This window comes from Bos indicus, chromosome 7 (assembly GCF_029378745.1).
Source record: "Bos indicus isolate NIAB-ARS_2022 breed Sahiwal x Tharparkar chromosome 7, NIAB-ARS_B.indTharparkar_mat_pri_1.0, whole genome shotgun sequence".
In the NCBI taxonomy this organism is placed as follows: Eukaryota; Metazoa; Chordata; class Mammalia; order Artiodactyla; family Bovidae; genus Bos; species Bos indicus.
In genome coordinates this window covers 61,861,344-61,991,076 of record NC_091766.1, presented here as the reverse complement: position 1 = coordinate 61,991,076, position 129,733 = coordinate 61,861,344, and the positions used below count along the sequence as shown (strand labels likewise).

General features: G+C 40.2%; 1 protein-coding gene and 2 long non-coding RNA genes across 10 annotated transcripts; 2 read left to right on the top strand and 1 right to left on the bottom strand.

Annotated features, from left to right (window-relative positions):
* The first annotated feature begins 41,507 nt into the window (after window positions 1-41,507).
* ZNF300 (zinc finger protein 300) lies at window positions 41,508-52,525 on the top strand. Of its 2 annotated transcripts, none has more exons than XM_019965256.2 (6): window positions 41,508-41,740; window positions 42,480-42,606; window positions 43,274-43,317; window positions 47,464-47,590; window positions 47,834-47,956; window positions 49,089-52,525. In XM_019965256.2, exons 3-6 carry the CDS (start codon window positions 43,306-43,308, stop codon window positions 50,666-50,668), a joined length of 1,842 nt encoding a protein of 613 aa, XP_019820815.1. In that variant the 5' UTR covers window positions 41,508-41,740; window positions 42,480-42,606; window positions 43,274-43,305; the 3' UTR covers window positions 50,669-52,525. The 2 variants fall into 2 exon arrangements, with proteins under 2 accessions (XP_019820815.1, XP_019820816.1); XM_019965257.2 differs by having other exon boundaries at window positions 41,508-41,849.
* Window positions 52,526-66,421: 13,896 nt separating this feature from the next.
* Window positions 66,422-76,261, bottom strand: LOC139184203 (uncharacterized). The gene is made up of 3 exons (XR_011567762.1): window positions 75,882-76,261; window positions 74,870-74,925; window positions 66,422-69,054 (listed from the first exon to the last, which is right to left on the bottom strand). It is a non-coding gene; the product is annotated as an uncharacterized lncRNA (long non-coding RNA).
* Window positions 76,262-76,278: 17 nt separating this feature from the next.
* On the top strand, window positions 76,279-117,968 carry LOC139184202 (uncharacterized). 7 transcript variants are annotated; one of them, XR_011567757.1, is made up of 9 exons: window positions 76,279-76,447; window positions 77,527-77,593; window positions 82,281-82,408; window positions 83,678-83,954; window positions 84,612-84,847; window positions 89,282-89,520; window positions 90,816-90,903; window positions 99,002-99,267; window positions 107,220-112,871. It is a non-coding gene; the product is annotated as an uncharacterized lncRNA (long non-coding RNA). The 7 variants fall into 7 exon arrangements; XR_011567756.1 differs by lacking the exon at window positions 82,281-82,408; XR_011567759.1 differs by lacking the exons at window positions 77,527-77,593; window positions 82,281-82,408.
* Window positions 117,969-129,733: the final 11,765 nt, after the last annotated feature.

Here is a 129,733-nt window from a genome sequence, read left to right as displayed (position 1 = left end):
TCCCCTTTCAGAATCACTGCATTACAATCTCTAGGGGCAAAGGCTGAGATTCCACCTTCAGCCATGTTCCAGAGCTGACTCTGAGGCAGGTGATTCTGTGTCTTCTGATGGACAAGTGCCTTGAGATACCATGCCTTTATCATGATTTAAGATGGTATGATCCCCGTGGGAATTTGGAAGGGCTGTCTTGATCCCGCATTCTCTGTGAAGCCTTCCTTACCTCAAACCACAGCCTATTGAAGTGAAGGGAGTCTTGAAGGCCTTTAACTTTAAATGAGTTAAAGCACAAAAGCATTTGAACAGTGTCTGACACAGAGTATGTAGTCAACAAATATTATTTATTCAATTGTCTCATTTTGCTGAAGCCTAGAGATGGGGAACAATTCACCCACAGCAAATTGGTGGCGAAGAGGGGACCAGAATCCAAGCCTAGAGTACATTCTTGGGCCCTCTGGACTTTGTTCTGTTGTATCTTGAAGGTCATATTTACCCAAAGATACAAACATCTGTATACATAGTTTGTCAGAAATCCATTATTCATTTGCATCAGTAGGTATCTAGAATTCCTCATAATATGTGCCTAGCACCTTGTCAACACCATGAAAGAGGGGACTTTCCTGGTGGTCCAGTGGTTAAGACTTCACCTTCTAATGCAGAAGGCATGGGTTCGATCCCTGGTCAGGGAGCTAAGATCCCACATGCCTCACAGCCACAAACCAGAAGATAAACAACAGAAGCAGTACTGTAACAAGTTCAATAAAGTCTTTAAAAATGGTCCACATCAAAACAAAAAATGTTAAACAAACAAAAACCATGAAAGATGCCAGAGAGTTTTCTGGAAGTTACAATCCCTGCCTTCAAAGTGAGTCCAACAGAGCCAGGACTAGGGTGAGGCGAGTGCAGAGATGGCACCCGTGAGTGAGTGCCTGCTTATATGGTGCACCCAGAGTGCCTGAATTGCCTTACCCTAATCCTAGCCCTCGTGTTCAATTTCTTTGGGGAAAACAAGGAGTCAGAATCTTAGGCTTGCAGTAGGGCCACAGACAAATGACTTTCCTTCTCTGGCCCATCTGTTAAACAAGGGTCCTTGACAGTCTCTCCATGGTGGGCTCTGCAGCTCCAAGGGTCTAAGGAAAACCTGGGCTGAACCAGACTTAGAAGTACTGATCTCATGAACAGTGGGTGGGAGGTTAGGGAGCATAGCCTGCCAGTGGACTGGGCCTTCCTGTTGTATACTACTTTCAAAGACAGTTCGAGCCTCAGTACAAAGACCTTGAAGACAAGAATGAATATCATACTTGCTAGCTTTTTCACCATCAGCCTTTTTAGCACATTTGGTTGATTTGTTCCCTGGAATTCTGTTTTGAAAGATGTTATTCTGCACCAGGCTGTTTCCCCTGGCCTTCAGGTTAAAGTCCAAATTCCTTAGCCCTTAGGACAATATCCTCCAAATCTGGCTGCTTCCTTGTTTCTGCCACTCTCCTCTTGCTCTCACTACCCAGCTGTACTGGGCTGTTCTCCAGTTGTTCCAACAGGCCATTCTCTCTTACCTCCAGCTATGTTGTTGCCTCTACCTGGAACTCTCTGTGCTCTCTTTCACTGGTTCTCTCCTACCAATTTCAGGTCTCAGTGCAGATGTCATTTCTTAAGGAAAGAGTTTTGTTCAGGTCCCCTTGATTTATTATAACTCCTAGAGCATTTTACATTTTATACATTAACCTTTTGTTTACCACTTACTTTACCATTATTTCTTATTTGTCACCTTTTCACACTAAATCATAAGGTCCACGAAGGTCTCATTCTCACCACTTTGCAGAGGGCTTAATACACAGTAGATGCTCAGTAAACATTAAATAAATGAATGCCAAATAACACTATTTGGCAAATTGAATAAGTAGAATTTTAGTCTAGCTCTGAGCCCACAAAACTGGTCTGATTCTAGCTGCTGGGAAGATTTGAGATACGTGAGTTATGCTGAGTGAAGTTGTCAGAGGAGAGTAGATGATTTGCATTTGGGTTTCAGGAAAGGAAGGGTGGAGACAGATGTTGCAGAGGAATCATAAGCCAGTTTTGTTTCCAGCCTGAGGAGCTGCTCTACTGCATCTCAGATAAGTGAGCACCAAGTCCCTCTTCACTTTCTCTTTTTTAGGCACATTCACTACTGACCTGCTTGGTGGGTGAAGAGGGACTGTAGATGATTAAAAAGAGGTTTTTAAAAAGTGCTGATGCTCTGTGTCTTAGAAGGAGATAGAACATGAGTTAATAAACAAGAAGGGCAGTGAAAAGTGAAAACAATGGAAGCCAACCCTATCAGTGCTGAGCAATAGCTGGAGTCAGTGATGAGGTCAGCCAGCCCAACCCAGATCGGGGCGGGTAGCAGAAGAGAGGCCCAGGCCCCACCACTTTGTGCCAACTCCAATGGTGGCCCTTTTTTATAATCAAGAAGGGATGGCAGAATCCAGGTAGGGCCCCAAAGCTGTTGGATTCCTAAATATTGGCAGATGCAATCTTTAGAGCTAGCCAGGGGACAGGAAAAGAGGTGGCTGGAGCCTCTGCTTTTGAAATCAGTGCCTTCCAAACTCTGGGCCTCAGTTTATCTGTGGAATGAGGAGTTGAACAAATTAACCTCAAAGGCCAACCTTTTGGATGATAAGAGTAACAGTCAGCATTCACCCAACATCCTATACATACTAGGCACTCAGTTAAGTTCAGTTCAGTCGCTCAGTCGTGTCCAGCTCTTTGCGATCCCATACTTTTGGAATTCCTATAACTTCATGAGGTAGCTAACATTATCCCCATTTTAGAGAAGAAGAAACTAATATATTAATTAAATGGCTTTGCTTAAGGCCATCCAGTTGGTAGGTGGCAAAACTAAGATTCTGACAAGATCTTGATCTCTGGAGTCCTTGTCATTAATCTCTAACTCTGTGCTATTCCACTTGTCAGCCATTAGCTGAGTGTGACTAGTGAGCACTTGGAATGTGGCTAGTCCAAACGGAGATGTGCTGTGAGTATAAAGTACACACTGGTTTTTGAAGACTTAATAAGAAAAAAAAAGAATTAAAATTTCTCAATAAATTTTTATATCATTACAAGGTAACATTTAATATTTTTATATTTGGGTTAAAGAAATTATATTGAAATTAATTTCACTTGTTTCTTTTTACTTTGTAAAATGTGACTGATAGAAAAATTTGAATTACACATGCAACTGAGACTATATTTCTGTTGGATAGTGCTAGTTTTAAGCTGTATATTCCTAAAAGATTGCTAGGATTATGGTTGTTTCTGTGAGATCTAGGCTTATCCCCTGTCTGAGGTTCCCAAGACCACCTACCAGTTCAATGATTTGCTATCAGGACTCACAGAACTCAGCATATAATCATACTCACACTCTGATTTATTACAGCAAAAGGTTACAGAATAAATCAGCAAAAGGAAAAGGTGCATGGGAAAAAGACTGAGGGAAACCAGGCACAAACTTCCGAGAGGCCTCTCCCAGTTGAATCACACAGGATGCACTTAATTCTCTAGCAGCAGACTATGGCAATACCTGTAAAGTGTCTTCTGAGGAACCCCATTAGACTCAGTGATCGGTTTTATTTATTTTTGGTGGCGCTGGGTCTTGGTTGCTGTGCACAGGCTTTCTCTAGTTGCGGTGAGCAGGGGCCACTCTCAAGTTGCGGTGCGTGGGCTTCTCACTGTGGTGGCTTTCTTGTTGCAGAGCATGCGCTCTAGGTGCTGAGCATCAATAGCTGCAGCTCGTGGGCTCTAGAGTGCTGGCTCAATAGTTGGGGCGTGTGGGCTCAATTGCCCCTCATCGTGGGCAGTCCTCCTAGACTACGGCTTGAACACATGTTCTCTGCATTAGCAGGCAGATACCCAACCACTGGACTACCAGGGAAGTCCAGGGCTCAGTTTTTATTGGGGGCTGGCCTTGTAGGCATCCTCCGCCTAGCATGTACCAAAATGCCAGACTCCCAGAAGAAAAACAGGTGTTCAGCAGGAGCCACATTGTTTATCCAAATAGTCTAGGCTTAAGTGAGCCACCGTTATCAGTTCTGGGAATTGTGGAAATCCTTTGACATCAAAGTTCCGGAATGCCAACCCAGGGCCAATTGTGCAAACATCTTTCTAAGGATAGCAGTCTCAGGCCTGCTGTGTTAACTCTATTCCTCAGATCTCCCAATTAAACTTCAACAGGACCTGGCCTGACAAATACTAGGTTTATTGAGTTTATCTGAAATGGAGTTACTGACTCTCACTTCCTTTAAAACTCACTTCATTTGTGGGGAGAGTTATGGAAAAGAGTCCCTAAAAACCATCTCATTCAACCCTCTCATTTGAGAGGCTGAGGTTCTGAAAGGCCGAATGATTTGTCCAGGATCCCATAGTAAATAAAGAGTCACACCTGGGCTGGATACAGTCTGAAACTTTCAAAATGTCGTTTCCCTTCTCTGGGAAGTTCTTATATGTTGGTGGAACCTAATACATATAGCCTTTTCCCTGATTCTTAGTAGCAGGGAGCCCTACCTATGCTATCCGCTGGCCTCATTCCTCCTGCCCTCCATCCTCTCTGTTATTGTTTGTCTGGGAGACTATTTCCTGGAGGAATAATGATCTTCATAAACAGCCACTAAACAGTGGACAACCCATATTCTACTTCCTCTGGTTAACTGACAATGCATAAAACCAATGAGGACTACTGGGGAATGAATAAACTCTAGAGTGGGACAACTGGATGGGGTGAGTAGCCCATCACCCCTCCTGCCTCTCTTTCCCCACCATGACCACAGCTAACAAATGGCTAGGTCAGGTCCACAGCACCGTCACCCCTTTCCCAACACAGAGGGTCATGTCAAGGGGATACTTGAGAAAGTTTTGGACCAATAATCTGGACTCCTGATCCTACATTTATCCATGCCAGAGACTAATCACATCTCTCTGAACCCTGACTCTCCCAACTCTGAAATGAGGAAGTTAGAATTTTGACTAGAATTTCCATCCTAGTCAGTCGATGAGTGTACAGTGTCTCATGAACTGACCCCAGGGAGGAGTCCCTAAGAACAAATGGAATGGTGGCCTGGAGAACCTGCCTAGTTGGAGTTGCGTTACAGAATGAGGGTAGACTGTGGGTCAATCTCATTGTCTCCTCCTTGTGGCAACCGTCATTGCCACCCTGAAGCAGTTATTTTGAGTTTTAGATGAGCCAGGATACTTAGTTTGGAGTCTGTCTATGAGCACCTCCATCCATATTCCCTCCATGATGCAGAGATCGGGTATGATGTCTCTGGGGCCCCGACCTTATCCAGATATACTCTACCACCACCTGGCTGGAAGTGCATTCACCCTTCTTGGACATGACCTTCCCTGGCTGTTAAGTAGGGTCAATAATTTCTGTCCTCCTGCTTGGTCAGCCTTTTAGGAGGCTCTAGTAAAGTATTTGAGCTGAAAGAGGCTGGAATATGAACTCAAGAAAGGACTGAGGAATTGTTATATTTTTTCCCCAATTAATTCTTTGTCTCCAAAGCCACACTTCATCGATGCCTTTTCATCATATTGCTGAGCTTTTAAACATTCTAAGGGTTTCCCTGGTGGCTCAGCGGTAAAGAATCCTGCTGCCAATACAGAAGGTCTGGGTTCAATCTCTGGGTCAGAAAGATCCCCTGGCAAAGGAAATGGCAATCCACTCTAGTATTCTTGCCTGGGAAATCCCATGGACAGAGGAGCCTGTTAGCTATAGTCCATGGGGTCGCAAAAGAGTCAGACACGACTTAGCAACTAAACAACAATAACAAAATGTACTAAACAAAGTGTTGATTAATTCAACAGATGTTTCTTAAGCATCTGCTATGTACTGTGCACTGTGCCAACTGTTGAGGCTTCTATGATTCAGGGAGAGTAAAATATGATTCCTGCCCTCTAGGAGCTCACAGTCTGGTGTGGAGAAAGCAGCAAACTGGCTGCAGAGGACGATGGATGCTCTTGAAGGAGAGAGTGCAGCACAGAGAGAGGCACTGCACCTGGATTCGTGGGAGTAGGACCAGCTTCCAGCTGGAAGTAGCTTATAAGCCAAGAAGGAGCAGGAGTTAGCTGGGTGAGAGACATGAGAGAGGCAGTGAAAAGAGACAGTGTTTGAAGCTAAAAGAACTACCAGATCAAGGGGCTACTTTGCCCCTTCCAACTTTGATATGCTGGTTCCTCATGGCTGAAACAGAGAGCTCAAGATGAAAACAGACAAGAGGTAAAAGGCTAGAGAGGTAAACAGGGGCAGATGGAGATGGGCTTTCCAGCCTTGGACTTTATTTTGAGGACAGTAGACAGAAGAAAGCTCCCTGCTGCATCATGTTTTGCTATTCTTTTATTCCTTTTCACAATTTTAAATGCTCTCACTGGTTTATTTGTCTACCTACTTATGGTCTATCCCATTCTTCTTCCACCTAGCATGTAAACAGCATGATATCAGAGACTATGTCTTATTCTCTACGATAACTTCAGCCCTAGAAAAGTACCAGGCACACACAGAGGGTATTTAATTAATAATTGTTTAAGAGTGAATGAACAAATGAGTGAATGAATGAACTAATGAGAAAAAGGAAAGGGGAGACATAGATTTGGGAGTGTCCTTTGTACTTTGCCTTTATTTAGGGGAAAGCTTCCCCTCCCCACCCTCCACAGGAGAGAGGTGCAGCTCAACAAGTTTTGTCTTTTCAGGAAGTGAAGTGCAGGTGAGCGTGAGAAAAGGGCTAGGGAGAAGGATCAGGGTGAGTTGACCCAGAAACTGAAAGCCTAACTGAGGTCTGGACACCAAGTTCCTTTTCCTTAAGGCTCTGTGATCCATGGGAAATAACCTGGCCTTCACATTGAACTCCAAAAGATTTTAGGGCATCTGGGTCAGAATCAGGTCTTGTCCTACTTCCCAGGCTTTGATCTCTCAACCTCATGAGACTATCAGCCCAGAAGGATCCTTGGGGATCACCTAGTTCCTTGGACTCCAAGTGTCTTAGGTCCTTAGACTCTACTAACAGACATTCCCACTGCCACCTACCCTGCTCTTGTGCTTCTTAATGTTAAATTGACAAATTCATGTCAGCTACTGTATAGACTTTATGTTTTTGAGAGGTAGAAGTTCTTTTTCAGGCTACCCACTGCCTGCTTCTCCTCCCACTTTCCATCTGTTTGTAATCCTGCCCTGGATGAAGCCTGGGTGAGTCAGGTCCTGATGCTTCACTCCACGTTCTAAGCCCTATTTTCTCACCTCTTCCAAAACCAGCTACTGCTTCTCCCCATCATGTTCAAGGATGTCAAGCCTGGCATGCAGCAGAAACTTCCTGGAGAAGAGCTCTTTCTCCCCCAAATGTCCAAGAAATGTGGGAGACTCGTGGTTGAGTTTGAAGTGATCTGCCCTCAAAATTCTCCAGGTATCAGGAACTTTAATTGAGCAGGGTTTTCCTCTATCTACCTGTGTTCCCTCAGGACCAACCAGGGACCTTTCCAGAGGTCTAGAATTTCTGAATCATTCAACCAGTGATGGACCTCTGACAGGGTAGGAGGGCTTAGGGAGGGCTTTTGTACTGCTGAATGTTTTCCAGAGAATATATTATAATCTTTCAAAGTTGTAAAAAAAAAATTAGTGGGAACAGACAGCATCAAGGCAGGGCCCCTGAAAGAAAGGATCCACCTCTCTCACACAGGGTTTGGGCTCTCTTGTGGCTTGTGGATCAGGGGCTGAAAAGATGGCTGGTAGTTCAGGCTCATCCACTTCTGTTATTTGCTTGGCCAGCTCTGTCAGACAAATCAAAGATCCTTGTCTTTGGGAGCTGTGGGTTCAAGCTCCCAATTAGGCACTGGGAAGCATAGAAGAATCTTGCTGATTTGGGCATCAGAGAAATGCATATTCAAACCCCAGATCTGCCCTTTTCTAACTATTTGAGAAAGACATCTTTCCTCATTTGTAAAATGGAGATTTTATGTGGATGAGAGAATACATGAGAAAACATTTGGTGCAGGGTGTGGGATCCATTCCCATGGTTATCATCATTATTAAAGATGCCAGTGATGACCCCAAGTATCCCAGCCATGCAGTGCATGCCTGAACCAAGCATCCTTGAGGGCATGGAGGCTGGGGTTCTGACCCTCAGCATCCGACCACCCCATTGCCCCCTCAAATCACCATCCACAATTCTACAACTCAGCACGGCTCTGTGATCTCAGACCAGTCCCTGTAGTCTCCCTGGTCCTCCCTACCTGTTCAGAACCATTAGAAGCTGGACCACATGATCTCTAAGGGCTCCATCTGGCTTTGAAATTCTTTGTCCAGTTTCCTAGGGTCTCTCTGGGACAGTTAAGTACTTTGTGTACAAGCTCCTGAAATGTTCTTATTCAGAGGTCAACACAGAGGCGGACTGTGGGGTTTCAGGACTTTGGAATACCCTGAGAGGGTGTCCTGCTCTTCCCACACGCACACAGCCCTGTTTTACTTCCCCATTTACACAGAATCGCTGAGCTAAGATTAACTGAGTGCCTTCTATGGGCTAGGCTCTGTTCTAAGTGTTTTAAACAGACTAACTTATTTAATCCTCATAACAACCCTATACAACACATATAATATAAATTCCATTTTAAAATCGAGGAAAGTGAGGGATAGAGAGGTTAGTAACCCAAGCCAGTAAGTGATGGAGATGAGGGTCCAGCTCAGACAATCTGGCTTCAGGGCCTGATACTCTCCTCTTTTATCCCAACACTGCACTGACTCCAGAGAGTGAATGGGAACTTCAAAGTCACACAGCAGCTTACTCAATGATCTCTGACCATTAAGCCACTGGAAGAGTCTACCAAGGGCAATAAATAATAAACTGAAGAGGAAAATATCTTGGCCTCTCCTTTTCTACATCCTCCTTCCACCCCCAAATCCTGTGGGCTATTTACTAAAAGTAGAGAAGCTAGGGTGTGGCCTTGTGGTAAGTGCCAAGGCTGGCCTGGCCAGACTGGCCCCACAGTGGTCAGCCCTCCTCAGGGCTAAGCTTGGCTGCCTCTCCCATCCACCCAGAAGCACAGTCAGAGGGGGTGGAAGTGCCTGGGGTGGAGGTGAGGGCAGGACCGAATCAGGAAAATATATTAGAAAGGGAAAAGGGCAGGGGCCAGAATTAGGGGAAAGGATGGGGTGCAGGGGGAAAAATACCCACTGTGTGTGCCAGACACAGGGCTGGGGACCTTCCCGTACCTCTTACATGGAAGGCCCTGTCATTACCCTCATATTACATGGGAGGAAATTGGGACTCAGAGGGATGGATTACCTGCCCCAAGTTATGGGGTGTGTTGTCTCTATTACAGAAGACAGGAAAGAGGAAGAGAGGGAGGATAAAGGAGGAGGGAGTGAGGTGTGGGGACCTTGGTACTCTACAAGGGCAATGAGCTCAGAGCTGTTCTTGCATCTCAGAAGGCTCACTGGGAGAATGTTTATCAGAATCCTCCACGTTGACCCGGAGCATGACCTTCCAGCCTGTCTGTGCCTGCCCCGTGACTGCCTCTAGATATAAACAGCCTATTTATTAACCCCAGGAAACTGGCTCTTCTGCCACTTAGCCTTATCTCCTGGGATGGGCGGGCTTGGAGAGCAGAGGATGCCTGGCCAAATGTTTCCAGACTAGGAGGAGCAGCTGCTAGAAACCTGATGATCAGTGAAGAGCTGTACCAAAAGAAGCCACGGAGAACCCCCATTCGGTCTGCATCCACCCCCTTGCAGACTCACTCAAGGCAGCATGATGGGTTAATAAGCCCCCAAAGGCTTCGACCCAATGATTGCCACTTTGAGGGAATTAAAGCTTGACTCATTATTTCCCCTAATGATCCCCATCATTAGATCACTGTGATGACACCAAATGAAATCATGGCTATAAAGGCACTTGGTAAATTGAACTCCCTCCAACTGAACTCCAACTCCCACTCTAGCACCTAAGAAGGTATCCTCTCATCCAGTCCCTTCCACTCCAGCCCCCCAAACTCTATGCCCCCCATTCAACTAGTTTGTCTTAACACTCACCCACCACATGCTTACCACCACACACTAAGGAGTTAGGGTTGTAATCATATATACCTATTAGATTGTTGGAGGAATTAAGTTTAGCACCTCTATATGTTCAGCTTCATCTATCACCAGGTGACTCTTAGTTCCATAAAAGGCCTCCCACAGTGTTCGTATAAGTAACCAGGAGTGGGAATATTTTGAATGGGAGACCAGAGATGAGGCAAGAATTGGCCAGGATCAGAAGGGGAGGAAGTGGATTTTACGGGCAGCTTGGAGGACTGGAATGACAACACCAAGAATGCTGGAATTTCTGGGAAAGGGAGGGCATGTGCAAACACAAGAATTGGATGAAAAGTCATAGGATATTTACAACTCCGGAAAGAACAGAACAAACACCATCTCATTCCAAGGCTAGTGGTGGGACATGGTGACCTTTCAGGGACACAGGAACTTGTGGTTATAATTGCGAGGTGTTGAAAACTCTCTGAGCTCACAGGTCTCATCCTGCCGGTTGCCTCTGCAGAGTCAGTGAGAATCGTGATCCCCTCTCCACTTTGCACTTTCAGAAACTTCTCCTGGTGTTTCCAATAATATTGCTTTATCCAGAGCCTTGGACTATGTCCCTGTTTCTTCCATTCTCTCTTATTCCCATTGAATCTATATATATTTTGTTTTCCTAGTTTGGGTATTTTTATTCATGTAATTATAATTGCATTCTTCTTGTAAAATTAAAACTTGGCAACTAAGGCTGAAAATCCCATTTCACTCCTTTTGCTTTTCATTTTTATCATGACTCTTCCCCTACAGCTTAATTAACAGTATGTTTATCCTTCCAGAATTTTCTCTGTGTGCACACACACCCCCACACACCTTTTAAAATATATGTGGCAACATTTTTTGGTTTGGCTTCTTTTCTTCTTTTTTTCATAAGTAGAATTGCACATTATTATTGTGCTACAACTTGCTTTTCTCACCCACTGTATGTTCTAGAGATCTGTCCATGTTAGCATTTTTTATCTACTTAATTTTTAACCACTGCACAATGTGGCTGTTTTATGGCTTATTTACTCATTCCTCCCCTCATTCCACATTTCACTGCTACAAGCAATGATGCTGTGAACATCCTTCATACACTTTCTTGTGCACATGTGATTTTATTTCTCTATGGCAGAAATCTGACAGTAGAAATGCAGGTTATCAGGGTATGAACATCCCCTGCTGAATCTTAAGTATGGATTTTCCCTGGCCACTCCCAGTCATTTCTTTTGGTCCACGGGTACCACATTTAAATCACCAGCTTCCTGCTCCTAACTCCCCTCTATCCAGAGGTCCCTCAGGTTCCTCAAACCTATACAGGAAGGGACCTTCCCTCCCCACAGCAGCCCCTGCTGGTGTACATGCTACATTCTCCCGGTTGTCCAAGGGTGGAAACTGTGTTCATGGTTCTCTCTTTCCTCCCCAGTGTCTAATAAGAGGTCAGATCTTGTGGAGTTAATCTCAGTAATGTCTTCTGGTTCTCATTTCTCCTCTGGTTACCTTTGGCCATGATTATTTAAAAATCCCCTAATAGTCTCCTTGTTCCCTTATGCAATACACCATATGTATCTTAATAAAGCACAGTTGATGTCATTCTCTTTTGGTTAGTTCCCCCCAGTATAAAACACAGTAGGATCTCCTTGGACTACTGAAGAAGTCTTCATGGACTTCTCCAACCTGGCTGTTTTCTCCCTCTAATTTTTATCTCTTCAGATCCCTCCTCTTTCACACTCTAGGCACACCGATCCTTTTGCATTCCCAAATGTGCTTGTATTTCTTGCCTCCAAGACTTGGTTTCTCTGTTTCCTCTCCTAGAAGTCTCTTTCCTAGCTCTGGCTATTAAGGGTCTATCAATCCTTCTAGGTCCTGCCAAATAAATATTAAGGATTTGGGTTGCAGGGGTCTGACACAAGTAGCCAATTTCTTAACCTCTCTAATCATCCATTTTCTTCCCTATAAAAAGAACATTAATGCTGTCCAGGTCCGTGGGGAACTTTTAGTTAGGTGATACATATGAAGCTCTAAGCACAGTGCGTTCTACCGAGTAAATACTAAATAAACCTTAGCTCTTACTGGCATCACACTTCTTTTACAAAGCTGTAATTGGTCTCACCGTCAAATGGACTTTCCCACCTTCCAGGGCTCTCCCTATTCGAGTGGACATTTAGCCATTCCATTTCTAAGTCTGTCTTCACACTTGATAATGACCTCCTGAGGGTCAGGGATCCTCTAATTTATTTCTGCATGCCTCAGAGTGTCCCCAGCACAGTGCCTAGAACTGAACTGAATGTAAGGAGAATAACACACTGTTCTCCATTTGGAGGTGCTGAGAAGGAAAGAGAGCCACTTATATGGAATTAGAAGACAGCTTTGGATTCTACCTTGGCACTCACTGGTTGGTGAGAATCCATACACATCCCCCAGTTTCCTTATGGATAAAATGAGGAAAATACTACTACCAGCCTCACAAGGTTGGGGTGAGCTTCTGTGTACCACATAACCACAGATCCCCCAACCCATCCCAAAAGCAAAATAGTAAGAACTTTCTAGTTGTTTTTTGAATCTTAGTTTGCCTTCTCAGAGTAGCTGGCCTCCCCCTTGTGGAAAAAATTCAGATTGCATTCTATGAGTCTGTAAAGAATCTGGGAGCCAGAGTTTATCTCAGCAATGTTTATATCGTTGAAAACCTGAAAACCAACCAGGCCTTCCAATAGGAGGTGGCCCTAGTGGTAAAGAACCCACCTCCCAATGCAGGAGATGTAAGAGACCCAAGTTTGACCCCTGGGTTGGGAAGATCCCATGGAGAAGGACATGGCAACCCACTCCAGTATTCTTGCCTGGAGAATCCCATAGACAGAAGAGCCTGGAAGGCTACAGTCCATAGGACTGCACAGAGTTGGACACGACTAAAGCAACTTAGCACGCATGCACACCATACAAAGGGAAATAATCTAGCCATTTGAATATAATGAAATAGATGTCTAGGGGACACTTCCAAGTAAAACTCCAATTATTAACATATAAACATTGTACAATTTTGTGTCTACACACATACATTAAATGTTAATAGTGCTTATGTTGGATAGTGAAATTCAGTTGTTTTTCACTTGGGGTTCACCTGGAGTTAACCCCAAGTATGTGAATCCCATTGAGAGGCAGTGAAAGTCCAAATCCTGCGACCCCATGGACTATACAGTCCATGGAATTCTCCTGGCCAGAATACTGGAGTGAGTAGCCAAACCCTTCTCCAGGGGATCTTCTCAACCAAGGGATCAAACTAAGTCTCCCACATTGCAGGCAGACTCTTTACCAGCTGAGCTACCAGAGAATCCCATTGATAAGGGGATCCCAAGATAAATGAAAACAGATCAATATGTGCTCCCTGGGCCTGCTGCGTGCAGACAGCCCAGACAGGAAAGGGTGGAATGGAAATCCAAGGGGAATAAAGGATCTTAGGCTGGAGTTCTGGGAGCCTCTCAGAAGTGGGCCGATGGGGGCTGTGTATCCACTGTTCTTGGCCAGGCTGATCTGAAGTCCTGAAACTGACCCTTTGTTCCCAGCACCAGCCAGACATACAGCCAAAGACAAAATGCCAAAACCATCCAGGCCTTGCTGGAGACACTGACTGGTGAGTAAGTGTATCCTCTGAGGCTCTAGTCTAGACTGGGGGAGCACCAGAGCGTGAAAGGGGACCAATGTGGTAAGTGTTGGAGACCAGGAGCACTTTTGGAGCTCCGGGGACAGAAAGAGCCTCCCAGGGGTTCAGGGGCGGGGAAGGTTCCTGGAAGAGGTTGCAAATAAGTTGCATACACATTTGTTCAGCATTTTACCCAGGAATTTTCAATGATTTAGCACCCAAGGACCACCTAATGGATAGCCAGAACATACGAAGACTGTACTTTTTAAGTTTTTTGTTAGTTAGTACTTAAAATTTAAACGATATAAGAAGTAATACTCTTATATCAGTGAAAGGGACAAAACTACTTTTAGTCTTCAACCAAAGTGTATATATCTGGCTCCATGGGGGAAGGTCAATTTTACTTCTGGTTGTTCTCTTTTCTTTTTCCTTCTGCTATATTAGAAAAATATGAACTTAAAACTGTAGGTCATCAGTTACTGTGGAAAACGGTATGGTGGTTCCTCAAAAAATGAAACGCAGAATTACCACATGATCCAACAATTCCACTGTTACACATATACCTGAAAAAATCTGAAGCAAGGACCAAACTTGTGCTCTTAACCGTTGAGCCATACTACCTTCGCGGCTGTCCAAAGACAGAAACTTTTAAACTTGAATGATAAAAGCTGATTCTAATAGTACCAGAGGGTAAGTGAATGTCAAAACTGACAGTTACATTCAGTGACTTGGAGGAGAACAGCCATTTAGGGAGCCATGAAAATACGAGGCAAGCTGAAGTGTAGGTGCTTGGTGTCTTCATTGCAAACAGAACCTCATTCCCCATTAAACAGGAAGTGTGATCTCAGAGTTCTAAGTCACAGACGTGTACAAGCAGCAGAATTAGGCTACTCTCCAGAGTTTATGACACAGTGTCCTCCTGCCTTTTGCTTATGTCCAAAACACTGAGAAACCAAAATAATATCTGCAAGCCTGGGAAATCTTGTACAGCTCATTCCCAGAATGCAAGGGTGGTCCAACATTCATGAATCAATGTAATTCATCCTATTAACAGACTAAATCAGAAAAACTATGAGATCAAGATATGAGGCAAAAAATGTATTCAACAAAATTCAACACCAATATATGATAAATAAACTAAGAACTGAAGAGAAATGGCACATCCAGATGATGGAATATTATTCAGCTCTAAAAAGAAATGACCTGTCAAGTCTTGAAAAGACATGGAAGGAACTTCAGTGTATATTGCTTAGTGAAAGAAGCCAATCTGAAAAGGCTATACTGTATGCTGCTAAGTCACTTCAGTTGTGTCCGACTTGTGCGACCCCACCAGGCTCCTCTGTCCATGGGATTTTCCAGGCAAGAACACTGGAGTGGGTTGCCATTGCCTTCTCCCATATACTGTATGATTCCAACTATATAACATTCTGGAAAAGGTGAAACTATGGAAGCAGTAATAAAGATCAGTGGTTGCAAGGGGTTAGGGGGAGGGAGAGAAGCAATGGCAGAGAATAAACAATTTTATAGGTGGGTAAATATATTCTGTATGATGTCATAATGGTAGATACATGTCATTATACATTTGTAGAAACCTGTAGAATATACAGCAGCAAGAGTCAACCATTATAGAAACTATGGACTTTTGAGTGATTATAATGTGCTCATGTAGCTTTATCAATTGTAATAAATGTACCACTCTGGTAGGATGTTAATACTATTGGATGCTGTGCCTATGTAGGGAAACTCTGTACTTTCTTTTCAGTTTTGCTGTGAACCTGAATTTGTTCTAAAGAATCAAGTCTATTAAAAATGACAGGCACATCCATACAATGGAGTGTTATCCAGTGACAAAAAGAAATGAGCTTGTTTTCACAAAAACTTATGACTTTTTAAAATTTGTTTTTTAATTGAAGGATAATTGCTTATGACTCTTAAATGCATATTATTAAATGAAAGAAGTCATTCTGAAAAGGCAACTTGCTGCTGCATGATTCCATTTGTATGACATTATGAAAAAGGAAAAACTATACAGTGAGTAAAAACATCAGTGGTTTTCAGGGATGTTAAGAGAGGGGGAGAGAGTTGAATAGGTGAAGCACAGTGGTTTTTTAGGGTGTTAAACTATTTTGTATCATGCTATTAATTATTCATGTATTATATTAATACCATACTTAATATTAATATCATGATACTATAATGATGGATATACATGGCACTATGAAATTGTCAAAACCCATAGAAACTTTACAGCAAAAACCTTGAACATTATGTTCAATTTAAAGAAATAATTTATGCAGTAGAGGGAATCTCATAATGGAATTTAAACTTTGATAAAATAAAGTGTATGATACATTTATGAAATAACCTCACCATACAAGGTGAGAGGAAAAGGGATTGACCCAGTTATCTTGGGAAATGAGTGAAGTGAGACTAGAGTCAAGTAAACTACAGACAAGCACTGTACTCTGGTTGCTGAACTTGCTTTCCACAGGCATTCAGATTAGTCGTCCTGAAGCTGCTACACATGTATTTTGGAACCGAATAATTAAATAAATGAAGGGCAGATGGTGAAAGCCAGGAGTGAGAAATTACTGTTAAGCTAGTGGGGAAGGCTAGAATGACCTACATGATATTGGATTAGATCTGGAGATGTCAGTATGAAATGATGTTTAGCTTAATGCAGACTCAGATGAGTGCATATAGAGAGATGTATAGGTATGCTTATATGCATGGGTTAATATAAACATATATGTTTCTTTGCTCTCTCAGCTGGGAGGGCCACAAACGGACACTCCAATAGCAGCAAGCATACTCAGTGCTCATATCTTGCCTTTGTTTTTATATAACAGCTTTATTGAGATTTAATTCACATACATATAATTCACCTATTTAAAGTGTACATTTCAAAGTTTTCCAAAGCAGCTGCACCATTTTGCATTTCTATCAGCATTGTAGAGTATGAGTGTTTCCAGTGTCTATACATCCTTTCCAACAGTTACTGTTGTCCATCTTTCCAATTACAGCTGTCTTTGTGGGTATGAGATGGTATTTCACTGGGGTTTTGATTTGTATTTCCCTGATGGCTAATGATGTTCAGCATCTTTTCATGTGCTTATTTGTCATTTGTATATTTTGTTTGAAATAATGTCTCTTCAGATCCTATGTCTATTTTTAAACTGAGTTATTTTTCTTTTCAATGGGAGTTCTTTATATGCAGTCACATTGTGAGGCACTGTGGGGTTAGGGCTTCAACGTATGGATTTGGGGGGACAATTAACAGTTGTAAGAGTGGGTAATTTAGCCCCCCAAAACAACTATTTAAATTATAATAAGTGTTATAAGAGGCCATGGCTGTTTTCTTTTGCTCACTCTCCCATGATATCTATCTCATATTTATATACTTTATGTAAATAACAATACATTTACATACTCTATCATTGATCAAGAAGTAGCAGAAGTCCTTTATGTTTGCAAAAGAAAATAACAGGAAAAAAGTTTATTTTATACTTTAGAGTTCTTTAGGATGCCCTATGTTTCATTACAATTCATACTTCATTAAAAGAAAGGAAAAAAAAAAAATAGGGAATTCCCTGGCAGTCCAATGGTCAGGACTCGGCACTTGCACTGCTCTGGCCCGAGTTCAGTCTCTAGCTGGGGAACTAAGATCCTGCAAGCCATGCAGCATGTCCTAGATAAGTAAATAAACCCTGACACAGGTGACCACGACAACCCACACACAGGGTTGAAGAAGCCACTGTGGGAGAATGTCCCCTGGGTCCTCCAGACCTCACTGAGAGAAAACCATAGATTTGCACTAAGATTTAGCTACAAGAATATTTGTTGTAGCACTTTTTAACAAACTGAAAGTTGGAACAAATTAAAGAACTGATTAAACAAATAGATATATACCCCCAAATAAATTTGTAATCATCAAAAATGATGTTGCCAAATATTTATCAAAATGTAAATGGTGGTTGAGTATACATCAACATCAGTACACCTTCTCTGACCCTCTAGTCATGCCTTCTGTGGACTCTAACCAGGGCTATAGGAACAGAGACAGGCTAGAGTTTGAAGGTAGGATGCACAGTATCAGGTTCTCAGCAGGACCCAGGAACTGGCAAGGACATTAGTAGTCTTGGAAATACGGTGTACACATGGTGAGATTCATTCAGCAGTCTCTCTGGAATGTTCCCCAGGAAAACTGAGGTGCAGGTCCCTGTGGTTTCAGCTGAGGAGGAGCAGAGTTCAGTCAAATGCTGTGTTTTAGATTGGGAGATGTTTTAAGAAATAGGAGAGTTGAAGACAAATATCTGGGCTAGGATTTACCTGCTGGCTATTTGACCTTGGACAAGTCACTTCACCTTACTGAGCCTCAGTAAAACTGGAAATAATACCTGTGTTGTACTAGTTACTTTATCCCTTCCCCCTTTTAAAAAATTAAGGTAACAAATGCTGCTGCTACTGCTGCTAAGTCGCTTCAGTCGTGTCCGACTCTGTGTGACCCCATAGACGCCAGCCCACCAGGCTCCCCCGTCCCTGGGATTCTCCAGGCAAGAACACTGGAGTGGCTTGCCATTTCCTTCTCCAATGCATGAAAAGTGAAAGTGAAGTCGCTCAGTCGTGTCCGACTCCTAGCGACCCCATGGACTGCAGCCTACCAGGCTCCTCCGTCCATGGGATTTTCCAGGCAAGAGTACTGGAGTGGGGTGCCATTACAAAACAACCTAATTTAAAGTAGGAATGTATGTGGGTGCACACATTCATGCTAACTGTTCCCTCTGCCCAGCACACTTCCACTATTTCATTAAGACTTTCCTCAAAGATCAAGGAGGCCTCCCTGCCTACCTAATCTAAACTTAACCCTCTCCCCACTTCCCTTACCCCATCTACTTTTTCTTTGTGTACCATGCATCACCTCTACTATACTATGTAACTTACTGACATATTGTGCTTACTGTTTATTGACTACTTACTAAAAGTAAAATTTCATAAAGGTAAGGGTTTTTGTCTGATTAATGTTGTATCCCCAGAACCAGGAAGAGGGTTTGGCTCATAGATGTTAGTCATTGAAAAAAATATATATGTAGCTGTAATATGTTTCATGAATCTTCTGGTGGCTCACAGGTTAAAGTGTCTGCCTGCCAAGCGGGAGACCTGGGTCGGGAAGATCCCCTAGAGAACAAAATGGCAACCCACTCCAGTATTCTTGCCTGGAGACTCCCATGGACAGAGGAGCCTGGTGGTCTACAGTCCACGGGGTCGCAGAGTCAGACACGACTGAGTGACCTCACACACACAATATGTTTCATAAAACAATGCTTATCACATGGGATACATATGTGATACTTTACAGTATTTTATTTTTTAAAATGGTCACATACAAGATTCCATTTATACGATGTTCCAGAAAGGCAAAATTAACCTATAAAGATACAAATTGGAAAACTGGTTGTTTCTCAGCATGTGGGGGAAAGGATTGATTGGAAAGGGGCAGAACTTTCTGGGGATATTAAAATGTCTTGCATTTTGATGGCATGGTATACAACAAATTTTACGTTTTATTCTCTGTGAGTTACATTTAAATTTTAACCCAACTTTTAAAAAGAACTGGCAAATAAAAAATATTAGTCTTAACAAAGATTTCATCCCTCTTACTGTTGTACTGGGTTTCAACCCATAGTTTAAAAAACTGACTTATGGGTTGCTGTGGAGTTAAGGCTAGACAGCATTGGTAAGGCAGGTAGCACTCCACTTGTATCTGGTCCCATCACTTCATGGCAAATAGATGGGGTAAAAAATGGAAACAATATTTTCCTGGGCTCCAAAATCACTGCAGACTGTGACTGCAGCCACAAAATTAAAATACCCTTGCTCCTTGGAAGAAAAGCCATGACAAGCCTAGACAGCATATTAAAAAGCAGAGATATCACTTTGCCACAAAGGTCCCTCTAGTCAAAATTATGGTTTTCCAGTGGTCATGTATGGATGAAAGTTGGACCATAAAGAAGGCTGAGCATGGAATAGAATTGTGGTACTGGAGAAGATTCTTGGGAGTCCCTTCCACAGCAAGGAGATCAAACTAGTCAATTCTAAAGGAAATCAATCCTGAATATTAACTGGAAAGGCTGATGCTGAAGCTCCAATCCTTTGGCCACTGGATGGGGAGGGCTGACTCATTGGAAAAGACTCTGATGCTGGGAAAATAGAGGGCAGGAGGAGAAGGTGGCAAGAGGATGAGATGGTTGGATGACATCACTGACTCAGTGGACAAGAGTTTGAGTAAACTCTGAGAGATAGTGAAGGACAGGGAAGCTTGGCATCCATGGGGTCGCAAAGAATCCAACAGGACTTCAGTTCAGTTCAGTTACTCAGTCGTGTCCGACTCTTTGCAAACCCATGGACTGCAGCACGCCAGGCCTCCTTGTCCATCACCAACTCCTGGAGTTTACTTAAACTCATGTCCACTGAGTCGGTGATGCCATCCAACCATCTTATCCTCCATCGTCCCCTTCTCCTCCTGCCTTCAATCTTTCCCAAATTCAGGATCTTTTCAAATGAGTCAGTTCTTTGCATCAGGTGGCCAAAGCATTGGAGTTTCAGCTTCAGCATCATCCTTCCAATGAATATTCAGGACTGATTTCCTTTAGGATGGACTGGTTGGATCTCCTTGCAGTCCAAGGGACTCTCAAGAGTCTTCTCCAACATCACAGTTCAAAAGCATCAATTCTTGGTGCTCAGCTTTCTTTATAGTCCAACTCTCACATCCATACATGACTACTGGAAAAACCATAGCCTTGACTAGATGGACCTTTGTTGGCAAAGTAATGTCTCTGCTTTTTAATATGCTGTCTAGGTCAGTCATAGCTTTTCTTCCAAGCAGTAAGCGTCTTTTAATTTCATGGTTGCAGTCATCATCTGCAGTGATTTTGGAGCCGCCCCCCAAATAAAGTCTGTCACTGCTTCCATTGTTTCCTCATCTATTTGCCATGAAGTGATGGGACCAGATGTTGTGGTCTTAGTTTTCTGAATGTTGATCTTTAAGCCAACTTTTTCACTCTCCTCTTTCACTTTCATCAACAGGCTCTTTAGTTTTTTGCTTTCTGCCATAAGGGTGGTATTATTTGCATATCTGAGGTTATTGATATTTCTCCCAGCAATCTTGATTCCAGCTCGTGCTTCATCCAGCCCACCATTTCTCTTGATGTACTCTGCATACAAGTTAAATAAGCAAGGTAACAATATGCGGCCTTAACGTACTCCTTTCTCTATTCGGAAACAGTCTGTTGTTCCATTGTTCCATGTCCAGTTCTAACTATTGCTTCCCAACCTGCATACAGATTTCTCAAGAGGCAGGTCAGGTGGTCTGGTATTCCCATCTCTTCCACAGTTTGTGGTGATCCACACAGTCAAAGGCTTTGGTATAGTCAGTAAAGCAGAAATAGATATTTTTCTGGAACTTTCTTGCTTTTTTGATGATCTAGTGGATATTGGCAATTTGATCTCTGGTTCCTCTGCCTTTTCTAAAACTAGCTTGAACATGTGGAAGTTCACAGTTCAGGTACTGCTGAAGCCTGGCTTGGAGAATTTTAAGCATTATTTTACTAGGGTGTGAGATGAATGCAATTGTGTGGTAGTCTGAGCATTCTTTGGTATTGCCTTTCTTTGGGATTGGAATGAAAACTGACCTTTTCCATCCTGTGGCCACTGCTGAGTTTTCCAAATTTGCTGGCATATTGAGTGCAGCACTTTCACAGCATCATATTTCAGGATTTGAAATAGCACACTGGAATTCCATCCCCTCCCTTAGCTTTGTTCGTAGTGATGCTTCCTAAGGCCCACGTGACTTTGCATTCCATGATGTCTGGCTCTAGGTGAGTGATTATACCATCGTGATTATCTGGGTTGTGAAGATCTTTTTTGTATAGTTCTTCTGTGTATTTTTGCCATCTCTTCTTAATATCTTCTGCTTCTGTTAGGTCCATACCATTTCTGTCCTTTATTCAGCCCATCTTTGCCTGAAATGTTCCCATGGTATCTCTGATTTTCTTGAAGCGATCTCTAGTATTTCTCATTCTATTGTTTTCCTCTATTTCTTTGCACTGATCACTGAGGGAGGTTTTCTTATCTCTCCTTGCTATTCTTTGGAACTCTGCATTCAAATGGGTATATCTTTCCTTTTCTCCTTTGCTTTTCACTTCACTTCTTTTCACAGCTATTTGGAAGGCCTCCTCAGACAGCCATTTTGCTTTTTTGCATTTCTTTTTCTTGAGAATGGTCTTGATCCCTGTCTCCTGTACAATGTCATGAACCTCCGTCCATAGTTCATTAGGCACTATCAGATCTAAGCCCTGAATCTATTTGTCACTTCCACTGTATAATCATAAGGGATTTGATTTAGGTCATACCTGAATGGTCTAGTGGTTTTCCCTACTTTCTTCAATTTAAGTCTGAATTTGGCAATAAGGAGTTCAAGATCTGAGCCGCAGTCAGCTCCCGGTCTCATTTTTGCTAACTGTATAGAGCTTCTCCATCTTTGGCTGCAAAGAATATAATCAATCTGATTTTGATATTGACCATCTGGTGATGTCCATGTGTAGAGTCTTCTCTTGGGTTGTTGGAAGAGGGTGTTTGCTATGACCAGTGTGTTCTCTTGGCAAAACTCTATTAGCCATTGCCCTGCTTCATTCTGTACTCCAAGGCCAAATTTGTCTTAACTTACTGACAAATTTGCCAGTAGGACTCACTGACTGAACAACTCCACCAGCAACATTTCAGACATTCAGTAAAGCTTGGTTTTCTTTTCACATCCCTGAGTGCGCTTCTCAACATGGAGTCAAACATTTGTGTGCCCTGGCTACCACAGGTTGCTCTCTGGGGTGCCACACCTGCAGAGCTCCCATATCTCCCAATCCCAGGAGCCCACTCACCTGGGACTCACGAACTCGGGCTGGGAAAGGTCCTGGTAATGAACACTGAACTAATAAGCCACCACCAACCGGAAGAGTTCAAGAAAGGTCAAAAGGAGACAACATATGTTCCGACCACCTCCCAGAATCCTTGCTGGCACCCATCTTGGCTGAACAAGGCTTGCACCACCAGGAAGGACTCTGAGTTAGAATGATTGGCTAAAGACAACCTGGAAACTAATCCCATCACCATAAAACCTGAGACTGCAGAGTCACATGGCAGAGCTGTTCTCATGGGTTCCCTTAAACTACTGCTCTCCACCCGGGAGCCCTTTCTCAATAAAATCTCTTGCTTTGTTAGCATATGTGTCTCTTTGAACAATTCATTTCCGAGTGTTAGACAAGAGCCCAGTTTTGGGTCCTGGAAGGGGTCTCCCTTCCTGCAATAGGTCCATGCCTCTACCCCAAAGCCTGGCTGAGCCCCATTGTTCACCACGGCTCCCTCACACCCATGACATCTTTCTCCACACAGCTCAACCTCCAGCCCCGAGGAAGGCCAGCTAAGTGAGCAGCTTGACCCCTCTTGACTAAGTCCTGTCTGGGGGCCACGATCATCAGGACCTGGAGGGCACACAGGCACAGAAGAAGCCGCCACGCGCGGGGATCTCTAGAGCAAGTTTCCTCCAACTGCAAACTACATCTCCCAGAACGCCCGCGCTGCCGTGCTGCACATGCGCAACGAGAGGCCAGGGGGCGCCTGAGGGGTGGTCCCGGCTAGTTCTGTCTCTTTTCAGCCTGCTTCCGCGCCTGAGTCTCCCCGGAACAAGACACACGCGCAGTGCCCTGGCAACCTCGCGGACTTACTCTATTTTAAGAATTCTCCCGGAATGATCACATTTCACTAGAAATTTGAGGACTTAACTCTGGAATTTGAGTTTGAGTCCAAGGCCTTTCGTTGTGGGCCTGTGAGTATGAAGTTACAAAATGAGAGATACATTTTAGAGGCTTCCTTAAAATGCCTGCAAATAGAAGCTAACAATGGTTGAAGTTAGTACTGAGCGAGTGGGATAATCGCTAAGAACATACACACACAAATTTATATTGATTACACAAATATGATGACCAAGCGCTAACTCGCCTGAGTAATATTTAAAGAGAAAAATTTGAGAATGCTTGGAGAAAGTTTTCCTCTTCAGGGCAGTTCAATATTAATCAAGATGTGTTACCAGTCCTTTGGAGACAGCAGCAAGAAGGTCCACTTCAGAAGTAAAGGAAGCACCTGGTTGCACCGCTCCATTCTTTTACGGAAGAATGGAGAGGTTCAACCTGGTATTGTAGGGCACACGTGGAGCACAGTTCTCCAGGAAAGACCATTAACGGTGCTGCTTTCTGCGGTTCTTGTCAGTGGTGGGAGGGGCGGCCTGCAGTCCAGCGGTGTTCTCGGAGCTTAGGTGAGTTCTCGCGAGTCTGGAGCAGTTCTCCGGGGACACGTGCAGGCCTGTTGTAGTCTGCTGCCGCCATCTTGAGTTGCAGGGCCTTTGCAGGCTTCTGCTCACCACAGGCGGAGTTGGGGTTCAGCATAGCGGTTCCGCACCAAGAGCTGTAATGCGATGGGTTCGGTGCAAGGCCTCTGCAGAGTGTCCTATACAGGTAAGGGAAACTAGATTAAGCACAAAAGAAGAGGTTAGAACTTACAGCTTAGATTCTCTTTTATTTTTCCCAGGGACCCTAGCAGCCTTTACTGGTGGCAAATCCCTTCTCTGTCTTTTTACTTTCTCCTCATGCTTGAGGGGAGCTAAGGGGCGATGGATGGTCTGATTTCTGTAACTGTTGCTGAGTTTGGCTTTTGTCTTCCGTGTGGAAGAGCAGAGCATCTGTGCTGCCTTGAGATATGTCATATTGTTAACGAGCTTCAGCCCTGACTGTTCGTATTCCTGAGCGACCGCCAGTTGAAGTTTTATAGATTCTAATCTTTTAGAGACCGAGGACAGCAGACAATTTAAAATAGATGGCCCAAATGTCAGCAAGAGGACAGTTTATTAAGAGGCCCAGGAAATGTAGGTGAGGGCTTGTTTTGTTGCTGTTGTTTGGTCACTAAGTCATCTCTGATTCTTTCGCCACCCCACGGACTGTAGCTCCCTCCATGCACCCGTTCCCCGCCCTCCCTGCCCAGCTTCCCTGTCCATGGAATTTTCCAGGATATGAATACTGGAGTGCATTGCCATTTTGTTTTTCAGGAAGTCTTCCTAACCCAGGGACTGAGCCCTCATCTCCTGCATCAGCAGGCATATTCTTTACCATCAAGGAAGCCTATGGCTTTTGTTAGCCAAGTTGGTTTTCTAGTAGCCTGTCTACACTTTCTTCGATTAGGCCACTTATATTGATGTAAAAGCAACATGACATTTTGACCCTCTCACAGACTCTTTGGTCAGCTAAATGATAATCAAGGGCAATCCAGTTGTCCTAAAATCCCTGTTGCTTGGCATATAGGATTAACTTATCTTTTGCCATTTTTCAGAAAAGGAGTTTCAGGTTGGAGAGAGGTTCACAAGGGTCATTTTTGGGGGTGAGGGAATGGGGGCAGTTGGTTCTGTTGTCTTGGGTTATTTCTCTGGAGGCTGGGGCTCGAGATCCGTCTTCATTCAAGTGTGATGTACCCACAAAGTTATTCCCCTACAACTTCAAGGAAGAATGGATCACTCTGGGGTCCCTTCCACTTAGGAGTGAGCTGTTCTTGTGGGCTTCTGGTTTTCCACGTACACCCAGTTTCCTGGCCCAAAGGGGTATAGGGCCAGGTCAGTGTGTGTGGTCCTCCTGGTTACCATATTCTGTGAGACCTTTCATGGTTTCTTCTACCTGGAGAACTTGAGTTGTTTCATTCCAAGGGGGTTAGGTGTCCCTTCTTGGACTTGGGGAATGGGTCTATCATACATGAGTTCAAATGCACTTGTTTAACTTATCCCTACCTGGAACTAACCATATGTGGATCAAAGCAATCAGAAGCGCCTTAATCCAGTTTTCTTGAGTTTGCTGGCATAGTTTGCTTGCTAAGGACCATTTCAAGGTTTGATTGGATCTCTCTGCTTTCCCTGATGAGTATAAGGTCCACTATCACATTATCCCCTTCATCACTTGAGACACAAATGCTGAATTATTATCATTTTGTAGGGCTCCTAGGAGCCCAATCCTGGGGATTCTTTATTTTAGTAATGCCTTAGTCATTTCAGCTTTCCTTTCAGTTCTAGAGGGGAATGCTTATATCTGAAATTGCCTGGTACTCTTAGCATGACAATGAAATCAATCTGCCAGTGTTCTCTAGGGCATGTCCCTCTGGTTTGAACAGGTCTTCTTTGGGGGCCTCTGGGGCCTCTGGTGTGGGAGTTATTTATTGTGCTAATGGGGCAAATGTCAACTACCCAACTGATTATGTTTTTCATGGCTGGGGTCTCCATGATGTCAACCAGCTAATAATTGATATATAGGACTTCCTTCTGGAGAGGATGATGGGACCCCACTCCAGTGCTCTTGCCTGAGGAATCCCATGGACGGAGGAGCCTGGTAGGCTGCAGTCCATGGGGTCGCTGAGTCCGACACGACTGAGTGAGTTCACTTTCACTTTTCACTTTCATGCATTGAAGGAAATGGCAACCCACTCTAGTGTTCTTGCCTGGAGAATCCCAGGGACGGGGGAGCCTGGTGGACTGCTGTCTATGGGGTCGCACAGAGTCGGACACGACTGAAGCGACTTAGCAGCAGCAGCTGCAGGACTTCCTTCCCATAGTGAGATCCTTAATGGTCCTCCCTGATGGCTTGGCGAGCTATAGTTTAGGGCATTAACTAGCCACCCATGGCTCTCCAAATCCCTACTGAAGCCCCGTTTTGGGGCTTTGTGTAATTCTTTTCTGTGTAGATTAGGGAATAATTGAATGGATCTGACCTTCAAAGTATGTGGGTTAGTTGCCAAGTTGCTGGTTCTAGGTCCACCCTTTTTGGCAGTTCTGGAAAAGGGAAAGGCTACCCACTCCAGTATTCTGGTCTGGAGAATTCCATGGACTGTATAGTCCATGGGGTCACAAAGAGTCAGACAACTGAGCGACTTTCACTTTGGCAGTTATGTCTACCATGTTGTTATATACACCATTATTACCTCTGCATCCTCCTTTTGGTGACTCCAACAATGAATCATTGCTACCTTTTTTGGAAGCTGTACTACTTATGAGAGTTGTACTTATAAGAACTGTACTGCTTCAATAGAGACTTCCCTGGTGGCTTAGACAGTAAAGCGTCTGCCTACAATGTGGGAGACCTGGGTCAGGAAGATCCTCTGGAGAAGGAAATGGCAACCCACTCCAGTACTCTTACCTGGAAAATCCCATGGATGGAGGAGCCTTGTAGGCTACAGTTGATAGGGTCACAAAGAGTCGGACACGACTGAGTGACTATACTTTCACTTTCACTTTTCACTGCTTTAATATGCTTAAGACATGTACTGCCTGTTTATTCTCTGCAGTAAGCGTAACTCTTCTCCTCCAAATAGCTCCATGTCTGGGTAGGATGGCATATGCATATCAGGAATCTGTGTAAATATTTAAGATCTCTGTCTTGATCTCTAAGTTTTAGGTAAGGGCTGTCAGCTCCACCTTTTGGGCCAAAGTCCCTGGGCATAGGTCTCTTGGTTCTATGATTTGGGTCTGGGAGGTTACCGCATATCCCACTAGCCTTTTCCCCTCCACACCCATCCTCTTCAGCATTCAGGAGAGACTCACTTCCTAGGTTAAGGCAATTGGGATAGACTGTTCAAGGGCCTCATGTTCAAGGGCCCTATTTCTGTAGGTGGTTAGATGACAGGATTTAGTGTACAGCAAGTTTGACAGATTTTTGTTACTTTCTGCCACGCCATGCCTCAGTGAAAGTGCTGAGTTGTAACCACTGGATTGCCAAGGAATTCCCAAGTTTTTATAGTAATCACTGAGTTGTCCAAAAATGTAGCCTGGACTTGAATTGACCTTCTGGGTAATAACAATTTCAGTCATGTTCAACTTTTTGCAACCCTATGGACTGTAGCCCACCAGGCTTCTCTGTGCATGGGATTTTACCAGCATGAATACTGGAGTGGGTTACCACTTCCTCCTCCAGGGGATCTTCCTGATCCAGGGGTGTCTCCTGCATTGGCAGGCAGATTCTTTGCCACTGAGCCATTTGGGAAGCCCATTCTTTTCCCTTGGGGCTTATTAACGCTTGAAACCAGTGTGGATTTCATATGATGATTGACTGTCAAAACATTTAACTTCTCAACCTCCTTTAGCCAGTAGCTGCTACTGCCTATAGGCAAAGAGACCATTCCTTAGCAGTTTGATTTAATTGTTTAGATCTGTCCAGAGAAGTTTGTCCTCAGCCATTAACATTTACATCTTGTGCCCACTGTCTAGGGGAATGCCAGTCTCCAGTTTGTCTCCCATTAGGTGAATCTCCCTTCCTATCAGGGATATAGGACATTTGGGGATGTATAGGAAGAAATGGGTGAGAGTGTATTTGTCCAGTTTGCATTTTAATGACTCTGTGGGAGCCTGTTCTTGGGCCTTCCCTGATACTCTGATAATTTTACAACTCTTGTAACTGAGTTTGCCTTATCTGGTGTTTAAACATGAGAACACTGGTGGCACCAGTATCGACTAAGAATTCAACAGACTTTCCCTCTATGGCCAGTCTCAGATGGAGCTTCTAAGGGGTCAGTTGGAGTGCCGACTTAGGAGCCCCTGGCCCCATCATTCTTCATATATTTGGACCACCTGCATTTGAGGGTAGTGGCTGGGATCTGCCATTTCTATCCCCCTTTGGGGGCGCTGAGGGGATTTTCCTTTCCAGTGTCCTTCTTGTTTACATGTGGCACTGATCATGTACTAGTTTCCTTGACTTGCTATCCCTTAATGGAGGCGGAGGGGGCTACTCACCATGTTGAGAATCTCCATGGGCACTTAGTCCAGATTCCCTTCCCACCTGGTTAACACTGAAGGGCAACAACTGATCTCGGGTGGCCTCGACATGCAATGGCTTGGAGCGGGGCTTGGGTTCCTAGCCGGAAATTGAAACTGGGTCGCAGCAGTGAAAGTAACAGATCCTAACCACTAGATCAGTGGTCAGTGACAAGGGCCCTGGCCTTCAGCCTTGCAGAAAAGAATTCCTACAAAGATGGAAAGTAGTAAAGCAAGTGAAGTATTTATTAAGAGGAAAGAGTACAGTACATGTGGACAGACACAAAGCCAGACTCAGGGAGAGAGAGTTGCTGAGTCATGACCTTGTGACAGTTTGAATCATATTTATGGGCATTTCTTTCGTTCTCCTTTGACCAATCATTTTGATTTGCCTGGTTCACAGTCCATATTTGGTATATCTCAGGATCCTCCCATGTGTGCATGCATCTTTTAACCAAGATGGATTTTACCGAAAGGCATCTGGTAGAACATCCCTTGACATAACTCCCCTTTGGCCCCCAAGGGGCCTTTCTGTGCATTTGTGGTCAGGGAGATCTCCTGACTTCAAGAATGAAAGTAATTGATCTGGGCAGGGCCAAGCCTTCTCCCTTGATTGTCCTGCTATTCTCTTCTTGGAGTTTCATCCATAGGGAATGAATCTCCAATCGCTTTACCCTGGTGGGTAGGGGGCCCATCTACTTTCTGCCTCACAACTAGTAGGTGGATTTGCCTCTGGGCCTTTTAACCCTCTATATTTCGGTTATTAAACACCTGGTAGGCAACCCCAACCAGGTGAGAGGTGTGTCTCATGTTGAGGGCACTGTGGGCCTATTGACAGATTTCTTCACTGCTACCTAGGTTACTTTTAGGAGTGATCTGTCTAATTCAATAGCTACTATTTTCAACTCAGCATTGGTGTCTTTTTGGGAGACCAGAACAAACAAACAAACAAAACCCAAAAAACAAAAATCCTTTTATTTACTTAGAAGTATTTCCCTGTCTCATCCTTGAATTTTAAGTTTAATTTTTCCTATGTGCTTTCATTCTCTTCCACCATATCCAACCCCAAATTCTTTTTTTTACGTGTTTTGCAGTTTGCACTGTTTTAGTTATTTACTTCCCTAATCCAGATGTGAATATGTTTTTATATATTGAAATATTAAAATAAGAGTCTTTGAATCATAGCTACAGAGAACAAACTTATAGTTACCAAGGGGAGAAGGGTGGGGGTGGGGGGTGGGGGAGAGCGGGTAGTTGGGACAAACTGGGAGGTTGGGATGGACATACGTACACTACTATGTATAAAATAGACAGCTAATGAAAACCTGCGTATATCATGGGGAACTTTACTCAATGATCTGTGGTGACCTAATCGGAAAGGAAAACTAAAATATGTGTAAGTATAACTGACTCACTTTGCTGTACAGCAGAAACTAACACAACATTATAAAGCAACCATGCTCCCAATAAAAAGTCTTTTTTAGTGATGTCTGGGTCATGCTGAAATCGGTATTATAAATTTTCATTATCTGAACTCTTAGAAAACATGGTCATAATATTCAGTGTTTAAAATTAAACTACTACTATATCAGTACAAAGCACAAGTTAATCCACCGACAAAGCCATAGACTGATTATTAAAGCTTATGATTACAGTGTGCTTAAGTTGCACACTTAAATTATATTGCTTCAGAGTGATGCAACAATGGGTAAGCCATTTTTGTTAATTGTAAATCAACAGCCAAGGGGGAGAAACAGCAATAGTAAAGACCAGGAAAGGCATAAAATCTTTGCCTTATCAACCTGGGAGGACAGCAGTGTTGCTTACAGTCTTATATCTTGGGCCACCTTATGCATTTTGTATGTCTACTTCTGTGGGCAAGAATTCCTTAGTAGGAATGGAGTAACCCTATAGTCAACAAAAGAGTCTGAAATGCAGTACTTGGTTGCAGTCTCAAAAATGACAGAATGATCTCAGTTCATTTCCAAGGCAAACTGTTCAACATCACAGTAATCTAAGTCTATGCCTTCTAAAAGATGATGCTGTTAAAGTGCTGCACTCATTATGCCAGCAAATTTGTAAACTCAGACTGGAAAAGGTCAGTTTTCATTCCAATCCCAAAGAAAGGCAATGCCAAAGGATGTTCAAATTACCATACAGTTGCACTCATTTCACAGGCTAGCAAGATTATGCTCAAAATCCTTCAGACTAGGCTTCAGCATTAAGTGAACTAAGAACTTTCAGATGTACAAGCTGGATTTAGAAAAGGCAGAAGAACCAGAGATCAAATGGACAGCTTAGGCTGGATCATAGAAAAAGCAAGGGAATTCCAAAAAACCTCTACTTCTGCTTCATTGACTATGATAAAGCCTTTGGCTCTGTGGATCATAACAAACCATGAAATATTCTTAAATAGATGGAAATACCAGACCACATTATCTTGTCCTGTAGGCAGGACAAGAAGCAGCAGTTGGACATAGAACAATGGACTGGTTCAAAATTGGAAAAGGCTATATATTGTCACCCTGATTATCTAAATTTTATGCAGAGTACATCATGAGAAATGCTGGACTGGAAGAAACATAAACTGGAATCAAGATTGCCGGGAGAAATATCAATAACCTCAGATATGCAGATGACACCACCCTTATGGCAGAAAGTGAAGAGGAACTAAAAAGCCTCTTGATGAAAGTGAAAGTGGAGAGTGAAAAAGTTGGCTTAAAGCTCAACATTCAGAAAACGAAGATCATGGCATCCGGTCCCACCACTTCATGGGAAATAGATGGGGAAACAGTGGAAACAGTGTCAGACTTTATTTTTCTGGGCTCCAAAATCACTGCAGATGGTAACTGCAGCCATGAAATTAAAAGACGCTTACTCCTTGGAAGGAAAGTTATGACCAACCTAGATAGCATATTGAAAAGCAGAGACATTACTTTGCCAACAAAGGTCCGGCTAGGCAAGGCTATGGTTTTTCCTGTGGTCATGTATGGATGTGAGCGTTGGACCGTGAAGAAGGCTGAGCGCCGAAGAATTGATGCTTTTGAACTGTGGTGTTGGAGAAGACTCTTGAGAGTCCCTTGGACTGCAAGGAGATCCAACCAGTCCATTCTGAAGGAGATCAGCCCTGGGATTTCTTTGCGTGAATGATGCTAAAGCTGAAACTCCAGTACTTTGGCCACCTCTTGCGAAGAGTTGACTCATTGGAAAAGACTCTGATGCTGGGAGGGATTGGGGGCAGGAGGAGAAGGGGATGACAGAGGATGAGATGGCTGGATGGTATCACTGACTCGATGGACGTGAGTCTGAGTGAACTCCGGGAGTTGGTGACGGACAGGGAGGCCTGGCGTGCTGCGATTCATGGGGTCTCGAAGTGTCGGACACGACTGAGCGACTGATCTGATAGTACATCATACAAAATGCTGGGCTGAATGAATCCCAAGCTGAAATCAAGATTTCTGGGAGAACTATCGATAACCTCATATATGCAGATGACACCACCCTAATGGCAGAAAGTTAAGAGGAATTAAACAGCCTCTTAATGAAAGTGAATGAGGAGAGTGAAAAAGCTGACTTAAAATTCAACATTCAAAAAACAAAGATCATGGCATCTGGTCCCATCACTTCATGGCAAATAGATGGGGGAAAAGTGGAAATAATGTCAGATTTCATTTTCTTGGGCTCCAAAATCAATGTGGATGGTGACTGCAACCACGAAATTAAAAGGCACTTGCTCCTTGGAAGAAAAACTATGAGAAACCTAGAAAGAGTTGAAAAGCCTCTTAAAAAGCAGAGGCATCACTTTGCCGACAAAGGTCTGTGTAGTCAAAGGTATGGTTTTTCCAGTAGTCGTGTATAGATGTGAGAGTTGGACCATAAAGAAAGCACAGGGCTAAAGAATTGATGCTTTCGAATTGTGCTGGAGAAGACTCTTGAGAGTCCCTTGGACAGCAAGGAGATCAAACAAATCACTCCTAAAGGAAATCAACCCTAAATACTCATTGGAAGGACTGGTGCTGAAGCTGAAACTTCAGTACTTTGGACATCTGATGTGAAGAGCCTACTTATTGGAAAAGACACTGATGCTGGGAAAGATTGAAGGCAGAAGAAGAAGGGGACAACAGAGGTTAAAATGATTGGATGGCATCATTGACTCAATGGACATGAGTTTGAGCAAGCTCCAGGAGATAGTGAAGGACAGGGAGGCCTGGCGTGCTTCAGTCCATGGGGTCCCAAAGCGTCCAACATGACTTAGTGACTGAACAACAACAACAAGGCTTACTGATTACATATCTGAAGAACATGGCAGGATATCTAAAAAATGATAGTCTCCAAGGATTCTTCCCAGTTTCCAGTGACTTTTAGTTATGGTCCACTGGGTTCCAAATATGTGTAATTACATCACTTGCTGCTTTTTATTTAGTTTGGAAATTTTGCTTATCACTGATTAAGACCCTGTTTTCATCCTTTAGCCTCTGTTTCATTTATACATTTTTTAATCTTTACACCAATACCACACTTTCTTGATTATTGTAGCATGTGTATGATAACTCTTGAGATCAGGTAGTGTTAAGCTGCAAACTTAATTTTTTCCTCAAAGCTGTTTTGGCAATTCTTGGTTCTTTTCCTTTCCATATGAATATAAAACTGTCCTTTTTATATAGGGACAGTTTTATTTCTTTCCTTGTCAGTTTCTTCTCAAAAGCTTGCTGCCATTTTGAATAGATTGCACTGAAGCTATAACTCAATTTGCAGAGTTTGACATTATAACACCAGGGCTCTGACACATGAATGTCATATAGCTCCTTTAAGTCTTCTTTAATTTCTATTAGTATTGTTTTATAGTTTTTGGTATATTGGTGTTTCACATCTCTTGTCAAATATGCCCCCAAATCATTCATATTTAAAAATTTGCCATAGATGTTTAAAATGTTATTATCTGATTTTTTAAAATTTATTAATTTTTTAATTGAAGGATAATTGCTTTACAGAATTTTATTGTTTTCTGTCAAACACCAACATGAATCAGCTGTAGGTATATATGAGTCCCCTTCCTCTTGAACCTCCTTCCCATTTCCCTCCCCATTCCACCCTTCTAGGTTGATACAGAGCCCCTGTTTGAGTTCCCTGAGTCATACAGCAGATTCCCACTGGCTATCTATTTTACATATGGTAATGTAAGTTTCCATGTTACTCTCCCCATCATCTCACCCTCTCCTCCCCCCACAATTTCTGATTATTTATTGATTATATATGGGAGTACAATTAATTATTGCATATTGATCTAGTATATTCAACCTTTCTAAGTTTACTGATTAGTTCTAGTAACATTTTCTTTGTAGAGTGCATTAGATTTTCCACATGGAAGATCATGTTATCTACAAATGAATGTGGCTTTACTCTTTCCTTTCCAAACCAAATAGTTTTAATATATTTTTTGCCTTATTGTGCTAACTAGACCCTCCAGCACAATGTTTAATAGAAGTTGTGGGAGTAATTCCTTCCACTTTATTCAAGATTATTTTAGCTATAATAGGGCCTGTTCCTGTCCATGTAAGTTTTTTTTTTTTTTCCAAAAACCAACTTTTTATTGAAGTATAGTTGAGTGTTGTGTGTTGTGTTAGTTTCAGTTGTATAGCAAAGTGATTAATTTTTATATATGTGTATATTTAAATATATTCTTTTTCAGATTCTTTTCCATGATAGGTTATGACATGATATTGAATCTAGTTCCCTGTGACAATCTAGTTCCCAGTAGGTCCTCATTTATCTGTTTAATATATAGTTGTGTCTATCTGTTAATACTAAACTCTTAATTTATTCCTTCCTCTCTTTCCCCTTGGTAACTCTAAGTTTGTTTTCTATGTCTGTGAGTCTTTTTCTGTTCTATAAATAAGTTTATTTGTATCTTTTTGTAGATTCCACATAAAAGTGATATCCTATGATATTTGTCTCTGACTTACTTCACTTAGTTGATAATCTCCAGGTCCATCCTTATTGCCACAAGTGGCATTATTTCATTCTTTTTAATGGATGAGTAATATTCCAATTCATTTTACACACACACACACACACACACACACGCACACGCACACACGCCATGTATTCTTTATCCATTCATCTGTTGACAGACATTTAGGTTGCTTCCATGAACTGGCTATTGCAAATAGTGCTGCTCTGAGCATTAGGGTCCATATATGTTTTCAAATTAGAGTTTTCATCTTTTTTGGATATATGCCCAGGAGTAGGATTGCTGGATCATGTGGTAACTCTGTTTTTAGTTCTTTAAGGAATTCCATATAAATAGTTTTGTCTAAGTCTACAAAAAATAATTTGCTGTAATTTTTAAGACAAATTGCTTTAAATCTGTAGATCAATTTGGGGATAATTAATATCTTTACTATCTATAGTCTTCAAATCAGTGACCATGGTATGTCTATTTATTTTATTTCTTTTAATGACATTTTGTGATTTTATTCCCAAAGATTCTACATGTTTTGATAAGTATAAGTCTAAGTGTTTCTATTTCTTTGGAGTGATTAAAAATGATATTAATGTTTTTATTCTGTTTTAATGTTTTTATTATTAGTATATAGAAATATGATTGACTTTTGTATCTTGTATCCTGTTCCTTTGCTGAACTCACTTACTAGTTTTAGGCATAACACTGGTAAATTCCTTTGGATTGCCTACATAAACAATCATTTATGTCATCTCTATGTAGGGACAGTTTAATTTCTTTACTTTCTTATCTGTACACTTCTAATTTTGCTTTCTTTTGTTATTTCAGTGGGTAGAATTTCCACTACTATGTTGAAGTAAAATGGTGATAGCAAACATCATTCTCTTGTTCCTGGTCTAAGAGCGGAATCATTCAGTCTTTCATCATTAAGTATTATATTTTCTGTGGGGTTTTTTTTGGTAGATGCTCTTTATTAAGTTATGAAAATTCTTGTCTGTTACTATTTTGCTGAGAGGTTTTTTGTTTTGCGTTTTTAATCATGCATGTGTACTAGATTTTTAGCAAATGCCAGTTCTCTGTCAATTGACATAACCATTTACTTTTTCTTTGTATCTTGTTGGTTAATTTTCAATTTTTAGCTAGCTTTGAATACTTGAAATACATTATACTTGGTTATAGTGTATAATTCTTTTGCTATATTACTATATTTGGTTTGCTAATATTTTATTGAGTATTTTTATGTTTTAAGTTCATGGGAGACATTGGTCTGTAGTTGGTTTTTTGTTTTTTTTTTTTGTACTGCCTTGGTATGGTTTTGGTAACAATTTCCTGATAAAATGGTTTGGAATACTGAGATTTTTGTAGAATTCTAGTTATGGAGCCATGCAAATGATCTCTTTAATCTTAGTTGAGTTTTGGTGTTTGAAGAAATGATCCACTTCTTCTACCTTGCCAAATTTATGAGGCTGAAGTTCATAATATTCTCACATTATTGTTTCAATGAGTGCAAGATCTATAGTAACTTAATATCTAGTTCTACAATTTCCAACATCTTTTTAATTCTGAACTGTATTTTTTTCCTTTGGTTTATTTTTCTCTTCATTATGAGTATCATTTTCCAGTTTCTATACATACCTGATGATTTTTGATTTGGTGGCAGACAGTGTAAATTTTATCATGTTGGATGATAGATACTTTAGTGTTCCAGTGCCTATTTTGATGCTTTTTTCTGTATTTCAGCTAAGTTACTTGGAAACAGTTGTTAACTGGCATCAGAGTAAGATTTAAAGGTTGAACTAATGATTTCCCACTATTGAGGCAAGACCTTTCTGTGTGTTCTTCCCAGTGAATTGTGAAATTTTCCAGTCTGGCTGATGGGAACAGGCATTAATCTTGGCTTAATCTTGAACTCCAGTTACTGTTTCCTCCTTCCTCTCCAGTGTCTCTTTTCCCAGACACTAATTTTCCTTATATACATGCACTGACCAGTACTCTCCTGAATACTTGAAGTGGACCCTCTGCAAATCTCTGGAGCTCTCATTATGTGCAGCTTTCTCCTCTTTGATCTCTGCTCTGTGACTATAGCTGCCTTGGTCTCTCTGTACTGTTAGTTCTTTCTCTACCACTCTGGAAGTCTATTGGCCCCTGCCTGGACTCACTTTTCATGTCATACCTGGAAATGTTCTCAAGGCAGTAAACTGGGCAATCAGAAGGGTCACCTCAATTTGTTTCCCATCTCTCAAGGATCACTGTCCTTCGCAGCCTGATGTCTAATACCTTTAAAATCATTATTTCATGCATTTGTCTGGTTTTTCCATTGGTTCAGGTGGATGTTGCCACCCATTCCATATTACTTCACTTTGGTCAGAAGCAGGAATTTGGAATTGGTTTATCAAATTTAATTTTGTTTTATATAAATATGTAAATTTTTTTTATGGTTACATAGTCAAATCAACAGAACTATGGTATATTCAAAGAATATAAGATCCAATCTGTGTCCCTTCTATCTTATTTCCTTCCTCTCGTGGTAGGAAGTATCTAAGATAGCCACCAATGAGTCCCACCTCCTGATAAAATACTCCGCATAAGTAAGCAGCTTCTAACCAACGGCATATGGCAACATTGAGGGGATGTCACATATATAATAAGGTTATAAAAGATTGTGACTTCCATCTTGCTTACAGACTCCTCTCTTGACTCCCTAGATTAGCAAGTTGCAAGTTGGAGAGTCCTGTATGGCAAGATACTGAGGGTGGCTTCCTCACAACAATCAGCAAGGACGTGAATGCCCTTAGTCCAGCAATCTTTGAGGCATTAAATTCTACCAACAATCATGTAATTGAGCTTGGAAATGAGTCATTTGAGTCTTCAGATGAGAGACCCCAGCCTGGATCAATACCTTGATTATAGATTTGTAGAAGACCTCAAAGCAGACGATTCAGATAATCCATGTCCAGATTCCTGACCCACAGAAGCTTTGAAACAATAGATGTGTGTTGTTTAAAACCATTAAGTTTTGGGGTAAGTTGCTCTATTTCAAAAGATAACTAATAATACCTTTTGTAGATTATATTTTATTTGGTGATTTATTTTTCCATCATTTGCTTTTTAAGGTAAACACATATACAGTTGATCTTTATTATTCACAGATTCTGTATCTACAAATTCACCTACTTGCTAAAATGTATTTGTAACCTCAAAAATCAAATTCAGTGTTTTTTCAGTCATAGGCAGACATGCCCAGAGTACCAAAAATTTGAGTTGCCCCATGCACACATTCCCAGCTGAGTTTAAACAAGGGAATGCTCTGCATTCTTGTTCCAGCTCTTACACAGAGGTGAACAGATGATGAAGATAGTAGGGGCAATGCAATGTGGTGCAAGAAACTCCAGCTCTGGGGCCAGCCAGACAGGGTTTGAATATAATTCTGGCCTTTGTTATTGGACCTCAGGCAAATCACTTAACTCTTTTGAACTTTGCTTTTCTGGTAAAATAAAGACGATAGAATCCACCAACATGAGTTGTTTTTTAAGGTTATAATCTTAATTATACAAAGTTGTAATTTAAGATTGAAATCTGTTTTATATTGATTTATTTCCCTTTGGAGGTATGGTTCAGTATTCACTAGTTCTGTGTTTGTAGCAACTTAATTGAACATAGCTACCATGAATAAGAAGAATTAACTATATACATATTCACATTTTAGAAACTAAATGATAATAACAAACTATTCTCATTTTTTCTACCTTTTCCCCTCATAGAACATTATATCCTCTTTACCTCCATAGCAATACATACAGATATTTCTGTCTCTCTCTTACAGCTGAATACTAATGTTTTATATGTATACTGTAATTTATATAGCTGGACCTGTTGGCAAATGTTTGGGTTGATTGTTGTATTTGGTATTAAAAATAGTACTGCACCATTAAAAAAAAATAGTACTTCAATGAGTAACCTATTTTGGGGGGGAGGGCAATGTATATTTGGGATATATTCCTGGAATGGAGTTTCTGAGTTCAGAAGCAAAAACTTACATGTAGTGTTGTGGTTTTAGACTTTGTTACTCCTCCTTTTAAGAGGTAGAGCTTAATTCCCATTCTTTTGTTTGTGGGCACCCTTAATGATTCACTTTCAGCACATAGGATACAGAAGTAATGAGATGTCATTTCTAGTATAGGTTATAAGAAGACTATGGCATCTATCTTGTGTGTGCTCTCTCACTGTCTTTCCCTTGACTCATTTGGTCTGCATAGAAGCCAGCTTATATACTATGAGGCAGGCTTGAGAGAGGGAAGACCCACCATGTCATGAGGATAATTGAGTAGCTGAGGGAAATGCCCTTATGATGGGCAATTGAGCCTGGAAATGGAAATTCTGAGGCTTATCACCAGCTTCTTCATTAGTTTAGAAGCATAACCTTGAAATTTAGTTTAAACATCTACAGTTATTTAGCCTTGAAATAACTACAGCCCTGGCTGACGACAGCTTGAGTGCAGCAACCTTTTGACAGACTAGATCTGAACCACCCAGGTCAGCTGTTCCTACATTCTCAACTCACAGAAGCAATGAAACAGTTAACTACACTTATAGTTTCAAACTGCTACTTTCTAGTAACGTGTTACACAGCAATAGGTAACAAATACATATAGTTATGAGTTGAGTCCAGTCTGACTCTTTGCGACCTCATGGACTGTAGCCCGCCAGGCTCCTCTGTCTATGGAATTTTCCAGGCAAGAATACTGGACTGGGTTGCCATTTACTACTCCAGGGAATCTTCCTGACCTAGGAATCAAACCTGCATCTCTGGGGTCTCCTGCATTGTCAGGCAGATTCGTTACCACTGCTGCTACCCTATTGCCAAGTCTTCTATATAGTGAAAGTGAAACTCCTCAGTTGTGTCTGACTCTTTGTGACCCCATAGAGTATACAGACTGTGGAATTTTCCAGACCAGAATACTGGAGTGGTTGCTGCTGCTAAGTCGCTTCAGTCGTGTCCGACTCTGTGCGACCCCATAGACGGCAGCCCACCAGGCTCCCCTGTCCCTGGGATTCGCCAGGCAAGAGTACTGGAGTGGGTTGCCATTTCCTTCTCCAATGCATGAAAGTGAAGTCGCTCAGTCGTGTCCGACTCTTAGTGACCCCATGAACTGTAGCCCACTAGGCTCCTCCATCCATGGGATTTTCCAGGCAAGAGTACTGGAGTGGGGTGCCATTGCCTTCTCCGACTGGAGTGGTTAGCCTTGTCCTTCTCCAGGGGATCCTCCTAACCTAGGTCTCCCGCATTGCGAGCAGATTCTTTACCAGCTGAGCCACAAGGGAAGCCCAGCTCTATATAGGGCTATGTCATTTTTCTGTCCCATTAGTAATATATGAGAATTCCAAGTTCCCATGGCATTGTTACTAACACTCTGTATTTCCAAACTTAAAATACTGTTTTTAAAAAACAAGGTAATAGAAGAGAAATAATATCTCGCTATGGACATAGAACAACAGACTGGTTCCAAATAGGAAAAGGAGTTCGTCAAGGCTGTATATTGTCACCCTGTTTATTTAACTTATATGCAGAGTACATCATGAGAAACGCTGGACTGGAAGAAACACAAGCTGGAATCAAGATTGCCGGGAGAAATATCAATAACCTCAGATATGCAGATGACACCACCCTTATGGCAGAAAGTGAAGAGGAACTAAAAAGCCTCTTGATGAAAGTGAAAGTAGAGAGTGAAAAAGTTGGCTTAAAGCTTAACATTCAGAAAACGAAGATCATGGCATCCGGTCCCACCACTTCATGGGAAATAGATGGGGAAACAGTGGAAACAGTGTCAGACTTTATTTTTCTGGGCTCCAAAATCACTACAGATGGTAACTGCAGCCATGAAATTAAAAGACGCTTACTCCTTGGAAGGAAAGTTATGACCAACCTAGATAGCATATTGAAAAGCAGAGACATTACTTTGCCAACAAAGGTCCGGCTAGGCAAGGCTATGGTTTTTCCTGTGGTCATGTATGGATGTGAGAGTTGGACCGTGAAGAAGGCTGAGCGCCGAGGAATTGATGCTTTTGAACTGTGGTGTTGGAGAAGACTCTTGAGAGTCCCTTGGACTGCAAGGAGATCCAACCAGTCCATTCTGAAGGAGATCAGCCCTGGGATTTCTTTGCGTGAATGATGCTAAAGCTGAAACTCCAGTACTTTGGCCACCTCTTGCGAAGAGTTGACTCATTGGAAAAGACTCTGATGCTGGGAGGGATTGGGGGCAGGAGGAGAAGGGGACGACAGAGGATGAGATGGCTGGATGGCATCACTGACTCGATGGACGTGAGTCTGAGTGAACTCCGGGAGTTGGTGATGGACAGGGAGGCCTGGCGTGCTGCGATTCATGGGGTCGCAAAGAGTTGGACACGACTGAGTGACTGATCTGATCTGATCTGATGGCTTTTTTATTTTTTCATTATGACAGAGGCCTCCTCTCCCTTCAACTTCTCTCACTTTTATTTTCTTCAGTCGGCCTTTGCAGTTAGTGCAGTAATTGTGTACCCTAGAGAACTCTTTATAATCGTTCTTAACGTAAATTTCATTATTAATGTATATCCTATTTCCTTGCTCCTTGGTGAACTCTTCCACCACTTTGGCGGATTTCCCCCACAGTGGAATTTCCATTCCACATTTTCACCCCTCTCAGCAAGTAGAATCTCCTGGTATAGGGTTGCGCCAATTACAAACACTTTTAAGTAAAGTCGCCAGTGAGAATATTTTACTATTGCAAATTATTTGTCTTTTACCAAACGCAGCCTTCTAGTGGGGGACATTATCACTCAGACTTCTTACCCAATCCTGTAAAATCTCTCTGCAAAATTTTCTACGTTACAGGTTTGTATAATCCGCTTTTATGTTATCTTTCCCCCCTCCCCTTGCTGCCTCTGTGGTACAGCCCAGACACAGGCGCTGAGTAAACTGGATTCCTCTGCTTGTACGGAACTGAGCAGTCTCGCAAGATGGCGGCTCCCATTGAGACATATAGCACGGGAGTGGCCATATTGCCTCCTGAACAAAGCCGCCCAGGGTGCAGAGTGGGCAAAACTCCACTGTACGGAACAGCGCACGCCGGGGAGCCCCGCGCTTTGCTCACCCAGACAGGAAGCGGGAGAACTCAGCCGTCTTGGGTTAAGCCGTGATGGGCGTTTCTGGAACTGCAGGTCGGAAGGCGGACATGTGTGGTCATGAGTGTCTTTTGAATTGGTAATGGGATAAGAGGGGTCCGTGAGTGTCAGTGATTGGAGACTGATGAAGTCACTGGTAGGGAAGGTATGTAGGATTAGCGTTGGGTTTATTTGGGAATCAGGGATGGGGTTAGCTATAAGATTAGTAATTGGATAACGGTGTGTCAGTGATGGGATTACCTGTGGGATCAGAAATGGTGTATAGGGGGACTGACTGGTGTTGACTGGGTCAGGAATCTAGGGGACTCTGAAGAATCAGTGATTGATGAAGGAGGCTGTGGACTAAATGATGAGGGCGTCCATGTGGCAGTCAGTGATGTGGTGGGCATGGGGGAGTTCTGTGGAGTATGTGATTGCTAGGCCCCAGGATTCAGAGATTTGGAAGAAGAAGTAATGACCAGGGTGTCCTGGATGATAGCCTAGTTTTCGTTTACATAAATTAAAATTTCCACAGGTCATAGGCAACCTTTCAGGTCACATCCCTTCTCAACCCATCACTATGCCCTTAACCTGGTACCCCTAACAAAAATGATCATTTTGAAACAGTAACAAACAAATCAGAAAGGATAGGATTATTATGAAAATTATGATTTTTGTCCTACCTCTGTCTAAATTTATTGAAATCATTTTGTATTTTATTCAAGAAACATTTATTAAACAACTGCTGGGTGCCTGGAGGTAAGTATGACTATTTCTCCCAATTGTTTCCTTACAGATCTATTTTGACAAAGCTTAGAATACCCGATATAAAACAGTATCCCTGTGGCTGGAGTACTCAGTTCCTCTGAACCAGTTAAATCTTGTCTATCTGACTCCTTGTGGGACTGAGAAGGATTTACCAGGTATGTACCTTCCTGTATTAGGGTATATTCCCTTGTATCAATGGTCCCAACTTACTAATATTTTTATATGCAGACATCCATACTGTTGGAATCGACAAGAAAAGTTTAAACATATTGATTGGCAGAAGTGTCTGCTGAGTTGCAAAGAAAATATAAGAGCTCTTGGGAGATTAGATTTTATCTGCTTATTCCTTTCTAGGGAATAAGGGAATACATTTCTCAGTTTTTGATTTGCTCATTAGCTGTTGGGGAACTTATCTTGGTATGTTTGTGTGTGTGTGTGTATATGTGTGTGTGTGTGTGTGTGTGTGTGTGTGTGTGTGTGTGTGTGTGTGTGTTGCCTTATGAACTCCTGCGAATGGAATTGCTGGTTAATGGCAGGGGGGAAATAAGTTGTTAATAAATCAAAAAGAAACATATCTTCACATCCATACAATTAAAAAACCTTGTCCAAGTTCTGTATGATCAAAGTATGTAGTTACAAGAGAGCTTACTTCACATTATACTTGCTAATTTTTCCATGAAGACCAAACTATCTTCTCTCACAGGTTTGCTTATCGTCTCCCTAACTTCTGTGGTCGTTGTTTCTAGACTGGTGAATATAGAAGCTGCATTTTGCATCCGATCTGTGAAAATACCCTTCTAATCACCAATTTTGCCTTTTTAGGCATCTGCCATTTTAGAGGAGAGCAGAAAAAGATGAAGTCCCAGGTGAGTTGCTTTAATTTTTAATTTTTTAAATTTCCTTTTTTGGTTCTAAATACAATCAAATGGAAAAGTGAAGATAGCTAAAATTTAGATCAGGGAAAGATAGCCAAAATAAAGATCCAGACCTAGAAAAATTGCTAGGTAATTATGCAGATAATTTGGCTTGAAACCACTTTAAAAAGTTGGTGTACAGTTTTTCTTACCTTTTTGCTGACATCATCAGTTAACATGATTTGCAGTCCTCTAAAGAGAAAGAAGATACATTTCCCATAGGAAGAAATTATTTCTTGCCATATAAAACTGAAACAACTTTTAGTTTTGGATCTTCCTTTCAGTAATGGGATATACAGTGTTCTCACCAACACTCCTGTGGTAAATGCAATAATAAATTTGTAACTGTATCATAGAGTGATTTCTTTTAGAAGGAAGTTATCGTAGCATCATAGCCTGACTCTGTAACTTTATCCTTTAGAGCTGGAGTCATCAGACTATTGCCTGTGGGGCAAATTCAGTTTTCTGTTTTTGTAAATAAAGTTTTACTGGCAGCACAGCCATGTAAAGCCAGGCATTTGTTTACATATTGTCTATGGCTTTTTTTGTACTACAGTGGTAGAGTTGGACAAGCACCATATGGCCTGAAATGCTGAAAATATCTACTTTGCTGAAAAAATTTGTTGACCTCTGTTTTAAAGGACTAGACAGAGTATAGAGGCTTCCTGTTGTCCAGTTTTATCTATCAACAAAGTCTAGATAATACAGAATAGATATGTTTTGAATGGTCTTCCAAAATATTTATTTCTTTCAAAAAGTAGTCCTTAAAATATAATTGTCAGGAATTCCCTTGCAGTGATTAGAGCTCTGAGCTTCCACTGAACAGGGCACAGATTCAATCCCTAGTTGAGGAACTAAGATCCACAGCTGAGTCATTTGTAGTGATGTGGATGGACCTAGAGTCCATCATAGGAAGGACTAAGTCAGAAAGAGAAAAACAAATATCATATATTAATGCATCTTTATGGAATCTGTTAATAGAAAGATGGTACAGATGAGCCTGTTTGCAGGACAGGAATAAGATGCAGATGTAGAAAATGGACATGGGGTGGGAAGGGGAGGGTGAAACAAATTGGTAGAGTAGGATTGACGTATACACAACTGTGTAAAATAGACAGCTAGTGGGAAGTTGCTGTATAGCACAGAGAGCTTAGCTCCGTGCTCTGTGATGACCTAGAGCAGTCAGATTGGGGGAAAGTGGGAAACAGGTTCATGAGGGAGGGAATATATGTGTACATATAGTTGATTTACTTCATTGTACAGCAGAAAATGACACAACATTGTGAAGCAATTATACTCCAATAAAAAAGATAATCATAACCTTACATGAAGGTTACCTTCTTATATGAATAGATGGAATCTAAAAAATTACTATTAATAAATAAATAATTTAAAAAAATATATAATTGTCTTGCAAAGCTTTGGAAAGCAGGGGTTCCTGATGTTCTGAAGATAAGTATGGATTTTTTATTGGCCCAGTAGATTCAACTACCATGGCTAATTAACTTGCTTATTCCTTTAGGATTAAAGATTTGTATTTTTTCCATACAGTCCTGAAGTAGAAGTCATCATTTTCACACACATGTATCTTTTCTCCCTCTAACACCTATTCCCCTTCCTTCTCCTCCATCTCTTCCATTCTCTCAGTCACTCAAGCTGTAAATATTCCTTGTAACTGATACAAAAAATATAATTTTCCACTGATAATGTGCTGTATTTTATTCAAAATTAACAAAGCTTATACATATATAGTATATTAAAGCATTCTAGTGTTATTGATAAAGCAAAATTAGAATGTTAGCATTACATTTATGAATTTTCTTATCAGAATGGATTTCCTCTATTTTCTACATTTATTATCTTTCTCGTGCTGCTGTCCTTTAGATCACAGGAATATTATTCAAAGTGTGCAAAACCATTTTTAATTAAGTATGAGCTTTATTCTCTATAATTTTCATTCTTTCCTTTTTAGCAGACATGTCTTGAATATTCAGTATATGTCACAGATGCTGGCTAGCTGTGAAATAACTCAAAATTTAGGCATGGTTCTTTCTTGGGAAGAATACAGAGAAAAATGGGGCAAATAGATGTGGAAACTAACAAAAATACATAAAAGCTCTATAATAGACATGAGAGCAAGGAAATTTTATAGTGGTGAAGGAAGAGCAGCCAGCTTTATAGAGAAAGCAAGAATGAGAGGCTTAAAAAATGATTGAACTTTAGATCATGAAGGAAGTAGGATGAGGATGGGTAACAGCATTTGCAAAAGTAGAAAAGGCTGAGAATTTGAGGAAAACTAAAGTGGAGGTGTTTTGTGGAAAGTTTGTCTAAAGGTGATATTAATGTAATAAAATAAAAAAAGTCTTAATTACAGTATCAAGGAAGGCATTGTGGAGTACAGTGGTCAAAAAACCAAGGTATTGAGTCAGGATACCTGCTTTTAAATCTGACAGTTGACCAGTCATATATATTTAGTGTAACCTTTGGCACAAAGTGACTTAACCACTTTATTATGAGAGTTATCTCTCATGAGAGTTATCTCATATGTAAAGTGGGAAAACTAAAGGGATTGTTATGGGAACAAACTAAATGTGTGGTAGGTTGATGGTGTGGGATGAGAGAAACCTTAAGATTGAGATGATTGAGATGAGAATAAATAGATAGATAGATAGATAGATGGAACCAAAGGAGTCTTTTAAGCAAGGGAATGTTGATATTTAATTTTTTTCATTCTGAAAGAAGCATTTGATAATAGAATAATTAGGGGAAAACCCTTAAAAATAGTTTTAAATAATACAAATCATTTAGATTCCACTATTAGGTGACAACTATTGTGAACATACATAATGGTGACATGATTAAAACCATTAGTTTACCCTCCAGAAATGTCCATGGCTCTACAGTTACCCAAGTCCTTTATTTCAGTGTCATGTCAATAATTTGTTTTGGCTTTTTCATGAATGTTTCCTGCTTATTTCTTAAGTGTATTCTTTTTCAATATTGCTATTATAATTGATGTATTTCATTATATTCCTAGCTATTCCATATATGTAGGAGAATTGTTAGATTTAGAAGAAGCTAAGATTTCTTTCCTCTGAAATGAGGGGATTGGATTAGAGTCTTCAAGAACTCTGACATTCTCTGACTCTCTAAATGTGGCTCTTCTCAAAAAATTTTTATGTGTTATACTTTAAAAATCCTTCTCTATAATTATTAATAAAAATCCTCCCAGTCAGGTTTTTGTTATTATTTTATAGTTTTGGGTATTTTTAAAATTAAAATTTTTCCTTATTCAGAATATATATATTTTTCTTTTTTCTAAGACATAAGATATCATTGTATTATAATTGATATACTTCGTTATGACAGCTAGAACTGGCATTGCCGAGTACCACAAACTGCATGGATTAAATGACAGAAATTTTTTTGTCTCACAGCTCTGGAGGCTGTAAGTCAAATTCAGCTTATCAGCAGGGTTGGTTCCTTCTGAGGGCTCGAGGGAAGGATCTGTTCTAAGTCTCTCTGTTTGGCTTATAGATAACTTATCTTTTCCTCTGGTGTCTTCATTCTATGTGTGTGTGACTCTGTTCAAACATCTCCTTTTTATATGGATACCAGTTATATTGGGTTAGGGTCCACCCTAATGACTTCATATAACTAATTATATTTGCAAAGGCCCTGTTTCCAAATAAGGTCGCATTCTGATGTTCTAGGGGTTGGAACTTCACCTTATGAATTTCTAGGGTATACAGCTCAGTTTCTAGGATACGAACTCAGTTTCTAGGATACGAATTCAACATTATTCTTTTCCTGTTAACTTTCCAGTTGTTTTGGTACTATTCATTGGCTAATACATCTTTCTTTCAGCTATTTTAATGCTGCTTTATCACTTACTAAATTACCATTTGTATTAGGTAGGCATTTTATGATTTACCTCTTTTGTTTTCCTGTCCTGTCTGGCTCTTGTTAAAGGCGGGATTTGACATTGAGTCTCCCAAATACTCTGATACAAAACTAAGTGTAGGTATAATTTTGCATGCTATAGTAGAAATGATAAGAATGATGACTTTAGATTGAACAGGGATATTACTGTTACAGGGATTAGTATCTTTCAAGGATGTGGCTGTGGATTTCACCCAGGAGGAGTGGCAGCAACTAGACTCTGCTCAGAAGACCCTATACAGGGATGTGATGCTGGAGAACTATAGCCACCTAGTCTCAATGGGTAAGAGTGACTTCCCTATATAACTCAGAATTGACCAGTCAAGTACCTTTCCTTACCAGTCACTATAGTTAGGTGGTTCCTGTTGTGTATATAATGACTTTGATGATCTTAATACCTTCCCCAATGGAGGTCATTACTTTCTGAAGGTTAAATGAACTACTTCATTGTAGACCTCCTTAAACTGCATCTTCTCTTTTGCCTTCTGTGCAGTCTATCCCAATTCCTCTGATTTCTATTTAATAGGGCATCCAGTTTCCAAACCAGATGTCATTTCCAAGTTGGAGCAAGGAGAAGATCCATGGATCATTAAAAGAGACATACCAAATTGGATCTGTCCATATGAAGGTCAGGCAGATGGGCGACTAGGTAAGTGAAATATTAGTTTGCTTGTTTTGTTTTTATTTTGGTTGATTGATGCCTGAGGCTTATGTTTCTCTCCTTAGTGAATTCTCTTACTCTTTGCTCCTGTACTGAAAATTTAGTTGGCACTCAACAAATAATTAATCAATTAAATAACTGTGAACCTTTATAGGGGATAGCTATTTCTTATTGATTCTATATTCTATTCTTATTGATTCTATTCTATATATTCTATCTTTTGTATTAAATGTATATTGTTTTATATATTTAATGCGTTTTATGAAAAGGCTTAATAGGCAATAGAAGGCAAATTTCTTCTAAAAACACAGGTTGCATTACAAAATTAAATGTCAAATACTGCTACTGTTTTTAAAAGTTCAGAGAAAATTAGAGTCTAAAGAAATACAACAGAATTTGAAAAGGCATTTTTCAGAGCATGCAGCTGTAGCTGCTTTGAAAGATAAATTGAGTATTGATGATGATGAGAAAGGGAGGTGAAGGCAAACTGTTGGTGAAGGTGGGCAAGAATATATGAACAAAACCTAGAAGATAGGGAAATACGGCTTTTCTGGGAGAACTTTGCTAGTTTTATTTGATAATATATAGAAGGAACAGTGGAATTCAAGCTTGGATTCTTGGCGTGACTCTGGTACTGAATCCACAGCATGATCTTGGGTTTTTCTCTTGTTTATATTAGTTGTTAATTAGGAAAGTAGAATAAGAGGAGATTAAATATTTTGAGTACAGAAGAGACCTTGTTTCTTCAGCTAGAGGTGGCAGGATAATACTAGCCAAGTATATAACAGATGGTTTATAAAATAAATGAATTTGAATGGTGAAAAGCATTTACATTCTGAAAGCAGGAGAAATGGGAAGATTCTAAAAGAGTAATCCAAGATTAGAGTGATAATAACTCAGATAGTTTTCTGTCTCCTTCAGGTCTAGTTTTTTCATGAATATTTCTCTTTAACATCTTTGTCTATTTATTACCCCGATCATAGTGTATGTTTTACTGTCTTCTGAAATGGCATCTCGTCCCTGTTTGGGTTCATCACCTTTATTAGATCAATCATTTTTTATACTCCTCTGTATTCTGTTAATTATTCTTTATGACTTTTTAATTTTCCTTTTTTTTTAGACAGGAAGAGTAACCTTGACAACCCCCAATCATGTATTTTGGGGTCTGTTTCCTTCCATAATAAGATATTGAAAGGAGTCATAAAGGATGGTTCATTATACTCCATTTTAAAAGTCTGTCAAAGTGATGGCCAGTTACAGAGATGTCAGAAAAACAGACTTTCCAGACAAGTAACAGTCATCAACAACAAAACAATGACTGTAGAGTCAGACTACAGATATGATGCACTGAGGAAAATATTTAAAGAGTGCATAGAGTCAGATGCTTCAAGAAACAGACCCTATAACTATGATTCCTTTAAAAAGAACTCGAAATCTAATATTGACCTACCTAGTTGTAACAAGAACAATTCAAGAACAAACCTTGATGAAAGTTTTGAATGTGGAAAATCATTCATCCACAATGTGGCCAATTCTAACCTTGAGAAGCTTCACAATGGAGTAATTCCCTGTAATGATAATGAGCATGGAAATATTTTCAGCAAGAAACAATCCATTATTCTTTATCAGAATGTTGACACCAAGGAGAAAACCTGTGTGTGTATTACATGTGGAAAAGCCTTTGCTAAGAAGTCACAGCTCATTGTACATCAACGAATTCATACTGGGAAAAAACCATATGATTGTGGTGCATGTGGGAAAGCCTTCAGTGAGAAGTTTCACCTCATTGTACATCAGAGAACTCATACTGGGGAGAAACCTTATGAATGTTCTGAATGTGGAAAAGCCTTCTCTCAAAAATCATCCCTTATTATACATCAGAGAGTTCATACTGGAGAAAAACCATACGAATGTAGTGAATGTGGAAAAGCCTTCTCCCAGAAATCACCCCTCATTATACATCAGAGAATTCACACTGGAGAGAAACCTTATGAATGTAGAGAGTGTGGTAAGGCCTTCTCCCAGAAGTCACAACTGATTATACATCATAGAGCTCATACTGGAGAGAAGCCCTATGAGTGTACTGAATGTGGGAAAGCCTTCTGTGAGAAGTCCCACCTCATTATACATAAAAGAATTCATACTGGGGAGAAACCCTACAAATGTGCTCAGTGTGAGGAAGCCTTCAGCAGAAAGACAGAACTCATTACACACCAGTTAATTCATACTGGGGAGAAACCTTATGAATGTACTGCTTGTGGGAAGACCTTCTCCCGAAAGTCACAGCTCATTATACATCAGAGAACGCATACTGGAGAGAAACCCTATAAATGCAATGAATGTGGAAAAGCCTTCTGTCAGAAATCACATCTCATTGGACATCAGAGGATACACACAGGAGAAAAACCTTTTGTTTGTACTGAATGTGGGAAAGCTTTCTCTCAAAAGTCTCACCTCCCAGGTCATCAGAGGATTCATACAGGAGAGAAACCATATGTATGTGCTGAATGTGGAAAGGCGTTTTCTCAGAAGTCAGATCTTGTTTTACATCGGAGAATTCACACTGGGGAAAGACCCTATCGGTGTGCTGTATGTGGGAAAGCTTTCATCCAGAAATCACAACTCACTGTACATCAGAGAATTCATAGCAGTGGTAAAAATCATAGTGAACTAAAAACACAGACAAGCCTTCAGTATTAGCTCAAGGCTTAATATATAACAGGAACTTGATGAATTTGATAAATTTCTTGACAGCGTCTTTATAGAGAAAATTTTACAAGAGAATTCATATCTGTAATGTGGTGATACCTAACTCAGCAGACATGATGGAAAATAATTACATAAATTAAGGCCATTTCACCATAGCATGTAGAGCTTTTAAAGTTATGAATTGAATGGTTAGTAGAACAAATTATGTATATAGAATGTTGGCAAAGTATATATATTATGCCCCATAACAATAAACATTGTGAAATTGCTGATATTAACTTGGCATCATTTTGGTCATATACATTAATTCCCTATAAAGGACATGACGAAAGCTTGATTTAAAAAAAATCATTTCCAAGAAACTGCATTAACAAGGAAAGGCTTGGGAGTTTCCTAATAATAGGACTCAACAATTTCACTGCTGTGGCCCAGGTTCAGTTCCTGGTCAGGGAACTAAGATCAAGTTGCACAGTGCGACCAAAAAAAAGTGGGGTGAGGGGCTTAGGATGACCCCCTAAAGATACATGTAAAATTCTTATACGAAGATGGAAGGATAGGTTGATCAGATCCAGCAAAGATGATAGTTGCACATTTTCCCATTTCAAGCATATAAGTTGATCTGTATCTTTGGAAGAATCCTTTTGAAACTGATGCTTCTTGACCATGTCTCCTAGTCCTCTTGAAACATTTATTTTTCCTTACTGAAAATTTGGTATCATGGAAAGACTTTGGTACTGAACCACATTGTCTGGGTTTTAATCCTGGCTCAACTACTCAAAAGATTGTATGACTTCAGGCAAGCCTGCTTTACCTATCTGAATATTTTTTCTTACTGGTAAATAGAAGTACAGTGTAGAGCACATTTTCAGTTAACATTAGTTCTTTTTATCTTTTGTCCGTCAGTTTCCTCTTGATTCCTTCACATTTCATGCCCACCTTATCTGTCTCCTGCATGGCTGAATTATCTAGTATAAAACTGGATGAGAATTTCTGCAGGGGGAGAAGGCATGCCTGACAGAGAGGGATGTGGGAGCCTGTGTGGGCAAATTTCTGATCTCATTATGAGCACTGAGTTGAGAGCACTGGCATCGGATATAACTGACCATTCGTATCTTAGATAGAAGGTCTAAGATTGAGCTACTCTGAAACTTCCTCTTGAAACACGTCCTAACTGCTCTTATGGAGACATGAGAACGACTAAGGGTCATATTGAGAATATAGAGAAATTTGGTGAGGAGAGTGTTTCGTATAGTGACAGCTTTGGACCTTATGTAGGTTTGAACAGTTGCACAGTTCCTACCTTATAGACTTCCTGTTTGATCCTTCCACCATCACAACGCCCAGGCAGCCTCATTGATCTGATAATAGATTTCTATAAAATCTAATTTCAGATTTAGCATTTTGCCTTCTTGTTTAACCTTTACCAGTTCTTTTTCTCCCCAGCATTTTACTAGAGGAGCTAGCCAGTACAGTTAGGCAAGAAAAAGAAATCATAGGCATATTCAGGTTCTACAGAGACTTAAAGTTATTGAAAAGATTTGAATACAACTAAATAAGAAAAAAAGCCAATTCTATATTATCTATTCCAGAAAAGAGGAGGGATCCCTGACATACTTTATGAGACTACCATTATCTTGATGCTAAAGCCAGAGATACTACAAGAAAATACTTAGTGGCCAATATTTTTCCTGAACATAGCCATAGCCATAGCCATTCTTAATAGACTATTTGCAAATCAGATCTAGAAATATATTTTTTTAAAAAGGTGCATCATGGACAAGCAGAGTTTCATTCAAGAATGCAAAGTTGGTCCAGTATACAAAGAAAAGATTTTGGTATATTTCCACATACCAAGAGCCTAGAAAGTATAACTATATGGTCATTTCTATATATAGGGGGAAATTATTTGACAAAAATATATCAATTTAGAATAAAACCCAGTAACAGAATAAAGGCCAGCTTCCTCAAATAGTTGAAGGACATCTATAGAACATCTAAAGTTAGTATATTTAATAGTGAAAGACTGCCTCAAGATTGGGAAAAAGTTAAAGATGTCTGCTGTACTTTCCTTGGTGAATATTGTACTGGTGATCTTAGCCAGTGCAGTAGGGAAAGCGAAAAGACAGGGGTGGGGTGGAATAGGGAAGTGGAGTATAGTCAGGAAAGGAAAATAAAAGTGTCTTTATTTACAGACAACATGGTCTACACAGAAGATTTCAAAAGCTATAAAAAACTCTAGGGACTTCCCTGGTGGGCCAGTGCTCCACACTCCCAATGCAGGGGGCACAGGTTTGAAACCTGGTTGGGGAACTTAGATCCTGCATGCCTCATGATGTGGCTGAAAAGTAAGTTAATTTTTAAAATCTACTAGACCTGATAAATGGGCTTCACAAAATATCTAAGTAAACAAGGAGATATTCTATATTTACAGATGAAAAGATTCAATATTGATAAGGTATGAACTTTCCTCAAATTGATCTATATATTTATTGCAATCACCCACAGAAAAGATCTCAGCAGGCATTTGTGTAGAATTTGACAACCAGATTCCAAAATTTATATGAAAATACAAAAGACCTAGAATAAACAAGGTATCTTTGAAAAGAAACAAACTCATATTACCTGATTTCAAGGCTTATTTTAAAGTTAGAGTAATCAAGTACTGTCATAAGTATTGTCATAAGAATAGATAGGTCAATGAAATAGTATAATCTAGAAATTAAACCACACATACAACAGATTTTTAACAAAGTTGTCAAGGTAACTCAATGGACGAAAGATAGTCTTTTCAATAGACAATGCTGGAACATTTGGAAATCCATGTGCAAAAAAACAAAACAAAACCCCTTGATTCCTAGCTCATACTCATATAAAAATCAATTTGAAAAAAAATCATGAGCATAAAATACCCATAAAATTCTCTTTATGTTATCTTTGCAGATGAATTCTTGACATATTTCCCCACATTGATTCTTAATATTTTAGGTATCATTTTTGTTTTGTTGCCAGCTCTACATCATAATGCTTACACACCAGGCACAGCTAGGTTAGTATCATTTCTATTCATGTAGTTCTAGTCAGGAATTTCACCTTCCTCTTGTGCTGGTTAAGTCTCTCAATGTTTGAGTCCTTATCTGCAGTAGCCCCGGAGGAACCCATTCAATCATTTTGATAAGGACTTTCAGTGATACAACATATGATGCAAATTGAGGGTTCTGCATTCTAATGGCTTGTGCTCTAACTAAATTACAGAGGTTTTAATACGTTTCTGTGATAGGGAAATACTGAATTTCTGACTTGGTGAGGAGATTGAAAATTAATAGAATTCTCTAGGGAATCATTGTTACTGTCCAGCAGCTAGTTTTGTGAATTTAGAGCTGTGAGGGATCTCAGGTAATCCTTGAGATGGTAATCCGGGATCATCTTCATTCTCCTAAAGGACTGAACTACTTTCTCACCATCATCACCTTGTTGGTAATAGGCAGCACACTCATCATGGCCTATCTCTTTACCAGTGCATGCCATTGTCACCACAGCCTCCTCTCAGAGTCTTCACCAAACTGAAAAAGAGGGCATCTTTATACAAAGGCTGGTATCAATATTTTAAAGCCAGAAAACTGCTTTAAAGGTCAGCACACATTTTCCATCTTTAAAAGAAAACAGAAAAACTGTCTTTAATTCCTTTATACATAAGAGAAAATCGAGATATTAAGAGTAAAAGCAAAACAAAGAGTAACTTGGTTTCCACTCATCAGAAATCATAATTCAAACCCAGATATTCTGATGCCAGAGTCTACACACTTAACCACTGTGTTAGACTGCCCCTCTTTCTATTGTAGGCTGTTTCTTTTTTTTTTTTTTAACTTTACAATATTGTATTGGTTTTGCCATATATCAAAATGAATGCACCACAGGTATATATGTGTTCCCCATCCTGAACCCTCCTCCCTCCTCCCTCCCCATACCATCCCTCTGGGTCGTCCCAGTGCACCAGCCCCAAGCATCCAGTATTGTGCATCGAACCTGGACTGGTGACTCATTTCATATATGATATTATACATGTTTCAATGCCATTCTCCCAAATCATCCCACCCTCTCCCTCTCCCACAGAGTCCAAAAGACTGTTCTATACATCAGTGTCTCTTTTGCTGTCTTGTATACAGGGTTATTTCTACCATCTTTCTAAATTCCTTATATATGCGTTAGTATACTGTATTGGCATTTTTCTTTCTGGCTTACTTCACTCTGTATAATAGGCTCCAGTTTCATCCACCTCATTAGAACTGATTCAAATGTATTCTTTTTAATGGCTGAGTAATACTCCATTGTGTATATGTACCACAGCTTTCTTATCCATTCATCTGCTGATGGACATCTAGGTTGATTCCATGTCCTGGCTATTATAAACAGTGCTGCGATGAACATTGGGGTACACGTGTCTCTTTCCCTTCTGGTTTCCTCAGTGTGCATGCCCAGCAGTGGGATTGCTGGATCATAAGGCAGTTCTATTTCCAGTTTTTTAAGGAACCTCCACACTGTTCTCCATAGTGGCTGTACTAGTTTGCATTCCCACCAACAGTGTAAGAGGGTTCCCTTTTCTCCACACCCTCTCCAGCAGTTATTATTTGTAGACTTTTGGATCACAGCCATTCTGACTGGCGTGAAATGGTACCTCATAGTGGTTTTGATTTGCATTTCTCTGATAATGAGTGATGTTGAGCATCTTTTCATGTGTTTGTTAGCCATCTGTATGTCTTCTTTGGAGAAAGGTTTATTAAGGAATCTGCCCATTTTTTGATTAGAGTGTTTTTTTTTACTTTGAGCCACCTGTGCTGTTTGTAAAATTTGGAGATTAATCTCTTGTTAGTTGCATTGTTTGCAAATATTTTCTCTCACTTTATGGCTTGTCTTCTTTTTTTAATGGTTTCCTTTGCTGTGCAAAAGCTTTTGAGTTTAATTTGGTCCCATTTGTTTATTTTTATTTCCATTACGCTAGGAGATGGATCGAAAAAGATATTCCTGCAGTTTATGTTAGAGAGTGTCCTGCCTATGTTTTCCTCTAAGAGTTTCATAGTATCTGGTCTTAAACTTAAGTCTTTAATCCATTTTGAGTTTATTTTTGTGTATAGTGTTAGAGAATGTTATAATTTCATTCTTTTAGATGTAGCTGTCCAGTTTTCCCAGCACCACTTATTGAAGAGGCTGTCTTTTCTCCATTGTATATTCTTGCCTCTTTTGTTGTGGATTAATTGACAATAGATGTATGGGTTTATTTCTGGGCTTTCTCTCCTGTTTTGCTGATATGTATTTCTGTTTCTGTGCCAGTACCATGGTGTTTTGATGACTGTAGCTTTGTAATGTAGTCTGAAGTCAGGAAGCATAATTCCTCCAGCTTTGTTTTTCTTTCATTTTTCTTTCTCAAAATTGCTTTGACTATCTGGGGTCTTTTTTACCTCTATACAAATTAAGATTTTTTTTTTGTTCTAGTTCAATCAGATTACCAATGAAAAGTTCCATTGGTAATTTGATAGAGTTTGCATTAAATCTGTAGATTGCCTTGGGTAGTATAGTCTTTTAAAAAATATTTTTTCTTCTAATCCAAAAGCATGGTATATCCTTCCATCTGTTTGTGTCATCTTCAATTTATTTTATTTGCATCTTAGGGTTTTTCAACTACAGTTCTTATGCCTCCCTAGGTAGGTTTATCTCTATGGAATTTTATTCTTTTTGATGCAATGGTAAATAGAATTGTTTCTTTAATTTCTGTTTTTCATTGTTAGTGTATACTATTGCAACAGATGTCTGTGTATTAATTTTGTACTCTGCAATTTTACTGAATTCTTTGATGAGCTCTAGTAGTTTTCTGGTAGCATCTTTAGACTTTTCAATATATAATATCATGTCATCTTCAAACAGTGAAAGTTTTACTTTTTCTTTTTCAATTTGGATTCTTTATTTTTTTTCTCTGACTGCCATGGCTGGGATTTCCAAAACCATGTTGAATAAAAATGGCAAGAATGGACATCCTTGTCTTGTTCCTGAATTTAGTGGAAAGGCTTTCAACTTTTCACCACTGGGAATAATGTTAGCTGTAGGTTTGTCATATATAGCCTTTATTGTGTTGAGGTAGGTTCCCTCTATTTCCACTTTCTAGAGAGTTTTTAAGCATAAATTGGTACTGAATTTTGTGAAGAGATTTTTCTGGATCTATTGAGAGGATTTTATGGTTTTTATTTTTCAATTTGTTGATGAGGTGTATCACACTGAATGATTGTAGATATTGAAAAATCCTTGTATCCCTATGATAAATTTCACTTGATCATGGTGTATGATTTGGTTTGCTAGTATTTCATCGAGTACTTTTGTGTCTGTGTTCATCAGTTACATTGGAATGTAATTTTCTTTTTTTTATGATATCTTTATCTGACTTTGGTATCAGGTTAATGGTGACCTCAGAGCAGAAGCTTGGGAGTGGTCCTTCCTCTGTAAATTTTTGAAAGAGTTTCAGAAAGATAGGTGCTAACTCTTCACTAAATTGTTTGATAGAATTTGCCTGTGAAACCATCTGCTCCTGGACTTTTGTTTGTTGGAAGTTTTTAAATCACTATTTCAATTTCAGTGCTTGTTATTTGTCTGTTCATATTTTCTATTTCATCCTGCTTCGGTCTTGGGAGATTGTGCCTTTCTAAGAATGTGTCTATTGCTTCTTGATTGTGCATTTTATTGATGTATAGTTGCTTGTAGTAGTCTCTTATTATGCTATGTATTTCTGCAATGCCAGTTGTAACTTTTCCTTTTTCACTTCTAATTTTATTGATTTGAGCCCTCTCACTTTTTCTCTTAATGAGTCTGGCTACAGGTTTATCAATTTTATCTTTTCAGAGAACCAGCTTTTAGTTTCATTGATCCTTTCTATTGTTTTCTTTGTCTCTATTTCATTTATTTCTGCTCTAACCTTTATGATTTCTTTCCTTCTACTAACTTAGGGTTTTGTTTATTCTTCTTTCTCTAGTGGCTTTAGGTATGAAGATTGGGTTGTTTATTTGGGATTGTTTCTTGTTTCCTGAGGTAAGATTGTATTGCTATAAACTTCCCTCTTAGAACTGCTTTTGCAGCATTTCTTAGGCTTTGACTCATTGTGCTTTCATTTTTATTTGTCTCTAGGTATTTGCTGATTTCCTCTTTCATTTCTTCAATAATCCATTGGTTGTTTCATAGCATATTGTTTAGACTCTAGGTGTTTGTATTTGTTTTTTTTTTTTTTTTCCTTGTAGTTGATTTATAATCTCATAGCATTGTGGTCGGAACAGATGCTTGATATGACTTCAGTTTTCTTAATTTTACCAGGGCTTGCTTTGTGGTCCAGCATCTGCTAAATCCTGCAAAATGTTTCATGTGTACTTTAAAAGAATGTGTATTCTGCTGCTTTTGGAAGGAATGCTCTATGAATATCAGTGAAACCCACCCAGTCTCATGTCATTTAAGGTCTGTGTTTCCTTATTGTTTTTCTGTCTGGTTGATCTGTCCATTGATGAATGGGGTGTGACAATCCCCCACTACTGTTGTGTTAACTGTTGATTTCAGACAAATTCAATTGTAGTTGGAGTTCTTAATCCCTCTCAGTGATTAATAGAACAAGGAAATAAACAATTAGCAAGGATATAGTAGATAGAATTGAACACCACTATCAACCAACCTGACTTAACTGACATTTGTAGAACATTTTACCCAACAGTGGCAGAATACACATCTGCATACAGAACATTTACCAAGGTAAGTCATGCTGCTGCTTTTGCTGCTAAGTTGCTTCTGTCGTGTCCAACTCTGTGTGACCCCGTAGACAGCAGCCCACCAGGCTCCCCTGTCCCTGGGATTCTCCAGGCAAGAACACTGGAGTGGGTTGCCATTTCCTTTTCCATTGCATGAAAGTGAAAAGTGAAAGTGAAGTTGCTCAGTCGTGTCCGACTCTTAGCGACCCCATGGACTGCAGCCCACCAGGCTCCTCCGTCCATGGGATTTTCCAGGCAAGAGTACTGGAGTGGGGTGCCATTGCCTTCTCTGGTAAGTCATACTACAAGGTCATTAAAAAAAAATTAGAAAGGAAATGAAGTATTCTGAACTGAATGAAAATTGAGCACAATGGATCTAAATTTTTGAAAAGCCTCTGAAGCAATACTAAGAGGGAACTATAAAGTGCTAAATGTGTACATTGGAAAAGGTGAAAGGTCATAAATCAATGACTCAGTTTCCACCTTAAGAAATTAGAAAAAGGAAAAAGTGAAACCCATTATAAATCAGAAGAAAGGAAATAATTGAGTTCAGCAAGGATTAAATGGAAGAAATAGAAAAAATAAAAACAAAAGTTGAGAAGGCCAGCATTACCCTGATACAAACCAGAGGTATAAAAGGTAAAACAGAGCAATACTGCTGTTGCTAAGTTGCTTCAGTTGTGTCCGACTCTGTGTGACCCCATAGACAGCAGCCCACCAGGCTCCCTCACTAGAATAGGTTTTGAAATTCTAAACAAAATTTTACCAAAATTATTCCTTCATTATATAAGTGAGATAATACATCAAGACTAAGTGGGTTTTCGGAGAATGCAATGGCAGCCCACTCCAGTACTCTTGCCTGGAAAATCCCATGGATGGAGGAGCCTGGTAGGCTGCAGTCCATGGGGTCTCGAAGAGTCGGACACGACTGAGTGACTTCACTTTCACCTTTCACTTTCATGCATTGGAAAAGGAAATGGCAACCCACTCTAGTGTTCTTGCCTGGAGAATCCCAGGGACAGGGGAGCCTGGTGGGCTGCCATCTATAGGGTTGCACAAAGTTGGACACGACTGAAGCGACTTAGCAGCAGCAGCAGCAGCAAGTGGGTTTTATTTCAGAAGTGCCAGGTTGGATTAACATTTGAAATTCAGTCAGTGGAAGCCACCACAGTGATAAACTAAAAAAGAATATGGTATCTAAGTAGATGTAGAAAAAGTACCTGACAAAGTTCAACATCTGTGAAAACAAATTTCTTTATTCAGATAATAATAAGTGCAAAACCAAGAGCTAGCATCATACTTAATGGGAACAGATGAACCATCTTCCCTCTAACATCAAGAACAAGAAAAGGATGACTTCTATTACTTTCATTCAGTAATGTACTGGAGGCCCTAGCTGATACTATAAGCCAAGAAAGTAAAATGACATCCTGTTTGGGAAAGAAGAAGTTTAATTCCCCTTATTCATACATCATATGCTCATCTATGTAGAAAATCATAAGTAATCTACAAAAAGAGCTATTAGAACTAAAAAGTGAATTTAGCAAGGACATTGTATACAAGATCAAAATACAAAAATCAAATTATAGGCATATACTAAAAACACAAATTGAAATTTAAAAAGCAGTACTTACAATAGCATTAGAAATATGAGATATGAATACAACTAACAAAATGTGTACAATATTGTACCTATACTCCGAAATCTGTAAAACATTGCTGAGAGAAACAAAAAGGACAAAAATAATGGAGAAATATATCCGATTTGTTGGTTAGAAGACTCAATATAGTTAAGATATCAGGTCTCTCTAAATTGGTCTATACATTCAACACAATCCCTACCAGTATCTCAGCAGACAACTGTCTTTTTTGGTAGAATTTGACAGACTGATTTTAAAATTCATATGGTGATGCAAAAGACCTAAAATAGCCAAAAAATTCTTATAAAGGAAGTATAAATTTGGAGAACTTACTACATAATTTCATGTTTTTCTTTAGTGTTAGTAAAGTCTAGATGACCTCACTTATACAATAATCTGAAATAGACACAATTTTATGGTGTAAGAAATCAGCATTTGCCTCAGTGAGTGGATTAGCTGAGAGGGAACATAAAGGAAATTTCTCATTTGATGGAAATGTTGTGTATTCTGATATGGTTATGCATTTCTTAATACTCATCAAACAATATCATTTAAAACTCTGCACTTCAGTATGGGTTAATTATATCACAAGAGGAACTCCCTGGCAGTCCAGTGGTTAGGACTCTGGGCTTCCACCTCAGGGACCACAGTTTTGATCCCTGTCAGGGAACTAAGATCCCACATGCTGCATGGTGCAGCCAAAGGAAAATATATATATATATATACCACAAGGAAAGAAACAAGACAAGAAGAAAATCATATTATAAATTTAAAAAATTTATCATTAGAAATGAAACTTATACTAAAAGAACAGACTATGAAAGGTGCAACTTTCTTAGTATTTTCAAATAATAGTTCATAGTGTTCTGAGGTTCTGATCTCTTAGAAAATGATCTTCATAAGTAATTATAAAACATTATTTGGAAAAGCTTCTCTATTATCTGTATTTGTTGGATATTTCCTCCTTTTTAGAACGTATACTTACGTGGAAACTTAGTCTCCTTCCTTTAGTTAGTAGCAGAGGTTTCTTGTCCAGCTTTCTTGGATCACATGTGAATACAAAAAACAAAGCTGTTGGTTGTGTCCTGTTTTCAGAATTTCAGACTTCCCTGAGTTAACCAGGCCAGGTTAAAAATGTAAAAATGTAATTTTTACATTTATAATTTTACTGTGATGATCACATTAAGAGTTATGTTAAAATGTAAATTTCAGTTCAGTTCAGTCACTCGGTTGTGTCTGACTCTTTCCAACGCCATGGACTGCAGCATGCTAGGCTTCCCTGTCCCTCATCAACTCCCAGAGGCTACTCAAACTCATGTCCATCACAGTGCTGCCTGAAAACTTGAAATTCCCGGCCAGTGGGCAGAAGTGTATGTTCAATGTGGAAGAAGAAAAAAAGACCCATGTCCCTCTCAACACAAGTGGTTTTGCCCCAGAAGCTATCTGTGACCAACTGCCTGAAACCCAGGAAGAATGCTGCTGTCCTCAACCAGATCTATGAGGAAAGAGGATCTAATGACTGGTTTGACATAGATAAAAATCTGCCTGCCAAGCTGAGCAGGTTAAAAATGAATGTGACTTCTCTGGGTACAGCCCGCAAATGCCTCCACTGGAGGAAAAGTCAGGGCCAGGGCTCCAGCTGCAGTCTCTCGGAGGCCAGAGATGCCACACCTTGAGTAAGATGGGCCAGTTCACCTACTCTAGGCACCAAGGGGTGATAGTAAGGGATCTCCTGGTGGTGAGGGGACAGCAGGACCAGCACAAGCTGAGTCGCCAAGTGACAAAGCCAGCCCAGTAAGAACCATGTGGCTACAGCAGCTACGACAGGTGCATAGGCCATGTGCTTCTTGCAACTTGGTAACTCATCTCACTGAGAAGTTGAAACTCAGGAGCCTCTACCTCTCTCCTTGCTTCATGAGAGCACCAAGTACACCATTGATCCACAGAAAGGCTTGCTGTTTTCTAGTGTGAAAGTCCATGAGAACTTCATGTAGGAAATTCACATCAACTCCACAGGAAACGTGGGGCAGCCTCCAGAATTGGGTGGCTTAGTTTTTCTCTGATCACCTGACAGACACTACCACTGAATTGAATGGAATAAAGAGCTAGAACTCGAAAAATAACATGTGACAGCTACATCTGTGTGCAAAGACCATCTCTGTGACCACCCAATGGAAACCCTAGGAGGAGCTGCTGTGCCCTCAGCCTGGCCATCTGCCGCATCATTTGACTGTGGCCCAGCCTGAGTACTAGCACTAGGTCTCAGAGTAGTGGGACCCATTCACCTCACTGTTCCCCTTGTCACTATTGAAATTGCCATATGAACAATTATTACCAGTTTCATTTATGTGCCTGTCGATGTGGCAATATGTAGTCTTTGTACCTGCTGCTAGACAGTGCTTTCCCAAGTGAAATTCTTGTGTAATTTTTATAATTTTACTGTGATGATCACATTAAGAGTTATATTAAAATGTAAATTTCAGTTCAGTTCAGTCACTCGGTTGTGTCTGACTCTTTGCAACTCCATGGACTCGAGCATGCTAGGCTTCCCTGTCCCTCACTAACTCCCAGAGCCTACTCAAACTCATATCCATCACGTTGGTGATGCCATCCAACCATCTTATCCTCTGTTGTCCCCTTCTCCTCCCGCCTTCGATCTTTCCCAGCATCAGGGTCTTTTCCAGGAGTCAGTTCTTTGCATCAGGTGGCCAAAGTATTGGAGTTTCAGCTTCAACATCAGTCTTTCCAATGAATATTCAGGACTGATTTCCTTTAGGATGAACTAGTTGGATCTCCTTGCTGTCTAAGGAACCCTCAAGAGTCTTCTCCAACACCATAGTTCAAAAGCATCAATTCTTTGATGCTCAGCTTTCTTTATAGACCAACTCTTACATCCATGCATGACTACTGGAAAAACCATAGCTTTAACTAGATGGACCTTTGTTAGTAAAGTAATGTCTTTGCTTTTTAATGAGCTGTCTAGGTTTGTCATAGCTTTTCTTCCAAGGAGCAAGCGTCTTTTAATTTCATGGCTGCAGTACAATCTGCAGTGATTTTCGAGCCCCCCAAAATAAAGTCTGTAATTGTTTCCATTGTTTCCCCATCTATTTGCCATGAAGTGATGGGACCAGATGCCATGATCTTCGTTTTCTGAATGTTGAGTTTTAAGTCAACTTTTTCACTCTCCTCTTCCACTTTCATTAAGAGGCTCTTGTTCTTTGCTTTCTGCCATAAGGGTGGTGTCATCTGCATATCTGAGGTTATTGATATTTCTCCTGGCAATCTTGATTCCAGCTTGTGCTTCATCCAGCCCAGATTTGGATCTTAATAAATTTGGAGCCTAATAAAATGAAGCACTTAGAAATTTGATGTTCTGCACCTAACCTAGAAAGATAAAAATGCTTATTTCCTTGTGATAAATCTAAATTCCCTTCTAACCGTCTGTGATACATTAGCTCCATGCTCTGAGGCACACTCTGTGGTGTCTGAGACCCTCATAAACAACTTAGGGGGGTTGTGTGTTTGTAGGTTGTGTGGTGGGGTAGGGAGTGTCATGATTAATGATGATGAAACGTTCCCATTCTTTCCCACTAGCTGCTTTATTTTTTCCTTTTGCACTCATTGCCTAACCTTTCCCTACACTTGTCATTTTTCTGTAGATGCTGTGTGACAGCCTCATGAATCATCCCTTCATTGTATGGCTGTATGATCTGTTTGCCCTACAATGAATCATCAAGTCAAGCACTGTAGAATGGGGCTTCCTTCCATAAGATCTCCACTCAGCAGGGAGAATTCATTGAGTTCAAAGGTTTCTTCTGAGATGAGTAAATTCCATAGACTTAGTCCTTAATTTGTTCCTTGGTCTACCCATGTGATGATCCACCTCTGCGTAACTGCCAGATATCAGACACTTTCAAGCTCATCCAGTTCTGTGTACATAGGATGGGCTTAGTTTCTCTAGCATTCAAAAAACATTGTTTTCTGGAAAACAATCTCATTGTCAAACACTTTGAGAGTGGGGCTGTCTTCTGCAGAATGGATGAAGTTAACTCAGGACATGCATCGATGTTTATATCTATCAATCTGGGTTCAGCTCATTTCCACTGGCTGGAGAGTGAGCTGAGTGCTACCTGAAGATATGGGGTGGGGGTGGGGGAGGGAGTTTCTTTTCCAAACCTGATAAAACTAAGTTTTTCAAGTCTCAGTTTTTTTTTTTTTTTTTAAGTCTTAGCAATATTTATTTTTATTTTTTACTTTTTATTTTATTTTTTTATTTTTATTTTTTTAATTTTATTTTATTTAACTTTACAATATTGTATTGGTTTTGCCATATATCAAAATGAATCTGCCACAGGTATACATGTGTTCCCCATCCTGAACCCTCCTCTCTCCTCCCTCCGCATACCATCCCTCTGGGTCGTCCCAGGGCACCAGCCCCAAGCATCCAGTATCGTGCATCGAACCTGGACTGGAGACTCATTTCATATATGATATTATACATATCTCAGGTTTTCTAAGACCTTAACCCTCTACTTAACTATGGATGGAGGTTCAAGACATTGTACAGGAGACAGGGCTCAAGACCATCCTCATGGAAAAGAAATGCAAAAAAACAAAATGGCTGTCTGAAGAGGCCTTACAAATAGCTGTGAAAAGAAGAGAAGTCAAAAACAAAGGAGAAAAGGAAAGATATAAGTATCTGAATGCAGAGTTCCAAAGAATAGCAAGGAGAGATAAGAAAGCCTTCCTCAGCTATCAGTGCAAAGAAATAGAGGAAAACAACAGAATGGGAAAGACTAGAGATCTCTTCAAGAAAATCAGAGATACCAAGGGAATATTTCATGCAAATATGGGCTCGATAAAGGACAGAAATAGTATGGACCTAACACAAGCAGAAGATATTAGGAAGAGGTAGCAAGAATACACAGAACTGTACAAAAAAGATCTTCATGACCCAGATAATCACCATGGTGTGATCACTCACCTAGAGCCAGACGTCCTGGAATGTGAAGTCAGTGGGCCTTAGAAAGCATCTCTACAAACAAAGCTTGTGGAGGTGATGGAATTCCAGTTGAGCTATATCAAATCCTGAAAGATAATGCTGTGAAAGTGCTGCACTCAATATGCCAGCAAATTTGGAAAACTCAGCAGTGGCCACAGGACTGGAAAAGGTCAGTTTTCATTCCGATCCCAAAGAAAGGCAATGCCAAAGAATGCTCAAACTACCACACAATTGCACTCATCTCACATGCTAGTAAAGTAATGCTCAAAATTCTCCAAGCCAGGCTTCAGCAGTACATGAACCGTGAACTTCCAGATGTTCAAGCTGGTTTTAGAAAAGGCAGAGGAACCAGAGATCAAATTGCCAACATTCGCTGGATCATGGAAAAAGCAAGAGAGTTCCAGAGCTCTATTTCTGCTTTATTGACTATGCCAAAGCCTTTGACTGTGTGGATCACAATAAACTGTGGAAAATTCTGCAAGAGATGGGAATACCAGACCACCTGACCTGCCTCTTGAGAAACCTATATGCAGGTCAGGAAGCAACAGTTAGAACTGGACATGGAACAACAGACTGGTTCCAAATAGAAAAAGGAGTACGTCAAGGCTGTATATTGTCACCCTGATTATTTAACTTGTATGCAGAGTACGTTATGACAAATGCTGGACTGGAAGAAACACAAGCTGGAATCAAGATTGCCAGGAGAAATATCAATAACCTCAGATATGCAGATGACACCACCCTTAAGGCAGAAAGTGAAGAGGAACTAAAAAGCCTCTTGATCAAAGTGAAAGAGGAGAGTGAAAAAGTTGGCTTAAAGCTCACCATTCAGAAAACGAAGATCATGGCATCCAGTCCCATCACTTCATAGGAAATAGATGGGGAAACAGTGTCAGACTTTATTTTGGGGGGCTCCAAAATCACTGCAGATGCTGATTGCAGCCATGAAATTAAAAGACGCTTACTGCTTGGAAAAAAAGTTATGACCAACCTAGATAGCATATTGAAAAGCAGAGACATTACTTTGCCAACAAAGGTCCATCTAGTCAAGGCTGTGGTTTTTCCTGTGGTCATGTATGGATGTGAGAGTTGGACTGTGAAGAAGGCTGAGCGCTGAAGAATTGATGCTTTTGAACTGTGGTGTTGGAGAAGACTCTTGAGAGTCCCTTGGACTGCAAGGAGATCCAACCAGTCCATCCTAAAGGAGATCAGTCCTGGGTGTTCATTGGAAGGACTGATGCTGAGTCTGAAACGCCGATACTTTGGCCACCTCATGCGAAGAGTTGACTCATTGGAAAAGACCCTGATGCTGGGAGGGATTGGGGGCAGGAGGAGAAGGGGACAACAGAGGATGAGATGGCTGGATGGCAACACCAACTCGACGGACATGAGTTTGAGTGAACTCTGGGAGTTGGTGATGGACAGGGAGGCCTGGCGTGCTGCGATTCATGGGGTCGCAAAGAGTCGGACATGACTGAGCAACTGAACTGAACTGAACCCTCAACTTTCCTCTGATCTTCCACTCACTAAAAACAGCTAGAGATTCTGTGTTTCCTGCTGCTCCAGAGCCTATTGCATGGAGAGAGGAAAGGGTAATTTGTGGTCCACTGTACATTTTAAGATCACTATAAGAAGTTGAGAGCAATGCTTATTTTCCCAACCTGTGTGTGTATGGGCTTAATTGCTCAGTCATGTCTAACTCTTTGTGACTCCATGGACTGTAGCCTATCAGGCTCCTCTGTCCATGGATTTCTCCAGGCAAAAATACTGAAGTGGGTGGCCTTTCCCTTCTCCAGGGCATCTTCCTGACCCGGAGATTGAACCCAGGTCTCCCACATTTACGGCAGATTCTTTAACCTCTGAGCTATCAGGGAATTTGTAGCCTACATCAGGAATATAAGGAGCTCTGGGAGTACAGGTGGAAGCTTTTCCCCACCCAAGTATTCGTGGTCATGGAGAATTCCTCTTTAGCATTCTAAACTTAGGACTCCCAAACTCCAGTTCCATTTTGGGAGCATGTGAAGTTTGTTGCCTATTATTCCTGGAGGTTCTGTAGGAAATGTTGGCCCTTTTTGATGCCTGTGTAACCCCAGCCATTCCAATCATGGTAATATACAGTTCAAAATAATGATGGAACAGGGGGAGAGCTAAGTCCAGCTCTTGGGCATGGAATTAATGGGTTTTCTTATTTTTCAAAGCTTCTGAATTTTTTTTTATAAAGGTAGTATTATAATAAGTGTTAAGCAGGGTATTTTCAGAGAGGTCATTGGAGCAACTTGAGATGGTAGTGGGTACGATGCCACCATCACTGGCCTTCCCTAACTCTCATCAGCTTCAAGAAATTAAGCCAGCTCTCAATCAGAGAGAAAAACTGAATGCTTGCTTTTCTCTAAGCTCCAGTTCTTGGGATACTCTAAATGTCACAAATGCAGCAGAGACAAAGGACACCATTCTCCTTTTAGAATAAATATATTTGAGACTATGAAAAACTGAGCACAATCTCTTCAGTAGTGAGAGAACCAGCGAATTTTCTCTGATTGTATAGAAACATTTGAGAGAAATTTTGCAGGCAACAGAAGGGGAATAGAGAAGGACTTTATGACTGAAGAAATATCCTCCCCCAGAGACAGATCCTGGGGCAGGTATGAGAATGGTCTGTTGGACCTGGCATCCTTGGTCCAGGCTCCCTGACAAGGTTCAAACACAGTAGCTCATTCTGGAAGCTCACAATTTTCATGAGTTTTATGATTCTGTGACTTGCCTATTGTTTAGAGCATTTAGCAATCTAAGAGTCTACTTGAAGGGGTCAGGCTGTGTTCCTCATCCTTTTTTCCACAGTGATGTAGGGATCTTTGTAATCACAGGAAAATATCTCTTTGAACTCAGCCTGGGCCTTGAGTTACTCAGGCAGACTTTCTTTCCTTGATTAGTTCTGTACCTAATCTCAGTTTTTCTTTAGGATCTAGCCAGTGGCTGACTTTTCTTCTGAGTTTCAATATCCCCTTTGCACATAGATGCAGTTCTGATTTCTAGTGAATCTGAGCTCTGCACAGAAGTTGACAGTGCCCTGGTTTTGTACCATGAATCTGTCTTGTATTCAGTGGATAAAACCACTGGATCACATGTCTAGTCCTGTTTTCTAAGCACTCTTTTGTCAGCCTTATGGAAGGTAGTAGGATGACATGTTTCTAGAAGTCCCTGCTATAAGACTGTCCTGCGTAGAGGCTGTCCTCTTTGAGGTCTCCAATTCTGCATTCCCTTTTTGCTTTTCTCTAGCTAAGGGTTTCCTATGGTACTTAGGATCTTCTCTCTCTTAAGTTGGTGATAGATTCTTGTCCTGTTTGATCCCCTCCCCAGCCTGAGCCAATGAGCAAAACCTTAGGGGGATGACCACGTGGCCATCTGGCCCTCTTCACCCACAGGTAAGCATGCAGGAGATGAAATTTTTCTTCTCCTTGATCTGCTTAAGGGTTTCCTCTAAGGGGCTTGTGGCTTTAGCTATATAGTCAGCCTTTGAAATATAGATGGCTGAAGAGGGAAAGGTCTCTTCAGAAGTGTGGGGTCAGGTGAGGAGTTAGGGTACATAGGCAAAAGGGGTCTAGTTGTGAAATAGGGTCCAGAATCTGAGTGTTTTGGGGGGTAGGAAGGAAAAGGGAAGAGGCGTGTGAAAGAAGGTCCATCGATATTGTTGGATTCAGCGTGAAATGGAACTCTGATGGAAGTTGGGCACCCAGTGTTGATGATGAAAACAAGGAAACCAAGAGGGTAGTTCGGTCCAGTGGGAAGTTGGAGGCCGGAGAGAGTGATGACTCATGAGTCCCAGAGGAGACAGAGTCAGAACAGCACTTCTCCCAGATACTTCTGCAACAGAGTATCTCCTTCTGCGGTTGCTCTCTTACACTCCTCAGGGCAAGGTCTTGCTCTGACTGCTCTAAAAAGCTACATCAAAAGAGCTGGTGCAGGTGCCTGTAAGAGACAAGAGGTAAAAATAGCATCCAAGAGCAGAATGGGGACAGGCTGGCAGAGCAGACCTGGCAAATGGCATGTATGTCCACATTTCCTGGTACCCTTATCTCAACCCAAGGTTTCCTTTCACTCTCCATTCTCCATATGTCCCCTTTTTGTGCCATCCCGACTCCTATGGGGTCCTGGAATTTCCAGAAACAAGCCAGGAAGAAGGATATATGGAACAATAAGAGATTAATTTTTTCCAAAGAGAAAATTGGTGCCTTTAAGGGAAGCGCTCAAGTTAGGAAAATAGCCTATTGGTTGAAAGAAGAAGCAAGGGATCTTATAGGAAGCTTTGTAGAATGTTCAACTGAGAAAAGACTATTTCAAAATTTGCCAAGAGCCCCAGAAATTAAGACATAATGTCAAAAAGTCAATGAGAAAATCATAAGGCAGACAAAGGTGCAGTGCTGTGTCATTTACAAAGTGCTTCCATGCACATTGATCCCAACTGACATTCACAGCATTCCTGTGAGGGTGGCAAGCCAGATGCTCTCTCAAGGAATGAGGCTGAATATCATGAAAGTTAACAACTTGTGCAAAGTCAGGTCCCAAAATGTTGCCTCCAAAACAACCTATACTGCTTCTGCCATCTCACAGCACCTCCCATGGGCGCAACCCACTGCCCAGCTCCACTGAAATTCATGTGGAAGAGACAGAAGGGATTAGAAGTGTGTCAGTTTCTGATTTACTGTCAGTGTGCTCTCCTCAGGGGGGCTATCCTTTTTGAAGGCTGGCTTTAGGAACTGATGTCCCAACAATTGTGGACCTGAGATCTCATGAAAGGAGCAAAAAGATATCCACCGGAGAGGCCTGGGTTGAATAGCAAAACCTGAGCTTTTTAAGTTCCCACTTTCTCCTCCTGCCACTGAGTTGATGTGAAAAACAAGGGAAAAAATGAAGAAGGGTATCCATTTCTTATACTTCCAATTCTAAGCAAGCAGCAGACATTCGTTAATGAGTACAGTGACATTCTGTATTGATAAAATTGAAATCTGTACTGTTTCCATATTGAAAGGAGGAGAAAGAGATCTTATAAGAAGCTTTGCAGAATGTTCAGCTGAGAAAGACTATTTCACAATTTGCCCTGAGAGCCCCAGGAATTAAGACTTAATGTCAAAAGGTTAGTGAGAAAATCATAAGGCAGACATAGATACAGTGCATATTTGCATACATAAGGCAGACACAGGTGTGTGTTTTCAACTGATTCTTCTATGTCAAACTCAAAGAATGACTTACTGCCTTTGTCCTCAGTTGATATTTCAGAGAGTAGTCCACTGTAAAGGGGCACAGAAACTCACATTTTCTGGAATGTGTATGCTCCATTCTGTAGGATTCTGCTTCATGAGTAGAATCTGTATTAGAGGCTTTTAGAGGCTCAACATTGCTCTCTTAAGTCAGCCCCAAAACAAGGGAGAGGCTTGGCCAGCTAACACTTATAATAGGAAGGCAGCTGCTGAATAAGTATTGAAGGACTGTTCTCTTCAGGTGCCCTGAACTCTCTTTAGGAACCAGTCCATGGTCCATGAATCACAGTTACCACATCTAAGCAGATGGTCTGTGAACTTTGGTTAGAAACCCTAGTCTCCACTATATCTGTTGTCCACCCAACCAGTCTTGTTAGTCAAATGATATATATTAATCTCTCCTGAGAACTCCCATTCCTGTTATCTCTCCATTCCAATAATTGATTTAGAATAGTGGGAATAGGAAAAGGAAAAATAAGAGTCAAGTCAGTCTCTATTGTGGACTGAGCCTAGAGTTCCCTTATCTGACAAATGCCTATTTTTTTTCAAACATTGATAATTATGTACACCATTGGCTGCAGTATCAAGGCAGAAAGGAGACCCCAACTTTGTGCAAAAGTAAAGGATGGAACCAATGCACCAGGACTCAATAAATTTCAGAAGCAACCAGCCAAATTTTCTATCACTTAAAATGTACTTATACCCCAGGAAGCTGAACACAGAGAATACCCACTCTGGTCTGGACTTCCAGACCTGCTTCACAGAGCTACAGAACAATCACAAAGGGTTCTGGAGCGTGGGAGAAGGGAAAATGAGGAAGGTGAACCCATCCTCATCTACTACCCAGCCTAGCAGGTCTCATCATGACCCCCTATATCATCCTGGTTTTTCCATTCACTGCCAACAAGTTTTCAGCATATTATATATATGATATTGATTTATATAAATTTCATGTAAATGAATATATAATTGGTTGATTTTGCCAGGAACACTTTTATGCCTTTCATGTGTACTTATGTAATTCTTAATTATAATTCTGTGATTTAAATACTATTATTGTCTCCTTGTTAAATAAAAGGAAACTAGGGAGCATATAATATATGTTATTTGCCAAGGCTACACTGATAGCAAATAGCAGAGCCAGCATCCAAGCTAGGAACTTTGGCTCCAGTCACATTCTTTACCACCAAACTGTGTCATGTAAAATATCATGGTCGTATGGATCAACAGTCCAAATCAGTACCATCGGATGATCACTTATCTCCATTTAGCACTTTGCACAGCAATTTCAACTGTACTCCTGGTACCTTTCACTTGTGGCTCAGAGCAGTGTGCAAAGGCGTGAGACTCTGAGAGGAGGGACTTGCCCTAGGGTCGCAAATGTTAAAGTGCAGAGACAGATTTGAATCCACAACAAATTAGGATGTATTGCTTTCTTCTGCATTTCTCAGAAGACCCAGAGGAAACTGAGGCCAGGAGAGGTTAAATGAGTAGCAGTGTCCTATCTCCAGCTGGTCCAGCTTGTTACTCTACATGTGGTTGTTGCTATATTTGTACAAAGTCCTAGTTAGTCCTTTTCTCTGTATTGAATGTTTGGTTGAAACTTGACCCTTCAGACTCCTTGCAGGGAGTCAGGATTCTTGACCGCACTCATGCAGGAGATAGGAGAGTTCTTTTCTTAGACCAGACAGGTGCTATGTGAAAATAAGAAGAGAATTAGGGAGATGAATAAGGCAGAGGGTGAGCAGGGCAGAGGCTTTCTGTGAATCAGGGGATTTGGTAGCAGTGACTTGTGAACCCATTACCTGTCCTTAGAGCCCACAGTAACCTTTGGAGAAGAGTTATGGGCTTAAGTGTTTCCATCAGCACAGCTGGGTTCAAATCATAGCTCTGCAAGTCACTGGGTGTGTACCCTGAATAGATCATTCAATCTTTCAGGGTCCAGCTTTCTTAATTTGTAAAATAGTGTTGATAGTGTGACTACTCCCAAAATGACAGTTTTATTAAATTAGGTCAACTGTTATTTACCTTATAAGTGGCAAAAAAGTTGCCATCAATACATTTAATTTCTCTTCCCTTATATCCTGTCTTTCTTGATACTCCCCCCTTGATACTGATCTAGGGTAAGTATTAATGAGATATTACTTCTTTGCAAAAGAGAAATGAAAAATAGTGTTTTTTTCCCTAAGACCAGTTTATTTGTGTATGACTCAAAAAAAAAAAAAAAGCTGTACATATTTAATATATACAACTGGATGAATTTGGAGATAATAGAAATGCTTTCTTTGAATGGCTTTGTAGTGTTGGGTTGTTTTATCAATCTTGCATGACTGGCAATAAGAACTAACTTAGGTGTATTCAACAGAGAGAAAAAAACATTGGATATATAGGCAGAATGACTGTGAAAGAGAATAAAAATGTGTTATGTACTGATGAGCAAGTTTAGGAATGACAGAAACCTTGTCGGTGGAAATAATGCAAACCAGAAGACAGTGGAGTAACTTCTTTACATTACTAAAAAAAAAGAAAACTGTCCATATAGAATTCTTGGCCCATTAGAAATATATTTTAAAAACAAAGGTTAAATGAAAATGTCTTCAGAACTACAAAAGCTGAAATAATTTATCACCAACAGATGTGCACTGCAAAAGAGTTTAAAGAAAGTCCTGAAAGCAGAATATAAAATGACAAATGTGGAGCAGTAGGCTAAAAGATAGTATTTGGAGGGTAGCCACGAGAGTGGGAAGCTGAAGGTGAATTGAGACAAAGATCCTTGAAACTGAGCAGAAAGATAAGGATTCAGATTCACTTTCAACAACACTGATATTAGTAATGCTAGTATTATTAATATCAAATACTACTGAATGCTGGCTCTGATGCCAGGCAGTATGCAGAAAGATTGACATTTATTATTTAAGTCTATAAAATTAATATTTGCATTATTTCCATCAACAAGTTTTCTGTCATTCCTAAACTAGCCCAGTATACCCATTTCACCCAAAGTAAGCTAATGTTAGAAAGAAGGATAGTGTTAACACCTCATATCTAGGCTTTACAATCAAACAGACTTGTCATCAAATCCCAGTTCATTTATTTTCTATCTTTATGACTTTGGGTAAATTATGTCATGTCTCTGAATTTCAGTGTCTTCATTTGTAAAATCACCTGCAATGTGGGAGACCTGGGTTCACTACCTGGACTGGGAAGATCCCGTGGAGAAGGGAAAGACTACCCACTCCCGTATTCTGGCCTGGAGAATTCCATGGACCGCATAGTCCATGGGGTCGCAAAGAGTCAGGCATGACTGAGCTACTTTCACTATCACTATTTGTAAAATGGGGATAGTATTAATTTTATAGACATTACGAAGACTTAAATAATAAATGTTAATCTCTTTGCATAGTGCCTGGCATCAGAGCCAGCATTCAGTAGTATTTGATATTATTAATAATACTAGCATTACTAATATCAGTGTTGGTGAAAATAAATCTGAATCCTTATCTTTCTGCTTAGTTTCAATGATCTTTGTCTCATGTCTCAGTTCACCTTTGGCTTCCCACTCTTGTGGCTACCCTCCAAATACTATCTTTTACCCTACTGCTCCACATTTGTTATTTTATATTGTGACATTACATTTCTTGAGTACATCTTCCCAACTTTGCACATGTCACAGTAACCTACTTTCATCATACTTGCTCTTCAATTTAAATTCTAAGACATTATTTCTACCTTATCTAGCAGATGGCCTACTTTGATTCTTCCAGAAAAAAAGAGGTATTCATGAATGGAATTCATTCATGTTGCTTCTTCTAACACACAAAATTGTCTGCAAACAAATCATTTTATTTTTCTCTCCAATCTCAGAATTATCCAAGGGTAATCTTGCATCTCTTCCCAGATTTTTTTCAAAGGTGGTCTAGAACTCCTTTCTACAACTTTACTATTGACTAGTCATTTCAATACATCATATCACCATACTCTGTTTCATGGCAATTACATATCTCTCTTTTTGTATCACATGTAAGAATCTATTTTCCAAATCTGGTAGACACTAACCTTAAATTAATGCAACCCTGAGAAGAGTCTTTCAGTGTGATAGCACATTCATTCCATTATCACTCTTTTCCATCCCACCACTCTTTGGTTTTCCTTTTTCCTCTCTGGTCATTTCCTCTCAGCTCCCCTAGAAATTATTCTTCCTTCCTTCATCTGTCCCAGAAGGGTTATTTAACGTTTGCTAGGCTCTGACTTTCAGTCCTTTTCTGTCAAGGGGCAGCCTTAGTCCAAGATCAGAGAGCAGGCCAATGTGTTCACGCTTTCTGTCCCTCCCCCACTTCCCACATCCCTCCTGGTCTTGGGAAGTAGTAGCTCTCCCCTGTTGCTAGCCAGAGGATGCTTCACCCCCAGGGATGTCTCTCTTGGATCAGCTGTGTCAGTCAGTTTCAACTAAGTTATGTTGCAGATAAACACCTCCCCCCAAAATCTTAGTGATTTGCAACAAAGAGTTTCTTATTCCATTTACATACCTAGAGTGCCTCAGCTCCAGGATGCAGGTTGATGGGTTATCTGGGATATTGCTCGTCTTAGAGGGAAGGAAAAAAAAGAGAAAGTGGTAAAAGATGATTCTTAAAGACCTTCTTCAAAGGAGCACATAATTCACATCCATTAGCTGAAATAAGCATATGTTCAGGTCTTAAATGGTACAAAACTCTAATTATCCCTCAGTGAGGGACTTCGTGTGGCAGACAGACTTGAAGACCGTCCCCGTTTATACCAACACCTATACGGTCATCCTTTGTGCAATTCCCTGGAGTGTGGTCACAGGATCTGTGACTTGCCTCTAACAGAGACCATGGCAAAGGTGACAGGGTGTCGCTGCTGTTATTATGTAACAAAGATGAAAATCTCGTACTAGTAGAAGTTCTTCCTTGTTAATTTTGATGAAGTACTCTGCTCATGTTGAGAGCTGCACTGTGGAGAGTGTGCCACATGACAGGGAACTGAGTGAGGGTCTACCTGACAGCCAACAAGGAAGAAAACTGGTGAAAAAATGAATTGGAAGTACAAGTAAGCTTGGAAGTACATCCTTGTCTAGTTGAACATTCAATGAACCCCAGCCTTGACTGACAACTTCATTACAATCTATGAGAAACACTGAAGCAAAGGATCCAGTTAAATTGTTCCTGGACTTCTGAGCTACAAAATCTATGAAATAGCAAACCTGTATTTTTTTTTAATCATGAGTTTTGGGTAATTTTTAATGTAATAATAGTCATAGCAATGTTCAAAGGCTCTGATAAGATAGAAAATATTTTTGAAAAATAATTAAATTTGCCTGGTCCACTTGTATGGCCACAAGTATTACCTCCTTTAACTTAGCATGCAAAATATCCTCACCCCTTCCCAAAAGGAGGCAACCAAAATTTCCATCATTTTGGCCTAAGGCTGAAGGTTCAAGATTTCATCATAGTTTCTATGTAAGTTTCAGATATACCTTCTCTTAATTCAGAGACCTGTGAACTAAAAATTACAACTTACCTGCCTCCCAAATCCAGCATTCAATGAAAGAACAGAGACAGACCAGCCACAGTGAACATTTCCAATTTTGAAAGAGAAAGACTGGTTGGCTGTGGTTGTCTCTTACACTGATAGCCACTAATGAACAACTCCTAGAGTTTGCCTCATTTAGTCCCCTCCTCTTGAATTTAAACTGGTCTTGTGACTTGTTTAAATAGTAGAATACTACAGAAGTACATTTGAACTAATTCCTGTCCTACGCCTTAAGAAGTCCTAACAGCTTCCAATTGTGTACTGCCAGGGCCCAGTTTCCAGCCACCATAAGGAAAATGTATGATTATCCTGAAACTACAATACTTTTAAGGAAACCTATGTGAGCCACCTGGAGAGGCCACATGGAGGAGAAGCAGAGTGCACCAAATGACAGCCTCACCTGAGATTCCAGCCAACAGCATAGACCAACTGCCACCATCGGGGACATTCCAAATCCGTTGAACCTCCAGTGAGCCATCGTGGATATTCTAGACCAGTTGAGCCTTATGATGACTGCAGCCACAGTTCACACCATACAGAGAAAAACTATTCAGGTGAGCCCAACTAATCCACAGAGTCGTGAGCAGCAATAAATGGTGGTTGCCGATTGCAGCCAGTGAGCAAGGCAGGTACACTGTCCCTGAGTACCTGGCCTAGTGGTTGTGTCTGTATGTGTACAGGGGCCCTAAGATGGGAGGCCCCAAAGCAGCAGCAGAAGTGGCGGTGGGCACAGCCCCAAGAGAGTACAGGGGGAACAGCTTTCAAATGGGGCAGCACAGGACCTGGGTGGTAGGCTGTTGGCTTCCAGACCTCATCCCTAAGTGTTTGCAATGATTACCTCTTGGTTCTGAGCACTGGGACAGGTACTGCAGACGCCCAGCCTGTAAACTTTGTCAGTAAAATATTATAAAATAACATCATATATGTGGACATTGCAATAAAACATATCAGAAAGTTATTAGTATTATTCTGGTTTTGGAAATTGCTGAGTCATTACAAGCAAGTACCCATAGGCTTAAAGATAGAAATTAAATTTAAAGATCACACAATTTAACAGAAAAAAGCACTATTTTTATATGAAACTTTGCATAAATCAATTATTCAGAAGGCACCTTGAAAATTAATTTTTCCTTGTAGTTCATTAAATTGCCATTGCAGGCTTCCCTGGTGACTCAGATGGTAAAGAGTCTGCCTGCAATGCTGGAGACCCGGCTTCAATCCCTGGGTCGGGAAGATCCCCTGGAGAAGGAAACGGCAACCCACTCCAGTACTCTTGCCTGGAAAATTCCATGGACAGAGGAGCCTGGTAGGATACAGTCCATGGGGTCGCAAAGAGTCGGACACGACTGAGAGACTTCACTCAACCTTTCAATTCAGACAAGAAACTCACTTGTATAAAGAGTTAAATCTTTCCAGAAAAAGTGTTATGTCAGACTTAACAACTTTACATGAACTATAGTTTATCCTTCAAAATAGTTTATCAGAAATATGTTCCAGGGTTGTCACCACCAAAAAAAACTCATCACAGCTCCAGTAACAGTTCCAGTAGCAGAAAGATTCTTTTCAAAGTTAGATACTTTAAAAAATTAGGTATAATCTTACATTTACTAAAACTACCTCATATTGCTTTCAGTTATACCCATGTGAAAGTAAAGGTGCTAAAGCTATAAATTGTGATGACCTAATAAATTTGCAGAAAGGTAAGCCAAAAAAATCAATGATCAATCAAGAAGTCATAAGAGTACAGTATTTTATTCATTATTTTATATAAATTATGTCTAAATAGTTTTTACAACTTAAAAATTTATGTTCTTATATATCGCTATTACCTCTATTATATTTTCTAAGTAATAAATATTTTAAAGGTAAAATCTTTATATTTTAGAATTTTCAGTAATCTTCTCTTTGAGTTTTGAACAAGGGTATCCATGTTACCATTTTGCAATGGAACCTAAAATTATGTAATATATCACACACTATTTACTCAATTATTTTTATTTTGTAATAAAATTTTTCATTTATAGAGCATATATATTTTGTTTTAGTATTCTTTCAGTAGATTTATATGTTGATGCATTTTATAAAATTGCATACCTTTAAGAAAATCCTAAAATTTGATATTATGCCTAGAGCACACTGCAGTTGTATATCAGCTCTTCTTGAAGAAACATGAACAGTAATTCATATTATTTGAAGGAAAATAACAAGAATTCCTACTATCCTGGGTTTTTTTTTAAATTTAATTGGAGGATAATTTTTTTACAATATTGTATTGATTTCTGCCATACAACAATGTGAATCAGCCATAAGTATATCTGCTCCCTCTTGAACCTCCCTCCCACCTCCCACCCCATCCCACCCCTCTGGGTTATTGCAGAGCACCAGGTTGAACTCCCTGTGTCATACAGGAATTTTTTACTATCTGTTTTACATACGGTTATGTGTATGTTTCAGTGCTACGCTCTCAATTCGTCCCACCCTCTCTTTGTCCTGCTGTGTCCACAAGTCTGTTCTCTTAAGTGAGGTGAAAGTTGTTCAGTCGTGTCCAACTCTTTGCGACCCCATGGACTATACAGTCCATGGAATTCTCCAGGCCAGAGTACTGGAGGCTTTCCCTTCTCCAGGGGATCTTCCCAACCCAGGAATAAAACCCAGGTCTTCCGCATTGCAGGCTGATTCTTTACCAGCTGAGCCACAGGGGAAACCCAAGAATACTAGAGTGGGTAGCCTGTCCCTTCTCCAGCAGATTTTCCTGACCCAGGAATCAAACCAGGGTCTCCTTCATTGCAGGCGGATTCTTTACCAACTGAGCTATCAGGGAAGCCCTCTGTTCTCTTTATCTACATCTCTATTCCTGTCTTGCAAATAGTTTCATCAGTACCGTTTTTCTAGATTCCTAATATATATGTTAATGTACAGTAGCTGTTTTTCTCTGACTTCCTTCACTCTGTATAACAGGCTCTAGGTGCATCCACCTCACTAGAACTGACTCAAATGTGTTCCTTTTATGGCTGAGTAATATTCCATTGTATACATGTACCACATCATCTTTATCTTCATCTATCGATGGGCATCTACGTTGCTTCCATGTTCTGGCTATTTTAAATAGTGCTGAAGTGATCACTGGGTACATGTGTTTTTTTAAAGTATGGTTTTTTCAGGGTATGTGCCCAGTAGTGGGATTGCTGGATCATAGGGTAGTTTTATGCTTGGCTTACTCCTTGGAAGGAAAATTATGACCAACCTAGATAGCATATTCAAAAGCAGAGACATTACTTTGCCAACAAAGGTCCGTCTAGTCAAGGCTATGGTTTTTCCTGTGGTCATGTATGGATGTGAGAGTTGGACTGTGAAGAAGGCTGAGTGCCGAAGAATTGATGCTTTTGAACTGTGGTGTTGGAGAAGACTCTTGAGAGTCCCTTGGACTGCAAGGAGATCCAACCAGTCCATTCTAAAGGAGATCAGTCCTGGGATTTCTTTGGAAGGAATGATGCTAAAGCTGAAACTCCAGTACTTTGGCCACCTCATGCGAAGAGTTGACTCATTGGAAAAGGCTCTGATGCTGGGAGGGATTGGGAGCAAGAGGAGAAGGGGACGACAGAGGATGAGATGGCTGGATGGCATCACTGACTCGATGGATGTGACTCTGAGTGAACTCCGGGAGTTGGTGATGGACAGGGAGGCCTGGCGTGCTGCGATTCATGGGGTCGCAAAGAGTCGGACACGACTGAGCGACTGATCTCATCTGATCTGATCTGATCTTGCAAGGAATCTCTATACTATTCTCCATAGTGGCGGAATTAATTTACATTCCACCAACACTGCAAGAGGGTCTCTTTCTACATTTCCTCTCCAGTAGTTATTGTTACCCTGGTTTTGATCCTAGTACTCTAAGTCACTCTCTCATCACTGTTCTTGGAGATGTCCCCCAAATTTAGAACAGTTCTGTCAATTCTGCTGAATTACTTGAATGAGAATTTCTTCATTCTGTGTTGGGGAAAAGGATTTAGGTAGCTGCAGCTATTAAGTGTATTGAAAGTGAAAGTGAAAGTGTTACTCAGTGGTGTCTGACTCTTTGCGACTCCATGGACTGTAGTCCACCTGGCTCCTCTGTCCATGGAATTCTCCAGGCAAGAATACTGGAGTGGGTGCCATGTCCTTCTCTAGGGGATCTTCCTGACCCAGGAATTGAACCCAGGTCTCCCACATTGCAGGCAGGTTTTTTACCATTCAAGCTACTTGGGAAGCCCATTAAATGTATTAAATGTTACTTAATATTGCATATTCTGTAGGGGCAGAGAAGATGACCTAGGATTGCCTATGGCTGAAAAGGTGGTTGTTAGAGAAAAGATTGGCCTGGGAGCTTAGTAAGAGTTAGTGAACATTAGTTGAGATTGTCAGAAATGAGATGGATTCTATGATAAAATAGCAACTATGTAAAGACTAAATCACCCAGTAATTTTAATAGGTTAATTTATAACTTCTTATAACGTCTTTGTGTTTATGGTGTCTTCCCCCATTATTAGCCAGAAATCTCTGTGAATCAGACCTGCTGATGCTGGCCTCTGAATATAGTGGCTATTGTGATACTGGCAGCCATATCCCAGGGATTGGGATCATGAGAGGATTTGTTTGACATTTCATTCAATTGGCAGACTCTGTAGAGAAAAGTCTACATAAGTTCTTAAGTTGCCATTGCCATTATTAAGATACTGGACTGAATGCTTTGAGAAACAAACATCAAAGCTCTCAAAAATTATAATAAGCATGTGACTTGAGGTTAAAGACTGGCAAGAAAAATTAAATAACAGTATAAGTGACCTGTTTGACAACTCTTTCTTCTACATTTTAATTAATTTTTAATATGTTTTGCTTTATTTTGAAAGTATTTATATGGGATAAACACTTTAAATGCATTTCTCTAGAATGCTTATTAACTCACTGTAATTTTTATATGTATTATTATAGATATATATGGTTTATCTCAGTTGACCCTTAGATTTTAAATTCAAAGTCTGAATAGTGTTGCATGACATTTGACACATAAGTTCGATCTCTATGGAAAACTAAGCCAAGTATCATGGGCTCCATGATAAAATATCTAGTTCATAGCAAGAACCAAATTAAACATAATACGGAGTAATTTTTGTTTTCTCGTTATTGTGAAATTGAGATTATCATTTATGCAAATAATTCTCAAAGTATAGTGTTCATTATGAATACAAGTTTTACTCCAATCCAGTTGAATTTTTGGAGCTGGAATGTTTTCTAAGCTCTAGCTAATGGAAAGAAAGCTTGAAATATGGTAATATGGAGATGTTTTCTGAAAATATCAAGTGATAACTCTTTCTAGTTATGCTGAAGCCAACAAGTACCAAGATTTTGAACTCTGTTGTTCTCAGGTTCATTTAGACACACCAAACAGACAGTATGTATTGCACATATACTCTGCAGATTTTGTTGTGTGTAGGATTTCCTGAAATGAGCATGAGAGAAACAGAAGTTTCATAACTGCTTGATGTTTTTTGGCCCAATCTAACTGGAATGATGAAACTGTTATTCATTGAGTCTGGGATAATTGTTGGAGAAACAGGTTTTGGAGGGAAAATATAATGGTTTCATATATAATGTTCATCTTTTTATCTATGGGCTTCCCTCGTGGCTTAGAGTACAAAATCTGCCTGCAATGCAGGAGACCCAGGTTCAGTCCTTGGGTTGGAAAGATCCACTGGAGAAAGCAATGGCAACCCACTCTAGTATTCTTGCCTGAAGAATTTCATGGACAGAGGAGGCTAGCAGGCTACAGTCCATGGGGTCGCAAAGAGTCGGAAACAACGAAGTGACTAACACTTGCACTTTCACACCTTTTTTATTGATACGTAAGAGTTTCTTAATGGTAGGCGAATATAGCTTTCACTTGATGCAAGGTGTAATTTTTACTGTTTTATGAGTTATTTTTAACATAACTAATTATAAATATTGTTAAATTTTAAATTTTTGATCATTATTGTATCTTTTATATGGATTGTATCTTTTATATCACAGATTTAAAAATTTTTTCCTCTTTATTTCCTTTAGTATATTTTAATCTTACTTATATAATATATAAAATTTTTGTATATGTTTGAGCTTTTTGTGTTCTTTTGAGAAGATAGTATATATAATCCAAGTCTGAAAATTTGGATATCAAGGGCCATTGGCACATCTCTGTATCATGCTTCCTCTAATTTGTCTGCATTGTTCATGATTTTCTGCCTCATTGAAGTCTGCTGTAATGCATATATTGAAACATGCTTGAATTTCATCAGATGCAAACTGATTGTATCATTTCTATTTCTAATTTGCTCTAAATTAGATCATTCCATCTTTCATGCTTTCTGCCTTTAGCCTTTTTCCCTGATCGCATTGCATGCCTTTTTGGTCCTCAATATGGATCAGAAACGGAGAGCTGGGAAATGTATAAAAAGCAGTTTGAAACTGTGAAGAATTATGAGTCCAGAGGATAGTTCAGAAAGGTGAGGATCAGAAACATTCTCATTTGAGCCCAACATCCATTTTCATGCATGCTCAGAAGCATGTCATTGTCTTTGACCAGGTGACCTAAAAGAAGCCAAGTTCCACAATGTGGAACTTGTACAGTATGGTGTCTGAGGAGTGCATCTGGGAGTGATCTGACATATGCTGACTCATTCCCCCACTGCTCTCAGCACTGCAGTTCATTTTCTGCAGCTCCCTGCAAAATGAAAATTAACAGCAGCTATGTAACCCTCAATGTAAATTTCCTCTAGGAAATACTAACAAAGATACAAAGATCTTTGTACTAACAAAGATAACCAAAGAAGTTCTCATCTGAGAATGTTTTCTATCCGAATTTTTGCATTTCTTATTGTGAAGAAATTTGAAATTTACTGATTATAGAGCAAAACTTAGAGAACAGAAGTTAGTCTTGTAGGTTCCTTCTCTGCACGACTGATGGAATACATAAAGATAAGAAGCTCTAGACTTAAATGGCTCCCTAGAATTGACTTGTACAGCACATGTCCATCATGCACAGTGAACACTGATCTCTAACTCTGAAGCCAGAATACATCCTAGAACAAAAATCTGTTTTTTGGAGGTGTATATGGTAGTTTGGACCCTTCCAGAGATAGAAGTTATGCTTTCTGTTTGCTTGTATCCTAAATTAATGATTAGTAAAATTTGCCTTTAAGGTGCATAATTTCTCTGCTTTGACAATTTGACTTCTGTTGTAGTATAATGACTTTTGATTAGAACTGTATCATTCAACCAACTTTTACAGTGCTTCTGAAATTACTATAAAGTCTTACTCAGCTTCTCATTATTATCTTCTTTTCTTTCATATTTTTTTATCTCAACTCTTAAAAATTACTTGTTCTTGCCTTTTTCTTCTATATTTGATTCCTTAGGATAATCATTTATTTTGAAGGAAATTCTTCACTGTTGCTCCCCTAATGACTCAGACAGTAAAGAATTCACCTGTGATGTGGAAGACCTGAATTTGACCCCTGGATTGGGAAGATCCCCTGGAGGAGGGCATGGCAACCCACTCTAGCATTCTTGCCTGGAGAATCCCCATGAACAGAGGAGCCTGGTGGGCGACAGTCCATGGAGTCACAAAAAGTCAGACTTGACTGAGTGACTAAGCACTCTACAGGAGATAGGCCGTCTTTCCATTTAGTCCATCATGTTCAGAATACTGAAAGTAGAATCAAATCACTTTCTGATTTCTTAATTGAGCTGCTTGTTCCTTTCTCATTTCACAGAACAGGAAGTTCCTCACATGTTCTCATCAAGAACAGAGTTGCCAGAGTTGTCCATCTGGTTTGTAAAGATGCAGGATGGTCTCAGAACCTGAAGCAAGCTGGAGAGACCTCCAAAGACATAATTTAAAGCCACACTCTGAAAATAACAGAGCAAATGGGAAAGGCCTGTTCTCCACTGAGTTTTCAGTCCTGGGAACTGAGCTAAAAAAGATTGTGGCCTCTTCAAACCTCAACACCAGTCTCAACCAGAAAGATGAAATAAATATTTCTCATTCAGGTTAGTTTGTCTATAATTATATCTCATTGCCTGGAAAAATGTTTTAAGACTGAGTGCACACTGCTGAGTTTCTAATTGGAAGAGAAATGATATTGAGTTCCTGTACTGTATTTTTCAGGCAACTTTCCCTAATCTATATTATTTCCTTCTTTCCGCTTGCTTTGGGTTTAGATTGTTTCCCCAGATATTTAAGAGATAAAGTTAGGTTGTTGACTTAAAATCTTTCCTCTTGTTAAATGTAAGCATTTACAGCTATAAACGTTTCTGTGCCATTCACTCATTCACTCGTGTTGCCTTAACCCTGTGGGTTTGGGATGAGGGGATCACACTAGTGCAACAGGCTTCTATGATCACCACACTCATACGGCCCCCTGGGGAGAGATCAGCAGCTCCTGGTGACATACTAGAAGTGCCCTCCATGACAAGGCCAGGCTTGTAGCTCTTTCTATAGCCATTTTAAACATTTTTAGAATATTTCACAAATGCCTGCCATGGTCATGCTGGCTCCACTTCATCCTGGGTACCTGAAGGCTGCTCTAGCCAGACCTGAGATTAACTGTCCTATGTCTGCATCCTCAGTTGCTCTCATGTTTGTAGCACCTGTAGTGGGTACGTGGTAAGTGTTGTCATTGCTAATGCTACCTCTGTTGTTGTTAGGCCCCACCAGTTTCTGGATTGCAAGAAAGAATGTGCTTCTCTAGAGTAAAGGATAAATTCAGTAGGCCTGGGTTGTCTAAAACCTGCATGTTCCAAAGAAAGGTTTGACCCTTGCCAGGCTCCCAGAAGTTAACCTCTGAGTTTTTGGAATATTGTGACTGATAAAAGCTCAGTTTTTACCTGGGGCTTTGGTACACTTGACAGCAGTTTGACATCTGAGAGACTAAGTAACTAAGGTCAGCCGTGTCACTCCTTTTCTAAATGACTGATCCTGAATAAAAACTCTGGACACCCGGCTCAGATGAACTTTGTGGGTTGGTAATACTTTGTGCATGTTGTCTCTCGTTGTTGCTAGGGTAATTAAATGTCTGTATCAGTCCACGGGGAGAGGACAAAATCTGCATCTGATGGTTCTTCTAGATTCTTCCTTTTCCTTGGCTAATTTTTTTTTTTTTTTCTGCATTATGTGGCATATGGGATCTTAGTTCCCAAAACAGGGATCAAACCTATCTCCCCTGAGCTGGGAGTTGTTGTTATTGTCCAGTCTAAGTTGTGTTCAACTCTTTATGACCCCATGGACTGCAGCATGCTAGGTCTCCCGGTCCTTCACTATCTCCCAGAGTTTGCTCCAATTCATAAGCATGAATTCTTATTCATGGAAGCATGGAGTCTTAACCAGTGGACTGCCAGGTAAGTCCCCCTTATCTAATTTTAATCTGTATCTTTTTTTCTCTTTTTAAAATTCATTGATAGTAATTCATTGATAGTATTAGTTTCAGGTGTACAGCATAGTGATTCAAAGTTTTTATAGCTTATATTTCATTACGGTTATTATAAAATTTTGGATATATTCCTGAAAGATTGCTGCTGCAAGCCGTATATTATGCTGGGATTCGTATCCTATCCCCAGAGGAGAGGATTTCGATCCAGGGTCAGAGACAAGGCTTGACTACTTGGAGCTTTTTGTGTAGCAAAGTTTTATTAAAGTATAACAGAGATAGGGAAAGCTTCTGACATAGAAAGGGGACAGAAAGAATGCGCCTTTGCTAGTTTTTAGCAAGGTGTTTTATGTCTGTTAGAAAGCTATTAGTCAGGTAAGAAAGACACCTCAAGGCTGAGGGAGTTTTACCAGGCCCCTCTCCCACAATATGCATTTTTGAGATAGGATGGCAAGAGATGTGTCATCCCCTGGCCATAAAACAATTGACATAAATGCTGGTTTGTTGAGCCATTATCAGCCTAAGGTTTGAGAAAAGAAAAAAAGTTAGTCTTAGGCAGAACCATTTTGAAGAAAGGCAGATTCCAAAGCAAATACATAGTTTCATTACACAGCTTAAGAAAAACATTTCCATTAAAAAAAAAACAAACTGCATTGGTTAGCTCAAGGAAGAACCAGGTGTCCTCAACACAGAATTAAAAGCCTCTTTTAAATTTGTGTAGAGAAGTAAAAAAAAAAAAAAAAGCATCTGCCACGTGGAGTTTATTTCCTCCTGCCACTTGGGGACCTCTGGCCTTCCTGCCTGTTACCCTCTCACCCCCTGTGCTCTAGCATATATTCTTTTTTTTTTCTAGCATATATTCTTGTAGCTTGTTTATTTTGTACATAGTTGGTACCTCCGTATCTCCTACCTCTCCCTTTTGGTAACTACTACTTTTTTTTTCTTCTACATCTGTCAGTCTGTTTCTGTTTCATTATAGTCATCTTTTTATTTTTTAGATTCCATATATAAATGATAAGATACAGTATATGTCTTTCTCTGACTTAGTTCACTAATACCCACTAGGTCCATTTCATTCTTTTTTTTCCTTTTTATGAGGTCAGATGGCATGTGGAATCTTAGTTCCCTGACCAGGGAGTAAACCTGTGCCCTCTGCAATAGAAGCACGAAGTCTTAGCCACTGGACTGCCAGAGAAATCCCCAAATTTCATTCTTTTTATGCCTGAATAATATTCCATTTGTGTGTGGGTGTGTGTGTATATACACACCACGTCTTCTTTATCTGTTGAGGGACTGATCATCTGTTGCTGACTATGGTCATTCATGTTGCTATGAATATTAGGATGCATGTATCTTTTTGAATTAGTGTTGTTTTCTTCAGATATGTACCATGGAATGAAATTTCTGGATCTTTATTGCAGTTCCTTTTTTAGTTTTTTGAGGGGCCTCCATCTTGTTTTTCACAATGGCTGTACCAATTTACATTCCTACAAACAGTTTCTTCATAGGAAAAAAGGTTTTTCTCCACATTCTCACCAACATTTATTATTTGTGGTATCTTTGATAATAACCATTCTGACAAATGTGAGGGGATACTTATTTGATCTGCATTTCTCTTATTATAATGTTGAGCATCTTTTCACATGTCTATTGACCATCTGAAATTCTCCTTTGGAAGAATGCCTATCAGCTCCCCTGCCCATTTTTAAATAGAATTGTTTGCTTTTTGTTGTGAGACAGTATGAGTTCTTTATATATTTTGGATATTAACCCTTATAAGGTATATGATTTGCAAATATTTTCTCCCATTTGGTAGGCTGTCTTTTTCATTCTGTCAATGGTTTTCTTTGCTATGCAGATCCCATTTGTTTATTTTTTCTTTTGTTTTCTTTACCTTAGGAGACAGATTTTTAAAAAATATTGCTACAATTTATGTCAAAGAGTGTTCTGTTTTCTTCTTGGAGTTTTATGGTTTTCAGTCTTACATTTAGCTCTTTAATCCATTTTGAGTTTATTTTTGTGTATGGTATGAGAAAATGTTCTAATTTCATTCTTTTACATGTAACTGTCTAAATTTCCCAGACTGCTTATTGAAGAGTGTATCTTTTCCCTTTTTCTATTCTTGCTTCTTTTGTCATAGATTAATTGACTGAAAATGTGTGGGTTTATTTCTAGCTGTCTACTCTATTCCACTGATCTTTGTGTCTGGTTTTGTGCCAGTACCATACTGTTTTTGTAACAGAACAGGAAGAGCACAGCCCTGGGCATGTAGCATTGCTATGCCTAATTTACTCCACATCCTGTTACTAGGCAACTAGGTCTTGCCCAGCCATTGGTCGATGCCTCAGTGGGCCCCACCCACAAGCAGCCAACTGTCAGTGAGTGACCGTTAGTTGTCCTGCTCAGCTATTGTTCAGCACTGCAGTGGGCCTTGCCCAGTGGTAACTGTCAATGAGGGACCATTGGGAAAATGATTCAGCCAAGGGGTGGTAGTGTGGTGGTCATCAGGTGCAAAGTGAGGTAAGAGGCAGATTCAGGCCTTCTCCTGGAGGCCTGCCAGCTTACCTAGCCTTGGGCCAGTGAGTGAACTAGAGGCTCTGGGGAACAAACTAGAGACTACATCCTGCAGGACTCCAGAGCCTCTCATTAAGGCCCTCCACTAGCTTTGGCCCAGGCCTTGAGGCAGCGGTGAGCCTCTCCCCTGTCCCCGTCTCTACAACCTAATAGCGGCGGCTGTCTGTATGGGCTACAGTCTGTGAGCCCTAGTCTCCTGCTTTGGGCAGCCTGAGAAGACTAAGGGCCAGTTGGGTTGGGTGCCTGGCTCCCTAAGGGATGACAGCTGGGGAGGATGTGGGAACCTGTCCCTGAAGGAGCTGCCAGCTGAGATCTGTCTCCTCTGAGACAGGACTGGGACCTTGGAGGGTAAAAGTCACACCTTGGGACTTTGCCCTTTCTGTTCAGGAGAGAGAATAACAGTCATCTGGTAGAAATTTACAGGAATATAGTTACCTGACCATGACCAGACCTCAAGAACAAAGAATCTGACATGGAGAAGTCTGCAACAACCAACCACTCCCATCCCTCACCTTTTGCTTGTAAAGGGACTGCTGAAAGCTTTCAGTAACTTTGGGGTTCTTAGGGCATGAGCCACCCATTTCCTTGTATGAATCTGTAATAAACCTTTCTCTGTTCCAAACTCTGTTTAGTGTTGATGGGCCTCACTGTGTGTCAGGCACATGGGCTTGCAAATTTGGTAACATTTTGATTACTGTAGCTTTGTAGTATAGTCTGAAGTCAGAAAGCAGATTCCTATCAGGCACAGGCTCAGGCTCCTTCACAAAATTTACCTTAAAAATTTTCTTCAGAATTCAAACAATTTTAAGAACATTATCTCTAAAATATTCTTAATATTATTTATATTAATATATTGTATATGATAATAAAGTATATATTTAAGGTATATGTATTATATAGTTTGTGTATTATAGGATATATTTTATGTTATACTATATTAACATCATAATATGTATTGTCTAATACATTACTTTGATATTTACCTTCTTTTAATGTGCAAAATATCCTCCCTAAGGGAGGCGACCTGAATTCCTATCATTTGGCTTAGTCTCAAAGTTCAGCATTGCATGACAGTTTCTGCATAAGTTTCACATCTGCCTCTTAATCCAGAGACTAAATTCACACATAACGTCCAATGAAGAAAGAGGGACAGGATAACCACTGTGAACATTTCAGTTTGAAAATAGAAATATTGGGAAGCTGTGGTAATCTCTACATCAGTGACCAGGAATGAATGACTCCTGGAGGTCTCATTTGGTCCCCTCCTCTTGAATCTGATGGCTTGCTTTAATAGAATGTGACATAAGTGTTATTTATTATATTACTCCTGTCCTGAGACCTAAAAGGACATGACTGCTTCTAATTTTGTATTCTTAGGGTTCAGTCACCATAGAAGAAGTCTGATTATCCTGAGACTACCAGACTTTTAAGAAAGCCCAAGTGAATCACTTGAAGATGACATATAAAGGAAGATCAAAGTGCTCTGACTGACAGCCCCGCAAGAAATCCCAGCCTTTAGGCAGCTCCAACTGCCACCATCTGGGACATTCCAAATCAGTTGAGCCTTCAGATGACTGCAGCCACAGCTCATACTGCATAAGGAAGGAACTACCCAGGTAAGCTCAGCAAATCCAGACTCTTGAGCCAGGATGATAATTGTTGCTGATTGAAGCCACTAATTTGAAGGTGACTTGTTACATAGAAACAGATAATTGAAACAAACTGGCAGAGACGGGCTCAGAGCAATTCTTCTCTTTGTAGATCCTGTGAAAGTTTCTGAGCTGTGGATGGGGATGTCTTATTTAAGCCTGAGATGCCTTAATCTCTGATGGCTGCTGCAAGGGAAGGACCTTTTCTGAATGATAGCGGCAAGGAGAGGCCTTTTCTGAATACCCCTTTTCTAATAAGTATAGCTTCTGAAAACACAGGACACGTTCTCTCACGCAAACTGTAGCATCACAAGGCTTAAAGAAAATCACCCTTTAAAGCTTTACAACCAAACATAGCATTCTTTGGATAATATCGCTCTTATTTTCTGTAAGCTTATATTATTACCTATCTGTATTCTTCTCCCTTTCCACATAAGAGATTGCTAAACCCTCTGTACAGCAGTCAGCAAACTGAACTCATAAGTCTAAGTAGAAAGCATGCATGTTACTCTTTCCAACTCCCAGCAGGTCTCTCTAGATCTCAGCGCTCTACCACCTATGCATTCTTGTGCTCACGGCAGCCTTGACTGGCCCAAACACCTCTTTGCACCTCAGTATCCTGCATGGCAGCTTCCATGAACACTTACCCAGATTTTCTTCTCAGCTCTCAGGCAAGCCTACACCTGCACAGTTTCTTTTTAGCCTTTGAGAGATGTGGTATGCTGGATCCCAGAAAGACTCTTGGGTCTTAGTTCAAGATCTCTGGGAAGCAGATTGGAGAGGAACATTTGAGTGCAGCTTTTATTAGGAAGAAAGTGGAGAAAGCGCAAGGTGAACTGTGAGGCAGTGATGAGAGAGACTTGATCCCACAAGGAGCGCTGGAGCTGGATTGGCCTTGCAGAGTGATTTCAGACTGAAGCAAGTGACTGGAACTTCGTGTGAGCCGTACTCCCTCAGCTCCTGACTCCCGTGGGCAGTTACACAGCAGCTGCGACGAGGTGTATGTGGGAAGCAGAAGATAAATGCTCCTCCCGTGTGCAGTGTTGCAAAGAGTAGCCTGAACACTAGCTAGGATGATTTTGCCACAAACTCTGTGGTATAAACCTTCAGCTATTTTACGGCTTAAACATTTTCCCCTTTGGCAATGAATCTTTTGGGCAACACAGAGCCAGAAAACCTGAAAAGTTTACATTTAATAAAATATTAGATGATTAAATTGTGTTTCTTTTAAAGAGAGTTGATTGTGTGTGTGCTCCTTACAGGAAGTATCTTCCACCTGCCTTAAGAGTAGTAGTGATATCACTGACCCCATGAAAATTAGCTGAAGAAGCGTCAGCGTTTTTTTAAAAAGTAAGTATCCTAAGAAGACTCTAGCCAAAGATGATAAATTTACATATAAGACAGCAGAAGGGGGTTTAAATGTCAGTTTGTGGCACATGTCCTTTTATTTAGTCACTGTTTTTCTAAACTGCTTTTCTAAACCAGCTTTGTTCATTTTTCCTTCAGGTTGTCTTGTGCTCCATCCTAATGTTACTGTGTTGTTTCACTGGAAGAATTTTGCCAAGAGTTTGAATGAGGCCAGTTTTTATCAATGTCTTTAGCTGCATCAACCAGAAAATTAGTTAATTTTAATAACAATTTGTTTCTTTTATTCAGTTCACACAGTGAAAAAAAATTTTGGAATCTCATTTTGTTGAACATGAAACAAGTTACATAATTGAAAGTATAAATTTAGCTCAAAAGTTTAACATTGACTGTGAAATTGCAGTTGATTCTAGAGCAGTACAGAGGTTAGGGGCGCTGACCACCCTGCCCCTTGCCGTAGAAAATCCATGTATAATTTTTGATCCCTCAGAACTTAATTTGAAGTAGTCTGCGCTGCTGCTGCTGTTAAGTCGCTTCAGTTGTGTCCAACTCTGTGTGACCCCATAAACAGCAGCCCTCCAGGCTCCCCCGTCCCTGGGATTCTCCAGGCAAGAACACTGGAGTGGGTTGCCATTTCCTTCTCCAGTGCATGAAAATAACACATTGTATAATATATATTACATTCATGACATACCTAACTTTTTCTTAATTTTTTCAATATTTCTGGTCTGTGCAGTTCATCTACAAGTTTCTTCAAATTGTTGCAGACCTCCAAAAATAGTTTCCAGTATTTTTATTGAAAAAAAATCTGTGTATTAGTGGACCAGCACAGTTGAACCTGTGTTGTTCAAGGATCAACTGTATTTTTGTTTTGTTTTGTTGTATTTTCGGCCGTGCTACACGCCTTGTGGGATCCCAGATCCCCAACTAGGGACTGAACTCAGGTCCTTGCAGCAAGATTGCAGAGTCCTTGCAGCAAGATTGCAGAGTCCTAACCACTGGACCATCAGGAAATTCCCAAACTGTATGTTTTATGATGGTAATAAAATAAAAATATTGAAGTCATAGTTTAAACTATATTTTTACTAAATTAAGAAACCCATGAGAAAATTTCAGTTGTAGTACACACAGAATTCATTTTTTCATTCTAACAAGCTGCTATACTCCAACAAAATGAGACTCCAATAGTCCAAAGAAAGGTTTTAATGTTTTTACATTCATAACGGAGTTAAACTGTGTGTACTATAGCTGATGTTGAATATATTTAAAAAAATAATGATTTCTTCATGGTTGTACACATTTTCAGTTGGTTCCTAAAGATGTTTGAACTTGAAAGAACTAATTTGGAAGTGAAAATGTTTTGCAACATTTTTGCTGGATATAGAATTTTAGATAGAAAATTTTCCATTTTAACCCTATAAAATTGTCTCTCTGCTGACCTTCGTTATTTGTGACAGTAAGTTTGCAGTGATTCTTACCTTTTTGTTCTTCTACGTGCGATTTCTCTTTTTCCTTTGGTTGCTTTAGAATTTTTTATCTCGTGTATAGAATTTTATTACAGTTTTCAACTTGTTTTAAATAGTTTCAACAATTATTTTTTCTTTTTCCTCTTCTAAGACTCCAGTTCCATGTACTGCTTGATGTATGTCACATGTCCTAAGACTCTTGTCATTCGGTAAATTTGTTTTAAAATCTTTTATTTTGTGTGATGCCTGCTATTACACCTACAATTTCACTGTTTTTCTTTTTCTTTTTTTTTTTTACTCCTTAGAGTTAAATCTGCTTTTAGTTTCATTTAGTGACATAATTTCAGATATTATATTTTCCATATCTAGAAGTTCCATTTCATTCTTCTTTATATTGTCCATTTATCTCATTATGTTTATTTTTAAAATACTTGAACATATGTGTAAATCCCTTGTCCACTCACTCCGTTTTTGCTTTTTCTTCTTTGTCTCCTGTGGTTACCAGTCACATTTGCCTATTTCTTCCCATTTCTACTTATTTTAATTGTATGCTGGATGTGTGATTTTTACATTATTGAATGACAGATTTTGTTTTATTCCTTTAAAGAGTTTTGGACACAATTCTCTAAGAATGGCAGGGTTTCTGTTGATTCCCACTTTTTATGCAGGTGCCTGGAAATCACCAGGTCGACAACTGGGGTGATTTTAGGGCTTGGTTTGCTTGTTTCCCTTCGTCACTGATCACAATCCTGTATTACCTATTGTCCATTATCTGAAAATAGCTGTTTCAGAAATTTTTTTCAGTTCACTCACTTAGGATGGGAGAACTTTTTGTGAGGCTGTTACCTTTTCATGGATGGAAGTAAAAGTACATTAGATGACCTTCCTTTTCAAATGTGTGTAATTTTGGATCCCTGCTTTGTTATGCTTATTGATAGGAAACTGATTTTCTCCATTTTCAGAAAGCATCATCCTTCAGAGAACAGGAAACACTTTGAAACTCTGGTATCTACAATGAGTGAAGAGAGGTTTTCTGGTGGTAATCAGTACTGGGAGGTGAAGCTCCCAAGAAAGTCCACTGGACCTGTATTTGGACTTGGGTCACTGGGAAGGAAGGGATGTATGTACTTAGCTGACCACAGTTTCTTGTTCACTGAGCCTCAAGAACAATCTGTTTGAAATTCTTTCTCAGCATTCCCTCCTTTCCTTCAGACAGTTGTGTCACTATGGAGACAATCTGGTCTATAATGTGACGGAGTGAACCCACACTTACAGTTTTAATTTACAGTTTTAACTTACACCTTCCTCCCAGTCTATTTCTCCCTTAAGATGCTAGACAGTGGAATGGATCTTCTCTCACTGATCACCCTGCAGTTGCCACTGCAAGTTTCAGTTTCATTATCTGGACAACCAGTATGTCATGACCCAGGCTATGAAGTTTCCATGTGCTGATTCCTGGATCTTGTGGTCTCTTAGTGCTGCTTATACTTGGATAAAAATTCACTGAAACAAAACAAGACTGCATTTCCTACCATTTACCCTCAGAAGGGAATGATAACAGTGTCAGTTTTCCACAGTTACTTCAAAAGCCTGTGGTATTTGGCACAGAAAAGATACTCAGTAAAGTTATATTCTGGAACAGTTTACGTAATCACAGATACAGATCCTTATTTTTGCTGGTAAGCCAAAACTCACATAGTCATGACTTTAATCATCTATTTTGAAAATATTTAAAGTAATATAGAAGTATGTATTCCACAACTTTATTAAAATCAGCATCCCTCTTCTATTATTTGTATCACAGAACTTCCTGGTGACACCAATTTTTCACTCTTACACCAATTTTTCATTGTAAAAGCAATTTTTTTCTCTCTTATCCATGCTGCCCTGCCATCTCAGTCTCCCTGTCCATCTCTCTCCCCCTGGCCCTCTCTGTCTAACTGTCAGCCTGCCTGCATGTTACCTCCCAGCATGTTACATCCCCAGCATGTTACATCCAACAACAAGTTTGTGTCTCCCTGGTGGTTTATTTTGGCTCTGGGGGCTGAGGGGGTCTTCTCAAGAGTATGCCCTGTCAGGCTTCTGTTCTTATCTTCTCTGAGAATGTGGTTGGAGGCAGAGGAATTAGTACCAAATGAACAATGTGGATATAGGTAGGTAATCTCTATGAGTAGTTTGTAAATTAGGAACTTCAGTTTTGATTTCCAGTGGATGATGTTTCAAGCTACTAAAATAAAATCATTTTCTGTAGAAATCCAAACACTTTTCCCTCTGAAGCACAGTCAACTATTAATATAAAATATTTTAATGTGGTTTCATCTTATAAGACAAAAATTTAGACCAGGTCCCAACTAATGAAGTGTCTTGACCTTTCATTACGCACTCTGTAGAGTATTATTATTACTTTATTGCCTTACTTGTTTCAAATACAGCATTATTTAAACAATACTGAAATTTGAGGAGACGGGGAAGGACAGCCATTCTTGAACACATTTTTTTGTTGTTTTGCTTTTTTTTTTTTTTAATAATTTCTCAATTCCTTTCAGTCTACTTGTAATAGACTTCCTGTTACGTTAGTGACCTGCTGAATTATATGACTAAAGTGGGAATGCAAACATGTTTCATTAAACCCACAAAATGAAGTCACAAGTTTGTGCAATAATTCTTCAAAAAGTATTTCCCTAAGGACTTCAAGGTAGATTGAAAACTTCTGTTCTGACACTTAGTGCTCTTTGTCAACTCAACGCCTAATTACCTTTGTGGTGCAAGTTTCCCTCCCCATAGTGCTATGCCTTTGACCTCCAATCATCTATACAAATCTGCTTCTGGGCAGTTGCTTGTTTCATATTCCTCCAGCTGAAATAGTTCATCTCTCTCACTTTGTTTCTAAAAAAAAGAAATAATGTTTGCTTTATTCTTATTTTCATTCCCCTTTTTTCTACAATGAATGTTCATTGTTTGTATTTTTTCACATTATACACGAGTCATTGTTTGAGCCTCCATATCCATTTGAAGACCTGGTTTTAGTACTGAGTAGAAGGTGAAATGTTGGCTAAAATGTGCCCTTAGAGTGTGGGAAAGCCTCTGACGGGCTGGGAGGACCCGAACAGTCCCTCCCCACATTGTTTTCACTTACCTCTTCTCTGATGTGTCTCAGCTTAGAGACAGCAAGCAAACAGCAGTGGAGTTGCTCCATTCCATCTCCAAAGCTCGGAACATTTTTGTAATGTTATTTAAATACTATCTATATTCAAGAAAATCCAGGCCCAGCAGAAGAGAAAGATACTGAGTTTGTTCACCTCTTTTCTATCTATACAAAATAAGGGATTACCACACATTTTGGGGGGTGTACGTGTGTGTGTGTGTGTGTGTGTGTGTGTGTGTGTGTGTGTGTGTGTGTGTGAGATGGAAGTTCTACCACTTGTGGTGAAAATGACTGAATATTCTGAAGTAGCATCTGGGAATAGGCAGGATAAGGTCCACTCTGATACTGATATGGTTGGCCCTACCCAACTCATGATAGAAGCCCCTTTGTCTCTACTCAATAATCCCAGAATCAGTTATTTTAATTTTAATGGTGATGAAATCTTAGAATTCAAGGGGCTTTTGTTTGTTGGTTTAGTTGGTTGGTTTGGCTTGGTTGCTTTTCCTATACAGGTTATCTAATTGGTTATACCTGTAGGCTAAGAGCTAGGATCAGAATCCCTGTTCGTTGCCAAGAAGACACTAAACAAATCTGTTAGCTTCCCTCTATCTCAGCTTTATCAACTATAAATGAGGATGAGGGTACTTACCTTTCTTATAGCATTAGCAGAGAAATCTGTAAAAAACAGAAAAATGTCTGGCAAAAGGGACTAAGATAAAAGTTTCAAACTGGCAGTGTGTTAGCCTTCCTAGGGCTATACATGCATATATTTTCCAGTGGGATCACACACCACAAACAGAGCAATCTCTTGTTATCTGTACTCTCATTATAAGTATATTTGCTACAATGACTTTCAGACATTGAAGACTGTGAAGGAGTGAGCCCTAATGGAGAAAAGTGCTTACAGAGGGAACTGAGTTTTAAAAGTTCTTGAGTTGAGGTCATGTCTCACTTCCAAAGGGAAAACCTTGTAGTAATTCCACAGACTTCCAGTAAAAACATTTAAATTGTACTGTAACAGTCCAGGCATGAGGACAGACAGTGTGCTGCAGTTGTCCTTCAGCTGTGCTTGAAGGAATAATAACAGTGACTTGGCATTATTTGAAGAAACTGTAACACAAATAAGCCATAACTAACCACCTGCTTTTACTGTCAGTGCTCCAGCCACACTGACCTCCTTACTGTTCATGACAATGCATGTTCTATCCTTAAGACTTGGAACATGTTTGTCATACAGTAGATGTCTTAGTCCATTCAGGTTGCTTTAACAAAAATACCATTGACTGCTTAAAAACAAATTTATCCTCACAGTTCTAGAGGCTGAGAAGTCCAGGATCAAAACACTGGCCAATTCAGTGTCTCATGAGAGTCCTTTTCTTGAATCATAGACAGTGGTCTTCTCACTGTGTCCTCATAGTGCAGAAAGGGTGAGGGAGCTGTCTGGGGTATCATTTACAAGGGCACTAATTCCATTCATGAGGACTCCACTCTTACAACCTAGTTGCCTCACAACAGCCCTGCCTCCAAATAGCATCATTTTGGGTGCTAGTTTTCAACATAAGCATTTTGAAGGGATACAAACCTTTCATCTATAGCTGTGTATATCCAATAGTAATTTGCTAAATGATTTGAATAAATAAAATCTCTCACATGTGAGCATGAGAACATGGAGATTTTGGTAGCTGAAGTTAAGTGTGCCTTAACATAAATTTTGTCAGAGCAGAGAACTTGACCTGGGATTCCATACAGCTAAGGAGACAGTGCTTGGGAGAAAGGATGACCTCAGCAGTAGTAATCTGAGAGTCTGAACATCTGTTGAGATTGAGAGGATAGAGATGGAATCTATAAGAATTCAGCTGTGAAAGGACTGAATCACCCACTGATTATGGCAGGTTAATTCACCTAGGTAATGACTTATTTGTGTTCATGATACCGTTCCTCTTTGTCGACCAGGAAGCTCCATGAATCAGACCTGCTGTTGCTGACCTGAGAGGAGGCTCCTGTGACACTGACACCCATATCATTGGGGAGTGGGATTATAAGAGCATTAGTTTTGCAACTGATTCATAGTGCAAAGTCTATGGAGGAAAGTCCAGATAAATTTTTAAGTTGCATTTGTCCCAAGAGTAAGACAAGTTTTTTGGGGATCTTGAAAGCAGAATTTCAGAATATATGGTTTTTTCTTAAGCCAAGTATCATGACTCCATCAATAAAAATATCTTTTTTTCATAGATAAGAGCTAAATGAATCAAGATACAGAGTTATTTCTGCTTTTAAGTTATTATAAAAATTTTGGTTATCATCTAGAAATATGGTTCTTAAACTTAATTGCCTATTGTAATTATACTAGGCATCACTCCAGTCTGGCTGAATGTTTGGAGTTATGTAGGTGTGGACTTGGAATACATGAATGTTTTCTAAGCTTGAACTAATGCAAAAGAAGCTTGAAAATTTTTAATTTGGAGTAGTTTTCTGGAAGTAGCAAGTGATATTCTTTTTTTTTTTAATTTTATTTTATTTTTAAACTTTACATAATTGTATTAGTTTTGCCAAATATCAAAATGAATCCGCCACAGGTATACATGTGTTCCCCATCCTGAACCCTCCTCCCTCCTCCCTCCCCATACCATCCCTCTGGGTCGTCCCAGTGCACTAGCCCCAAGCATCCAGTATCGTGCATCGAACCTGGACTGGCAGCTCGTTTCTTACATGATATTTTACATGTTTCAATGTCATTCTCCCATATCTTCCCACCCTTTCCCTCTCCCACAGAGTCCATAAGACTGTTCTATACATCAGTGTCTCTTTTGCTGTCTCATACACCGGGTTATTGTTACCATCTTTCTAAATTCCATATATATGCGTTAGTACACTGTATTGGTGTTTTTCCTTCTGGCTTACTTCACTCTGTATAATAGGCTCCAGTTTCATCCATCTCATTAGAACTGATTCAAATGTATTCTTTTTAATGGCTGAGTAATATTCTTGAATCCAAAAAGTTTCAAGAGTTCTGATTCCTGCTTTCTTGGACTCAGTTAGGATTCTCTTAGACAATTTTGGTTGTTTTTGTATTTCTTTGCAAAGCTCCTTTTTCCCAGGGAATTTCTCAGTGAATCTGCTCTGACAGTTCAACATCTGTGGCAGTGTAATGACTTAATCAGAACTGTCCTCAACAAGCCTCTGAGATTACTATAAATCCTAACACTCAACTTCTTATTATTACTTGACTTCTTTCCTTGACTATTTGTTAATACCTCATTCCTTCAAGATTTCTTATTCTTTTTCAGCTACCTTTGATCTCTTAGGGTAATCATTCATTCTGAGAAAATTATTTACAGAATCTTCTTCTTACCTAAGTTACACAAGAGATGGACAATCATTCTTTTTGGTTAGATGTCTAAAACCTAGGATCCAAACAATTTTTGAATGTTGCTTATTTAATTGAGTTCCTTGTCCCTTTCACATTTTACAGGATTAGGAAGTTCCCCACACTTTCTCATCAAGAACAGTGATGCCAGAGTAGTGCATCTGGTGTGTCCAGCTGCAGGCTGGTACCTAGAACCTGAGGCAAGCTGGGGAGATACCTGAGGACAGAATTTAAAGCCACACTCTGAAAATACCAGAGCAGGTGGAAACGGCATGTTCTTCGTTGAGTCTTTAGTTCTGCTTAACTGTGACCTCTTTGGTCCTCAACCCCAGACTCAACCAGAAGAAGGAAATGACTATTTCTATTGGCAGGTTAGTTTCTATATTATTACATCTCATCGCCTTGAGTGGTGTTTTAACAGCTGTGTTTCTTGTGTAATGTTGAATTTCTAATAGCACGGAAACTGATTGAGTCCCTGCACCATACTTTTTAGGCAACCTCCTAATACCAAATTGAATTATTGTATTCAAAGGCTTACTTGGACTATGGTTGTTAGCATAACTTTGCTACTAAGTGTGAGGTGTGATATTAAATTCAAAATATTTTTTCTTGAGGTTGGGTTTCTTAGCAGAGTCTGATTTTAAATAATGAATATAGTAATTGTTAACAGCAAATTGTTGACTGGCAACACAGTGAAGTCGCAGTTTTCTGTTATCCCTACATAAGTTCCTCTTTTATTCATAACATTTATACAATGACACAATAAACAGTTAAATTATATTAAAATCATTGAAATGATTGTTTTGTCTGTAAGATACCAGGGAGGTGATTTAATTATTTCACTGGTTGATTTAAAAATGGTAAGAGCATGTGTGGCATGATCAGATTAGTACAAGGCCACCCCCTCTAGTGTAGACAGGGGCCACAGTAAAGAATTTAAGTGTTATTCAAAGCTAAAAGACAGAGAAATGGTACTCTGCTTTAAGCTCAGCATGAACTAGATATCAGACTCTTTTGAGAAATTGAGTATGTACTGACAGACAGTGCTACTTATCCTAGTTGATGTCTCTATTTTCCTTCTTGACAGAAATAATAATATGGATAATTTTGAGTATTATTTTAACTGTGGTCTGCTATTTCCATGGTTGTTTTCTTCTTTGCGGTGCGAGGAAGATGAAAACATAAGTGGGCTGGGGCAATGCGATGACTGTCATTTGAGTTTGTCTATTGTTGGGGCCTGGTGAAGTAAGGTGGTGACTTGCAAGAGTAAATGATTATCTAAAAGAGTTTTATATGTATTTAATAGAGACTGAAGGCTTGGAAAGCAAGAATATGAAGGGTCATTTCCTGGTAGCACTACTTTGGTTAGGAATCTTGGTTTTATTTTGGCTGAATTACTTATTATTCTCAATCTTTCCGTTGTAAAAAAGATGTTTTTTGCCCAATACAATAGATTCCTACGTGGACTTTAAACTTCAGCCTCCCTTAGTCTGCCTTCAGTTAAGAATAATGTAGGGGCCCTTTCCCTTAATTCTACCACCCTGAGTAGCCTGGTTCCCATAATGGAGCAGATGAGATGTCCACCTCGGTACACTACAGCAAAAGACAAACTCTCACAAGAAGTTAAGTAGAAAGAAGCCCAAATTGTAGATACAACCCACTTTCAAATAAGGGGATAACTTAGAGATAATTTAAACTTTCTCAAACGTTCTCCTGAAGAAAACTTTCCCCAGTGTTAATTTGGGTGAATACCTGATTAAATAAAGTTAAAATTTCTTACTTTAAAAGTAATCAGAGATATGAAATACAATATGAATTATGAATCTCTAAAAGCATTTAATTTCATGAATGAATATTTCAGAAAATACTAAGTTAAAAATATATAAATGTCCATATTTTAAAAGTAAATATATAATGTGAAAAAATACTTAAGATGGAATGAATTAGTTTTCTTTTTATATCCATGGGTGCTATTTATTTTCCATATATTTCTGATCCTCCCAGTTAGGCATTATAAAGAATGTATAGTACTCTGAAAAAAGTTTAGAAAAAACAGTCTGATAATTTTCTTCCCTAGTAATACATTCTATGCATATCAATCAGACAAAAGGTGAGGATCCCTCTTTAAGGAGAATTGTAACAGGAGCCCCCAAATGGTTAGAATCCTAACAATTTCTTATTCCAGTAAAATTCCTGGAGCATATGAGGCACTTGATTTATGTTACATTGAATTACATGTTGAACCCAATCCCTCATTTTCCATGTGGAGAAACTGAGGTCTAAAGACATATTCACTGATGAATTTAGTCCTGTATGTGGAGAAACTGAGGTCTAAAGACATTCACTGATGAATTTAGTCCTGTTAACAGAACTGAGATTGGGATTCTGAACACCCAGCTTCCAGTTCTTGCAGTCCTTTAACTCTGCCATGATGTCTGTCTCAAGCAGGGACTATTTTGAGTTGAAATACAATGTTGTTAATATTTGTTCAATTTGTTAATAATGTCCAACGCCAGCTGCCAATTGGGACTGTTCTTCTTTCCATGATCTAAGTAAATCTATGTCCAAAATGCTGCTGCATTTTCCTAATTTCAGTTCCTCCTAATCTGCCTTCTATAGACCCATACATTTCACAGTGCTGACTTTGTGCAGAGTGACAACTAGAAAATAGGTGAAGTCATCCTCAACAGTCACCCAGGAGGACGTGACTTGGCATTGCCACTCATCACCCATTGAGGACTTCATATATTTAATTTGTCCATTTTGGCTGAATAGTTCATATTAAGCAAAACTTAATAGAGTAGTGACGGGGTAAAGATCAGTGCAGTTTCCCTATCACTCTTCTGTAGGGAGGAAAAGTGTTCTGCAATAAAATGACTCAAAAGTCTTTAATCTGGGATTGATCCTTTTCCAAAGGCATAGTTTCTGTTGCATCTTTCTGAAGTTTGATTTCTGGGTAGTTTGGAGCAAACCTCTCTCTGGCATTGCCCAGGTTCGTTCTCTTCAATTTTGGAAGACATGAACATTTTCCATGGCATGGGCTTGCCTGGCCTCAAGGATGAATGTGCTTGGAGAGCACCAGTTGGATTAAAGCATTTATTCTTCCCTCCCCAAGATTCTTCTTTTATCTAACACATCTCCAAAATTGCCCAACGTTTGTTACTTTGGAATTGACACTTAGAAAGTTACTTTATTCCCAATTTTTCTCTGCATTTTTCAATATGGCCTTCATATTTTATTCAAAAGCTTTGTTTTCATAGTCTAGCTCATAAAAACCATATTGAACAATTTTTAAAGAACTTTTCCCCTCCCTCCCTTGCTTCCTTCCTTACTTCCTCTCACCTTCTCTCATCCACAGCCAAGTTGGTATGAAAAAGCCAATTTTCCCTTTAACTACATATTCAATTGAATGCACATCACATGTAGTTTATCATCTAATCATCTCTCTGCCATGAACAGTGTTACCATTTTGATACCTAGATTCACAATCTTTTAACTTTTAAGATATAAAATAAATTTTTCTATGGAACTTACTGAGATCACTTTCAGAGATTCAGAGTATGCTTCAGTTTGCTAATTGTAGCAGCAGAGAGCTAGTAATTACTCATACTTGTGTGCTAAGTTTTTTTCCTATCTCTTCATTCTCTGTGTCTTCTGAATTTCCACGTTCTACTAGAAACATCTTCATCACAGTTGACCTTGTTCTGAAAATCTGTAATTCCCATCTTTTTACTCTTCATCAATTTCTCTAATATGCTTATTTTTAACTAGAGTAAAAATTACAGACATGTCAGTACATTGAATTTCTACCATGATTTGGCTCTCTGAAACAGTAAATTTTGGCAGAATATTTTTGTCATAGTCTTTGGCCTTTCTTTTTTTCACATTGCATAGTCTTATTACTGATAACAGTTTATATGTCTGACACTGGTGGAAATATGATTCAAACTTCTGGGTACTTTCTGATCTGTCCATTCAAATCCTGTCTCTCAGTTGTTGAAAAATATGGATTCTTTTCCTTTCTCTTAAAATTATCTTTACTGTTTTTTGTGCTAGAAGTATATGAAAGTTAAAGTCTCCTGGGGATTAGAGTTGCTATTGTCAGGTTTCCATCAGTGCAATAATAAATTCCACTTAAACGGACCATCATATAGTTGATTTATCAGAACAGGGGAGGCCACTACTGTGGTCAAAACTTCATCCACATGGATTCCAGTTCGTAACACAGGTTCTTCTCTTTCTCTCTCCCTTACTGAGTTCTTTTACTGAGCTTCTCTTCCCACTGTGTGATACTGATTCCTGCCGTCCATATCAAATCCTCTCCTTAGGTGAATCAACTCTCTTGGGGAGGTGGGTGAAAACATGGTTTGTTAGCTTTGGTGCTCTCCAGACAGGCTCCGAGAAGCTTGGCCCTAGAGTAATAAATCATTCCAGTTTGCCTGGGACTAGCCTGGTTTGGGTAATGAAAGTCATGTGTCTCAGGAAACCTTTACTTGATATGAAAATCTCCAGTTTTCTATAATGGGTACAGAAGGTTGGAGGGAAACAAAACCAATGCAACAGCCCCCAAAATAGGTTTGAAAGCAACAATCTTTTTAATATCAGATGAATACGGCATAGATTATCTACCTTTTTTAGTCACTGTCACTGTTTTCCCCCCCATTACTGATATTGGCAACCATGATTTGCAGTTCACAGTGATGAATCACCTGTTGCTGCATCAGTCTGAGTGACATGACTTGTGTGCATGTAAATGCACTGTAATCATGAGCATTACCCATCCGTCTCTGACTTTGTCAGTTAACTGTTGTGCATTGTATTGAGATAATGCTAAAGTGCTCTGAAAGAATATTGGCTGGCATTTCTCAAGTTTGATAGTGAAAACTCAGAGCTCTAAGAAGCTCAGTGAACCCAAAGCATGAGAATCATGAAGAAAACTGCACAAAATCACACCGTAATTAAATTACTTAAATCTAATGATAAAAGGAAAATCTGAAGTCCAGAAACAGAAAAAAGATGCATTATTCTTATTCTGTAATAAGAATTACAGCAGACTTGTCAGTGGAAAAAAATGCATGTCAGAGGAAAATAAGGGTAACTTCTTTTAAGTATTAAAAAAATTTTTTTAAGCTGTTAGTCTACAGTCTACCCACCAGAAATGAATTTCATACACAAATGTAAAATACTTACTCATCCCTGCAAAAGGTTAAAGAATTAATTACCAACAGAGCTTCACTGCAAATGTCAAAGGAAAGCCTGTAATCTCAAGGAAATAGAGCATGTGGAAATCTGAATTTGTACAAGAAATGAAATTCATTGAAAATAAATCTAGAACAAATACAGGACTCTTTTCCCCTTACAATTTAAATCTCTTCAGGAGATAATTGACTATTTAAAGCTTAAAAAATTACGTATTTGTAGTTTTATGACATATACAGGAATGAGTGATAAGAATAGTACTTACACAAGAATGAGGTAAATGGAAGTGTATTATTATATGATCCTCAAAGTGCCATGAAGTTTAATATTGCTTGAAGGTGGTCTGTATTTAAAGATGTATACTATAAATAGTTATCTAAGAATTCATCATAATGTAAAGCAAAATTATAGTTCAGTTCAGTCGCTCAGTTGTGTCTGACTCTTTGCGACCCTGTGAACCACAGCACGCCAGGCCTCCCTGTCCATCACCAACTCCCGGAGTCCACCCAAACCCATGTCCATTCAGTCGGTGATGCTATCCAACCATCTCATCTTCTGTCGTCCCCTTCTCCTCCTGCCCTCAGTCTTTCCCAGCATCAGGGTCTTTTCAAATGAGTCAGCTCTTTGTATCAGGTGGCCAAAGTAATGGAGTTTCCAGCTTCAACATCAATCCTTCTAATGAACACCCAGGACTGATCTCCTTTAGGACGGACTGATTAGATCTCCTTGCAGTCCAAGGGACTCTCAAAGAGTCTTCTTCAATACTACAGTTCAAAAGCATCAATTCTTTGGCTCTCAGCTTTCTTTATAGTCCAACTCTCACATCTATATATGACCACTGGAAAAACCACAGCTTTGACTAGATGGACCTTTGTTGACAAAATGATGTCTCTGCTTTTTAATATGCTGTCTAGATTGGTTATAACTTTCCTTCCAAGGAGTAAGCGTCTTTTCATTTCATGGCTGCAATCACCATTTGCAGTGATTTTTGGAGCCCAGAAAAATAGTCAGCCACTGTTTCCCCATCTATTTGCCATGAAGTGATGGGACCGGATTAAACATAATTAAAAATAGTCTAATAGGAAAAAGAATGCAAAGAGATAAGCCAGTTCAAAACAAAGAGAAAGGTGTTGCACACAAGCATATCAATAGTAACATTACACATAAATGGTCCAAAGTGAAGTGAAAGTTGCTCTGTCATGTCCAGCTTTTTGTGACCCCATGGACTATAAAAAGTCCATGGAATTCTCCAGGCCAGAATACTGGAGTGGGTAGCCTTTCCCTTCTCCAGGGGATTGTCTCAACCCAGGGATCGAACCCAGGTCTCCCACATTGCAGGCGGATTCTTTACCAGCTGAACCACAGTGAAGCCAAAAGACCCAACTAAATGTCAGACTGTCAAATTAGATTAAAAAAACAAGACACAACAATATGTTGTCTATAAGAAACCCAATAAAATGCAAATGTTGCTGAAAAGTAAAGATAGAAAATAATACATAGCATGCAAACGCTAATCCAGAGCAATGGAAAGGGGCTATATTAATAGCAATCAAATTAGATTTCAGAGTATAGAATATTTACAGAGATGGAGGACCATGTAGAAATGATAAAGGGCCAATTTTATAAGAAGATAAGACAATTCTAATTCTTTGTACACCAAATAGCAAAGTTTCAAAATACATGAAGCAAAAAGCTATAAGTCTGTGAGAAGAAAGTGACACATCTATAGTATATACTCAGGAATGTCAATAACAGTATCTCAGTAATTGACAAAACAAGTAGAAAGAAAGTCATTAAGGACACAGTAGACTTAAACATGACTCTGAACCATCTTCACCTAATTGACAGTTATAGGACATGCCACAACACAAGAGCAGAGTACAAATACAACTTTTTCTCAAGAGCCTATAGACCATTTACAAAGTATCATTTACTTTATGTGTCATAAAATTAAGATTTCAGCAAAATATAAGGTATGTACCTTATTCATATCCTTGTTAGCATGAAACTACTGTGGAAAAAAATCATTAATGTGGGATCCTTAATGGAATCCTGGAAGAAAAAAGGACTTTTGTGGCAAAACTGATGAAAAACAAATGAAAGTTTTAGTTTAGTTAGTAATATTGTTACCAATGTTCATTTCCTTGTTATGATCATTGTACTACAGGATTAAGATATTAACATTAGGGGAGGCTGGGTGAGGAGTATATGGAAACTCTCCAGTATTTTTGCAACTTAACTGTAGGTCAATATAAGGTTTTTTAAAATGTAAGTGAGGTTTTGCCTATTAGCTTTTGTGAACTGCTGCCATAGTTAAGATAGTAAGAAAGACTTAGGTTACAGACCTAGGTTATCACTTATTACCTATGTAACTCTGGGTAAGTTGCTCAAGTCCTGTGAACCTTTGTTTTTTTAATTTGTAAAACGGATGTTGATACCTTAATTCTAAAATTGTTATGAGAATTAGGTATGTAGGTTATGGGCCAAGTACAACGCCTGGCACATAGGAGGCAGCCGCAGACTGTTTTCTTCCCACTGCACAGCTGAGTTGACCTGTGTGCTATGCCCCTATTCTTTTGGAGCCCATAGTCCAGACAGAAAAACATTCTGATCATTTCAGCTTTACTGTACGTGATTTCCTATCTGAGGACACTCCTCAGTCTACCTTGTACTGTTTGTGATTCAGCATTAATGATTCTCATGAGCATACAAAGAGAGTAACAGAAAAGATGACAATACCCCGTACTCTACAGTGAAGTCCTTGAGAAGAGGATTAGTAAACGCTTCCCCAGATTCACCACCCAGACCTGAGTACAAGGCTTTTCACAATTATATTGAAGTTAGTGGAAAGTAAGAAAGGAAGAGAAATCTGACCACACACCCAGTGAATGAGGCTGTGGCCAGTGGCTTTTTGTTTTTGTTTGGCTTTCCATTGAAGGAGGATCTGTGTCCCCTACATCCTGGGCTGCTGCCGCCTTTTCCCTTCTTTTTCACCCCTGGTGGTTCCGTGCCAGGCAAAGGGCCAGCAGAAGGATGGCGTTAAGAGTTGATTTGTCTTCTTCCAGTCATATGGTGATGGGAACTTTTATCAGGAGTTTGGTCATTTTCCTTTCTTTTCCTCTAGGCTTCAGCATGGTTTGGGAGACCTTCTGGCTTCCATCCTGTTAATGATGCAGCTTTCAGTCTGCAAGCTTGAGATGAGGGATCCCACCACTGGAACTTTAGCTGTTCTGATACAGGCTTGCTGGTGGTATCTTCTGCAAGCATCACACCCATGCTGCCTTCTGGGGAGAGACTGGTACCTCCTGCCGACATACTGAATTGCCCTCTGAGGACAAGGAGATGCTCACAGGCCTTGCTACCTCATAGGTGGGTACATGTTGGAAGCACCTGCCCTGGCCACGCTGGCTCTGCTTCTTCCTGGATTCATGAAGGTTGCTCCTGCCAGTGCTGGGTTGATCTGCCCCGAGTGTGAAGACTTGGTGGATGCCATGTCATAGTACCTGCCATCATTGCTGCCTCCCCTGCCCCTGCTGCCATCCTTTTGCCAGGTATCGCAGGTTTCATGATGGCAAGAGTACGTGCTCCCATAAGACTGCTAGGAGGACTCTTGGAGTCCTCGCTCCCCATTAAGCATAACCAGAAGAGATGACTTTAACTAGCTCAGAGATGATGTGAAGTCAACCTGATGCTGACCTGATCTTGATGTTCTTCTCCGAAGATATTCATGACCTGTGCTGAGGGGGAAGAAACAAATAGAGAAGGAAATGAGTGAAAGGCCTCTCTCCCTCTCCTTTGAATAACTCAAGGGCTTGTAATTAGAAGAATTTTTGATGTTAAGTCCAATCTCTTTAACATCCTGTCATATGGTAGTGATTCATGTTTTGCTTGAACAGTTCAAGTGTTAAAAAGAGCACAAGTGAATGTCCTCATACCCCTTTATTTTTGTACACTTTTTGTTCATACAGCTGCAGAATAGATTCCAAAGGCAGTTCATGTTTTCACATGAGCCTCACAGCACCAACTGCTTTGTAGCAGCAAAGCACCATGGCGCGGTTTTCTCCTGAATCTTAGGTAGACTCTTCTTGCCCTCTGCCTCTGCTGCTGCTACTGCTGCTAAGTCACTTCAGTCGTGTCCGACTCTGTGCGACCCCATAGATGGCAGCCCACCAGGCTCCTCTGTCCATGGGATTTTCCCGGCAAGAGTACTGGAGTAGGGTGCCATTGCCTTCTCCAGTCCTCTGCCTCAAAGGCAGATAAATCCACTCTGTCCCAGCTGGGATGGCCTGAGCACTGCTAGAGCTCTTCCCTGATAGTCTTGGGAGGTTTTTCCAGTAAATGGAAAGATCTCCAGCACTTAAAGAGCAACACACCTGAAGGTAAAAAGAGCAACTGGTGGCAACTTTCAGATGGAGGCATTGCCTGCGAATTGATTGCCTGTGCAGATCCATGCTTGTGGATTGCTATCTTAAGTTCAAACAGGGCTGTTAACCCTTGGCCTAGCCATATTCTCCTCGCTCTTTTCAAAGAGGGACCAAGTCCTGTGCATTCTACTTCACTTCTCACATCCACCTCTTTTTCTTGACAGGCCAAGCCCTAATTTGGATTAAGTACATTAAGTATATCACTGATCTCATCATGTTAGTTGCTCAGTCATGTCCGACTCTTTGTGACCTCATGGACTGTAGCCCACCAGGCTCCTCTGTCCATAGAATGGCTCCCTGCCATCTGCTAAAATAAGTACATGCAAATCCCTCCCTCCATCCCTCCCTCTGGCACGCAAGGCCCATGAACATCCTCAATCGCCCTGTCTGGTGTTACTTTCCACAATCCCCCTTATACACTCAGTCGAAGGTCTCTTCCTCCACAAAGGCTTGGTGAACCTCTGGGGCCATGTCATATCTCTCCTTCCTTTGAATCCATACCATATTTGGGAGTCCTGCCACAGAGACACCTAACAGCTTCAGTTCCACATTGGAGTGTATTCTTTGCATCACTGTCTTTGTTCTGCTCTATGATTCTTAAAGGGAGGGACTGAAACGCCTAGACTCACCTGGTCAGCTCTGAGGTCTTTGTGGGCTTGAGCCATGTGAACCATGTAATGCAGCAACATAGATTTGTTGCTTAAGGCTATCTTCTGTGAAGACGGCTGAAAAGACACATTACCTCCTGTCCCAGTTTCCTTATCAGCCTCCTAAGGATCTGTTTCCCTAACTCCTACAAGCAGTGTCTGGTAAATGCGGTGAACCCATACCTAGCGCCCTTAGACAAAGGGGCCCTCTAGGCAGACCTAGCCCCTCAGGCAGTGTGGCTAGTAGATTCCGGGCTGAGGCAAGCCAGCACCGTGATGGTCACACAGCTGGTCAAAGAAACGCAGCCTGGATTGTGGATCTCACCCTCAGCTCCAAGCCAGGGGAGCCAGGCACCCTGGTGCCGTGAGCTGCCTGCAGAACTGTGTGGGACAGCCTTACTGACTCTCAAACCTCAGACTTGAACTCCCCCACCCTTCCCTACCCCCAGCCCTACTCAAGTTCACTTGCTCATCAATCTGAGCAGCTTAGCTTTCCTTGTAGACCAGAGGTCAGCCAACCATGGGCTGTATCCAACCCACTACTTGTTTTGGAAATAAAGTTTTACTGGAAAACAACTTTCTTTTACATGTTTTCTATGGCTGTTTCTGTGCCACTGTGGCAGAGTTGAGTGACTGTAACAGAGACCATATGGCTTCACAAGGCTAAAATGTTATCTTGCCTTTTACAGAAAAAATTTGCCTACCATGTCCTAAACCTCTGTGTGTCTGGAACTTAGTTCACCCGAAGCACCTCCACCTCTCATGTATTTTGTGTTATTACTGAGAGTCTGCTTGTAGTTGGTCTCTGCTCTTCTGTCCAAACAACCTGAGCAAGGGCATGTGTTCCTTAGGGCTTCCAGGGCTCACCTACCTGGTGTGAAATCCATCTTCGCTCCTTAGTAGCCTGTAGCCTTAGGAACCTCACTTTACTCAGGCATAAGATGGAGATGGTAGAAGATGTGCAGTGTATGAGTTAATACACTCAGTTCCAGCGGGGACAGATCCAGTAGGATGTTAAGTAGATGGGAGTGGATTTCAGCACCTTCCTCTGTAAGAAGCGCATGGAGAATTTGGCGTTGGGGATCCAAGTGTGTGTGGATCTTCTCCACAGGCAAAGGAAGGTGGAACTTGCTGGTTCAGCTCTTCCCTGTCTGGATCCAGTTCCATTCCTGCCACATTTTGGACTCACCACCTTGGGGCTCCCACGTGCTTTCCTATGCACACACCTCACACTAACCCCCTTTTATTTATTTATTTTTTTTGTTGATATGCATTTTATTTATTTTTTTTTCTAATTTTATTTTATTTTTAAACTTTACATAATTGTATTAGTTTTGCCAAATATCAAAATGAATCCGCCACAGGTATACATGTGTTCCCCATCCCGAACCCTCCTCCCTCCTCCCTCCCCATACCATCCCTCTGGGCCGTCCCAGTGCACCAGCCCCAAGCATCCAGCATCGTGCATCAAACCTGGACTGGCAACTCGTTTCCTACATGATATTTTACATGTTTCATTGCCATTCTCCCGAATCTTCCCACCCTCTCCCTCTCCCACAGAGTCCATAAGACTGTTCTATACATCAGTGTCTCTTTTGCTGTCTCGTACACCGACTAACCCCCTTTTAGCCTCAAACCTCCAGAGGGTGGGACAGCCCAGAGCAACTGAGGATGGGACGGGGTCAGTGATTGTTGACCACTTCGCCTATTGTACCAGAGATGATCGAGCCCGTGGACGCAGATTGGCCCCCACGCAGGGTGTGGAACCATGGTGGGCAGTCTGGAGGGCCATCCTCTAGCCTGATGCACCAGTTCCCTGCAGCCTCGCTGTGTGCTGCAACGTGGGCAGCCGACAAGACTGCAACTCTTTGGCTCCCTCAGGAGCCTCCACCTCAGCCTAAGCCACTGCGCCTGGCCGCTTTTAATCCTCTCTTGTCCACTGTGAACTGTCACCGTCTCACACCCGTGTGTCCTTGGCCCCCAACAACCTCCCTCCCCCAAAACATAGTGCCGCCCTGCTATAGACCCTGTGACCCTCTGGAGGGATATGGGAGCCTAAGTCTACTCTTCCAAGGTTCTGGAAGGAGAGAGATATTCATAGAACTCACAAGATGTGCTGCATTCAACATTTGGATCCACCACAAGGAGTAGGCTTATTGCCAGTCACGGACAGTGATAGTGAAGTGAACACAGATCTGGGGGCCTCAGGAAGAATACCATGGGGCCATGGGTCAGGAAGCAAAAGTTGTGCAAGATTGCTAGAAATTACCACATAGACTGGAGGATGTGCTGAGGATAGAGTCAGCAGGCATCAAGCCACAGAAGGCATTTTAAGGCCAGAGGGCACCAGAGAAGTTTACAGCAAGACTGTGACAAATGACGTTTAGGTTTTAGGAAAAGGGTTCCAGTAGCTTCTTGAAAAATGGCTTTAAGAGGAATGTCTGTGGAATCTGACCAGTTATTAATATGAGGCTCCACAACAGTCTAGGCAAGATATAGTGACCTGATTTAGGACAGTAATTGTTAAGAGAAAAGAGGTGCCAAATTCAAGAATCATAAAGGGATTAAATCAACAAGACATGGTGATGAATTAGATGGGGTGGTGAGAGCATGGATCTTGGGGCGTAGGAGAAAGTGGGACCTAAGAGGACCTTTCTTCTCTGGTACAGGAGGAAAAGATGGTTTAGGCAGAAATGATTTGGAGAAGCCAGGAGAAGACATTTGCCTAATGCCCTCCATTTGTTCTAGACCCAAGAATTCTTTTTAATTTATTTTTAATTGGGGAATAATTATTGTGCAATACTGTGTTGGCTTCTTTCATACAACAATGTGAATCAGCCATGACTATACATATGTCCCCTCCCTGTTGAACTTCCTCCCACCCCAGCCCCACCCCACCCCTGCAGACTGTCACAGAGTGGTGCCGAGTTGAACTCTGTGTTATATAGCAACTTCCTACTAGCTATCTCTTTTACATATGGTGACGTATATGTTTCAGTGCGACTCTCTCAATTTCTGCCACCCTCTCCTTCCTTCACTGTGTCCAAAGTCTGTTCTCTGTGGTTGCATCTCTGTTCCTGCCCTGCAGATGGGTTCATCAGTACCTTTTTCCTAGATTCCAAATATAAGCATTAATATATGACAGTTGTTTTTCTCTTCTGACTCACTCCACCCTGTATAATAGGCATTAGGTTCGTCCACCTCACTAGAATTGACCCAAATGCATTTCTCTTATGGCTGTATAATATTCCGTTGTATATATGTACCACAACTTCTTTATCCATTCATCTGTTGATGGACATCTGCATTGCTTCCATGTGCTAGCTATTGTAAATATTGCTGCAGTGAACACTGGGGGAGGGTACATGTTAGACCCAAGAATTCTTAACCTGAGGTCCATAAGGCCCTTGGCAGTCTATGAATGGAATTCAAGGAGTCCATAAAGTTGGTGGGGAACATTTACATTTTTATCTTCTCTTTTTGGTGTAAATGTAAATTATTTATTTTAAAAAGCACTTACATAATGCTTAGTATATTCTAGTTACTGTTCTGTATCCTTGAACACATTCGTTAATCTTCATAACAAATATGTTAGTAAGTGCTGCCGTCTCTTTTTCACATTAGAGGGAAACGTGTTATTCATCTATTGCTACGTAGCAAATTATTCAAAAACATATCGACTTTGGACAACACATATTTATCATCTCACAGTTTTAGGGCTCAGGAATTTGGGCATGCCCTCAGCCTCTCACAGGGCTGCAGTCAAGGTGTTAGCCAGTTCCAAGGACTCGTGTGAAGACTTGATTGAGAAGGGATCTGCTGCCAAGCTCATGTAAGTTGTTGCTGAATCCAGTCCCTCCAGGGCTGTTGTGTTGTGGGCCTCTGTTCCTTGCTGGCTATTGGCTGGTTGCCACTCTCATTTATTTGTGGGCCTCTTCAGCATGTCAGCTTGCTCCATCAAACTCAGAAAAACAGCAAGTTTGCCAGCAATATAAAAGCCATACAATTCTGGAACCTAGTGGAAGTATGATCTCCTCATCATTGCTTCTGTTGGTTAGACACAAGTTACTCAAAAGGATGAGATTATGTAAGACTGTGACTAGAAAGAGGCAGCGATCACTGGGGGCCGCTTTAGAACCTATCTCCTGCAGGAACAAGGCCCAGAGGGAACCGTTAACTTACCCAAGACTACACAGGTAAGGGGCAGCCAGGATTCCAAACTGAACAAGGCAACTCTAGAGTCTGTGTTCCCACTGAACGGCGCTTCTTCTTATGGTGTAAATTGGATGTACCAGTGTATGTGTTGAATTTTCTGTGGGGTCACACTAGAAATTGTGGATAAATGTTTCCTGAGAGAAGGAGAGAGTGGATAGGATATTAACTCTATCAGGTATGTAATCTGCAACTATTTCCTCCTAGTCACCGGTTGCCTTTTCATTTTGCTGATGGTTTCCTTTTCTATGTAGAAGCTTTTTAGTTTGATGTAGCGCCACTTGTTTATTTTTGCTTTTCTTGCATTTGCTCTGGCTGTCAAATCCAAAAAATCATGGCCAAGACCAATGTCAAGGAGCTTCCTATGTTCTCTCCTAAGAGTTTTATGGTTTCAGGTTTTACATTGAAATCTTTCATCCATTTGGAGTTAATTTTTGTGCATGGTGTAAGACAGTGGTCCAGCTTCACTCTTTTTGTGTGTGGCTGTCCAGTTCTGCCAACAGTATTTGCTGAAGAGACTGTCCTTTCCCCTTCTTTACCACTAGGGCTTCCCAGGTGGCCCTAGTGGTAAAGAACCTGCCTGCCAATGCAGGAGATGTATGAGACGTGGGTTTGATCCCTGGGTCGGGAAGATCCCCTGGAGAAGGGTATGGCAACCCACTACAATATTCTTGCCTGGAGAATCCCATGGACAGAGGAGCCTGGTGGGCTACAGTCCATGGAGCTGCAAAGAGTCAGACATGACTGAAGCAACTTAGCACACACGCATGTCCTTTCCCCACTGTGTATTCTTGCCTCTCGACGTAAATTAATTCACCTTACACATGTGGTTTATTTTCTAGGCTCTCTTTTCTGCTCCATTGATCTGTGTCTGTTTTTATGCCAGTACTGTACTACTCTGATTATTGTAGCTTTGTAATATAGGGATCATGATGCCACCAGCTTTATTGTTCCTTCTCAAGATTGCTTTGGCTATTCTGGGTCTTTCATGGTTCCATACATGGGGAATTGAGGCTCCTTGGTGAGGCAGGTGGTCAGTTAACAGGAGAGCCAGATCTGGAACCTGTCACCCTGGTGCAAAGCTCTGGCCTTCCATTCAGGGCTCTGGCAGAAGCTGGACAGATTGTGTGAAATAAGACCTGAACTCCTTGCTGTGCCCTCATTCCCCAGACCTTCCTGGAGATCTCCTTAAAAGTTGTCTGAAACTTAGCAGCAGAGAGAGGAGCAGGGGAAATACATGCGTGAAGAAGGGACAGAGATGCAAGAGTGGTGCGTGGAGAAAAAATGGAGCAGATGGGAAAACAGAGGAGACTCAACAGGGTGAATTGGGAGGGTAGGGGGCAGTGCAAGAAACCGTATCTCAGGTCTGAACAGCATTGCTCAAAGCCCTACACGTGACATCCAGTGGAACCTGCCATCTTAAAGCTGACTTTAGTCTGAGCAACCCTAACTTCTATCTGTCCGGCCAGGTGGGTAAAGTTTCCGTCAGTTTATCAGCAGTATCTTTGTCAAGCTTCTTTTTTTTTTTTAATTCACATTTGTTTTACACATGACAGTCATTGTGCCCTGTCTTCAACGTTTAATATCATCCAACTCATCCATACCTACAGCCTTCACAGTGAGGTTACCCAAGTCAAGCCGTAAGGACGCATTCTAATCTAAGCTATAAAAAGCCTAATTTTGTGTTAAATCAGGATAAGCCAGTACTCTAGAGAAAACACATAAACTGCTAAGTCCTCTTCTTGTCCCAAGTTGGTCATCCTGGCCCCTTGCAGGAGCGTGGATTCCAGCTGTTAACGTTATGAATTCTCCCACACTGGGGCCAAGATGAGTCTATTCCCACTACAGGAATTTCCAGACAGGACAGAGAGAATGGCATTAGCTGCCTCAACAACTGACTTGGTTGGGGTTAGAAGCAGGGACTCAAACACCATGGAAACTCAGAGTCACAGAACCACCAAACTTAAGCTAGGCAACAGAGTTCACCTGATAGAATGCCTTGCTTTTGCTTCAGGACATAAGGACATCTTTTCCTGATCAAGGGTGTATTTTATCTCCTTTATAATACTGATTTAGTGAAAATGAGTGTATTGTCACACAACACAAAAATATGCCATTATTCAATGGCTGCTGCTATTTAAGCTGAAACAATTATTATATATTCCTAGTGAACTGAACTTTTTAGACACTTTAGAATTTTAGACAATTCTAAAGTGTCTTCTCATAAGTCTAGTTATTTATTCTATAAAGCCTACTCTGACTAATTTTAGCACAGTACCCAAGTTTTCCTTTTGTCAGACTTTATATGGGGCTTTCTTCCTGTAACTGAAATAACTTTTTAGTTTGCTTTGTATTTATGTTACTTCCCTGGTGGCCCTGCTTGCAATGCAGGAGACCTGGGTTTGATCCCTGGGTTGGGAAGATCCCCTGAGAAGGGCATGGCAACCTATTCCAGTATTCTTACCTGGAGAATCCCCATGGACAGAGGTGCTGGTGGGCTATAGTCCATGGGGTTGCAAAGAGTCAGACATGACTGTGTGATAAAGTGCATATTTATGTTACATCTCACATGAGGAACATGTGGTTCAGTATTCCATTTAGTCTAATAGTCTTTACTTCTAATTAGTATAGTTCGTTTACACTCAGTGGAATTAATGTTTATTTTGATTTAGTTCCATCATTTCAGTATTTGTTTCCTATTTCACTTACCTATTATGTAATTGCACTTAATTTTTTAGCATTAAGCCATAATACAGCATTGGAGGAGGACATAGCAACCCACTCCAGTATTCTTGCCTGGAGAATCCCATGGACAGAGGAGCCTGGCAGGCTACAGTCCATGGGGTCGCACAGAGTTCAACAGGACTGAAGCGACTTAGCAGCAGCAGCAGCAGCAGACTGTTTCGCTCAGTCATGTCCAACTCTTTGTGATCCCATGGGCCGTACAGTCCATGGAATTGTCCAGGCCAGAATACTGAAGTGGGTTGTCATTTCCTTCTCCAAGGGAACTTCCCAACCCAGGGATCGAACCCATGTCTCCCACATTGCACACAGATTCTTTACCAGCTGAGCCACCAGGGAAGCCCAAGATTACTGGAGTGGGTAGCCTATCTCTTCTCCAGTGTATCTTCCCGACCCAGGAAGCAAACCAGGGTCTCCTGCATTGCAGGTGGATTCTTCACCAGCTGACCTACCAGGGAAGCCCTGGTATCCTATAATTTTCATTTCCTATAATGTTTTATCAAGTTGGGCATCAAAGTTACATTGCCTTTACAAAATGTGGTAAAGAGTAGCCATGTTTTTCTATTCTCTAGAAAAGTTTGTGGTAGATTTTTGCTTTCTTCCATTATAAATGTTTAGAAGAATTTCTCTTGAAAATCATCTGAACTTACAGATTTCTTCATGGGATGATTTTTAATGTTTTATTCAGTTGTTTTAATAGATAGACCTGTTCAGATTTTCTATTTTTTCATGAATTGGTTTTAGCAAGTCATGTTTTCTAGGAATTAATACATTTCATCTAAGTTGTCAAATTTATTGTCAAGTTGATTCACAGTATCTTCATATAAATTTTGTAATCCCTATAGAATATTTTTCTCTTTTTTTTGGCCCTTATAAGGATTCATTAATTAAAAAAAAAATTTTGTGTCATAGCAGTGGTATTCTGCACATGAGAGGAGGCAAACTTAGCTATTGTTCCCTGCTCCTGCTGCTAAGTCGCTTCAGTCGTGTCCGACTCTGTGCTACCCAACAGATGGCAGCCCACCAGGCTCCCCTGTCCCTGGGATTCTCCAGGCAAAAATACTGGACTGGGTTGCCATTTCCTTCTCCAACGCATGAAAGAGAAAAGTGAAAGTGAAGTCGCTCTGTCGTGTCTGACTCTTAGCAACCGCATGGACTGCAGCCTACCAGGCTCCTCTGTCCATGGATTTTCCAGGCAAGAGAACTGGAGTGGGGTGCCATTGCATTGTTCCCTATTTAACCATAAATGCAATTATTTTTTAATGACTCGTTTACTTCTGAGTCAGGACAAAGGGCTTCCCTGGTGGCTAAAGAACTGCCTGCCAATGCAGGAGATGCGGGTTTTATCCTTGGGTGGGGAATATCCCCTGGAGGAGGAAATGGCAACCTACTCCAGTATTCTTGCCTGGAAAATCCCATGGACAGAGGAGCCAGGTGGGCTACAGTCCACGGGGTTGCAAAGAGTCAGACATGACTGAGCACAGCACAACAGCATTCCAAGTTCCTATGCAATATTGTTCTTTAAAGACATGACTTAGCAACTAAACAGCAACAGGGCAGAAATGCATGAATGTATCACCAGCACTGTGATATGCCTAGTGCATATTTGATAGTTAATTTTTAAAAAACCGATTACATGTTGATGGGGTAGAAAAGAAAAAAACTCCCACAGAATTTGAGCTATTTTCAAACATGTGTTTTGCCAGCCCTGTGCCTGGCTTATAAAGATGTTCAATATTTTATAATAAAGTATTACTTTATTTTATAAAGAACCTTTCAAATCAATAAGTAAAGGTGAACAGGCTAAAAAAAAAAACAGCAGAAAATAAAACCAAAAATATTTACAAAGTGTGTATCTGAATATTCAACGTAAGTAGTATTTAGAAACTACAAACTACAGAAGAGGATGTTCTACTCATATACAATTGAATAAACTCGAATAGGCAAAGAAACAGCTTGAAGATTTTATGTAGATCTGGGTGCAGGGAAGAAGATTCCCTTAAAAATGATGGCATGTTGGCACAATATTTCTGAGAGGAACGATAGGAAAATGCATATCAAAAGTGAAATGAATCAGAAAGAGAAAGAAAAATACTGTATTCTAACGCATACATACAGAATCTAGAAAAATGGTGCTGAAGAATTTATTTACAGGGCAACAATAGAGACAGAGAATAGACTTATGGACACGGCGGGGGGTGGGGGCGGGGAGGGTGAGATGCATGGAAAGAGTAACACGGAAACACTCATTACCACATGTAAAATGAACAGCCAACGGGAATTTGCTGTATGGCTCATGAAACTCAAACAGGGGCTCTGTATCAACCTAGAAGAGTGGGATGGGACGGGAGATGGAAGGGAGTTTCAAAAGGGAGGGGATATATGTATACCTATGGCTGATTCATGTTGAGGTTCGACAGAAAACAAAATTCTGTAAAGCAATTATCCTTCAATAAAAAAAAAATAATTTAAAAAAAGTTTAAAAATTAAACAATACCCTTTGATGCAGCATTTCCTTTCTAAGAAAATTGTTGCAGAGAAATTATCAGATAACTGGATAAGAATATAGATGCAAAAATTTATTACTTACAGAAATAAAATGTAAAAACAAAACAGGCCTTTTTCAGGAGGGAATGTTACAGAGACAATGCACTGAAGGAAAAAGGTCAACAAGTTAAGGAAATTTTTATATCTTAATTATTGATGGATATTAATGGATTTTCTTCCAATGACTCAGAAACAAAATAATAAAAAAATAATAATTGTTATGATCACCAGGTGGCAGCATGGCTCTTTTTTTAAAATGGAGCATTTTGCCATTGGTTCCAGGTTGTCCCTCCAGAAGTTCCAGCTTTCTTAGTCAACCAAGATCCATGTCTGACTTACAGAAATTCCCTTTTTAGCGTCATGCACTATGGTAAACTCCAGCACATTAGAACACCTACTGAAGCTCCCCACTGAGATGTTAGGGAACTCCATACTTTAAAGTTCTTCTTTAAATGAGAATATACCCCCAGTGATCCAAGTCAGCTCTAACCACATAGAGCATGACTGCTCTCCCCTCCAGAATTTGGAAACATTTAAAGATAGCTAGCACTGTTTTCCAACATTTAATCTTATCTTTTCCAGGTGGAAAAGTCTCCAGTTTTCTGCTTTGCTCTTTATAATGCTTTAGTTTTCTTGCCGTATTCATTCTGCTGTCGTTTCCACTTTTTCCAGTCAATCATGTAGCTAGCTAGTGCTTTGCGTATGTGTCTTTGGAATCCCGACACCAATGCTTCCTACTAGTATGTGCTTGGGCAAATTACTTAAGCACTCTGTCTTTCGGATTTTTCAACCATGAGTTAGGAAAATAATAGAACCTATGACCTCAAAGGTTAGTGGTGAGGATTAAATAGGACAATTGTGAAAAGTAGATAGCACAAGGTGTGGCACACATGAAATGCTCAATTTGTGTTAGCTCGAACTAAACTTCTGTTTTCTAAAAATAATACTCATGGAAATCTAATGAGAATGTCAGTAAACTGCCTAGCATAGCATATGGTGCTCAAGGGCTTCCCAGATGGCGCTAGTGGTAAAGAACCCATTAGGAGATGTAAGAGACTCGGGTTCGATTCCTGAGTGGGGAAGACTCCCTGGAGAAGGGCGTGGCAACCCACTCCAGTATTCTTTTCTGAAGAATCCCATGGACAGAGGAGCTTGGTGGGCTACAGTCCATAGGGTTGCAAAGAGTCAGACACGACTGAAGCAACTTTGCAAAACAAAAAACAAAAAAAAGCACGACACAGGAGAGCCAGCATGTAAGGGACACCTAAGGGCTCTGTGACTCATGACTAATGAAAACATAAATGATGGCAAGAGTGATGGCTTGGTGTTTTGTTTCTCTGTTTTATGAGACCTTGTTGGTTTTTTTTTTTTTTTTTTAAGATAGTTTTATGTTTAAAGCAAAATAAAGAGGAATGTAGAGAAATTTCTCATAGACTCCCCTACCCCTCTACATGCACAGCCTCTTCTATTATTAACATTTCCCATCAGAGGGGCACATTTGTTGCAATTGAGGAAGTGACATTGAACATCATAATCACCCCACCTCCATAGTTTATATTATGGTTCACTCTTGGTGTTGTAGTTTCTGTCTACTATAATGTTCCTTCTCCCTAAAGAGTGTCTACTAACATTTTTGTAGCATATTCTGCTGGTATCAATTCTCTCAACTTTTATTTGTCTCATAGAGTCTTTAATTTACCTTGCAAGTAGTCCTGTTTCTGATTAAAAACCTATGTGTGATTTTTTTCCAGGTCTGGCCATAGGCAATTACAAAGTCTTTCTTGACCTAAAACAAATAGACTGACAAATATTTCTCCAGCAAATGTGGGTTTATTCAGGATCAGCAGAGAATTGCAACTCGGGATCTGCAACAATGGGGAGCCACATGCAAGTCCCCACACAGAAGGTTTATAGAGGAGGAGAGGAAATTACGGGAGGGGGCTGTAGTTAATAAAGAATTCACGGCTTTTCACTGTCTGAGTTCTTGCCAGGAAAGAAGATGAATCTTCTTCCTATTGGGCTCTGCAGTGGTGCTGAGTGTGAGAGCTCCCCTTTCTGGTCTCCCAACTCTATTTAATTGAGGTTTCTGTTTATTAATTTTTTATAACTTTATCCGGCTGCCCTCCTCACACCAGCCTAGACTTGGCACACAGCTTGTGCATTGCAGTCTCTGAAAGGAATTGCAGTCAATGACACAGTCCACCCAGCCACACGTGCTCTTTTGTATATCAGTGTTCCTGGTTCAAGTGTCTCTGGAGATCTGGCGGTCTCTTGGCAGAAGCCTTCCTCAGACACTTCTGCTGAAACCCCTTTGTTGGGAACAGAGGAGGGAACCCATGTTCTCCACACTGACTCAGTACCCAATACCTTTCCAGTCTAGTCTTCCCTGCTCTCCCTGCCCCTAGCCTCCAGGTTCATAAAATTGCAGGAGCTTTCAGATCAGGGGCTCCCTCAGCAGTGAGACAAGCCCCACATCTTTGCTAATCCACTTAACCCTTAATAGGAGTTACCATTCCATGAGGGAAAATGGAATGGAGGAGTCAATGCTTTCTCCTGTTTAGCCTCTTGCTTGTACTATGACAGTAAGTAGTTAAAAACTTGTCTGTTATTTTTATTTTGCCTTGTTGTCATTGGCTGCTCCAATAACCGGGCTCCTGACACCTTGACTTTGAAAGGTGTTTTTATTATGACTGGAATTCTGGATAGACAGTTTTGAGATTCAGAACTTTAAAGATGTCATACCATTGACTCCCTGCTAGGACATGTATTTCTTATCCTTATTCCTCTGATTTAATGTCTTCATCTTCTTGATGTCTTAAAATTTTTCTTTTCATCATTGATGGTCAGAAGTTCAAAAATAATGAGTTTAGATTTAAGGGTGGAGATATTTGGTTGGTTATTTGGGGGGGTTGCTGTTTACATTTATTTAGATAGAATATCTAAATATTAAATAGAATATCTAAATATAAATATCTAAATAGAAAATCTAAATAAATATAGAATACATTTATTCTATCTGAGGTTTTTCAAACATGAAACTTTGGTTTGATGTCTTTCATTGTTTTTGAAAAATTCTTAGTCATTATGTCTTCAAATATTTCTTCTGCCTTGTTCTCTACTTTCTTCTTCTTGTGGGACTCCAGTTATGTTTACTTTTGTTTGTCATAATGAAAAATCATCTAGTGACTGTTGGATTTATTGTGCCAATAATTTAATTGTTATATATATATTCATGTGTGAAAAGGCCCTCTAGTGTGCCTTTCTTATCCTGTCTTCATACGACTATGTTATCAAGTAAAACTAGCTTCACTGCATAAACTTGGGAAATGGTTCTCTTTTTCTCACATTTGGGGATTTTGTAAGGGATTAGAATTAACTCTTTTTGAAATTGTTGGAGAATTGCCTATATAACTTGCTGTACATGTGTTTTGTATAGGAGAAGATAATAACTTTTTTTGTAATTTTATTCATTGTTATAGGGACTACAGGTTTTTTATTCTTGATATATAGTAAGTTTTATTTTCTCAGAAATAGTCATGAAATTATCAATACAAATTACTTTCTGGTATTCTCTTACCATATTTTAATCTAGACTGAATTGATAGTTATGTGTCTTTTTAAATTCTCTTGTCCAAGGATGATCTTTTGATTTTCTTGATTCTCTCCATTTTACTTTTGTTTTCTAATCAATCATTTTTATTGGTTTCCTTTGTTTTCTTACTAAATCTCCTCTTAGCATCTTCACATATCTTTATCAGGAATGATTTTATTGTACATTTCTTACCTTCTTTATTTGGACTCACTTTTATTCTGCAGTCTCCATTTCTAAGATAATAACCCATGAGTATACAATAAAATATGCAAAACCAAAAAGCTTTTTTTTTACAAAACCAAAAAGATTTTGATACGTGATTTCATAATCATTAATTTATTGATATTTTAATTTACATGGTTTCTTCTTTGAACTCTGGGTTATTTATACATGCGCCTTTAATTTTCAAATATATTAGGCATTGAACTCACCTTTTTTGTACTAACTTCCAATTGTGTTGTGGTCAATAAACATGCCTATTCTTTGAAATTTGTGAAGATGAGTTTCTTGTTGTTCACTCAGTCATGTCCAACTCTTTGCAACCCCACGGAATGCAGCACACCAGACTTTGCTGTCCTTCACCATCTCCCGGAGTTTGCTCAAACTCATGTCCATTGAGTCAGTGATGCCATCCAACCGTCTCACCCTCTTGTCACCCGCTTCTCCTCCTGCCCTCAATCTTTGCCAGCATCAGGGTCTTTTCCAGTGAGTCACCTCTTTGTACGAGGTGGCCAAAGTATTGGAGCTTCAGCTTCAGCATCAGTCCTTCCAATGAATATTATGGATTGACTTCCTTTAGGATTGATTGGTTTGATCTCCTTGCTGTCCAAGAACTCACAAGAGTCATCTCCAGCACCGCAGTTCAAAAGCGTCAATTCTTTGGTGCTCAGCCTTTTTTATGGTCCAACTCTCACATCCACACATGACTACTGGAAAAAACTTAGTATTGGCTATATGAACCTTTGTCAGCAAAGTGATGTCTCTGCTTTCTAATACATTGTCTAGGTTTGTCATAGCTTTCCTTCCAAGGAGCAAGCATCTTTAAATTTCATGGCTGAAGTCACCATCTGCAATGATTTTGGAGCCCAAGAAAATAAAGTCTGTTACTATTTCCATTGTTTCCCCATCTATTTGCCATGAAGTGATGGAACCAGGTGCCATGGTCTTAGTTTTTTGAATGCTAAGTTTTAAGCCAGTTTTTTCACTCTCTTTGATTTTCATCAAGAGGCTCTCTAGTTCCTCTTTGCTTTCTGCCATTAGGGTGGTATCATCTGCACATCTGAGGTTATTGGTATTTCTCAATAGCTTATGACCTAGTTACTACAGAATCAATTTTTATAAATGTGTTTTATAGTTTTGGTGAGAATGTGTGTTCTTTAATTGCTCACTGCAGATGTCTATATATCTATATTTATCAAGATAAGATTACTTGTGTGGTTTTATTCCTCTTGAGTTGTCGATAATTGAAAGATATGTTTAGCCTATTCTTACTGTGAGTATCTTACTTTCGCTCTGATTCTATTATTTTGTGTGTTATCAACTTTAAAGCTATTTTATTAGGTACATGTATGTTTGTAGGTGATGTATCTTCTAAAAGAATTAGTTTTTTTTACTATGTATTTGCTCCCCTATGCCTAAAGATGTGCTTCATGTTAAAACATTCTGATAATATAAAGAATTATATTGGCTTGGCTTAGTGAATTAAAGAGGTAAAAGCGTTTGTTCACACGGACTTCTTGGCCTGAATTCCTCATCTCTGGTGAAAAGGGTGTCCTTCTGCCTCCAGAAACAGGGAGAGCACCTTTCACATGGGAGGTTTATTTCCTGCTTTCAGGGAGACAGAGAAGAGGGTCAAAGTGTCCCTTTTGTGTTGGTTGCTTCTTAAATAACTGTAATTCAAAGTAATATGCCATTGTGGCATATCTGGGGGCAGCCTGCCCTGGGCCCCAGCAGTTTGTACTATCCCTGGAAAGCTGGCAAAGCTTCATTCACATTGATTACCACCCTTCTTTCTCTCTATTTCTCCCCTTTCCTCCTCCTTTCCCTTTTCAGTTTGTATCATGTTATACCTCCTTATCCAATAATGTTTACTCTTTAGCATTTTTAGTCCATTCATGGAATTGTTGAAAAACTTTATCATCCCACATCAGTTTACCAAGTGTATTAGTTTTCTAGGGCTGCCTTAACAAATTTCCACAAATTTAGCGGCTTAAAACAAGGGAAAATTATTCTCTTACAGTGTAGGGTGCCAGAGGTCTGAAGTTGAGGTGTCAGCAGAGACACACTCCCTCCAAAGGCTCTGGGGGACAATGCATTGCCTGGCTCTTCTATCCTTTGGTGGCTCTGAGCATCCCTTGTCTTATAGCCACATCTTCCCAGTCTCTGCCTCTGTGGTCACATTACTTCTTCCTCTTTCTGTTTGTCTCTCCTCTAAGTGACTTTCATAAGGATGCTTGTCATTGGATTTAGAGCCCACTCAAATAATCCAGGATGATCTCTTTTATCTCAAAATCCTTAATGACATCATCAAAGAACTTTTCATCAAATAAGTTCACATTCATGGGTTCAAAGAATTAGGTAGTGGACATCCTATTTGGGGTGGGAGGGAGTGGACACCATTTAATCCATTACACTAAGAAAGAGTATTAGTCCCTTCTGAAAGCATCAGTCTTCTTGCAACAAAATGGAAAGTTGTACTTTATTTAGCTTGACTTCCCAAAATTCCAAAATAATTCAGTACTAAGTATGAACATAGGAAAAATAATTAAGAGCAATCTACTGCCCTGATGTTCAGAGATTCCATAAATTATTCTTTGGCCATTTGCTGTTCAACTTCTAGATCACAAAATATCGTCATTTTTAGAGTAGATATCCACTCTTTGTTGTACATGACCCAAGTAATCGTTGTGTTCAACAACACAACAACTTTCATATTGGATTTTTTCCTAACACAATTCTAAGTGTGTTTTCTGAGGTATAAATCTTAATTAAAAGTATAAGTATAAAAAAAGACTCCAGTAGTGGAAATTCTAAAGCCACTAATAACAATTTAAAATTTCTTAAAATATATTCCTTATATTGTTGTGACATGACTGAGCACATATGCACATTTGGTGTGATAAACTTAATTCATATATTGGGACCCAGAAAATGGAGGGCGACCCCATGGTCCAGCCTACATCACCTATTGAAAACTCAGTCACTTACTGGAAATACAAGGAATCCCGACATTCACCAACCACAACCCTCCAACTCAGCTTTAGCTAGCTTACCTTACCCTAATTTCTCAGATTGTTTAGCTGCTGTGATATTATAATTTATAAGAAATACATATATTTGGTCATTCAGATGACTGAAGTATATTTCTCATATATTTTTGGTCTTCATCCACAGTTCTGACTCTCAACTCCCCAAGCCCTTCGAATTTCCTGAGCAGTAAGAGCAATACTCATTTGTTATATTTGATCTCTTGTTCTCAGTTCCCGAAAACCCTTCAGAGCTATAAAGGTGAAATAGGTGTCTTGTTATTCATAATGAGCCCCTTTTCACCACATCTGGGTTATGTTCATGAGGTGATTTTTGGAAAGCAGCTAAGGATGGGGGCTGGGTGCCAGGGAAACCAAACCCAGGAATAGAGGGGTGGAACTTTCAATCGCATCTCCGTTTCTGGGTATAGGAGAGAGGCTAGAGGTTGAATCACTCACCAATGGTCAATGAGTTAATTGATCACACCTAATAATGAAGCCTCCATGAAAACCCAAATGGAGGGGATTTGGAGAGCTTCCTGGTTAGGAAAGCCAGAATTTTTTTATGTTCCTGCATACCTAGCCCCAGACTCCGTGAGGACAGAAACCCTTTTGTTTGGAAACTTGCCCTATACGTCTCCTCATCTGGTTGTTGATTGAAGTCCTTTAATATCCTTCTTAATAAGTGAGTAATGTAGGGAGTAAATTTCCTGAGGTCTGTGAGCTGTTCTAGAAAATTAATCAAACACAAGGAGGTCAGGGAAACCTCTGATTTATAGCCAGTCAGAAGGACAGGTAACAACCTGGGCTTGCAGTTGGCATCTGAAGTAGAGGGTGGTGTTATGGGACTGAGTTCTTTCCCTGTAGAATCTAATGCTATTCCCAGGTAGATAGTGCCAGAATTGAGTTGAATTATTGAACACCTAGGTATCTGAGAATTGCTTATTGGTGCAAGGAAACCCCTCCCTCCCCTGCCCCCCACCTCCCGCATGTGCACACACATGTGCACGTATGCACACACACACACACACACACACACACTTTTGGATTGGTTTTGGTACAGAAGCTGAGTTGCTCCATGGCATATGGGATCTTAGTTCCATAACCAGGGATTGAACCCATGTCCCCTGCATTGCAAGGCAGATTCTTAACCACTGGACCACCAAGGAAATCCCTCTTTGTTTTTAGATAACATAAGCATTGAGTATTTACACAGGCCCGGCTCTCTATAAATATTTTAAGTCCAGAGCATGTCATGATCCTTCCAGGGGCCCTGTAGAGATAAACATGATCTCCTTTTACTTATAAGGGCAGCGAAGTTCCAAGACAGCTATTTTCAAGAAACACACTGGTGGAGCCAGAGAGGAATTCAGTCTGCTTGACTTAGAAGATTTTGCATGTAAACAATTCACTCTATAACGGTATCTGTCCAAATGTAAACACATACAATCATTTCTATGATTTTGATAAATATTGTTAGAGACCTGTTAACACAGAAACTTTTTTTCTAGCATGTAAATCTTTATGGAAATTGAAGAGTCTTTCATATACCTGAATTAAATTATTTGTGTGATTTAGACAATGTAAAAGTTGCTTCTTCAACTTTGGGGATTAAGGGTTTCAAAGGAAAATTTATTATTACCATCATCATCTCACAATCCTTTTTCCATTCTCTCTCTTTAGCAAGAGTCATGTAAAGACCTGATTAAAGTTTAATCTTTCTTAAGATTTTGAAGATTGTGCTCTTAAAAGTTTAGAAGGCCATTTCTGTGGAGAATTAAAACTTAGAAATTGAAAACTTGGTATTTTACTAATTGTGAATTGGTTATGAAATCATTTCTGAAAGGAGGAGAGGTATAATTTTTATACTAGTTCTAGGGCCATTGGTGTATTTAGTGCCAATCCTCAGGGGGTCAGTAGGGAAATTTCTCATGGTTTTAACTAGTGATTTTTAAAATCCCACCCATTAGGATCACAGGTGTTTTTACATTTGGTGTTTTACTTTGGTGTTTTTACATTATGGGCTACCTGACAGTTACCATTATTGAAAGACTCCTATGAGTCAGACGCTGGCCAAATCCTCTACTTACATTATCTCATTTAATCCTTCCCATTAAGGATCAGAAGAAGCTGTCGTGACCATCAGACAGGTGGAGAAACTGAGATTTGTCATACAGATCACATTTATTGAGTATTTGGTGTGTTTTATCTTTCCACCTTGCACCTGTGACCTCACTTAATACTCATAACAATTCTGTGATGTAAGTGTAATTTTACATCTATCTTACAAGAAGAGGAAATTGAGGGTCAAAGAATTTATGTTACTCGCCCACGACCACAAAGCTAGTGAATCACGAAGCCCATATTCTTCAGGCCCTTGCTCTTAATCTCCTGCTATACTGACTCCCAGAAAGGGAGGGAAGGAGGAGAAGGAGGAAGACAGCCAACACCTAATGCAAAATGTGAATCTTCCACTCAGAGATGATGGGATGAGATAAGTCATGAGAGCTATCTTCAAAATGTTCAGGCACTGTCACAAGGAAAACGAATTTGATCTCTTCAGGGTGGCCCCAAGAGGGTCAAGCTGCTGCCCCTGGGTCTCCTCCTCTCTCACTGAAAGGAAGAATTCTGACAGTAGTTTCAGCAAGAAAATGATTCCTTTTCCCTGAAACACGGTTCTCCGATTTTAACCTGCTCTCTGATCACCCAGGGAGGTTGTTTTTACAAAGCAGACACTCAAGACCCTCTGCCAGGGATTCTCAGTGAGTGTGAAACAGGGTCCTGAGGGCTGCGTGTGTTAGCAAATGCTCCTGGGTGACCCTGATGCAGGTGGCCTAGGGCCACACATGTGTGTGTGTGGTTAGTTGCTCAGTCACATCCGACTCTTTGCGACCCCATGGACTGTAGCCCTCCAGGCTCCTCTTTCCATGGGGATTCTCCAGGCAACAATTCTGAAGAGGGTCTCCACGTCCTCTTCCCAGGGATCTTCCCAATCTGGGGTTTGAACCCAGGTCTCCTACAATGCAGGTGGATTCTTTACCATCTTGAGTCACCAGGGAAGCCCAGGGCCACACAGAGAAACACCAAATAGGCAGCAGCTGGCAACTGTATGGTTAATAAGGGGGTTCCTTCATTTCAGGGGAGGCTGGGTTGGGTGGTCCCTGTGTTACTTACATCCGGAGTCTCTGAAGGCAGAAATGTAAAATAAACTCTTGAGCTGGCAGAAACATGATAGGATTGCCTGGAAATTTCTGTGAGCTGACTGCTCCACATGGAAAAAAGAGCTCTATTGCCATCTGGTGGACTGCCTAAAAGTCTTCATGTTCAGAAAACCTAAAACTGTTGGAGGGTTTTCTCATTTAATTCTGATACCATCCACTTTTTGTTTGTTTGTTTCAATTAAGTTTTATTAGAGTATAGTTCCTTTACAATGTGTTAGTTTCTACTGAACAGCAAAATGGATCAAACATATGTATATATATGCCCCTGCTTTTTCAGACGTCCTTTCCATTTAGGTCACCAGCGAGCACTGAGTAGAGCTCCCTGTGCGATGCAGTAGGTTCTCACTAGTTATCTATTTTGTATGTGGTATCAGTAGTGTATATATGTCAATCCAATCTCCCAATTCATCCTACCCTTTCTTTCCCCCTGGTATCCATATATTTGATCTCTACATCTGTGTCTCTATTTCTCCTTTGCAAATAAGATCATCTATAACATTTTTCTAGATTCCACATATATGCATATAGATAATATTTATTTTTCTCTTTCTGAATTACTTCACTCAGATACCCTCCAGTATACAGACCAGGAATATGACTCAGGAAGGCTGGGCAGCACACACAGCTTCGGGCCCATACCCAGAAGTTTCCCAGTCCACTGCTTCTTATTGGATTCACATCAGCACCGCCAATGCCTCCAGTGGTTAAGACTCTGCACAGTTTCTATCCCTGGTTGGGGAACTAAGAACCTCATGCTGCACGGTCAAAAAAAAAAAAATCCATAAAAAAAAAGAGCACACGTGGGCATGTGGAAATGGCAACCCACTCCAGTGTCCTTGCCTGGGAAATCCCATGGACAGTGGAGCCTGGTAGGCTACAGTCCATGGTGTCACAAAGAGTTGGACATGCCTGAATGACTGAACACACCACATGGCGTGGGGGACGCACACCCATTGGCCGCCTTTGTAGCTGAGGCTACACAGTGCCATCCTCAGATGGGTGAACACA

What these genes read in the sequence shown, in the direction of transcription:
- ZNF300 (XM_019965256.2), top strand. An exon ending in TAGCCACCTAGTCTCAATGG is followed by an intron (nt 47,591 to 47,833) that starts GTAAGAGTGACT and finishes TCTATTTAATAG; the next exon opens with GGCATCCAGTTTCCAAACCA. An exon ending in TCAGGCAGATGGGCGACTAG is followed by an intron (nt 47,957 to 49,088) that starts GTAAGTGAAATA and finishes CTTTTTTTTTAG; the next exon opens with ACAGGAAGAGTAACCTTGAC.